This window comes from Lolium perenne, chromosome 6 (genome assembly GCF_019359855.2).
Source record: "Lolium perenne isolate Kyuss_39 chromosome 6, Kyuss_2.0, whole genome shotgun sequence".
Classification (NCBI taxonomy): Eukaryota; Viridiplantae; Streptophyta; class Magnoliopsida; order Poales; family Poaceae; genus Lolium; species Lolium perenne.
In genome coordinates, this window is record NC_067249.2 from 164,148,420 (window position 1) to 164,292,598 (window position 144,179).

Sequence of the window (144,179 nt, forward strand, 5' to 3'; positions counted from 1 at the left end):
TAATAGGTTAGTTCCAGAAAATGCACGAATATGACATAAAGTGTGCATAAAACATGTAGATAACATCAATAATGTGGCATGGAACATAAGAAATTATCGATACGTCAGAGACGTATCACCCATCATCTCCCAAGCAACTCAATCTTTTTCCTTTCTGCTTTCACCACCTTCATGGAGGGATACACCGGTATCACTCCTTCTGTTGATAATTTCTCTTTCTTCTACTATCCTCGGAAGAATTCTATCCAGGATAGGAAACTTCCCGAGCCTAAACCTTTCGTTCGGTGCGGGGGTTGCATCTTGTCTCCCGCCCCGGGAGTAACTTCTACAAACTCTCCGGTCTGGACTCTGCCCGGACCTGGCAGAGGACCTTTTTTCTATGTCCGGAACGGCGGTCCGGAAGATTTCATCAATCTCCTGGCATATGTTCCCGGGCCGCCCTCCATGAAGAACTGGCTCCACTACCCCAAGGACGACAAGGAGTCCCTCCGGATAGCCGGCTTCATCGACACCAACAAGGAGGAGACCAACCTCTGCACGGAGGATCTGGTCCACGCCTTTCTCGCGCATCGGGTTCTGCCCCTTCAGCGGCGCGCCCACAAGATCAGCGAAATGTCGGGACCAATGGACCCGATAAGGATCACAACCCACCAGCTGAGCCCTACTGATTTGGTCCTTAAGGCCAAGCAGATTTGCCAAAACCCACTGAGCTCCAGTGGGAAATACGGGCTGGCCCCCTACAGCCGCCGCAACTCTCCCCCGTGGCGAGTAAGACCTCGGGATTCTTGGGAAGCCTTTACCGGTATAACCATGAGTATTTTTCTCTAACATGTTCTTTTTGTGTTTCAGAACTTCCGCCGGATCCGCCAGGAGCACCCGACATCTTACACGCCCGACCGGATCTTTCGGGACGACTGCGACGCTGACCCCTACGTTAAGGGAGAGCAAAAGATGGGCCCGACGCACACCAAGCTTCCTGTTAAACCTTCAATTCCTCTTCCGGTTGACGACTCCAGTTCCGATGATGAGGTCATTATACTTGAGGTATTTTGTTCTTTCGCTTTCTCATGTATCATCTTTCTGTAGCCGCTTCCTCAGCCAGCGCCAACCCACAGGTCGTGGAGCGCGCCACCCCGCTTCAGGCCGAAGTTGGGGCAGAGTTTCTTGAGAAGCTCGCCTCCCAGGGCCGCAAGAACAAGGCGCCCACGCCCGAGGCCGGTTCCAGCGAGGCTCCTCCGGCCAAACGCTCCCGGATGGAGATCGGCGGGAAGAAGGTCACCACCAAGCGCTACCGGAAAACGGGAGATGCCGGAGGCTTCCGGGTGAGTTTCCGCTTTCACTTTCTTTTTATTTCTTGACTCTTTTTGTTTCCTGATTCTCTTTTTCCAGTTGCCTTTCTGAATTTTCTTTTTCCATCTTTCTAGGCCTGCCCTGAAGATCTCCAAGAGCGCCTCTGGCATGAGGCCGGAGGCCTCAGAGGACGCCGCCAGGGCCTCGACTCCTCCTCAGCCAAGCCCGGTACCATCTGGTGCCGGCAACCCTTCTGCCTCCCCCTGGGGGGCAACACAAGTGCGGGGCGCGCGGCCCCTGAACCTTCGCATCACCGCGCGGAGGAGGACCTTGCCTCCCCTCCAGAGATCCAAGACACCAGCGCCAGCAACACCGGCACCGTCACCGAAGACGCCGGGCAGGCGGAACCTCTTGTTCCTCCTGTCCAGAAAAAGAAAAAGAAGGCTCCTGCTTCCTCCCCCTCCAAGGCCGTGTCGGATTCTTCCGAGCCGGCAAGCTCTACTCCGGCAAAGGATGCTCCTAGAGCTCCTGCGCCAACCAAGACCGTGCCAACTCCTCCTCCTGCAACCTCAGCCAGCAACCGGCGGCCGCCAAGCCAACACCGCCAGAGAGCGGCAAGCTCACCGCCCATCAACTTGCTACGGTGGTGACCGTGGCCACCGCTCCTTCTTCCGGTTCGCAGACGCTAGTTCTGCACGCCGGCCGCGCCGCCGTTGTGGCCGGTGAAACGGCCTCTACACAGGTAGGCCGGATCACGGAGTTCCACCGCCGAGGTGCTGACCTTGGCCACCTGCTTGATTACGCTGAAAAGTGGAATCAGGCGGATCTGACGCCGGCGACACGCGGCCTCGGCAAAGAAAAGCTGCCGGTGGTCGATCCCTCTGGCCCTCGGAGCACCGGTCAACACTTTGGCCGGCTGCGGCGCGCGGCCATGGAGTTCGACAATGCGTGGCACGATGCCAGCACCAACGTGTCGGTAAGCTGCACAACCTCAATTTCTTTTACATCCTTGCCGGTTTTCTTTCCAAGCTTTGAAGATTATGTATATCTCCCCAGTCCCCGAGTTTCGGGTTGACAACGTAGTTCTTAAGCGCGAAACTTTGTTGTAAAGACAAAAAACCGGCATAGGCAGTCCCCGAGTTTCGGGTTGAGAGCGCAGGTCTTAGCGCGAAACTTTGTTAGAAACACAAAAAACCGGCATAGCCAGTCCCCGAGTTTCGGGTTGAGAGCGCAGGTCTTAGCGCGAAACTTTTCTCTCCTTGCCGGCATCTTTTTTTTTACCGAAACTTTTTTTTATCTTGAACAGAGCACGCTGGAATGCTGTGGGAGCACCGGGAGCTGTCTGAGTCCCACAGCAAGTGTCGATGTTAGCTTTCCGCACCCCGGCTTCTTCTTACCGGTTGCTTTTCCTTTCCAGCATTTGTTAACTTTTTTGCATTTCAGCTCTTCCGGAAGCCTCCTTTGAGGATCTCTCCGCCCAGCTTGCCGCGCTCAAAGGTACCATTTCTTACTTATTTTGCATCTTTTACCATACTAGACTTCCCTTTGTTAATATGACTCTTCCGGATTTCAGCTGAGAAGGAGCAGCTCATCACCGCGCACCGCGAAGTGAAGGAGCAGGCCATGCAGGCTGAGCTCTGGCACGTGCGGGAGCTCAAGGAGGCCAAAGCCGCAGTAGAGGCTAAGCTGGATGAATCCCTGAAGGAGTCTGTGAACACCGCCGCGGTGCTGCGGGCTGAGCTGGAGGAGGAGATGGTCACGCGGAAGGCTGCGTAGGACTGGATCGCCCTGCTCACCGCTGATCAAACCGAATATGATCGGCTGGTGATGCAGATCGACGCACTCGCCTGCAGTAAGCGATTCTTCCTTTCTCTCTTGCTTAGAAGCTTCAAGTTGATACCGGTACATTCTTACACCGGTTGCTTTTTCTTTTCTTTTTCTTTGTAGGGATCTTCCCGGATTCCCAGACGCACACAATTGCTAAGGTTGCGGAGCACAGGGCCAAGCAAGCCCTGCCCAATCCGGATGCGCCCTGGGACGGCTACGACTATCTGGTCGCGCTCTCCGCCCGGGTCCAGCGCATGCGCTCCGTGGACCGGCATCTTGCCGACCTTCCGGACGTCGCCATCCAAATCTTTAAAGTGTTGTGGCCTGGGGAGCCGGTGCCTGCCAACATCACGCTCACCGCCGATCGCCTGAAGGACACGGGCCGACGGATTCGGGAGTGGATATGTTCGGTGGCTCGTGCCGGAGCGGATGCAGCGCTGCGCATCGCCTGCTCCTGGTACGATGACCTGGACCTGGAAACCTTCCACGCCCTCCGTGACGACTCGCCTACCGACAAGGATCCAGTTCGCACCGCCAAGCGCCAGGACCGTGTCTACCAGATCGTAGAGTTCGCCCACGTGCGCACCTTCATCCCTCCTCCCCCCGACGTCAAGGATGCAATTTCCGACAACGAAGGAGATGACCTCGAGGACGAGGAGGATGAAGATGCCGAAGAGGATGCGGCTGCTCCGGAAGAAGGCGATGCTCCTCCGGAAGCTCCTGCGGCCGGCGCGCAGCCTCCTGTTGCCTGAATCTATTGTTATGTTTTCGCCATCTGTTGCCTCAAAAACTCAAGTTCGTTAAATTCTACCACGGAATGCCGTGGTTTAAGATGTAAGATAAAACTTATCATGCCTTTTGGTTGTGCTACAGCTGTTATGCCGGTGTCTTTTTACCGGTAACTAATTAAGTTAAGCTTATATGCTATCTTAGCACTGCATATTGTTTGCTTTTTATCCTGCACTGTGAAGATTCCGGAATTGTTTCAGCATCCAATCCGATGCACACTTGGTTCTTTTGCTTTGCCTCTGCCTACCTCTCTGGGTTTTTTGGCGTATGAGTCACAAAGTTCTTTTGCCAAGCAAGCACTTTCTTGAACTTAGAAATAATTCAAATTTTTTTCACAAAAAACCGGTATTACCGGGGTTAGTTAAACTTTTCCGGATTGATTGTTCCCATTCCTCCTCTTCATGTTTCACGTGCTTAGTTCCTACCGGTTTATCTTGCTTTCCATGAAGCCGGTCTTTGGACAAAAGCAAAGTCGAAGACTCCGGTAGGTTTAGCACGTTACTAAACCGGAAAGAAAAAATGTTCACCAAGCAACCGGTAAACTGAAAAAAATAAACACATTTCATGCAATTTTCGGTAGAGGCAGTCCCCGAGATTCATTCAAGGTGCCGGCATCTTTTATTCATAGCATATAAGGTACAAAAAAGAACTCCTTACAGCACAACTTCAGGAATAGAAAGGACGCAGTAGTGCTATGTTCCATGGGCGCTTGGTTTCCTCTCCTGACCTGTCCGCCTTTCCTTTGTTTGATTCCTGTGCATCGATTAAGTAGTAGGAATCATTGTGTAGAGCCTTGCTCACAATGAAAGGTCCTTCCCACGGAGGTGAGAGCTTGTGGCGTCCCTCAGTGCACTGCACTTGGCGTAACACCAGATCTCCTTCCCGGAATACCCTCGGGTTAACCTTCCGGCTATGATAGCGTCTGAGGTTCTGCTGGTATATGGCTGTTCTTGCCAAGCCAACTCTCTTGCTTCTTCTAGCAAGTCCACATCATTTTCTCGGGCCTCTTTTACCTCGTCTTCGGTATAGAGTTGGACCCTTGGTGAATCATGAATGATATCGGTTGGAATTACGACCTCTGCTCCATAAACCATGAAGAATGGAGTGTACCCGGTAGACCGGTTGGGCGTTGTCCGGATGCTCCACAGCACTGATGGCAGCTCATCCAGCCAACATCCCGGTGATCTTTCAAGCGGTTCGATCAGCCTTGGCTTGATACCGGAAAGCACCAGAGCATTTGTTCTTTCAACCTGGCCATTGCCTTGTGGGTGCGCTACGGAGCACAAATCCAACCGGATATTGTTATCCTCACAAAATCTTTTGAACTCACCTTGAGCAAAGTTTGTGCCATTGTCAGTAATGATGCTATGTGGGTATCCATACCACAATATCACATCTTTTAAGAATTTCACCGCCGTGTGCCCATCACACTTTGCGATAGGTTTCACTTCCAGCCACTTGGTGAACTTATCCACCATTACCAAAACATGGGTCATGTTTCCCCTTGCGGTTTTGAATGGACCAACCATGTCAAGGCACCAAACAACAAATGGCCAAGTTAATGGTATAGTTTTGAGACCGGATGCTGGGGTATGATTCTGCTTAGCGTACCGCTGGCACCCATTGCATTTCCGTACCAAATCCTCTGCATTTTCTAGGGCCATGGGCCAATAGAACCCATGCTGGAACACCTTTGCTACCAGTGCCCTTGATGAGGCATGGTGCCCACACTCTCCTTGGTGAATTTCTGGCAACATTTCGTTTCCTTCTTCCGGCACCACACACCTTTGGAGGACACCGGTAACGCTTCTTTTGTACACCTCACCATTGATGATAGTGTAGGCCTTGGACCTTCTTTGGATCCTCCTCGACTCGTTTTCGTCAACCGGCAAGGTGCCGTTGATCGGGAATTCCTTAATAGGTTCAACCCAAGTTGGTGCTTCCCGGACCACAAATACCGGTACGTCTATCTCCATACTATCCACCAGCATAGCTTCTTCCGGCTTAGACCCTGAAGTCCCCGGGTTTACCGGAACAGTCCCCGGGTTTCCTTCGTCAACGTCCATTGGCACAATGTGTGACTCCGGTACAAAAATTGACTCCGACTCCGGACTTGGTTTAATCGACGGTGTCCTTAAGTGAGCCAAAGCCACTCCGGGAGGAATTTCCTGTCGGGAGGAACCTAGCTTAGAGAGAGTATCCGCGGCTTCGTTTTCCGCGTACGGCACATGGTGAAACTCACAGCCTTCAAAGAAGCCGGCAATCTTTTGCACATGAAACCGGTATGAGGCCATGTTGGCATCTTTTGCATCACAATCTCCGGAACACTGCTGCACCACAAGATCTGAATCACCATAGCAAATGATCCGGTGCGCACCGATTTCTTTTGCGACCTTGAGCCCATGGATCAGAGCTTCATACTCAGCAACATTGTTCGTTGCTCTGAAGTGCACTTGTAAAACGTACCGGAGATGATCTCCCTTAGGTGAAGTAAGCACCACACCGGCACCGAAACCCTCCTTGAGTTTGGATCCATCAAAGTGCATCTTCCAGTACTCTATCTTGTGTTCCGGTGGCTTGTATTGCATTTCTTCCCAATCAACCAAGAAATCAGCTAAAGCTTGTGACTTTATGGCGTCTCTTCTTTCGTACACCGGTACGTATGGTGATAACTGAATTGCCCACTTGGCAATCCTGCCGCTAGCATCCTTGTTGCTCATGATATCGGAAATGGGTGCCTCACTCACCACTTTCATTGGGTGCTCTTCAAAGTAGTGCTTGAGCTTTGTGGAGGCCATGAACACGCCATAAGTCATTTTCTGGAAGTGAGGATAGTTTTGTTTTGAGAGGGAGAGCACCTCGCTCAGGTAGTATACCGGTCTCTGCACGGTTTTTCCTTCCTCTTCTCTTTCAACTACAACTACCACACTTACAACCCGGTTTGTTGCTTCTATGTACAACAGCATGGGCTCTCTCTCTAGAGGCGAAGCCAATATTGGCGCGGTGGCTAGCATTGTTTTTAGCTCTTTGAACGATGCATCTGCCTGAGGGGTCCAGATGAAGGTATCGGATTTTTCATCAAAGCATATAGCGGCAGGGCCTTTTCCCCCAACCTGCTTATGAACCGGCTTAGCGATGCCAAGCTTCCGGTAAACTTTTGCACATCTTTGAGTTCTTGCGGTATTGTCATTCTTTCAATGGCCCGGATCTTTACCGGATTAACCTCTATGCCTCGGCTAGACACGAGAAAGCCAAGCAACTTGCCGGCTGGAACACCGAAGGTGCATTTTGCCGGATTGAGCTTCATCCGGAACCTTCTTAGGTTGTCAAACGTTTGCCTTAGATCATCGATCAAGGTTTCCTTGACCTTAGTTTTTATCACAATATCATCTACATAGACTTGCACATTTTTGCCTATTTGATCAAACAAACACTTTTGCATGCAGCGCTGGTACGTTGCACCAGCGTTGCGCAAACCGAAAGGCATAGTAACATAGCAATAAGCCCCGTGCGGGGTGATAAACGCAGTTTTTATTTGATCTTCCTTTTTCAGGGGAATCTGGTGGAAACCGGAATAGGCATCCAGGAACGACAACAGTTCACATCCAGCAGTGGAGTCAATCACTTGATCGATCTGGGGTAAGGGGAAAGGATCTTTCGGGCAAGCCTTGTTCAGGTTGGTGTAGTCGATGCACATGCGCCACACCTTTGGAGCTTTTGCTTCAAGGTTCTCCTCTTTTTTCTTCTCGACCAGCACCAGATTGGCTAGCCACTCAGTATGTAGTACCTCCACAATGAAACCGGCAACCAACAACTTTGTCACTTCTTCTCCTATGATTTTCCTCCTGTCTTCAGCGAACCGGCGCAACGGCTGCCTTACCGGCTTCGCATCCTTCCGGATGTTCAGTGAGTGCTCAGCCAACTCCCTCGGAACACCTACCAAGTCATCAGTAGACTAGGCAAAGATATTCTGATTCTCACGGAGGAAGTTGACGAGCGCGCTTTCCTATGCCTCATTGAGACCGGCACCGATGCGGACGGTGCGCTCAGGGTAAGCCGGATCTAGCACGATGTCTTTTGTTTCCTTGGTTGGCTTGAATGCCGGTGTGCCCAGGTTGCCACTCATTGCCGCTAAGCTCAACTGTGAGGACTGAGCCAGCGCAACCACAGTTTGGATTCTTCTTTTTTCTTCTGCGATCACCAGCGATTCGGCCAGATTTGATCCGGCGGAAGCGGTTTCCAGTGAGATTTTGTAGTTTCCCACCATGGTTAAGGGTCCAGAAGGTGCCGGCATCTTCATCTTGAGATACGCCGTATGTGTTGTGGCCATAAACGATGCCAACGCCGGTCTCCCCAGCAGCGCATGGTAAGGGCTGTCTAAGTCCACTACTTCGAACAGAACATTTTCCACCCGGCAATTGTCGCGTCCTCCGAACGACACATCCACCCGGACTTTTCCCATGAACGAGCAGGATAAACCCGGAACGATTCCGTGGAACGTAGTGTGGGTTGGTTGCAGCATGTTTTTAGTGATTCCCAGCGTACGCATGGTGTGCCGGTACATAATGTTTATGCTGCTTCCATTGTCGATCAGCACCTTGCTGAACCGCACTCGAGTCGTTGGCCCATGCATGATAGGGTCCACGACAAGAGCATAGGCACCTGGATTAGGCATAATTTTCGGATGATCCTTGAATGACCAGGTAACTTCCTGATCTGACCACAGCATATATCTTGGTATTGCCGGCATCACCGCGTTTACTTCCATGGAACGGCGATGCATGCTTTGCTTGTCAGTTGGCTCAGTAACGAACACAACGCATCACATGTCTGGATCCTGATAAACATTCCGGCCTAAAGGTGTCGGTGGTGGCGGTTGGCCATTGCCATCGCCCACCTGATGAACTTGCTGGTACTGCTGCCGGTTCGGCTGAGGCTGTACCGGTAGAGCGTTCGCTCCGGTAAGCGGTGGTGGTGGTGGTAGGGGGTGTTGGTGCAACATATCTTGCGATGATGGTAGTATCGTGGTACAGCCTTGTGCTTGCGCATCTTTTACCGCACCCTTCAACATCAGGTACTTGGTCCAAGAACGATCCTTTGTCAGATGATTTGACAGATTAGCCGGGTTCGGCGTGTGCCACCGGCAAGGTTGGTCCATAGCCGCTTCCATGGTGTATTTTGCATGTTCTTGCCAATTCTTTTTCTGGCCCCATGGTTTCTTTTCAACCCATTGCTTTTTAGGACCCACCCATGGCTGCGATCCGGTTTTCTGCCTCTGGCTACCGCTGGCGCCAAAGTTATCCTGTACCGCGGCCACTTGCTGCGGACCGTACCTCCGATCCGGAAAATCTTCCCTTCTTCTGTTGTGCCGGTTATCCCGGTATTGATCTTGGCGTGGTTGGCTTGTTTGTGCTGGCTCTACCTACACTGCCGGTTGCATTGGGTCTCCCAATGCGTAGCTATCCGCCACACGTATCATTTCTGCCAAAGTTGTTGGCATGTTTCTCTGTAGCTTTTGCCACAGAGGTGAACCTCTTCTGCACCCGTTGCAAAACCAAGCTATGGCCTGCGCCTCGATTACTCCCTCACAAGAGTTCCTTGTGGAGTTCCACCGGGTAAGGTAATCTCGGTCTATTTCATTCGAACGTTGCACGCACAAAGCGAGCTGTTGCGGCCTGTTTGTGAAGGGATTCGTTGCATAGAAAACAAAAAATTTCCTACCGCGAGAACGCAATCCAAGCCAAGATGCAATCTAGAAGACGGGAGCAACGAGGGGATGATCAAGACTAACCCTTGAAGATTTCCAAAGCCTATAAGAGTAGGCTCTTATTGCTGCGGTAGACGATCACTTGCCGCTTGCAAAAGCGCGTATAAGATCTTGATCACGGTGCCACAATCGGGCAGCACCTCCGTACTCGGTCACACATTCGGTGTTGATGAAGACGACGTCCTTCTCCCCGTTCCAGCGGGCAGCGGAAGTAGTAGCTCCTCCTTGAATCTGGCAGCACGACGGCGTGGTGGCGGTGGCGGTGGAGATCTCCGGCGGAGCTTCGCTAAGCATGCGGGAGAAGAGGAGGAGAGAGGGGGCGGCTAGGGTTTGGGAGAGGGGGTGGCCGGCCACCTAGGGGTGCGGCCAAGCTATGGGCTTGTGGTGGTCAGCCCCCTCTCCTATGCCCCTCATTATATAGGTGGAAGCCCCAAGTGTTGGACTACAAGTCTTCGAATAAGACCCGAACCAAAAACCTTCCATGTGTAGGGAAACCTACCCAAGGTGGGAATCCCACTTGGGGTGGGATTACCCCCTTCCATGAGGGGGGTTGGCCGGCCACCCTTGGGGAGTCCACCTTGGACTCCTCCCCTTTAGGGTTGGCTGGCCATGCAAGGTGGAGTCCCTCTGGGACTCTACTTTCCATGGTGATTTCTTCCGGACTTTTCTAGAACCTTCTAGAACCTGCCATAAATGCACCAGATCATTTCCAAACTTGGAATATGACTTCCTATATATGAATCTTATTCTCCGGACCATTCCGGAACTCCTCGTGATGTCCAGTATCCCATCCGGGACTTCGAACAAAACTTCGAACTCCATTCCTTATTCAAGTTCTACCATTTCAACATCAAACCTTAAGTGTGTCACCCTACGGTTCGTGAACTATGCGGACATGGTTGAGTACTCTCTCCAACCAATAACCAATAGCGCGATCTGGAGATCCATAATGGCTCCCACATATTCAACGATGACTTAGTGATCGAATGAACCATTCACATACGATACCAATTCCCTTTGTCATGCGATATTTTACTTGTCCGAGCTTTGTTCATCGGTATCACTCTATACCTTGTTCAACCTCGTCTCCTGACAAGTACTCTTTACCTGTACCGTGGTATGTGGTCTCTTATGAACTTATTCATATGCTTGCAAGACATTAGACGACATTCCACCGAGAGGGCCCAGAGTATATCTATCCGTCATCGGGATGGACAAATCCCACTGTTGATCCATATGCCTCAACTCATACTTTCCGGATACTTAATCCCACCTTTATAACCACCCATTTATGCAGTGGCGTTTGATGTAATCAAAGTACCTTTCCAGTATAAGTGATTTACATGATCTCATGGTCATAAGGACTAGGTAACTATGTATCGAAAGCTTATAGCAAATAACTTAATGACGTGATCTTATGCTACGCTTGATTGGGTGTGTCCATTACATCATTCATACAATGACATAACCTTGTTATTAATAACATCTAATGTTCATGATCACGAAACCATGATCATCTATTAATCAACAAGCTAGTTATACAAGAGGCTTACTAGGGACTCTTTGTTGTTCACACAACACACATGTATCAATGTTTCAGTTAATACAATTATAGCATGGTATGTAAACATTATCATAAACACAAAGATATATTATAATAACCATTTTATTATTGCCTCTTGGGCATATCTCCAACAGTCTCCCACTTGCACTAGAGTCAATAATCTAGTTTACATTTGTAAAGATATAACACCTTGGCCATCCGGTGCTTTATCATGTTTTGCTCACGGGAGAGGTTTTAGTCAACAGATCTGACATGCTCAGAACCGTATGTATTTTGTAATTCATTTGCGTCTCAACGCATCACTCATTTCCAAATGAGTCGGCATTAAATATGTTTGGTCTTCTGGTGGAACCTTAATTCCGCGGTTTGAAATATGTCACTAATATTGTCACACACAATATAGCTTCAAAGTTCTGACTCTGTCGGAACTACACCAAGTTCTCAAAGAACTTCTTGACTTAACATCCTCAGTCATTGTCAAAACAATGACATACTCTGCCTTTCGTTTGTAGAATCCGTCACAATATTTAGAACTCTTCTAAATCTAACATAGACAACTTCTAACTCATTGTGCTACCTTTTAAACAACACTTAGTCAAATTTGAGATTGAAATTATATTGTATATGTGACAAAACCAATATCGGTGTAACACCTTACAGCGATTTGTTTGTCATTTCTCCATACAAAATTATATATATATATATATATATACTTGGTTCTTCTTAAGTACTCAAGAATATTCTTACTGTTTTTCAATGATCATCACATGAATCATTCTGGTACATGCTCATAACACTTTTAGAGCATAGGACATCTGATTGTGCACATATTATTCGTGATCTATAATCACTCATGTGTTTTTACTCATTGAGTGTCAGATACACTCAAGTCTTGTTAAACCTTCACATGACAAGAACATTTTCTTAATATTTCTATATTGAACTACTTCAATATCCATCCTATGTACTTTGACTTAAACTTATTATGTGTTTCAATCTATATTCATAGATCTTGACACTAAATTTGTTTCAGTCCATATCCTTTCATTGAAGTTAATTTCTCAATGAAACCTTTTTAATCAAGTATATAATTATATCATTTATAACAAACTATATGTCATCTACATAAAGTATTATAAATATGTCTCAGCGCTCCCACTTAATTTCTTGCAAATGCAAGCCTCTTCATCGTCTCTGATGAAATCAAAAACTCTTTGACTATTTCATATGGTGAAGATTCCAACTCCGTGATACTCACTTCATCCAATTGAAGTTTGTATACCTATCTAGTATTCCACGAACCAGCAAAATTCTTGGTTGTATCTTGTATACACCTTTAATACATACTTCTGATAAGTAATGTATTTTGCCATCCTACTAGCATATCTCATAACAGAAATATGTAGTGATTACTAGAATAATCCACATAGACTATAAGCATTGCTACGGAAGATCTAATCTTATCGTAGTCAATTCTTTGAACTTTGTCGTAAACAATTTTTTGACAAGTCGAGCTTCTTCAAGGATATTTCATCCAAGTCTATAGATCCATTTACTTTCAAAAAGTATTCATCTATTATGGATCTTATGGCGCATGGCCATTTTAACGGAGTCAGGGCCCATCATAACTTCTTTGTTTGTAGTTGGTTTATCATTGTTCAAAATCAATCCTTTGTCCACAAATCACAAAGTAAACCATACCTACAAGGTTCAATATGTACTTCGATCTCCATGGCTAAAACACTTTGTAGTCATGGGAGCCATGATCATCGTGGCCGCTTCCAAAACCAATTCCGATGCTGCGCTACTCTGATCATTATGCTCAGGTTCATAAACTTTATCAAATTATATTGTCCTCCCACTCAAATACTTCACTAGAAACAATTTCTTGGAAATAAGAAACATTGACAAACACTTTTGTCTTTGTCTCCATAGTGGAAAGAATTCCCAATCAATTCTCTGGGATAACCAACAAAGACATTTATCCGATTTTGGTTGTAAATTTATTTACTTATGCTATGCATACCAAAATTTAAGAAAGGACTATTAGGGTTCATACCCATGCCATAACTCGTATGGTGTCATTTCTACGGATCATGATGATGCTCTATTCAGTGTAAAAGCGGTAGTCACTAAAGCATAATCCACAAAAATATAATAGCGTCATAATATTTTATCTCATCATTAATCCAACAAGGTTTGGATACATCTCTTGGATACTTCATCATCACTATGATACTCCAAGAAACGTGAGTTGTAGAACAATTTCATAACTCTCTTAGATGTTCGCTAAAACTCGTAATTCAAATATTTCCACCATGATCCAATCATAGATATTTGACTTTTCTATTACGATGATTTCCACTTCATGCTGAAATTTATTTGAATCTATTCAAATGTTTCAAACTTCTTCCTTATCGAATATATCCACATATATATATTCAATTCATTGTTTGAAGTTTTCATGAAGTAGAAGAATCTCCCGCATACAACTATGTCCAGTGAACCACATACATCATCATGTATGTTTTTACTAAGTTAGTTGTCCGTTCAACTCTTGGTCTATGAACGGTATTTTAGTTATTACTTTTAGAAAAGATTTTGCAAGCGCCAAACGATTCAAAAATCAAATGACTCCAAAAATCCATTTGCATGGAGTTCCTTCATGCGTTCCTTTCTAACATGACCTAAATGGCGGTTCCACAAATAAGTGGAATTCAAATCATTTGCCTTATGGCATTTTAGCGTCAGTGTTATGTATGTGTGTTTCACCATTAAGATTTATAATAACTTATCCATCATACATGGAGTAATGTCATAATTTGAACAACTCATTGTTTTCATTTGACCAGAGCAAAATAACAATTATTAAGTTCTTTATTATAAATTCTAAGGGCTAGATAGAATGCCAACGACGAACATAATAACACTTTATTTTGTTCCAGACGTGTATTCCTATCATATTCCTTGTCAGTCACTTAGGCCATTGTATTATTGTATTGCGTTGTTTTGTATGACACTTCATACCAACAATATAGTACTAATACCCAAGAATTTCATAGTGTGACTTAACTAGGAATACAACCATAACATGTATATCATTTATATACACCTGAGCTAGACTTTCTAGTCTTTTCTTTTTGCCAAAATATCTTTTGCAGTTTCTCTTTTAGCTTTCCTCATTATTCAGAGAAACACTTTAACATTATTAACTTCTAGGTTTATTGGTCAAATACCAATAACCTTGAGGTTCTTACTTTAAGTTTGATCATCATATGACAAGTGTTTCAGATTTCACTATTAGTAACTTTGTAATATGATGAACAATTTCACTCATAATTTTATCCATCATATCATGACGACTTTTCGAGACCAAGTCTGTACATGCTAGGCTTGTAAAGTTTAACCTCAGTATTCGCATGTGCAAATCTGGCTTGCACCCGTTGTAAGCACACGTAGAATCTATAACACCCGATCATCACATGATGCTTTGAAACGACGAGTCTTAGCAACGGTGCATACTAAGGATGATAACTTCATGGATATGTGAATATTATTAGTGCCCCAATAGTTGGAGGATTGTGACGCCTGGCGTCTTCAACCTTCATACATTCCCATAAAACTTATGAGTTTATGTAGTCTCACCAAATTTATATTCTATCATCTTGCAATAAGGTCTTAGATATCACATATATCTCATACCTTGATTATTTCTGAAAACTAAATTTTTAGCTCCTTACTTTTCAAACAGATTTGAACTTCAAGTTTCATGGAGACAAGATAACTTTAGATACTAATTGAAACCATAGTTCTTTGAATCAACAATGTGAGGTTTGCTAAAAGTTTGCAATAGGACTTAATCAATTCTTGATTCTAATCAATACGGTACCAATCCGTAAAGTTTCTTGTCAGATTTTAACAGTATTTCTATCTCAATTACAAGACTAGCGCATAGTAGTAAACGGATGCCAATACTACAAAATTAATTCAAAATACTACTCAGACTATGTTTATGATAATTAGTTCATGTTTTAATCTAATTACTAATGAACTCCCACTTAATACAACATCCCTCATAGTTGTTAAGTGGTACATGATCCAAATCCACTACACCAAAACCGATCATCACGTGAGATGATGTAACTTCAATGGTGAACATCAACATGTTGATCATATCATCCATATGATTCGTGTTCAACCTTTCGGTTTCTGTTGTCCCGAGGCCATGTCTGTACATGCTAGGCTCGTCAAGCAAACCCAAGTATTCCGCGTGTGCAACATGGCTTACATCCGTTGTATGTTGAGTTTATCACATCCGATCATCACGAGATGCTTCAAAACGACGAACAATACAACGGTGCATACGAGGGGAGAACACTTTATTATCTTGATATTAATGTGAGGGATCATCTTATAATGCTACCGTCGCGTTCTAAGCAAAATAAGATGCATAAAGGATTAACATCACATGCAATTCATATGTGATATGATATGGCCCTTTAGTCTTTGTGCCTTCGATCTTCATCTCCATAGCACGGACATGATCTCCATCATCAACGGGCATGATCTCCATCATCATCGGCGTAGCGTCAAGGTCCATGGCGCCGTCTTCATGGTTGTTCACCTCATGTAGCAACTATTACAACTACTTTTAAATACTACTCAACATGAAATATAAAGACAACCATAAGGCTCCTGCCGGTGGCCACAATACAATAATGATCATCTCATACATATTCATCATCACATTATGGCCATATCACATCACCAAACCCTGCAAAAACAAGTTAGACGTCTCTAATTTGGTTTGCATATTTTACGTGGTTTAGGGTTTTCGAGAGAGATCTAATCTACCTACGAACATGAACCACAACGTTGATACTAATGTTTTCAATAGAAGAGTAAATTGAATCTTCACTATAGTAGGAGAGACAGACACCCGCAAAGCCTCTTATGCAATACAAGTTGCATGTCGAACGAGGAACAAGTCTCATGAACGCGGTCATGTAAAGTTAGTCCGAGCCGCTTCATCCCACTATGCCACAAAGATGCAAAGTACTCAAACTAAAGATAACAAGAGCATCAACGCCCACAAAACCATTGTGTTCTACTCGTGCAACCATCTATGCATAGACACGGCTCTGATACCACTGAAGGGATTCGTTGCATAGAAAACAAAAATTTTCCTACCGCGAGAACGCAATCCAAGCCAAGATGCAATCTAGAAGACGGGAGCAACGAGGGGATGATCAAGACTAACCCTTGAAGATTTCCAAAGCCTATAAGAGTAGGCTCTTATTGCTGCGGTAGACGATCACTTGCCGCTTGCAAAAGCGCGTAGAAGATCTTGATCACGGTGCCACAATCGGGCAGCACCTCCGTACTCGGTCACACGTTCGGTGTTGATGAAGACGACGTCCTTCTCCCCGTTCCAGCGGGAAGAGGAAGTAGTAGCTCCTCCTTGAATCTGGCAGCACGACGGCGTGGTGGCGGTGGCGGTGGAGATCTCCGGTGGAGCTTCGCTAAGCGTGCGGGAGAAGAGGAGGAGAGAGGGGGCGGCTAGGGTTTGGGAGAGGGGGTGGCCGGCCACCTAGGGGTGCGGCCAAGCTATGGGCTTGTGGTGGTCAGCCCCCTCTCCTATGCCCCTCATTATATAGGTGGAAGCCCCAAGTGTTGGACTACAAGTCTTCGAATAAGACCCGAACCAAAAACCTTCCATGTGTAGGGAAACCTACCCAAGGTGGGAATCCCACTTGGGGTGGGATTCCCCCCTTCCATGAGGGGGGTTGGCCGGCCACCCTTGGGGAGTCCACCTTGGACTCCTCCCCTTTAGGGTTGGCTGGCCATGCAAGGTGGAGTCCCTCCGGGACTCTACTTTCCATGGTGATTTCTTCCGGACTTTTCTAGAACCTTCTAGAACCTGCCATAAATGCACCAGATCATTTCCAAACTTGGAATATGACTTCCTATATATGAATCTTATTCTCCGGACCATTCCAGAACTCCTCGTGATGTCCAGTATCCCATCTGGGACTTCGAACAAAACTTCGAACTCCATTCCTTATTCAAGTTCTACCATTTCAACATCAAACCTTAAGTGTGTCACCCTACGGTTCGTGAACTATGCGGACATGGTTGAGTACTCTCTCCAACCAATAACCAATAGCGGGATCTGGAGATCCATAATGGCTCCCACATATTCAACGATGACTTAGTGATCGAATGAACCATTCACATACGATACCAATTCCCTTTGTCACGCGATATTTTACTTGTCCGAGGTTTGTTCATCGGTATCACTCTATACCTTGTTCAACCTCGTCTCCTGACAAGTACTCTTTACTCGTACCATGGTATGTGGTCTCTTATGAACTTATTCATATGCTTGCAAGACATTAGACGACATTCCACCGAGAGGGCCCAGAGTATATCTATCCGTCATCGGGATGGACAAATCCCACTGTTGATCCATATGCCTCAACTCATACTTTCCGGATACTTAATCCCACCTTTATAACCACCCATTTACGCAGTGGTGTTTGATGTAATCAAAGTACCTTTCCAGTATAAGTGATTTACATGATCTCATGGTCATAAGGACTAGGTAACTATGTATCGAAAGCTTATAGCAAATAACTTAATGACGTGATCTTATGCTACGCTTAATTGGGTGTGTCCATTACATCATTCATACAATGACATAAACTTGTTATTAATAACATCCAATGTTCATGATCACGAAACCATGATCATCTATTAATCAACAAGCTAGTTATACAAGAGGCTTACTAGGGACTCTTTGTTGTTCACACAACACACATGTATCAATGTTTCAGTTAATACAATTATAGCATGGTATGTAAACATTATCATAAACACAAAGATATATTATAATAACCATTTTATTATTGCCTCTTGGGCATATCTCCAACAGTTTGGCCTCCGATAAGTACTGCTGAAGTTGCTCACGAAAGCTTCCTCAAAGTCCAACCAGCCGTTTATGCTTCCTGCCGGTAAGTTGTTTAGCTAGATGCGCGCTGGTCCTACCAGGAAAGATGGTACAATTCTCACGGCCCAGCGCCGGTTTCCTCCACCAGTGACAGTTCCTCCGCCACCGCAACGTAAACTGCAGTCACGTAGTCCGCGAGCCAGTCTTCCGGCTTAGTGGTGCCATCGTATGTTTTCGTATAGCGGGGCAACGTGAAGTTGCGAACCGGTGGTTCCTATTTCATGATCCGCGGGCCAAAACATTTGGGACCCGGAGGACCTTCTGCCTCAACCATTTCAGACAAGTACATCCTATCCAGCCTGTGCCTTGCATCCCGGTCTGGTAGGCATCTTTCTCCTAACCTTTCCCCCAAAGGGTTCCGGTAGGCTGCGACTCTTTCGGTTCCTGAATCTGCCTCATCGTACCTTTGCGGAGGCACATCCTCCTCTGCATAAGCAGCTCTTGGTGCACGACAATTTTGCCCGGTTTCACCTCTACCGGCATACTCATCTCTGGCATAGCCATATCTGGCGTAACCACGATCTGCCCCTTGGCTTTTTCTACCGGCCTCGTGTCGCCCGGCTTGTTGCTTTCCGGCTAGCACCGGATCGTACACAATCATCTACTGTGCATTCTCTTTTTCTTTTCTCTTGTCCGGATGGGGGGACGATGCCTGCCCATGGGACCTGCTTCCGGCATTCTTTGTTGAACGCACAGATTTTGAAGCCGCAGCCTTGTTCAACTTCGCAAGATGCTCAACATTTTGCTGCTCAATTGTATCAAGCAACTCTCTGATATGCTCTTGCCGTTTTGCCAAAGCATCTCCGGAAAGCGATTCACACACCTCTACCGCAGCCTTAGCAGCTTTTATGGTTTTATCCGGACTACTATACTTAGTTTTTTCTACCATGCTCAACGATGCAAAAGTGCTTTTTCCGGCAAGAATCTCTTTACGAAGATCCTGATCTAAGTTACGAGCTCTAAGCCGGTTTTCCGGTATCCTTGCAGTCTGAGCGCTAACAGAAGCAAAGCCATGGGCAGCGTTATACTCACGTAGGGTTAGGTTCAGCTCGCGCTGCGCCCGGACGATGTCGGCGCCGTTCGCGAGCAGCTTCTGTCGTTGTGCCTCCAGCTCCGCCTGAGCCGCTGCCGGGTCGATGTTCTGCGCGACGGGCGTAGCCAGCATGCTCATGGACGCTTGGAGAGGAGTCTCCGGTGGCGCTGTGGATGCACCCACAGCTTCCTGGTTGCGCTCGGTCGGCGGCTTGGCCGTGCGCTTGGACTTCGTCTGCCCAGCGCCTTCCGTCGCAGCTCCTTTGCCGGCGTCACCCGCGCCAACCACCAGCACCTCGATGCTGCCGGTGACATGGCCGCTGCGAAGCGCAGACCTCGGCGGATCCGGAGCCACCAGCACTGGCGAGAGGCACTGGCGCTCAGGGACGGTACCGTAGTAGATGTGGAAGCTCCCGAACTCGATGACACAGCCGTTCTTGGGGAACTTACCTCCGTTGGAGAAGCAGCCCGTGTTGTCGTTGATGAAGCGCATGTCGCGGATGCGATTGACGAGCGCGGTGATGACACGCTCGCCGCCGACGGTGAGGAGGCCCGCCCGAATATGAACTCCAGCAAGCGCAGCTGCTGGCCCCACGGTGGGCGCCAACTGTCGTCGTGGTGAACAGACAGATGCCATAGGATGGCTTATCTTTGGGCCGAATGTGCGTTAGAGGATTCGGGGGAGGGTTTTGGTATAGATGGAGAGGTTTTCCGGATGGATTCCTCAAGAACTAGGCCTTGGCCAGAGGTAGAGGATGATGAACTCAAGAACAATGTCACCTCTAGATCTCTCTATTTCTTGGTCACAATAGCTTACAAGTTTCTCCTAGAATCTCTATTAGGACGTTTTTCGTATCTCTTCTTACATGCCCGCGATGGGCTGTGCCCCCTCTCCTTATATAGGGAGAGGGTGGCTTACAGGGGAAGAAACCCTAAGAAACCCTAATGGGATCTTTGACTAGACATACTACTTTACAAAGCTACTTTAGCTACCGGTGATGCCGGTATGTCTTTAATCAGGAGCGGTGACATCCTCCGGCACCTTTTACGTCATCCTTTGCCTTTGGCGGCTTCGATTAAAGCTGAAGTGCTTCGCTCATCTTTGTCTTCTAGCTCCGGAGAGCATCTTTGACCAGTCCTGCCGACGTGCTACAGTGTAGCCTGTACCGGTACTCCGGTACCTCCTTAGCCGGTTTCGGTATCCCCCTCCTGGGATACCGGTACGATTCACTGAACCAACCTTCGTTATCCGGAATAACCTTTAAACCGGTACTTTGATGGCTCAACCATCCGGTTTGGCATGCCTTTGACATACCGGGGGTCATCCCCCCAACAGTTGGCCTATGATCAAAAAGGATTTTTTATGATCTCTGTAATCAGTTCCATCAGGGTACCTTTGTTTGCAAAGCATTAATAATTGCTTCATCACCTTAGTACCAAAAAAACAAGATGTTGTCACCACCAATGATTATAGGCCAATCTCTCTCCTTCATTGTACACTCAAGTTGTTGACAAGCTTCTGGCAAATAGACTTCAGAGAATCGTCATGCAGCTTATTCATGAGAATCAATATGGCTTCATTAAATCTAGAACAATTCAGGACTGCCTCTCTTGGGCTTATGAGTATTTGCATCAATGCCACAAGTCAAAAATATTCTTAAATTGGATTTTGAGAAAGCCTTTCACAAGGTTGAGAATAGTTTCATTCTGAAGGTTCTTGATGACCCACAAGTATACGGGATCACAACAGTGTTCGAGGGAAGTAAAACCCAAATTTATTGATTCGACACAAGGGGAGCCAAAGAATATTTATAAGCATCAATATATGAGTTGTCAGTTCAGCTGCACCTGGAAATAGACTTGCTCGCAACCGTTAATCAGTATTAACAGTTTTATAGCAGTAGTGAAGTAACAGTACTAACGAAATAAAAATAGCAGCAATAGTAATTGAAGTAGACAACAAGATTAAAATACTATATGCATAGAGATGGATGAACAGGCGCTGCATGGATAAGATAATTCATATAATAAGAAAGATGTGGGAATTTACATGTAACAATGACAAAAGCATCCAAGTACTAAGTAATCATAGACGTGTGTTCCTATTTTAGTCATACGTGCTCGCAAGGAGAAACTTGCACAACATCTTTTGTCCTACCAGCCCGTTTGCAGTAGGGCCTCAAGGGAATCTACCGGTAATTAAGATACTCCTTTTAATAGAGCACCGGAGCAAAGCATTAACAATCTGTGAACACACGTGATCCTCACATCACAGCCATCCCCTCCGGTTTTCCCAATTGCTGTCAATTTGGGGCCTCGGGTTCCGGACAATGATATGTGTACACAACTTTCAGGTAAGATCCAAAACAATAATTATCCTCGTGAATGAATAATATGTTCAGATCGAGATCATGGCACTCGGGTCCAAAGACAAGCATTAAGCACAACAAGTTGCAACAATGTTAAAAGTACTAGTAATGGATACTAGGCACCATGCTCCTAACAATCTTATAGCTATTACATGAATGAACTCATCTAATCCCGACCACCCCCTACAACCTACAGTAGGGAATTATTCACACATGGATGGGGAATCATGGATGGTTGATGGAGAGGCATCGGTGATGATGATGGCGATAATCTCCTCTAATTCCCTGTCCCGGCAGGGTGCCAGAACGGAGTTTCTGGATCCCGGATTGGGGTTTCTGGTGGCGGTAGAGCAGCGGAACTCTTTCTGGAAAAACATCGAACCCCCTCTGTTTTTAGGTCAGAGGCTTAATATAGCAAAGAGGAGGGGTTGAGGTCTTGAGGAGGTGCCCGAGGTGGCCACACCACCACTAGGCGCAACCAGGGGGTGGCCCGCGCCTAGGCATGATGTGGGCCCTCCGTGGCTCTTCTCCGTCTCGTCTTCTGGCTCCGTGAGTCTTCGGGTAAAATTTGAACTTTGCGATAATTTCGGAAAATTTTCCTGAAAGTTGGATTTCTACACAAAAAATGAGACACCATAGCAATTCTGCTGAAAACAACGTTAGTCTATGTTAGTTGTATTCAAAAACACACAAATTAGAAGGAAAACAACAACAAAAGTGTTCAGGAAAGTAGATACGTTTAGGACATATCAACTCCCCCAAGCTTAGCTTATTGCTTGTCCTCAAGCAATTCAGTGACAATTGAGTGCGATAGAAGAAACTTTCATGAACCCATTTGCTTCATATGATGTATATATCCTCACTATATGATCAAGTACTTAGGCAATTCATAATAAGAAGTATGCTACTAAGGCTACTCAATAGTCATGCAAGCTATGAAAATATACCAACACAATAATAAGCAACATGAAACATAAGTATCTGCAGGATTGCAATGCTCATAATATGATATGATGAAGTGGTATCTTGCTTGCCCTTATTTATGGAGCAAAACATAAATGCCAAGGCAACTCTGAAGTTTAAGAGAACACTAGAAGTAGAAATATCGAAAGATACAAGCATCACAGTTATACCATAATTAATCTTATTCTGGGACAAGCATATTACACTAAGAATGACAACTATGCTTTCTAGAAGGTGCTCAAAGAAAGGATGGTGACTCAACATAAAAAGTAAAAGATTGGCTGCAGAGGAAAGCAAAGATTACTCATGTGCTAGAGCTTTTTATTTTGAATAAAATAGAGGTGTTGAAAATATATTTTGAGAGGTATGTATGTCTATGTCAACGAATGGTATCAAATTATTTATCATCCTTTCATGTTTAATGGCTTCAAGAGCGGCTCCCATAGAGAGAACAATAAATTTCCTCTTTTCCCATGCTTGAACAAGCTAAGTTCATGATTTCTCAAGCCCATAGTGTTAGGAGATTTATTTGATTATTTGTTTATTTTATATTTAGTGGGTTGGGCACCCGCTTGCCTGCTCTTTCAGCAATATTAGGGACTAGCAAATTATGCATGCTATTCAAGGCGTGAAGCCAAAATAAACATGAAAGAGACAATAAAGCATCCAACACTTCCTCATGAGCTAAAACAGGAACACAAAATAGGTAATAATTTTTGAAGGTTTTAAAGGTAGCACATAAGCAATTTACTTTGGAGTGGCGGTGAAATACCACATATAGGTATGTATGGTGGACACAATGGGCAAACTTTGGTTTTTGGAAGTTGGATGCACGAGTAGAGCTCATACTCAGTACAATTGAAGGCTAGCAATAGACTGGGAAGCGACAATCAAGAAAGCAGCAACTGTCATAATCATGCTTACGATAGAACAAAATTAACAGAAGCATAAAAGTAATACAAGGACTCTGAGGAAAAATAAATCATCAAGGCTTAATTGATTTTTGTTTAGTCTTATGCATGTGTGAGAATGTGCCAAGTCGATACAAATGAAACATTCAGAAGAGGATACCACAATGTCATACCGTTTTATGAATAGAGCAATGCAAGCAAACATCTATATGACATATTACCTACTACTAGTAAATTGGAACTAATCATAAGATAGCAAAAAATACTAAGCATCATTAAATAACATGCACCTTACACGAACAAACTAAGAATGTCCACATAAATGAGTATATGTACAAAAACAAAAACAAATAGAGTTCTTACCAGCCTCTCACCACATCTCGAATTGTCATAGATTATCATTATTGCCTTTCACTTGTGTGGCTTGAATAATACGAAATGATAACCAAGATCCAATGGAGTCACGGTTGACTGTCGAACTCTGCAGCAAGCATTACAAAACCGAAGAAGAATAACAAATATTTTTGGGTTTTTGACTTTGAAACAGAAAACAAAGCAAAATATTTTTGGATTTTTGAATAGCTAACCATAACTAGAAAATTAAACCAACTAAAACTTAGAAACTAAATAAGAAAATGAAGAGAAACAACAGAAATAATTTTGGTAGTTTTCGACTATGAACGAGTCAATCAGCTAGATCTACTTGCGGCAAACGGCACCTTCCTTTCAAGTACCCGCTGTTGATGCATCGTCGGAGTAGGAAAGGGAAAGCCCTCGAGCTCTAGCCAAGTATGCCTGCAGTCCAGACATCTAGCTTGCTAAAATCCCTGGTTACTACTTGGAATATAGATAGGGCTATCATTTTGATCGTAATAATTCATTCGATATATTCTCATTGCCTCAAGATCAAGTCTAGTGGTTCCGCAAGGGTAGCAAGTATGAAGGAAAGTAGAAATAAAACAAGAACAACAAAAGAAAGAAAGCGAACATGGATATACAAATGCAAATAGTGGCAAAAAACAGAACAACTGGTAAAGATCTATTATTTAGAAAATCCTATGTTGCTCAAATCGAAAAGTGCAAAACTAATGAAAGTTAGATAATAACCCGGGGAATACGCTCAAAAAAATTTCAGATCAATCTGACGTTCGGGCTGAGAATAATAAGTTTTTTGGTGGCAGCACATAATCTATTTCGGGACATCAACTTCCCCAAATCTTACCCCCTTCCTATTAGAGGCTATCCTTGGCACAAAAACGAAATAAAAAGGATAAGGAGAGGTTATTACAAAGGTAACAACTTCCAAGACTCAATAAATAAAAATTACAGAAATAAACCGAACAAGAACAACAACAAAAGAAAGGGAAACATGGATATACAAAGTTCCGACAGAATATGATGTATCGATGAGTGAGATGTCGGTGTACCTCCCCACAAGCTTAGGATTTTGGCCTAAGTGGAGATCAATCCCAGGAGGGCCAAGAAGTGGTGCCTCCAAAATACGACGACGAAGCACCTTCGTCCTGATATGAACTAGAGGACGCCCCAGTGTAATGCATGATGTAGTCATCAGAGGGCGCCTCCTCCTCCTCCTGGGGCTGGGGGTCGTGCTGCCCATGGAACCCAAGCGGACCCAGCTACTAGTACAACTCCTCCTGAGCGCGACCACGACTTCCTGCAAATACTGAACAAACTAGGCTGCGGCAGGGGGACTTCTCTTTCATCTCCATCAGTAAATAACATTCTATAGACTAGACTTCCTGCACAAGAGTCAGCAGTAAAAAATTGATGGACTTTCATAGCAGCAAGATCAAGTCTTTGTGGTGCTAACAATACATCATTGAGATCAACAGGAAGATCCAAGGCAGCCATAATACGGGAATCAATAATTTCTCCATAGATGAGTCCTCTAGCAGCTAAGCGACGAGCAATGAGAGAACCAAGGTTGTACTTAGTAATCTTATTGAGCGCAGTAGCTAGAAAAGCCAAATGATAATGAGAAATATTACTGGTCTTTTCCCTACCAAGAATACTAGTGGCAAGATAATAAGCAAAGTATCAAATGGCTGGGAGTTGAATGTTCCTTATCTTTCCATGCTAGGTTATGTGGTCATCATCATTTGTCACCTCTCGGTAAAGCTCCAGCGGATCAGTGGGTCGATCTTTAATCTTCTTCGTTGTCCCAAACATAGCAATACCTATGATACCACAAAATCTTGACAAGGTCATAGTAATAGGCCTATCATAGATTCTAAATGCAATAGATGGCTTGAAGGCAGAGTTATAAAAGGTAAAACTCTCAACAAAAGTCTTAGTGAGCATAGAATATTGGTCACTCTCATCATTCATGTATGTAGTAAAACCAACCCTGCTAACAAGAAGCAAGAAGTCCATATAGATCCCTGCATCTCTCATAAAGTTAGTACACGGGAAAGTGGATGGATGTGTGATACGTCTCCAACGTATCTATAATTTCTGATGTTCCATGCTTGTTTTATGACAATACCGACATGTTTTGTTCACACTTTATATCGTTTTTATGCGTTTTCCGGAACTAACCTATTGACGAGATGCCGAAAGGCCAGTTGCTGTTTTCTGCTGTTTTTGGTTTCAGAAATCCTAGTAAGGAAATATTTTCAGAATCGGACGAAATCAACACCGAAAGTCTTAGAAATACGCGAAGCTTCCAGAGCACCGGAGAAAGGCCAGAGGGGTGCCAGGGGGGCCCCACACCACAGGGCGGCGCGGCCCAAGGGGGGGGGGGGCGCCCCCTATCATCTGGGCACCCTGTGGCCCCTCCGACTCCGACTCTCCGCCTATATATTCGTCCCTGACCTAAAAACATCGACCAGTTTGACGAAAACAGAGAAAACCATCCAGAGCCGCCGCCATCGCGAAAGTCCAATTCGGGGGACAGAACTCTCTGTTTCGGCACCCTGCCGGGACGGGGAATTGCCCCCGGAGCCATCTCCACCGCCGTCTCCACCGCCATCTTCACCGCCATAGCTGCCTCCATGATGAGGAGGGAGTAATTCACCCCCGGGGCTGAGGGCTCCGCTGTAGCTATGTGGTTCATCTCTCTCTTTGTGATCAAGTTGAATATTATCTATGTGCTACTCTAGTGATGTTATTAAAGTACTCTATTCCTCCTGCACGGTGTAATGGTGACAGTGTGTGCATCCGTGTTAGTACTTGGCGTAGGCTATGATTGTAATCTCTTGTGGATTATGAAGTTAACTATTGCTATGATAGTATTGATGTGATCTATGCCTCCTTCATAGTGTGATAGTGACAGTGTGCATGCTATGTTAGTTCTCGGTGTGATTGTGTTGATCTATCTTATACTCTAAGGTTATTTAAATATGAACATTGAATATTGTGGAGCTTGTTAACTCCGGCTTTGAGGGTTCGTGTAATCCTACACAGTTAGTGGTGTTCATCATCCAACAAGAGGGTGTAGAGTAGTCCTGTTATGTGATCATTGTTGAGAGTGTCCACTAGTGAAAGCAGGATCCCTGGGCCTTGCTTCCAAGCATCGAATCTCCGTTTGTTTACTGTTTTGTTGAATGTTTACTCGCTGCCATATTTCATTCAGATTGCTATTATCACTCATACTCACTCATATTACTTGTACCTCACAATCTCTTCGCCGAACTAGTGCACCTATTGTATTAGGTGTCTTGGGGACACAAGAGACTTCTTGCTTTGTGGTTGCAGGGTTGCTTGAGAGGGATATCTTTGACCTCTTCCTCCCTGAGATCGATAAACCTTGGGTGATCCACTTAAGGGAAACTTGCTGCTGTTCTACAAACCTCTGGTCTTGGAGGCCCAACACTGTTGATACGTCTCCGACGTATCGATAATTTCTTATGTTCCATGCCACATTATTGATGATATCTACATGTTTTATGCACACTTTATGTCACATTTGTGCATTTTCTGGAACTAACCTATTAACAAGATGCCGAAGTGCCAGTTCCTGTTTTCTGCTGTTTTTGGTTTCAGAAATCCTAGTAAGGAAATATTCTCGGAATCGGACGAAATCAACGCCCAGCATCTTAGAATCCCCAGGAGCTTCCAGAACACCCGAGAGCCGCCAGAGGGGGGCCACAGGGGCCCCAGATGATAGGCTGGCGCGGCCCAGGCCCTTGCCGCGCCGCTGATGACCCACAAGTATAGGGGGTGTATCGTAGTATCTTCGATAAGTAAGAATGTCGATCCCAACGAGGAGCAGAAGGTGTTGACAAGCAGTTTCGATGAAGGATTCACTGTAAATGCTCACAGACAAGTATTCAGGGGGTTTTGATGTAACAGTTGAATAAAGTACGAGTAAGTAAAGTGCGAGAGTAACAATTGCAGCGAGTGGCCCAATCCTTTTTAACACAAAGTACAAGCTGGTTTGTTTACTTATAATGACCAAACGTTCTCGAGGACACACGGGATTTTAGTCTAGTGCTTTCGCTACATACAGCTAAATAATCTTCATTGTTATGATAAGTGTTGTGTGGGTGAACCTATGCTAATGTGCCGCCCTTCCTAGGACTAATACATACTTGTGATTATACCCCTTGCAAGCATCCGCAACTACAAGAAAGTAATTAAGAATAAATCTAACCACAGCCTTAAACTCTGAGATCCTGCTATCCCTCCTGCATCGATATACCAATGGGGGTTTAGGTTTCTGTCACTCCGGCAACCCCGCAATTAGCAAACGAATACAAGATGCATTCCCCTAGGCCCATAAATGGTGAAGTGTCATGTAGTCGACGTTCACATGACACCACTAGAAGAATAACACCACAACTTAAATATCACACCATTGAATATTACTCAACCATAGTTCACTACTAACATTTAGACTTCACCCATGTCCTCAAGAACTAAACGAACTACTCACGAGACATCATATAGAACATGATCAGAGGTGATATGATGATGAATAACAATCTGAACATAAACTTGGTTCAATGGTTTCACTCAATAGCATCAACAACAAGTAGAGATCGATACCGGGAAAGTTTCCCCTATCAAACAATCAAGATCAAACCCAAATTGCTACGGCGGTGACGGTGTCCAGCGGTGATGATGGCGGTGATGATGGTGGAGATGATGATGATGGTGATGGCGATGATGTCCAGCTCGATGACGGTGACGATGGAGTCGATTTCCCCCTCCCGGAGGGAATTTCCCCGGCGGATTCCTGCCCGCCGGAGAGCTCTTTTCTCTCTGGTGTTCTCCGCCCCGCAGAGGCGGTCAGCAACTCTTCGCGAGGTACCCTCTGTGGCTTAGGTTTTCGGGACGAAGGATTTCGCGAAGAAAAGGAGGCGAAAGGGGTCGTGGGCCCCCCAGACCACATGGCGGCGCGGCCAGGGCTTGGGCCGCGCCGCCCTAGGGTGTGGGCCCACCCTGGGTCCTCCTGGCCCCTCCTTCTGGCTTCCTTCGTCATCTTGAAAAATAGGATTTTTGGTATAATTTTCTCCCATAGTTGATCTTCCGAAATATTGCGTTCTGACGGTGCTTTTTCCAGCCAGAATCCACGGCTCGTGCTTGATCCTCCAATAATGATGAAACATGCAAAATAGATGAAATAACATAAGTATTGTGTCCCAATATGAAATATATCAATGAATAACAGCAAATTATGATATAAAATAGTGATGCAAATTGGACGTATCAACTCCCCCCAAGCTTAGACTTCGCTTGTCCCCAAGCGAAACTGAGCTCGATAGACAGGACCACATGTTTATGGAGTGAAGAGTCGATAAATAAAATACGGACAAGAAGCATCATATTCATTCACACAGGACATTATAGTAAACAACCTCTTATAACTCATCTTGAAACAAGTATAAGGTAATCACAAGTAAAGGTGCATAAGAAATCATAATTAGTGATGGCAAACTTCGTTCTTGGTCAGAGAACAATTAACAGATTATATTTATCTCATTGAGCAGCGCTCTCATGTTAAAGTTTATAAGGCACAACTTGCATACTCAATCATAATGGTCTTCTCATGATCATTGATAACTTGCAAAGCTATATTCATTCAGATAAAACTTGTACTAAACAAGGAAGAATAAAAGACATGATGTAGCAAATCACAATATAATGGTTTGATCACAACTACTCAAATGCTTGCTTGAGATGGAGGGAAATAGGTTTACTGACTCAACATAAAGTAAAAGACAGGCCCTTCGCAGAGGGAAGCAGGGATTAAATCATATGCTAGAGCTTTTTCAGTTTTGAAATCATATAGAGATAATAAAAGTAACATTTTGAGAGGTGTTTGTTGTTGTCAACGACTGGTAGCGGGTACTCTAACCCCCTTGCCAGACAACCTCCTAAGAGTGGCTCCCATATTATTTTCATTTTGTGTGGCACTCCTTCCAACCTTTCTTTCACAAACCATGGCTAACCGAATCCTCGGGTGCCTGCCAACAATCTCATACCATGAAGGAGTGCCTTTTTATTTTAGTTTTATTATGATGATGACACTCCCCAACCTTTGCTTACACAAGCCATGGCTAACCGAATCCTTCGGGTGCCGTCCATCAATCACATACCATGGAGGAGTGTCTATTTAGTTTAATTAATTTGGGACTGGGAATCCCATTGCCAGCTCTTTTTGCAAAATTGTTGGATAAGCGGATGAAGCCACTAGTCCATTGGTGGAAGTTGCCCAACAAGATTGAAAGATAAAACACCACCTACTTCCTCATGAGCTATGAAACATTAACACAAATAAGAGATACTAAGTTTTGAATTGTTTAAAGGTAGCACATGAAGTATTTACTTGGAATGGCAGAAAATACCATGTAGTAGGTAGGTATGGTGGACACAAATGGCATAGGTTTGGGTTAAGGTTTGGATGCACGAGAAGTATTCCCTCTCAGTACAGGTCTTTGGCTAGCAAGGTTAATTAGCAAGCATAAGAGTCGAGGGAAACAAACAAATATACATATGATAGAAACAATCATGCATCTTCCTTGTAAGCACAAACAATTTTAACTTCAGAATAATAAGCTATGAGCTAACAAGAAAGACAATGAAACAACTACATGTATTTCTCTTTTCTATTTAAACCTCAAAGTGTTGTTGCTATTGACCAATGCTAAGTTTGCCAAAACCAAATAGATTTATTCAATGCTCCCAAAGTGATACCAATACTAACAACAAGGTGAATCATATAATAGAGATTGCAAACTAGAATAAGATGTGCAATATGTAAATGATAAGACTTCTCATTAATATTCCATAACGATAACTCACACCAAGGGATACATAGATAACCAACTAAAGGAGAGATACTTCCAAACGCAACCCATCTTATATGATAACTTCCCTACTCATGATATGACACTACTTGACAATAAAAGTAAAAGGTAGTGATGATGTGATACCGCGGCACTCCCCCAAGCTTGGAACAAACCAAGGGGATGCCAATACCGATGACGAATTACTCCTGCGGAGATGGTGGTGATGAACTCCCGTCATCAAACTTCCAAGGAAGAGGCTCTCCATCAAGAAACGACATCTTGGTCTCGGGAATCCTGAAACTAGCAGCACGGCTTATGTATTTAAACCTGTTTTCATACTCACAGTTATGATTCTGAATGTCATATAGTTGTGCTTGGAGCTTGTTGGTGGTGTCGTGAAGTGAGAGGATGTCGCTCCAAAGCTTTCCAGTTTCCTTCTCATGTTCAGCAATGAGTTCGGACACAATCCTGTGGAAGATATCCACCTCACGCTCAGCCATCTTCTTGTATTTGAAAACCTCCTGTTCTAGCTTCTCCATCCTGTCTTCCAAACTTCCTTCTCCTTTAGGACCCTGGACATCCTTGACCTGCAGTTCTCCTTCAACGAGCAGCAACTCCTTGGGGTGCATCCTCAGCTCCTCCATGTACAAGTTGCCAACACCCTTGCTGGAGCTGTCCTTCGGAGTTTCCGACGAAGACATGATGGCCCTAGATCCGAAACAAATCCTGGCAGAAACAGCTCGAAACAAAACACGTCGAAAACACGATATACGGACTTCCAGGGGTCTGGGGGATTATATAGCAAAAAAATTCTCGACAAAAGGAAAGCACCAGATCGAACCAGAGTCGGAAAGGGGCGACGGGGCGGCCAAACCATAGGTCGGCACGGGCCCAGGCTTGGCCGCGCCGGCCTATGGTGGCGCCCCCTCGTGCGTCCTTTCCACTCCGTTTCGAACTCGTAATTTTTCATATTTTCCAAAAACAGCAAAAATATTGTTCGGAAAGTAAATTGTGTACTTTTCATTACCAGTACTGTTACCTATTCAAAGTCGAGTTCTGGCGGACTGTCAATTTGCCCTTTGATGAAAGCTTCCGGTGTTTCCACTTGAATAATATCAACATCAACATTATAGGAATCACCTGAGATATAATGCTTGAGTCTTTGTCCATTCACCACTTGCGTAGCATTGCCTTGGAGAGAGCTAATTTTGATTGCTCCTGAACGATACACCTCCTCGACAACATATGGTCCTTCCCATTTCGAGAGTAATTTCCCTGCAAAGAATCTGAGACGAGACCGATACAATAGGACTTTATCCCCAATATTAAATTCTCTTTTGATAATCCTTCTATCATGCCATTTTTTAACTTTCTCTTTAAAGAGTTTAGCATTTTCATAAGCTTCACTTCTCCATTCATCTAGAGAACTCAATTGCAACAACCTCTTATCACCGGCAAGTTTAGGATCTTTATTTAATTCTCTAACAGCCCAATAAGCTTTGTGCTCTAGTTCTAAAGGTAAATGACAAGCTTTCCCATAAACCATTTTATAAGGTGACATTCCCATGGGATTTTTATAAGCAGTTCTATAAGCCCAAAGTGCATCCTTCAATTTACTAGCCCAATTCTTTCTAGTTTTATTAACGGTCTTTCCCAAAATAGATTTAATCTCTCTATTTGATAATTCTACTTGACCACTAGTTTGAGGATGATAAGCGGAAGCAATTCTATGATTAATACCATACTTAGCAAGAGTTTTTCTAAAACCTCCATGAATAAAATGAGAACCTCCATCAGTCATAATATATCTAGGCACTCCAAATCTAGGAAAAATAATATCTAAAAGCATTCTTAAAGAGGTCTCACCATCAGCACTTTTTGTAGGTATAGCTTCCACCCATTTAGTAACATAATCAACAGCAACAAGTATATGAGTGTTACCTTCTGAAGACGGAAAAGGTCCCATGAAGTCAAATCCCCAACAATCAAACGGTTCAATAACAAGAGTATAATTCATTGGCATTTCATTACGTCTGGAGATATTACCAACCCTTTGGCATTCATCACAAGATAAAATAAACTTTCTCGCATCCTTGAAGAGAGTTGGCCAACAAAAACCTGATTGTAGAACCTTTTGCGCGGTTCTTTCTCCGGCGTGATGTCCTCCATAAGCACTACCATGACATTTACTCAATATCTCCTGTTGTTCATATTCGGGAACACATCTTCGCATAATACCATCCACTCCTTCTTTATATAAGTGTGGGTCATCCCAGAAATAATGCCTCAAATCATAAAAGAATTTCCTCCTTTGCTGAGCTGAAAAGGTTGGAGGCAAGTACTTGGAAACAATAAAGTTAGCATAATCAGCATACCAAGGACTGTCTCGCGAGCTCACCTTTATTACAGCCAATTGTTCATTTGGAAAACTATCATTAACTTGAGAACAGGATCATAAGCAATATTTTCCAATCTAGACAAATTATCAGCAACAGGATTATCAGCACCTTTCCTATCTACAATATGTAAATCAAATTCTTGCAAAAGAAGTACCCATCTAATAAGCCTCGGCTTAGCATCTTTCTTTGTCATTAGGTATCTAATTGCAGCATGATCAGTATGAATAGTAACCTTTGAATCAACAATATAAGATCTAAATTTATCACAAGCAAAGACTACAGCTAATAATTCTTTTTCAGTTGTAGCATAATTTCTTTGAGCAGCATCAAGAGTTTTACTAGCATAATGAATAACATTCAGTTTTTTATCTACTCGCTGTCCAAGAACAACGCCTACAGCAAAATCACTAGCATCACACATAATTTCAAATGGTAAGTTCCAATCAGGAGGTTCAACTATAGGAGCAGTTGTTAAGGCTTTCTTAAGAGTTTCAAAAGCTTCCTTACAATCATCATCAAAAATAAATGGTACATCTTTTTGAAGAAGATTAGTAAGAGGCTTTGAAATCTTGGAGAAATCTTTAATAAATCTCCTATAAAACCCAGCATGACCAAGAACACTACGAATACCTTTAACGTCCCTCGGATAGGGCATCTTCTCAATTGCTTCAACTTTAGCTCTATCAACTTCAATACCTCTCTCAGAAATTTTATGCCCCAATACAATTCCTTCATTAACCATAAAGTGGCATTTCTCCCAATTAAGAACAAGGTTATTTTCTTCACATCTCTGCAAAACTTTATCAAGGTTTCGCAAGCAACTATCAAAAGAATTCCCATAGACGGAAAAATCATCCATGAATACCTCTACAATACTTTCACAAAAACCAAGAAAAATAGCAGACATGCATCTTTGAAAAGTAGCAGGAGCATTACATAAACCAAAAGGCATGCATCTATAAGCATAAGTTCCATAGGGACAAGTAAAAGTGGTTTTCTCTTGATCTTTAGCTTTAACCGCAATTTGTGAAAACCCAGAATAACCATCAAGAAAGCAAAAATGAGTATTTTTAGACAATCTTTCTAACATTTGATCAATAAATGGTAAAGGGTAGTGATCTTTCTTAGTAACTTTATTAACTTTTCGAAAATCAATGCACATTCTATACCCTACAACTACTCTTTGAGGGATGAGCTCATCATTATCATTAGGCACAACAGTCATACCTCCTTTCTTGGGAACGCAGTGCACAGGACTAACCCATCTACTATCAGCAATAGGATATATAATACCAGCTTCAAGAAGTCGTAATACCTCATTCCTTACCACTTCCTTCATCTTTGGAATTAGACGACGCTGATGTTCAACAACAGGCTTTGCATCATCTTCCATATTAATAGCATGTTGGCAAATAGAAGGAGAAATCCCTTTCAAATCATCAAGAGTGTAGCCAATAGCGCCTCGGTGCTTCTTCAATATTTCCAATAAGCTTAGAACTAATAATAACAGGATATATTTTCTTATCATCTATATGAGCATATTTAAGATTATCAGGCAAAGGCTTTAAATCAAAAACAGGATCTTCCTTTGGTGGCGGTGTTGTACCCAAATCTTCCACCGGTAAATCATGCTTGAGAATAGGTTGGCGAAGAAAAATTTCCTCAAGCTCATCTCTTTCTTTCCTAAAAATTTCACTCTCGCTATCCTCCAAATGTTGCTGCAAAGGATTATTAGGAACAAGAACAATAGATGCACATTGCTCCATTTTAAAATCATTACTAGGCAAATCAGCTTTATAAGGAGTTTTGGTAAATTTAGAGAAGTTAAACTCATAAGATTCACCAGCAAATTTAGTCAAAATTTTCTCTTTCTTGCAATCTATAATAGCTCCACAAGTATTTAGAAAAGGTCTACCAAAAATAATAGGACAATAATCACTAGCAGCAGAACCAAGTACCAAAAAGTCAGCAGGATATTTAATCTTACCACATAATACTTCCACATCTCGAACAATACCAATTGGAGAAATAGTTTCTCTATTAGCCAGCTGAATAACCACATCAATATCTTCAAGTTCACAAGAATCAATTTCGTGCATAATCTCCGTGTAAAGCTCATAAGGAATAGCACTAACACTTGCACCAATATCACATAATCCATAATAGCAATGATCACCAATTCTAACAGATAGCATAGGAACACTAGCTTGTTTGGGTTTATTAGGATGTGAAACAATATTAGAGGCATCTTCACAGAAAATAATATGACCATCCTCCACATTTTTAGTCACAAGATCTTTAACTATTGCAACAGCAGGTTCAACTTTTATTTGTTCTTCAGGTTCTACAGGTTTCTTTTCACTTTTATGAACTGCACTATTTATAACAGAGTACTCCTTCATTTTAGCAGGGAAAGGAGTTTTTTCAATATAAGCTTCAGGAATAATATGATCAGCAGTTTCAACTACAACGCATTCATTAATAGATGAATCAATTTTATCTTTATACGGCTCATGATACTTATCAAAATTCTTCTTTGGCAATTCATAATGAGAGGCAAAAGCTTTATAAAGATTTGCAGCAACTTGAGAATCAAGACCATATGTAGCACTCATATTACGAAATTTATCAGTATCCATAAAAGCTTCAATGCATTTATAATCATAAATTATACCTGATTCTCTATCCTTGTCGTTCTCCCAACCTTCAGTATTTTCTTGGATTCGATCAAGAAGGTCCCTTTTAAACTCTTCTTTGTTGCGTGTAAATGATCCAGAACAAGAAGTATCCAGCAAGGTCTTGTCTTGAAAAGAAAGTCTTGCATAGAAATTATCAATAATAACATTACCAGGAAGCTCATGAATGGGGCATTTGAGCATTAAAGACTTCAATCTCCCCCAAGCTTGGGCAATACTCTCACCATCATGAGGCCAAAAATTATATATGCGATTCCGATCCTTATGAATTTCACTTGGAGGATAGAACTTAGAATAAAACCGGGGCACAATATCATTCCATTCAAGAGAATCCCCATTATCCAGTAATTTATACCAATGCGCCGCCTTACCAGACAGCGATAAAGAGAATAGTTTCTTCCTCACTTCATCCATAGCAATACCAATAGCGCTTCACTCTCCGGCAACGGCGCCAGAAAATAGTCTTGATGACCCACAAGTATAGGGGGTGTATCGTAGTATCTTCGATAAGTAAGAATGTCGATCCCAACGAGGAGCAGAAGGTGTTGACAAGCGCTTTGATGAAGGATTCACCGTAAATGCTCACGAGACAAGTATTCGGGGGTTTTGATGTAACAGTTGAATAAAGTACGAGTAAGTAAAGTGCGAGAGTAACAATTGCAGCGAGTGGCCCAATCCTTTTTAACACAAAGGACAAGCCGGTTTGTTTACTTATAATGACCAAACGTTCTCGAGGACACACGGGATTTTAGTCTAGTGCTTTCGCTACATACAGCTAAATAATCTTCATTGTTATGATAAGTGTTGTGTGGGTGAACCTATGCTAATGTGCCGCCCTTCCTAGGACTAATACATACTTGTGATTATACCCCTTGCAAGCATCCGCAACTACAAGAAAGTAATTAAGAATAAATCTAACCACAGCCTTAAACTCTGAGATCCTGCTATCCCTCCTGCATCGATATACCAACGGGGGTTTAGGTTTCTGTCACTTCGGCAACCCCGCAATTAGCAAACGAATACAAGATGCATTCCCCTAGGCCCATAAATGGTGAAGTGTCATGTAGTCGACGTTCACATGACACCACTAGAAGAATAACACCACAACTTAAATATCACACCATTGAATATTACTCAACCATAGTTCACTACTAACATTTAGACTTCACCCATGTCCTCAAGAACTAAACGAACTACTCACGAGACATCATATAGAACATGATCAGAGGTGATATGATGATGAATAACAATCTGAACATAAACTTGGTTCAATGGTTTCACTCAATAGCATCAACAACAAGTAGAGATCGATACCGGGAAAGTTTCCCCTATCAAACAATCAAGATCAAACCCAAATTGCTACGGCGGTGACGGTGTCCAGCGGTGATGACGGCGGTGATGATGGTGGAGATGATGATGATGGTGATGGCGATGATGTCCAGCTCGATGACGGTGACGATGGCGTCGATTTCCCCCTCCCGGAGGGAATTTCCCCGGCGGATTCCTGCCCGCCGGAGAGCTCTTTTCTCTCTGGTGTTCTCCGCCCCACAGAGGTGGCTGTAACTCTTCGCGAGGTACCCTCTGTGGCTTAGGTTTTCGGGACGAAGGATTTCGCGAAGAAAAGGAGGTGAAAGGGGTCGTGGGCCCCCCAGACCACATGGCGGCGCGGCCAGGGCATGGGCCGCGCCGCCCTAGGGTGTGGGCCCACCCTGGGTCCTCCTGGCCCCTCCTTCTGGCTTCCTTCGTCATCTTGAAAAATAGGATTTTTGGTATAATTTTCTCCCACAGTTGATCTTCCGAAATATTGCGTTCTGACGGTGCTTTTTCCAGCAGAATCCTGGCTCCGGTGCTTGATCCTCCAATAATGATGAAACATGCAAAATAGATGAAATAACATAAGTATTGTGTCCCAATATGAAATATATCAATGAATAACAGCAAATTATGATATAAAATAGTGATGCAAATTGGACGTATCAGCCGCCTTATGGTGTCGTCGCCTCGTTGACCTCCTGACGCCGCCTCTTCGCCTATTTAAGCCCCCTCGACCTAAAACCTCGATACGAAAAAAGCCACGGTACGAGAAACCTTCCAGAGCCGCCGCCATCGCGAAGCCAAGATCTGGGGGACAGGAGTCTCTGTTCCGGCACGCCGCCGGGACGGGGAAGTGCCCCCGGAAGGCTTCTCCATCGACACCGCTGCCATCTCCACCGCCATCTTCATCACCGCTGCTGCTCCCATGAGGAGGGAGTAGTTCTCCATCGAGGCTCGGGGCTGTACCGGTAGCTATGTGGTTCATCTCTCTCCTATGTACTTCAATACAATAATCTCATGAGCTGCCTTACATGATTGAGATTCATATGATGATGCTTGTAATCTAGATGTCGTTATGCTAGTCAAGTGAATTTTACTTATGTGATCTCCGGAGACTCCTTGTCCCACGTGTGTAAAGGTGACAGTGTGTGCACCGTGTGGGTCTCTTAGGCTAAATTTCACAGAATACTTATTCACTGTTATGAATGGCATAGTGAAGTGCTTATTTATATCTCTTTATGATTGCAATGTGTTTTGTATCACAATTTATCTATGTGCTACTCTAGTGATGTTATTAAAGTAGTTTTATTCCTCCTGCACGGTGTAATGGTGACAGTGTGTGCATCCGTGTTAGTACTTGGTTTATGCTATGATTGTGATATCTTGTAGATTACAAAGTTAACTATTGCTATGATGGTATTGATGTGATCTATTCCTCCTACATAGTGTGAAGGTGACAGTGTGCATGCTATGTTAGTACTTGGTTTAGTCGTGTTGATCTTTCATGCACTCTAAGGTTATTTAAATATGAACATTGAATTGTGGAGCTTGTTAACTCCGGCATTGAGGGTTCGTGTAATCCTACGCAATGTGTTCATCATCCAACAAGAGAGTGTAGAGTATGCATTTATCTATTCTGTTATGTGATCAATGTTGAGAGTGTCCACTAGTGAAAGTATGATCCCTAGGCCTTGTTCCTAAATACCGCTATCGCTGCTTGTTTACTGTTTTACTGTGTTACTACTGCTGCATTACTACTGCTTGTTTACTGTCCTGGGAAAGCACTTTTCTGGTGCCGTTGCTACTGCTTATTCATACCACCTGTATTTCACTATCTCTTCGCCGAACTAGTGCACCTATTAGGTGTGTTGGGGACACAAGAGACTTCTTGCTTTGTGGTTGCAGGGTTGCATGAGAGGGATATCTTTGACCTCTTCCTCCCTGAGTTCGATAAACCTTGGGTGATCCACTTAAGGGAAAACTTGCTGCTGTTCTACAAACCTCTGCTCTTGGAGGCCCAACACTGTCTACAGGAAAAGGAGGGGGCGTAGACATCAACTGTCTACAAGAATAGAAGCTCCCGTAGACATCAAGCACTTTTCTGGCGCCGTTGCCGGGGAGGAAAGGTAAAAGGCACTCATACTTCGGTTCCAGGTAACAGTACTTTTCTGGCGCCATTGTGTGTGTGCTCGAAGCTATTTCCTTTAGATCCTGCAATTGCATCTTTTTGTTTCTTGTTTTACACTAGTTAGGCATAATGGACAACAATGAGCTTCTTATTTTATTTCCTGAGTTAAGACATGAATTGTGTGATGCGAAAATTAAAGAACCTATGGAGCCTCAATTGCATGCTAGTAGCAATGTTATTAGTATGAACGCAATCACTGCAAATGCTATGAATAAGTCTAAGCTTGGGGAAGCTAGTTTCTGTGATCTTTTTAGCTTCCCATCTTTAGGGGAGAAAATTTGTTCTCATAATGCTTTATCTCCCATATGCGATAACTCTAATAATGCTTGTGATACTTTAAATCCACCAACTGTAAGTACTTCTTTCAAGATACCCATGAAAATTATTGAACGTGTTATGGATAACCGCTATGAAGGGGATGGAACTGTCCATCCTGAAGATCACTTACTGTTTTTGCATGAATTATGCGGGTTATTCAAGTGTGCAGGTATCTCTATCGATGAAGTGAGGAAGAAGCTATTCTCTGTTTCGCTGTCTGGTAAAGCGGCGCATTGGTATAAATTGTTGGAGAATAGTCATTCTCTTGGTTGGGAGGAAATTGCATCTCTCTTTTATTCTAAATTTTATCCTCCTCATGAAGTGCATATTGATAGGAATTATATTTATAACTTTTATCCTCGTGATGGAGAGAGTATTTCTCAAGCGTGGGGGAGATTGAAATCACTAATGCTCAAATGCCCCATTCATGAGCTCCCCCGTAATGTTATTGTTAACAATTTTTATGCGAGGCTTTCAGGACAACACAAGGACTATCTGGATGCCTGTTCGGAGGGATCTTTCACAAGCAAGGAGGTTGAAGCTAGGTGGGATCTTCTTGATCGGATTGAGGACAACGCTGAAGGATGGGAGAACGACAAAGGTAAAGAGTCAGGTATAAATTATGATTATGAATGCATTGAAGCTTTTATGGATACCGATAAATTTCGAAATATGAGTGCTACTTATGGTCTTGACTCTCAAGTTGCTGCAAATCTTTATAAAGCCTTTGCTTCTCATTTTGAATTGCCTAAAAAGAATTTTGATAAGTATCATGAACCTTTTAAAGAGGCTTGCATGAAGAATGAAATTGTTGTTAATTATTGCAATAAGCATGCTCAAACTCCTAAGAATGCTATTTCCTATAAGCATGTTAATTTTTGTGGAATACATAGACCTTGTGGAATTGATCAAATCAAAGATGAATATTGTATCCATCATGCTAATGAAAAAACTAGAAAGTGGTTTAGGGCTCTAGATGATCTTGGTAAAAAAGTTTGTGCCCTCTATCCTTTTATTTGTGAAGTTTGCCATGAAGTGGGTCATTTTAATTTTCAATGCTCCTCCAATGATAATTTGAACCCAATGAGTGCTGCAAATTTGTATTGTGATGATGAAATTACTCCTAATCAGCATGATGAACTTACTTTATTTTTGGGGTGTGAAGAACTGTCGCGAAAAATCTCTTTGTTACATATGAGTGATCTTGATATTGATGATGTCCTGCATGGGTGTTTTTCTTATTGCATTGATAATAGCCATACAAATACTTACATACAAAATATTTTAGAAGATGACACCTTGCCAAAATATGATAGGACCGCTGTGTGTTTTCAACTAATTAATGAAAAGGAGGGATCCTCCCAAGTTTCTTCTATTGTTTCTGAAAGTAAATCAGGTTATGCGGACAAGCCACCCTTCAAGCCTCTTCCTCCTAAAGAAGGGAACGAGGAGAAGGAAGAGAAGAAGAAGAAGAAGGGAACGAAGAAGAAGAAGAAGAAGAAGAAGAAGAAGGAGAATAAAAAGAAAGAGGTAACGGCGTATCCTCGCGTGAATGAGATAACGCTAGGTAACCGTAAGTATGTTGCTCCTAATAATTATTGTGATAATGAATCTGAATACGATGATCTTCCTATGCCCTTTACATACATTAGCGATCATGATTTGAATGGGCACCTTACTTTTGATATTGCAAATCTCTGGGAAACTAATTCTGAAAATGATGATGATAATAATTGCCATAGTGTCAGTGCTATCCATGCTTCCTCCCATAATGATATAGAAAGCTCTAAGCTTGGGGAAGAGGTGTTTGAAAATCCTTTTGCTACTGGTCATTATGTTCTTGATACATCTCCTTCTAATAACAATGATGGTATGGTCATAGATAAACCGACTGTGAAAGATAACTATTCTATTTCTTATGATGACACCGTGCCTCCGATCTTTGATGATTATTATAAAGAATGCTATGATATAGGTTATAACTATTGTAACACCCCACTTTTTGCAACCTTGATTATTTGTCCTTATTGCCAAAAATTAGGGGGAACAAAAACTTTTTCTATAGGTTTAGTAGATGAATTGCCTTGATTTGTTTGTTATGATGAATTGCCTTGATCTGTTGGTAGATGAATTGTCTTGATTTGCTTGTTGAGTTTTGTCTTGAGCTACCTCATAGAACAACACCCCTAGTGGTTAAACAAGCAACTCACCAAATAAAACACATGTGTGGCTTAGGAAGAACTGTTTTCCTTCTTACTACATCAAACCTCTCTCCTGATGACAACATGAGTGTGCCATCTTGATTTTTCTCTTTGTGGTACAAGATAGCTCGATCATCCTTAATTCACAACTTGGTGATCTCAATGCATGGATCTCATCTGTGCATCCCCCTCTACAATTTCCACATCCTGCATGTCTCATTCTACCCTTGCATCGCATATATTCAACTTGATCTTATACCCTATCCAATGATTCAACTCTAGATCACTTCCTTCACTTTTACCTCTTGTTTTTATTCAAGTTTAATCTTCACAAAACCAAGAGTGGGAATGATGGGTACATTTTGTAGCCACCATCTACCCTTGAGAACACTCCTCCCTAAATTAGTTTCCCTCCTCAAAAATCCTACTGTTTTCCTTCTCTAGTTTTGATCACAAAACTACTTCTAGTTTTATTAAAACTTTCCAAGATTTCTCTTCAAAGAAAACAAGGAACTGAAATGGGTTTTGTTCCCATTTCTACCAAGTATTGATTTATAAAACATTATTTCTATTTTGCTTTGTTTTAACAAAAAGCTTGTTTATGGTACCTATACCATTTCTTGTTTTCCTCTTGCTTATTTTTACCTTTGAGAAAAACTCTACCTTACTTGAGAAAGTAAGTAGAATATTTTGAACCCCTATGTTCCAACTAGTTTTATCTCAACACTTTCAAACTTCATTCCACTTGAGTTCATCCCCAATTGTCCCTAGACAATTGAGGTGTTTCAAATACTTTTCAAACAAGATCTTTTTCAAATGACAACTCTTGCACATCTTATGCACATCTCTGATCCACCACATTGTATCCCCTCCATCCTCCAATTCTGGATCAAATGGATGATCATTTGATACTTTCAACTCACTCCCTATTGACCTCTCATTTGTAGAGCAATTTATATTCTTTTCCATCATTACCTTGACCTCATGAATTCATGATTTAAGTCCCCATATTCTTCATTGTGAGTATATGGTTACTTCACTCACCATCTCTCTTAATCTTGCTCTACCATTGTCTCAACCACCATCACCACCATCATCTCTTGGCCAATTTGATAATTTGATCAAAGTACTTTATTCTCCAACATTGCCACCAATGTTTATTATCACCTCTCTCCCAAATTTTAATACATCATCAAACCATTTTTAGCTAACCCCTCAAATACTCAACCTTGGTCGACATTCATGAAGTGGCATTGCACTTTGTTTGTTCACTTGTGGTTGTCAAGAAGGAGCCGGCCATGGCAAGAAAATTTCGGCCAGCCACTTTCCTCCTCACTTTCTTCTCTTGCAAGACTTGCCTCTCAACTACCCCAACAATTAAATGGGCAGCCACCCATCCTAGCCAATCAAAAAGGAGGCAGCCAACCCCGTCTCCCTCTATAAATGGCCCTTGGCCGGCCACCTCCACTCCTCTTGCTCTCACTTTTCTTCTCTCCACTCACTCCTCCACCTTATCTACTCCCTCACACTCTTATCCTACTCTCCCCCACGAAAATGCAGCTCCACCTAGCTCCCATGGCTGGCTATGGCCATGGAAAGAACTCCAAGATGAAGCTCCCTCCTCCCTCAAGCTCCTCCTCACCATGAGAGCCTCCCTCTCCTTCTTCTCCCCAACCCTAGATGGTTTTCTCTCCTCTTCCTCTTACTCCATTGCTAAGATTGGATCTTGATGCAGGTGCATGTTGGTCCAAGCATGGAGAAGCTTGAGCAATCCTCAGATCTGAAGTTCTTGAGCAAAGTTCGTCCAAATCCCTGCAGTAATTTCTGCTATCTTGCTGTTTCAGATTCTGGTACGAACTTGTAAAATCCACCAAATCTCGTGTGCAGATCCAAATCGAGTGATTCAAAGTTCCGCGGATAGGTATTCAAAAGATCTACAACTTGGCGTTGGTCTCATCCTCAAATTCGCTACAGATTCTCCCTGGTAAATAAAGTTCTGGAAACATGCAGATTAACTGTTTGTTAGATTTGTTCCGTTTTACAAAACCTTTTTGAGCAAACTCAACTGCGGGCGAAAGCCCTCTTCAATACCTTCATTTTGGTGGTGGTTTCACTTCGATTGACCTCTTGAAACTGAAATGGTTCACAGATCAAGATCTGGACAGATCTGGTTTGTCGAATTAAACCAGGAGCTTGGGAACGAATTTTTGAATGAAACAAATTGGGTAAGAACCAGCTTTTCAATACCTTTCCGATGCAGCTGACCTCATATTTTTATGAGCCGTGTACAATTTGTGGTGAATTAAACTTGTTCTGTGTGTTCTGCAGACATGGTTGTTAGCTTTTAAATCACCAAAAATCCATTTTTGAACCTAATTTCGTGATTCCAGTTCTGTAGGACTACGGAATGTTTTCTTAATCATCTCAAGCAAGTTTCAAACCTTTATCTGTTCTGTAACTCTAGAGGTAAAGCAAATGGTATAGACATGCAGTAATCTTGTCAATCCATTTGTGAGAGTTTCAGAAATAATTTTAACCCAAATCCAATTGTGTATGCCTCTCTGTTTAAATACCTTTCAAATGCCAGTGGTCCCATATTTTTAGGTTTTTTCTACGATTTATGGCTTACAGATCTTGTTTTCTGTACAGTCAGATTCAAACAAATTCCTAAATTTGTAGGTTTAATATTTTTGAGTGAATCCAATTGGGTTAGTCTTGTATTAGTACTGGCCATCTAGGAAAAATAGTGTTAGTCTCTGTTCATGCATTTTCTTTACTGTTAGTAAGGTATATGTGTGACATGCATTGTTGGACCAAAACTTGTTGGGTTTATTTAAAATCCTTGACCAACTCTTTTATTTAGAACTGGGCAACCTTTGTTTTATGCTTGCAAAACAAAACCTCTGCAACTCAACTTTAGCCCTATTGTTTTGCTTAAGTTTTCAAATGATGTGGAATGTGGTTTGCTTCCTATTTTGGATGTTGTGTTATGTGAGCAAACTAAGTTAGGAAAACTGTTTTCTACTTTTCCAAAAATGTTTGAAAATGTTTTGTGAATGTATTTGATGTCAAACTAATGCTCTTGTCCTCTTTATGATGTTATCTACCAGGGGATACTTAGTTGTGCCATGGTGATACCTAGAGAGGCAATTGCTAAGTCGTGGCACTCTCATACCTTTACTAGGTAAATAAATGGGGTTTTCTTTTAGTTGCTTTGTATTATCTATAAGTCTTTTGTATGTTAGCCCTTAGTAAAGTGGTTAGCTATTGATTGTTGAATGTTGCATGCTTGTTATGTTTGGAGCAATGTGATTGATTGTGTTCCTTTTATATTTTCCAACGATAGATGCGAACAATTTCGGAGGAGAAGAAGAAGAAGTGGAATCGGACAAGGATTTTATTTGTACTGTGGGAATTCTTATTTGATGGAGTTGAAGAAGTCCAGGGACAAATAAGCCAAGGCAAGCCATCTCTTGATCTTTGAATGTTGAATCACATATTGTGGTTACTTTGTTATAATTATTGTCTCTCGATCAATCTTGTGTGATTTCTACTTTTGTTGTTGGAGCATGCTTACCGTGAGCATGCTTACTCTCTTTGGCACCTCGCGGACAAACCCCCTTTTTTTTGAATGGTGGTTGTCAACATCATGATCTTGGTGTACCCTCTAAATGTGATGGGTATGCCCACTTATCTTGTGTGTGTCGACCTCTTGACACCCTTCTTGAACCCCTTGTTGATGTTATGCATACTTACTCTCGAGTATGTTGAACCCCTTGTTGATGTTCTGCATACTTACTCTCGAGTATGTTGAACCCCTTGTTGATCTTATACATGCATACCCTGAGCATGTATGCCCCCTTGACCATCTATTTTATCATCTTCTTAGTGGTATGATGATCAACATCATGACCCTTGTCGAATCATCCTACTTATGTTGTTCCCATGCATGCTTATCCTAAGCATGTATGATCCCCTTGACAATTCAATTATCATCTCCTTAGTGGTATGATGGCTAGCATCATTGCCATTGTTATATCTTAGCTCCTACATAAAACTGTAGGTTGGGAACCCCTCAAGGTTTACCTTGTTGTAAAAGTTTTGAGAAAACCTTGGGTGAGTCGACCTTACCCGAGTGTATGGTTTATGAAGGCAAAAAGGATCTTGTCAAAGATGATTGAGAAAAGGAAATGTGGGTGTGACTTGGGTTTTGAGAAAAACGACACATGGTTCTTTGTATTCGCCTGGAACAATTAACCCGCGCAACCACACTACTCCAACATGGGCACGGGGCTTAGCTTGACGTTTGTTCTTCTTAGCATGAGGCACCGCACAACTATACAAGGGTACGGTTACCCCCGAGTCCGGGTTGTCATGGTTGGGACAATAGTATAACGGGAGGCCTTCGGGGCTGACCCATCCGGAAGACACTATGGGTCTCCTGGCTTGGCGGTGGAGCCACGCTCAAAGGGAGGTGAGCTGCCACGGTGCCGGGGAGGTACATACTCCATAGGGTAGGACCTCTTGCTAAGTTGAATGGGCGAAAGGCTTCGACTGATTATCCGAGACCCGCATACTTTCGTATGACGATCCGGGGATGATCCCGGCAGATTTATCAGATCTTGTGGGGAAAGTGCGCACACTCTGCAGAGTCAAATCTATTCGAATAGCCGCGTCTGCGGTCATGGACGGTTGGGATGGCCGTTACAGAGCTGTGTCGAGTTTTGGTTTAGAAAATGATTTCCAAAGGAAATGTGTGTGTTGGATGTACCGGAAGGGTACGAAAAGGCTGGTGCCGACCATATGGAGATGGTCGAGGAAAATGAAACAAAATTGGGTGACCCTTCCTAGTGTTTCATGTAGAGGGACTCTTCTTCAATAAAGATATAGAGATGTCGTAGTTTATCTTTTGAAGTATCTTCTTCAACAAAGATATAGAGATGTCATAGGACTTCCCTAGTATCCCCATCAATTGAGATGGCGGTATGCTACCTCTTCTTTAACAAAGGTATAGAGATGTCATAGGACTCCCTTAGTGTCCCCATCACTCGAGATGCCGGGATGCTATATCCACAAGAGAAACTATTTCTCTTCCACATGCTACATCCACGAGAGAAACTATTTTTCCTCTCTTGTCTTCTCTAGTTAGAATTTTTATCACCTTCTTGATGGTTTGCGAGTACAATTCCAAATGTACTCACGGCTTTGTCCCTGGCTATTTACTTGGCCAGACTTGAAGGAGTTCGACAGATGAAGAAGGAGTTGACGACGTCTATGCGAGCTAGGAACGTCTTCCCAGTCAGTTGCCTGTAGGGTTATGGCAGAGGACTTGGGCACTACGCTGCTGAAGTGATGATGCTACTCTGATGTTTAGTTAGGCCCTTCGAGGCTATTATGTAAGTATTGGTCATGTGACCATGTTGTAATTTTCTTATTCCGCTTTGTAATTGGATGGTGTAATTTGATATCAGTTCGGTTATGTGTTCACGGCGCACTGATCATGGGATCGTGAACTGTATACATAATAGGGAATTTCGGACCGTTAGTCCGGGGTCCCCACAACTATCCTTATGAAACTTGTCATAGCCATGATTGGATTACCAAAAACAATTCCCTTAATATGCAACTTGTTTACCATGTTCAAATTCTTGATAATAATCTTGCTCCAATTACTATTAATGAGAAGAACTCTTCTTATGCCAAAATTAATGATACTTCTATGCATATGAACCATGATAAGAATGTTTTAAGTGATGGGTATATTGTGGATTTCATCAATGATGCTACTGACAGTTATTATGAGAGAGGGAAATATGGTTATATGCATCGTAATAATATTAAGTTTCCCCTCTTTATGTTGAGAATCTTGAAGTTACTCGTGTTTTATCCTTTTATGCTTGTCACTTTGTTCTTCATGAATTCATTTGTGTACAAGATTCCTCTTCATAGGAAGCATGTTAGACTTAAATGTGTTTTGAATTTGCCTCTTGATGCTCTCTTTTGCTCCAAATACTATTTCTTGCGAGTGGATCATTAAAACTGCTGAGCCCATCTTAATGGCTATAAAGAAAGAACTTCTTTGGAGATAACCCATGTGTTATTTTGCTACAGTACTTTGTTTTATATTTGTGTCTTGGAAGTTGTTTACTACTGTAGCAACCTCTCCTTATCTTAGTTTTGTGTTTTGTTGTACCAAGTAAAGTCGTTGATAGTAAGGTTCATACTAGATTTGGATTACTGCGCAGAAACAGATTTCTTTGCTGTCAGGAATCTGGGAAAAATTCTCTGTAGGTAACTCAGAAAATTATGCCAATTTACGTGAGTGATCCTCAGATATGTACGCAACTTTCATTCAATTTGAGCATTTTCATTTGAGCAAGTCTGGTACCTCAATAAAATTCATCTTTACGGACTGTTCTGTTTTGACAGATTCTGCCTTTTATTTCGCATTGCTTCTTTTGCTATGTGGGATGGATTTCTTTGTTCCATTAACTTCCAGTAGCTTTGAGCAATATCCAGAAGTGTTAAGAATGATTGTGTCACCTCTGAACATGTGAATTTTTATTATGCACTAACCCTCTAATGAGTTTGTTTCGAGTTTGGTGTGGAGGAAGTTTTCAAGGGTCAAGAGAGGAGGATGATACAATATGATCAAGAAGAGTGAAAGCTCTAAGCTTGGGGATTCCCCGGTGGTTCATCCCTGCATATATCAAGAAGACTCAAGCGTCTAAGCTTGGGGATGCCCAAGGCATCCCCTTCTTCATCGACAACATTATCAGGTTCCTCCCCTGAAACTATATTTTTATTCCATCACATCTTATGTGCTTTGCTTGGAGCATCGGTTTGTTCTTGTTTTTGTTTTTGTTTGAATAAATACTTGTGTGGGAGAGATACACGCTCCGCTGGTTCGTATGAACACATGTGTTCTTAGCTTTTAATATTCATGGCAAAGGTTGAAACTGCTTCGTTAATTGTTATATGGTTGGAAACGGAAAATGCTACATGTAGTAATTGGTGTGATGTCTTGAATAACTTGATACTTGGCAATTGTTGTGCTCTTGTTTAAGCTCTTGCATCATATACTTTGCACCTATTAGTGAATAAATACATAGAGCTTGTTAAAATTTGGATTGCATGAGTGGTTTCTCTAGAGTCTAGATATTTTCTAGTGAGGTGTTTGAACAACAAGGAAGACGATGTATAGTCTTATAATGCTTGTAATATGTCTTTTATGTAAGTTTTGATGTACTAGTTCATGCTTGTGTTTGCTTCAAACAACCTTGCTAGCCTAAGCCTTGTATCGAGAGGGAATACTTCTCATGCATCCAAAATACTTGAGCCAACCACTATGCCATTTATGTCCACTATACCTACCTACTACATGGTATTTCTCCGCCATTCCAAAGTAAATTGCTTGAGTGCTACCTTTAAACAATTCAAAATTTATCACCTCTGATTTGTGTCAATGTTTTATAGCTCATGAGGAAGTATGTGGTGTTTATCTTTCAATCTTGTTGGGCAACTTTCACCAATGGACTAGTGGCTTCATCCGCTTATCCAATAATTTTGCAAAAAGAGCTGGCAATGGGATTCCCAGTCCCAAATTAATTAACAAAATTAGACACTCCTTCATGGTATGAGATTGTTGGCAGGCACCCGAGGATTCGGTTGGCCATGGTTTGTGAAAGAAAGGTTGGAAGGAGTGCCACACAAAAATAAAATAAAATGGGAGCCGCTCTTTGAAGGTTTGTCTGGCAAGGGGGTTAGAGTGCCCACTACCATTCGTTGACAACAACAAACACCTCTCAAAACTTTATTTTTATGCTCTCTTTATGTTTTTAAAATAAAAAGCTCTAGCACAAATATAGCAATCAATGCTTCCCTCTGCGAAGGGCCATTCTTTTATCTTTTATGTTGAGTCAGTTCACCCATTTCTCTCCATCTCAAGAAGAAAACACTTGTGTTAACTGTGCATTGATTCTTACATACTTGCTTATTGCACTTATTATATTGCTTTGCATTGACAACTATCCATGAGATATACATGTTACAAGTTGAAAGCAACCGCTGAAACTTAATCTTCCATTGTGTTGCTTCAATACCTTTACTAAGAATTTATTGCTTTATGAGTAACTCTTATGCAAGACTTATTGATGCTTGTCTTGAAAGTATTATTCATGAAAAGTCTTTGCTATATGATTCAACTGTTTACTCATTGCATTTACATTGTTTCGAATCGCTGCATTCATCTCATATGTTTTACAATAGTATGATTAAGATTATGTTGGTAGCATGTCACCTCAGAAATTATCTTTTATCGTTTACCTACTCGAGGACGAGTAGGAACTAAGCTTGGGGATGCTGATACGTCTCCAACGTATCTATAATTTCTGATGTTCCATGCTTGTTTTATGACAATACCGACATGTTTTGTTCACACTTTATATCGTTTTTATGCGTTTTCCGGAACTAACCTATTGACGAGATGCCGAAAGGCCGATTCTTTGTTCTGCTGTTTTTGGTTTCAGAAATCCTAGTAAGGAAATATTTTCGGAATCGGACGAAATCAACACCGAAAGTCTTAGAAATACGCGAAGCTTCCAGAGCACCGGAGAAAGGCCAGAGGGGTGCCAGGGGGGCCCCACACCACAGGGCGGCGCGGCCCAAGGGGGGCGCCCCCTATCATCTGGGCACCCTGTGGCCCCTCCGACTTCGACTCTCCGCCTATATATTCGTCCCTGACCTAAAAACATCGACCAGTTCGACGAAAACAGAGAAAACCATCCAGAGCCACCGCCATCGCGAAAGTCCAATTCGGGGGACAAAACTCTCTGTTCCGGCACCCTGCCGGGACGGGGAATTGCCCCCGGAGCCATCTCCACCGCCGTCTCCACCGCCATCTTCACCGCCATCGCTGCCTCCATGATGAGGAGGGAGTAATTCACCCCCGGGGCTGAGGGCTCCGCTGTAGCTATGTGGTTCATCTCTCTCTTTGTGATCAAGTTGAATATTATCTATGTGCTACTCTAGTGATGTTATTAAAGTACTCTATTCCTCCTGCACGGTGTAATGGTGACAGTGTGTGCATCCGTGTTAGTACTTGGCGTAGGCTATGATTGTAATCTCTTGTGGATTATGAAGTTAACTATTGCTATGATAGTATTGATGTGATCTATGCCTCCTTCATAGTGTGATAGTGACAGTGTGCATGCTATGTTAGTTCTCGGTGTGATTGTGTTGATCTATCTTACACTCTAAGGTTATTTAAATATGAACATTGAATATTGTGGAGCTTGTTAACTCCGGCTTTGAGGGTTCGTGTAATCCTACACAGTTAGTGGTGTTCATCATCCAACAAGAGGGTGTAGAGTAGTCCTGTTATGTGATCATTGTTGAGAGTGTCCACTAGTGAAAGCAGGATCCCTGGGCCTTGCTTCCAAGCATCGAATCTCCGTTTGTTTACTGTTTTGTTGAATGTTTACTCGCTGCCATATTTCATTCAGATTGCTATTATCACTCATACTCACCCATATTACTTGTACCTCACTATCTCTTCGCCGAACTAGTGCACCTATTGTATTAGGTGTGTTGGGGACACAAGAGACTTCTTGCTTTGTGGTTGCAGGGTTGCTTGAGAGGGATATCTTTGACCTCTTCCTCCCTGAGATCGATAAACCTTGGGTGATCCACTTAAGGGAAACTTGCTGCTGTTCTACAAACCTCTGCTCTTGGAGGCCCAACACTGTCTACAAGAATAGAAGCTCCCGTAGACATCAATGTGCATCTCCATCATCCTCTCACCAATGCCTGGTGTAATAAGATCTTCATTCCATGATGGCCTAAATTGAGCAGTTAATCTTGAAGTTCTTAGACTTTGGTGCTTCTTTCTCAAAGATTTCTCCACACGTATGATTATCCATCCTTCTTTTCTGATTTTTTTTAGAAAATCTCATAAAAAATGATTTTGAGACAAACAAATGAAGGAGAACACAATAGAGACTTGTAAGAGGACTAAACTTGCATCAAAACAACTTATCTAAGCATAAAACAAGCATGCAAGCTCACTTAACATGTCACCTACATTACCAAAATACTCATGAAATACTCCACTAAACAAAATTCTACCTGGATAATCGGAGGAGTCACATACCAGAGAGCAAACGCTCCAAATCTTAGCAGGAAAGATGGTCTGAGCAAGGAGATCGAAAATCGAGAGCAAGAACAGCAAGAACACGAGTTTGAGAAATGATGGTGTATTTTTTCAGGAGAGAGAGTGGAATGGCAGGTGGAGGAGTAAGTGGAGGGCCAGGGGGCCCACACTAGGCCTGGGCGTGGCCAGGGTGTGCCCCGCGCCTCCACATGGTGTGGTGGCCCCGTGGGTCCCCCTGGGTTGCCCTAGGTGCCTCTCTGCACCTTTTTATGCGTAAATTTTTTGTAAAAGTTTTTTGAATTTTTTCAAGAAACTTTATTTTCAGGAAATTTCCAGAATTTGGATGAATGATTCTAACACATGAAAACAATTATGGAATGATAGAAAATAAACTCAAAACCAAATCTACAGAAGTTCTAATACACTCTAATATGCAACTAATCAGTAGAACATAGGTGAAAACATAGTTTCATTCATTCAAAATCACTTTGTTAACAAGGTTGATCAAGTCTTGTTACCAAAACAATTTAATATGAAATAAAACTTTGCATTTCACTAAATGATTATGTTATCTCAATCTTGATAGGCATAGTCCCAATCATGAATATATCACACTCTTTCTTTGGCATTGGCATATGAAAATGGAATTTCCCAATCTAGATGGTCTCAATGTTAATAATTGAATTTAGACCATATTTCCTATCAATCTTCTTGGGAAAATAAACGGTGTGCTCCTTGTCATTAACATTAAAAGTTACTTTCCCTTGGTCTCAATAACATCCCCTGCAGTGTTAAGAAAAGGTCTCCCAAGAATAATAGACATATTATCATCTTCAGGCATTTCCAGCAAAACAAAGTCAGTTAATATCATACAATTATGAGCCACATAAACATGAACATCCTCACATATACCAATAAGAATAGTAGTAGACTTATCAGCCATTTGCAAGGATATATCAATTGGTATTAAAATTTCCAAATCAAGTCTCTTACTGAGACAAAAAAGGCATAACACTAACTCCTGCTCCCAAGTCACACAAAGTAGTTCTAACATAATTATTTTTCATGGAGCATGGAATAGTGGGTATACCTGGATCTCCAAGCTTCTTTGGAACCTTGCCATTAAAATAATAATTAGCGAGCACAATGGAGATTTCCTCATTAGGAATCTTCCTTTTATTAGATACAATATCGATCTTTCATATATTGTGAATAAGGATGCAATTTAATAGCATCAGTCAAAGGAATTTGCAGAAACGAAGGTTTCATCCATTCACAGAACTTGTTATAGTGTTCTTCTCCCTTTGATTTCTGTTTCTTATCAGGAAAAGGCATTGGTTTTTGCACCCAAGGTTTTCTCTCACTACCATGTTTATTAGCAATGAAATCTTCCTTAGTGTACTTTGTATTCTTAGTATGCTTTTCAGGATCCTCTTCAATTTCTTCTTTATCAGAAGCATCATTTGATCATTACCACTTTCAGTTTCAGCATCAGAGATAGATATACTATTGGGATCTTTAGCGGGTTATGAAGATTCTGCAACTGTTTTATGTTTCTTTTTCTTAGACTGAGTACTAATATCATTAGCTCGATGAGAATCTTGTTCAATTCTTTTTGGATGTCCCTTAGGATATAAAGTATCCTGAGTATAAACACCACTTCTAGTGCTTATTTCATAAGCATGTTTTTCCCTAGAAGCATTAACTAGCAAATCTTTTTGCACTTTAGTGAGCTGATCAATTTGAGTTTGAACCATATGGAGATGTTTAATAAGCATTCTAACATCATTTGAGGTTCTTTCCACAATATCATGCAAATTATTAATAGCTCTAGAATTTTCTATTAGATGATTTTGCACTCTCTTATTAAAGTTATCTTGCTTAACAATATAATTATCAAATTCATCTAAGCATTGATCAGGAGGTTTGGAGTAGGGAATATCTCTATTATCAAAACATTGGAGAGAGTCTACCTCAATAGTGGATGGAGGAGGAATTGGCTTACATAATTTTTCTATAGGTAGGAGATTGTTCACATCTTCAGATTTAATACCCTTCTCCTTAAGAGATTTCTTGGCTTCCCTCATCACTTCATCATTTAATTCAATCATTCCTCTTTTCTTTGGTGTTGGTGTTGGCTCAGATATAGTCCAATCATCATAATTTTGGCTTATATTGGCCAATAATTCCCCAGCTTCAGCAGGAGTTCTTTTCCTGAAAACACAACCAGTACAACTATCCAGGTATGTCCTAGATTCAACAGTTAGTCCATTATAGAATATATCAAGGAGTTCATTTTTAGCTAATGGATGTCTAGGTAGTGCTCTAATTAAAGAACAAAACCTTGCCCAAGATTCAGGCAATTTCTCTCCTTCTACCTGCACAAAGTCAAAGATTTTCTGCAAAGCAGCATGTTGAGCACTAGCATGGAAATATTTCTGAAGGAAAGCATTAACCAAACCAATAGGAATATCAATAGATCCAGGAGACAGATTGTCATACCAAGTTTTAGCTACACCTTTCAAAGAGAAAGGGAAAATTTTAGTGACAAAGTAAATGCGTTTCTTAATATCATCAGAGAATAAGTTGCTCAAAGCAGAGAGCTCATTCATATGTTCCATATAACTTTCATTTTCAGTACCACAACAAGGTTCCTTCTCAATAATAGATATATAAGATAAATCCAAAGAGAAATCATAATCCTCATCTCTAATGTTTATGGGATGTGGCAAAATTAGCATCAAGAGACAGTTTATATCTAACAACTCGTCTTGCAAGAAGACTTTTAATAGCAATTGCACCTCTAGTAGCATGGCATTCTTCAATGAATTCATCATCAAGTTCAATATAAGTTTCATCAAGATCATCACCAGGACATTCTCTAGACTCAGGTGAACTAACATGTGTAACAACATTTTCATTAGCAATTTCAGTGTTTTCAATTTGTTTAGCTCTAGCAATTGTAGTATCTAGGAAAGGACCTAATGAACCACTCTTATCAAGCACAGTAGAAGCATCATCAAAATCATCAGAAGCATTTTCAGATTCGGCAGAAGTAGAAGTATGTGTAGCATGTGCATGTGGTGGAGTAAGAAGCTTACTCATCATAGATGGCGAGTCAAGAGCAACAGAGGCGTTCAGATTTGTACCTCTTCTTGTAGTGGATGCATGGCAATATAGGGAATTTCCCTTCACGAGCTTTCCCCATAATAAATAAATTGCAGCGAACAGTATCACTTTCAAGTGGGCTTATAACTAAATCTATGCTCCCCGGCAACGTCGCCAGAAAATAGTCTTGATGACCCACAAGTATAAGGGATTGCAACAGTCTTCGAGGGAAGTAAAACCCAAATTTATTGATTCGGCATAAGGGGAGCCAAAGAATATTTATAAGTCTTGACAGATGAGTTGTCAGTTCAGCTGCACTTGGAAATAGACTTGCTCGCAAAAGTTTATCAGTAGTAACAGTTTTATACCAGTAGCAATAGTGAAGTAACAACAGTAATAAAATAAAAACAGCAGCAACAGTGATTGCAGTAGACAACAAGGTTAAAATACTGTAGGCATAGGAATGGATGAACGGGCGCTGCATGGATAAGATAATTCATATAATAAGAAAGCCATGGGAATTTGCAGGTAACAATAATAAAAGCATCCAAGTACTAAGTAATCATAGGCGTGTGTTTCCATTTAGTCGTACGTGCTCGCAAGGAGAAACTTGCACGGCATCTTTTGTCCCACCAGCCCGTTTGCAGCGGGGCCTCAAGGGAATCTACTGGTAATTAAGGAACTCCTTTTAATAGAGCACTGGAGCAAAGAATTAACACTCTGTGAACACACGTGATCCTCACATCACAGCCATCCCCTCCGGTTATCCCTTGCTGTCACTTTGGGTCCTCGGATTCTGGACAACGATATGTGTACACAACTTGCAAATAAGATCAAAAACAATAATTATCCTCATGAATCAATAACATGTTCAGATCTGATATCATGGCACTCGGGCCCAAGTGACAAGCATTAAGCACAACAAGTTGCAACAATGTTAAAAGTACTAATAACGGATACTAGGCACCATGCCCCTAACAATCTGATAGCTATTACATGAATGATCTCATCCAATCCCTACCATCCCCTACATCCTACAGGGGGGGATTACTCACACATGGATGTGGGAATAATGGATGGTTGATGGAGAGGCATCGGTGATGATGATGGCGATGATCTCCTCCAATTCCCCGTCCCGGGAGGGTGCCAGAACGGAGTTTCTGGTTCCCGGATTGGGGTTTCTGGTGGTGGCGGAGCAGCGGAACTGTTTCTGGAAAAATGTTGAACCCCCCTCTGTTTTTAGGTCAGAGGCTTAATATAGCAAAGATGAGGGGTCGAGGAGGTGCCCGAGGCGGTCACACCACCCCTAGGCGCAGCCAGGGGTGGACCGCACCTAGGCATGATGTGGGCCCTCCGTGGCTCTTCTCCGTCTCGTCTTCTGGCTCCGCGAGTCTTCGGGTAAAAATGGACTTTGCGATAATTTCGGAAAATTTTCCTGAAAGTTGGATTTCTGCATAAAAAAGAGACACCGGAGCAATTCTACTGAAAACAGGGTTAGTCTGTGTTAGTTGTATTAAAAACACACAAATTAGAGGGAAACAACATCAAAAGTGTTCGGGAAAGTAGATACGTTTTGGATGTATCAGTGCTTCAGCACAAGTGTTTTGGAGAAAAGCGGTGTCATTGGATACAGTTGATTCTCTCTTCTGCCACCTCTGCAGTATTGCTCAATGGTTTTTCATTGTAAGAGAGGGGTTAGGCAGGGGTATCCTCTTTCCCCTCTTATTTTTGTGTTGGTAGCAGATTTCCTCCAATCCATTATTCACAAAGCAATGAGGAATGGTTTCTTAAGCAGGCCTCTGCCACTAACCTCATCTCTGGATAGTCCTGTGATTCAGTATGCTGATGACACCCTACTTATTTTGCCTGCTAATGAAGGTCAGCTGTTGCTCCTGAAGAATCTGCTGATCGACGTTGGTAATGCAACTGGGCTGAAGGTGAATTATGATAAGTCTAATTTAATTCCTATCAATATCCCTAACGGTAGGCTGTAGGTCCTGCTGCAAACTCTTCAGTGTCAGAAAGGATCTCTACCTTTCACGTATCTTGGACTCCCTTTGAGTACAACTAAGCCTAAAATGGAGTTTTTCATGCCACTTCTCCAGAGTGCTCAAAGAAGACTTTCTGCTTGCTCAATGTATCTCAGTTATGGTGACAAACGCAGGCTGGTCAATTCTGTTTGTCTTCATTGCCAACTTTTTATATGAGTACCCTTAGGCTTTATCAATGGGTGATCAAGGAATTTGACAAATACGGAAGGCATTGCCTTTGGAGAAAGAAATATATGGAAGAAAATAGTCAGCCTCTTGTTGCATGTGAGCTTGTTTGCAAGCCTAAGGATCAGGGAGGACTGGGGGTGGTGAACCCCACTCAGAACAATTTTTTCTTATGAAGCACCTGCATAAATTCTATAATAAAACCAATTTGCCTTGGGTGAAGCTGTTATGGGAAGTTTACTACTCCAATTCTCTGCCACCTTCTAGGTCAAGAGATATTTCCTTTTGGTGGAGAGATTTTCTAAAGGGCTTAACAACTTTCAAAAATTTGGCTCAGTGCTCCATTGGTTCAGGTTCTTCTGTGTTACTATGGACAGATGTTTGGTCCATTATTCCTCTGAATTTGCAGCTTCCACATTTATTCTCCTTTGTAGTTGATGAAAATGCATCTGTTCTTCAAGTAGAACCCTAGAGCAGCTTTCAAGCCACTTCCATCTTCCCCTGTCAAATGAAGCTTTTGCTCAGTTCCAGACACTACAAGATCTTATGGTAAATCTTCCTGTGGGCAATGATTCTGATTCTTGGGAGGTTTTTGGAAGTGCCACTAATTTCAAGGTTTCTCCAGCCTATAAACATATTGTTGGTCAACATGTTGTCTACTCTGCAATTAATAAGCTCCGGAAAACTTGATGTCATTCTAAGCACAGAGTATTCTTCTGGCTCTTATTACAAGATCGGCTAAACACCAGACAACTTTTGCAAAGGAAGAATTTTTTCTTGCCAGATTACTCTTGTACTATGTGTGGTTCTTTGCAGATGGAATCTAGGAATCACCTATTTTTCACATGCCCTTTTGCTATCATGTGCTGGCAATATATTTCCCCTAGATGGACTTCCCCTACTGGCTTAGGGAAATCATCTTTACTTATGGAGTCCCTAGATTCACTCACTACAGCTATTGGAAAGCCTTGCTCCTTGGATATTATCATTCTGGACTGCTGGTCTATCTAGAGATCTCGGAACGATTTATTGTTCAAAGGCATCGACCCCAATTTATTTAGATGCAAGAGGTTCTTCAAGGAGGAGTTGGCTCTCCTGGTTTTCAAGGCTAGTAAGAGATCTTATACGGGTCTTAAAGATTGGGTGCAACATTTTGTTTAGAGAGGGGCTGGTCCTGATGTTGTAAGATAGCTTAGTTTGCTTTGTTTTGAGGTGCTTTTCTCTGGCACTTCTGGTGTTGTACATTTGGACATTTTGGACTATTTTTGCCTTTATATATAAAATAAAAATATGAAGTGGGGAAACCCAATGTTCAACCTCAACAAAATATATTCAAAGTTCGCCATTGGGGTAGCGTGGACCAGTGCCGCCAGGTAAGGTGGTGGTGATGGAGTTAGGCTTGTGCCAATACATCACCCCACTCTCACCCGCCACGTCAGCTTTTTCCCTCACTCTCACCCCACTCTCACCCCACGGTGCCAGTGCACAGGCTATAGTGCCAGCTCTCACTTCTCTCTCCTGCACATCACCATTTCTTTTTCAGATTAAGTTATTTCACTCGATTTTTTTAGACATTCAAAATAATGCAAGAAAATTATTTTATTCAACTAAAAATGTTACCGATTACATAATAATTAATAAAATTGCATAATAAATTTTAAAAGTTACATAATAAATAAAAAATATACTCCTCTTCCTCTTCTTCCTGCTCCTCCTCCTCGTCGTGGAGGGTATGAACCGTACGAAGGTGGTGGGTAAGGAGGTACAGCGCCACTCCCGCTACCTGTAGGTGGAGCATGTGGAGGTGGTTGGGGGTATGGATACGGAGGCGGAGGGTATGAACCATATGGCGCCGGAGGTGGAGGGTATCGCCCATATGGCCCCGGAGCTGGTGTGCCGGAGGAGTATAAAACTCGAGGAAGCGGCGAAGAACCGACATTGGTGCGACGATGTGTCGGAGAGACATCATCTAGCTGTATTGGTGACCCGTCGGCACCCAAGAGATCCGTGAACGTGGTCATATCTGGTGGAGTCCAACCGGACATGGTGGAGAAGATTTGAGAGAGTGAAGGCGATGAATGAGATGAAATGGGTGTGGAGTGAGTGAAACCATATGGGGGGTATTTATAGAGGGTGGGGATGAAATTTTAGGGTTTTTTTGGCTTTTTCCGTATTTTTTGAACCAGCAACGGCTACCCCAACGGCTAGCTGACGTGGAAGAATCAGATCGCGCCACGTCAGCTAGCCGTTACACCCTCTCGCCCGCCTCTCGCCCGCCAGTCGCCTCTCTCTCGCCCGCCTCTCGCCTCCCTCTCGCCCCCAGCGCTACCGCCCCGACGCGCCAACGCTGCCGCCTCCCTCTCGCCCCGCTATCGCCCCCAGCGCGGGCGGTAGCGGGCGATACCGCCGGGCGCCGGTGGCACCACCCCGCACTCTCGTCTCACCCCTCTCTCGCCCCGACGCCGGCGCTACCGCCCCTGCTACAGCCCGCGTTGGCACCAGCCTTAGGACATGGTTATCAGGCAACATATGGTTTGAGGCGGAGTAGGGGATCACGCTAGAGTTGACATCCATGTCCAAGTTCGTATCTGCATTAACTGTAGGACGTACCTTTTTAAGAATCCACAGTTTGCCCTTTTTGAATTGAGACACTCGTTTTGGATATGGCCATAATTAAAACATTTACGGCATCTGACTTCATTAGTACAAGATTTTCTCTTATGGCCAATTGCAAGGCATTTACCACATTCCAAAACCCTATAAATCATATCATCGATAATCTTTTCAAAAGAATCTGACGAGTAATCTTTGCCATAGTCTGAGTGATCTTCATCAGGTGAAACAGACACGGTATCCGCAACAAGGTTGGTACACGGACTTCCTCCTCGAAATAGGCTTTCGCCCCGCTATATTAATATAGCAACAACCCGATACAACTTACAACTTGCTGGGGCATCAGCACAAGCACGCCCAAAAGAAAACATAAAAGAAAGAAAAGAGAAAGAATGTCGACATGGTCGGATCAACAAAAAAAGGAGATGTCTCGCAGCCGTTGCGCCCTCCGGAAATTTCTAACACGCTCCTAGCACTCCGGAACGCCATACCAAGCAACACCTCCAAGAAGGAATGCGACGATGACGACACTGCTGCCCGGACGGATCCTAGGGTTTCCCCCGGTACACGCAGGGCAGCGGAGGAGGGCTTCACCCAACGCCCTTCAGGAAGGTAGGGTGGCGCCCTCGGGCGTCACCACGTCGGTGTCAGCCAAGCCGACAGGGATTTCTCCCGACCCTCGCAACACCGCCCCGGACGCGCCGTCGTGCTCCACCATACTTGCCGCCCACCAGCACGCGCCACCACGGCCTTGCAGACATCACCGCCGTCTCACCGTGGCAAACAAAACGGGACCAACAGGATCAAGGAGAACCAGCCGAGAACGAGAGACAGCAGGTCGGCAGACACGCTGGAGGGCCCCGCCTCCACCGCCGCCTGCGAGCACCGGCCGGACGCATCGACAGGAGCAAACCAGGCCCACCTGGCCCGGCCGAACCAGAGGGGGTTCGTGAAGCTCCCGTCCGCGCTCTGCAGTACACGTGCCACCAGCACCGCTGCACCCAGCCCAAGACGTTTCCTCTCACCGCCGGAAGCAGCAGGGGCAGAACCCGGCCCGCCTGGACCCAGATGGGCCCCGAAGGGCCCAGATCTGGGCCAGGCAGGCGCCAGCCCTAGCCATCCCGCCGCCCCGCAACCAAGCGGTTGCGCTGCCGTCGCCCTGCCACCCGACGTCGCGCCGCCCCGGGATGCGCCGCCGCGCCACCCAGAAGACCCTCACCGCCGGAGCCGAAGCCGACTGAGCGCACCGCCACCGGCCGAGGAGACCCCGTGTCTCCCCTCCACGCGCGGGGAAAGGCTGCTCCGCCGCCGCCGGCACCGCACGGGGCTTTGCCCGACGGCTGCGCCGACGGCGGCGAGCCAGGAGGCCGGAGGAGGAGGGCGAGGGGGCGCTAGGTGCTGGGGGCCCTCCTGCCGCCCGCGGGGAGCGGCAGCAAGGGCCGGGGGAGAGGAGGGGGTGGGGGTGGGGGTCGGGCCGGAGGCGAGGACGGCCTGGCGGCGGAGGCGCGACGGGGCGGAGCGGAACCCTAGGCTATGGCATCGAGGCTTGCTCACTCGGTGGACCAACCCCCAAATGACTCCGCCTTCATTGTGTTTTCCTCGTACACGGACTTCCAAGAGATGAAGCATTAATATTAAAGTCGCCAACCTCAATAGAATCTATAAGCACCGCCTTGTTGGGAGATTCCAGAGGCATTATAATGCGCTTAGGAGCAGTATAATCAGAGCAGGCCACATGTGCTCCATTTTCAGCAAATTTCAGACTTCTTCTAGTCTGTTTTCCTTTGGTATTCAAAAATGGAGCGTGCAAGAGTCTTAGCAAGAGCTCGTAAAGGCCAAATCAGTTCGTCGCTTATTTGGACTAACAATATTGAAAAGTGTCTTTAGCACATGAGCACCAGTGCTCCTAGTGCTATAAAATTATATTATTTAAATTTCAAAAAAATTGAAATTAAATACCTACATACATATAAACATTCCGAAGCTACGGTAGAAATTTTGGAGGAAAATATGTTATATTTTGAGCTATACAAAAAAAACAAATTTCTGACAAATATACATACCTATACGTAGCCACAAATTTGTTTTTTTTCCTGTAGCTTAAAATACAATGCAACTTCTACCGAAACTTCTCACGAGTATTCGGAACATATATATGTATTCATGAAATAAATGTGATAATTTTTTGAAACACAGATACATAATTTTTTTAATATTTAAAAAACTGAGAGCACTGGTGCTCATGTGCACCAAATGCTCACTCTAACAATATTCCATTCTTCATTGCATTCCTTTCGCCAGAGATTTATCTCCCGTTGCCAATTTGGACCACCATTCCCCATAAATGGAAATAACTTAAACTGATCTCAAGAGAAATGGCGTAAAGAGTGAATCATGAAGGCCACTCCTCTTAATGCAACAGAAAACCGAAACAGGTAATCGGCAAGTTGAATGATCATGAGATCGTCACGAAGGCCACCAATGCATGATTCAAGACTTCAAGAGCAAGACTGACAGAATCTTGAGTAAGGTTAAACCGATCAGCGTCTAGGATGTAGAAACTGTTGCGCCGATGCTGCTCCAACCGATCACAAAGGGGTACCACGATAACGTGGAGGACGATGAACAGATCCAGCCACAGTAAAACACAATGCGCGATGGCGTGCAGGTGCAGTGCGATCTACCCAGACTGGCCCCTGGCGATTAACGAGTCCCAGGAGCCCGCATCACGTTATCGTCTTCCCTATCGACGTGGGTGTGAGTCAGGTTCTGCCAATCAGCGATGAAGAAGTCGGCAGAAAATCAATCCAGCTCGTTGCATGCCTCGTGGATCTGGCCGGCGAGCTCGTCCGAGCTTCATGGCCGCTCCGGCGCTCCCTAGCCACCAGTTTGGAATCCAGCCGTAGCCCGTAGGCCCCTTTGCCTGACCGTCGCGCGTGCCTATCCTGACCCGCCATGACACGCTAAATTCCAAGCTCTTCTGCCAGTAAAATGTAGCCCGTGAAATGACCACACCGGATAGGATCGAGTACTGGGCGTCGAGTTATTGGACCTGGGTGCACACATGGATGGGCCACCGCCCTCTGCACCGGTACTGTAGATTTAAGCTGCCCATAAGAGCATCTCCACCGACAGCTCCCAAATAGGCGTCGGCAGAGGCGCTGACACTGCCATATGGGGGTGTCGGCACAACATGCTCTCTTTGAGGACGCTGCTCCCATACCAGCGCCCCCAAACCGGCGGCTCCAATAGATTTAGAAAATCAAATTCAAATTTTGAAAACGATATTCATACGAAGTTCGAAGGAAATTTATACAAATTTAACGCTATTTCAAACTAAAAAACTAAAAAAAAAAATCATCTAGCGGTGTTGGGAGTCGAAGACGCTGAAGTCCAGGTCGTCGCTGCTGGATGACCCGAAGGACCAGCTGTCGACGTCGTCGGCCTCCTCCTCGTCGGCCTTCTCCTCCTTTGGCACCGGCAGCTCGGATGGTTCGGCGAGGTCGACGTAGTTGGCGCCGTGGTCCCTGGCGGACCACACCGCCACCTGCCGCGGGTCGATCACGATGTGCCGGTAGTCTTTGTCGACGGAGCGGCCGACAATGTACTGTAGGGCGGGGAACTCCTCCTCGTCGCCATCGCCACGGATGGCCGCCTATGCCTCGGCCTCCTTCTCCCACCATTGCTTCTTCGCCGGCGGAAGTGGTGGCGAGGCGTTCTCGTCCTTGACGCGGGAGCGGCGGCCCGACCCCGTCGTCCGACGAGCCGGAGCAAAGGACGCGCGCCGGTGGGGTTTTAAGGGAGGCGGTAGACGCGCCTTCGTGCGGGAGGCCATTAACGCCGATGACCAACCTCCCCGCGTTGTTTCCGATGCGAACCGCCGCGTCCTCTCGCTGACAAAGCGCCCTTATCCGCGAAAACCATCATTCCGCGAGGCACTGGCGCGCCCGATTCGCGCCCTTGCCCAAGGGACCGGCACGGGGTTACCGACGATTCTATGGGGCTCGAAAATTGGCCGGCACCGTTTGGGCGGGCCAGTGCGAGCCCATTTTCGCTCCCAGCACCCAAAACGTTACCGGGGCCGCTATCGAGGCCGCCGGCGGAGATAGCTCTAACTTTGAACAACCACTAACCTCGCCTCCGATCTGGCTATGACCTATATAAACCCTACCCAAGCCCATTCTTCGCTCCAGTGTCCTTCTCTTTGAGAGCCAGTAGTAGCAGCAAGCAGCTAGGTCGATTAGCGGGATCCAGACATCCAGTCCCGGGTGAAGGAGATGGCACTCTCTCGTCGCATGGCCGCCTCCGCCCTCCTCCTCCTGGTTCTCCTCGTCGCCACAGGTGATTCTCCAGGGCGTGTAGATCTGCTTTGCAAAGCATGATTTGTTTCTTTGATGTTTGTGGCGCAATGCAGTATTCAGCCACGGGCGCACTGTAAATGGGTGATGAACTGATGGTGTTTTTTTTTTTTTTTGCGGGTAAACCAGGAACTTTATTAGACAGGATGAACTGATGGTGTTTTTCTTGTTGTGCGCGCGTGCAGAGATGGGGACGACGAAGGTGGCGGAGGCGAGGCACTGCCTGTCGCAGAGCCACAGGTTCAAGGGCACCTGCATCAGGAACGGCAACTGCGCCAACGTGTGCATGACGGAGAACTTCCCCGACGGCGAGTGCCAGACTCGGGGCCTCGAGCGCAAGTGCTTCTGCAAGAGGGTCTGCTAGCCGGCCGGCCGGCCGCCGCATTGCTGCCTCTCTGCCGGCGATTAGTTCCTCCGTTGGATCGATTAGTTGTTCCTTTGTTGCTAATCTTGTGCGCGCCCGTCTCTGCTGTTCTAGTTATTAGTTGTTTCCTCCGCGCGTTTAGAATAAAGTAGACCCTGAAATTAAGTGCTGCTCGGGACCGCGAGAGATTTTGCGCGTGCAAAATCAAAACCTCGCACCGTTGCGGCTCTGCGTCCGGAGGTCTGTCTACGTAATTCAGTGTCTCCTCGTGCTTGTCAAGATGCTGCTGCTGCCATGTAAGCTCGTTCCATGGACAAATGCAATGTATCTGTGTGTTGTGTGTCATCGTTTCGTGGTGAATCAGGTATATCTTCAAGGAGAAATGCTCCTGCCAGACTGCTCACTCCTCCTTTTGGCCAGACATTTATAGCTTTCAAGTTTCAACCTAGACACATACCAGAACATTCACTTTGGTAATGGAAATTCAGGTGGGGAGTAATCCCCCGGTGAAAAATCAGCAAAAACAAAATTCACTTTGTTTGTTTTGAAATATATTTTAAAAAACCTGAAAAATATACTACCACACCACCACCAATTGTGTGGTTGAGGAAGAATCAATAAGAGCATCTCCAGCCACGTGCCCCCAAAGGGATTTGGGGAACGCCAGACACTTAACCTCTCCTAGTCGCGCGCTCCAAAGGCCGCTTCGGTCCAGACGTGCCCCATAAATTGTCCGACATTCTTTTAGTCCATCTCCTGTGTATAGAGGCTCTATTAGGGACGCCGGCCACGACTTTTACACTTGCTTTTTTATTTGGAGGTCGCGTTTGGGGGACGTGGCTAGGAAAGGGACCTCCTCCAAACGCAAATTTGGTCCGAACGTCTCCCAAACGACCAATCCGACGCTTTTGCCGACGTCGTTTGGGGGATACGACTAGAGATGCTCTAATAGGTGCATCTTAGGTTAAATCAATTCAAACAGTCGTATCCACTCGTACAAAGAACTCAATGATTTGAACCTTTATTACACAACTACAATTTATATATAACTGCTACACTCAATGTGCTACGAACAAACGTACGAATTGCTTTACTCGCGGTTGGAATGAAAAGGGGTTGGGAGTTCTTAGGAGATTTTGATGATATAGTTTTTCGCAAAAAGAAAAACTGTGAGATAAAATGTATTACCTTTGTCCATAGAAGGATGTAATTTTTTTATCTAAATTTAAATGTATCTAGACATTCTTGAATATATAGGTAAATTTAAATTTGAACAAACCTCCAATAGCCTTTTATACACAGCGGGAGTACTAAATGTTACCGCTACCTTATTGTGCATACTACTCTGCCATGAAAAGTACTCATGTAATCATCTTGATTTATTTTCCTCATACAAGCACAAAAATTGGGCCCATACTGTACCTCCGAGGATGGATTGCCGTGGCCCCCCAAAAATGGGGCTGCTGTTGCAGGCCAACAAATAAGTTTTTTCGATAAAGGGAATATATTAATATCAAGAAGATACCAATTACACCCAGCCTCTGCAACAACGCACCACCCTAATAGCACTATGGATGCACACAGCCAAAAAAAGGAAAACAAAACTAAGAAACAAAAGTCCCGCTACAGTATCTCGGGCCTAACAACATCAATACATCCACCGCCATGACAACACCTGAATTACAGACTCTCCAAAAAACGACGCCTCCAAAAAGGGAACAGTGCTCAAACACCGTCGTCGCCCGATCAAAGATCTTAGGTTTTCACCCTGAAGATAGTCCCCGCTCTCAAAACAATGCCTCCACCAAGGTCACTGCCTGTCACAACCAGTTAAGGCCAGACCTTGGGTTTTCACCCTGAAAGGTAGGACTCTGCGCTTCACCTGTGTTGTCGCCCCCACTTCCATACCGCTGCTGTGAAGTCGGGACACCAAGCAAGCCCCTCAACAGCGCGGAGACTTGAACCTCCCTTAGCTAGTCCTCCCCTCCGGCCTTCATGAAATTCTCTTTTTCCGACTTTCATCATGGATCCATAGTCACTTGATGTCAACACAGAAAAAGAGCTTCGCGCCGCTCCCTCCAGAACCAAACGGTCGGAATAAACGCATGGGTGCGCACGACCGAATACCTCCGATCCAGCAAACTCCAGGCAAAGCACTGTTACATTCGCCGGTGGAGCCTTCCGGAACTCAACCTTCCGGCCAGATCACGAGTCCAGGCCTCCGGTAGGTCCTCCTCTTCACGCAAGAGAGGCCCTAGGACCGCCGCCTTTATCAGGTCGGACCCCCACGTCGGCGACCATCCCGGGCTGGCCAACCCAACCCTCCACCGGCGACACCATCGCCGGTCTCCAAGCTCCTCCATCGCACCGTTGGATGGAGGTGATAGATCAAAGATCCACCACCCCCAACCACAGGCCGACCCTCTCCGGCGAAGAAGAGGCCACCTCCTCCGTCGAACCCAAGACTGCTGCCCCAGGCGCCCTCGTGTCGCGGAAGAAGCCCGAGATCGCCTCCACGCACCGACGAGAGGCGGGGGTGGATGGCATGGCGCAGACCGAGGGCCTGGCCACCGCCCACCACCTGCCCCTACCAGAGTGCTGCGGGAAGCCGACGGGAGGAGGGAGACCGCAGCGCCGCCCATCCCAACTGCGCCGGCCGGTCCGCCAGGGGACAGCCGTGCGGGAGGAGGGCCGCCGCCGCCGTCGCCCATCCCACGCGCGCCTGCTCCGCCATGCCTCAAGGAGGTGGGATCCGGCCGCCGTTCTCCAAGCAGCGACGAGGAAGGGCCCCCGCCACCGCCACGCCCCGAGGGACTTTGCCCCGGCGGCGCTGCCGGCGGCGGCGGCGGCGGCGGAGGGTGGGTGCGGGAGGGTTAGGTTAGGGGCAGGGTCGGGGATGATAGGGATAGCTAGGGCCAACAAATAAGTATTTGTACTTAATTATTTTAAAATAATAAAATAAAATAAAATGTGTATAATATAATATAATAATTCAGTGCGGTAAATTGCCTTTTTCTTCTGAAATCGGAATTAAAATTATGTTAAGAAATCCTTGCAGCGTGTACTTTTTTCTTTTCGTACTTCATGGATAATTCTATCAGCTTGTCCGTGTAATTACAAACAAGCATCTAGATTCTTAGTGGAATTCATTATCAATGGGAAAAGAAGAGGCCAACAGAAATCGTAAGCAAAAGCAGCAACATGTTTAGTTTCTCTATTTTATACTCCATGTATTTTTACAGGAAGCCTCAGTCAGTAGGTACTGTCCTAGAACTGATTCCACCCCTGATTGTAGGATTCAAATTGGTGTATTTGAAGAACCACACTCAAGTCATGAAATCAGATTTTTGGTTATATGATGGAGTCTCTAGGTTCTTGGATACTATTGAACATTAGATGAATGCCATGAAATAATTGAAGCCACAAGAAAAGAGGTTTGGAACTTGTTCATTTATTTGTTGCTTCTATCATTTTGTGTTTTTTGAGGGAGACTGATACAAAATCAATTCGTATTTCATCACTATTAGGGAAACCCCTACCGCCGAAGCACGATTTTGGATTATCCCTAGCGCACCAGCGCCCGTCGGTGGGAACAAGTCGGTGGTAATGCCTTACTGCCGGCGCACCAGCCAGTTGCGCCGGTTGTACCAACAATTTATTACAGGCGTACCAGGCTGGTGCGCCGGCGGTGATGTTTTTCGAAATAAAAAAACAATGATCTATATCTAGATCGGGCTCGTCCTCAAAATCTGTGGCTGCGGCCCGTCGTGTTATTGTTGCCGCGGCAGTGTAGGAGGGGAGGAGGAGGCCCGGAGGTGGGGTGTAGGTGGAGGAGGAGGCCAAAGGTGGAGGAGGAGGAGGCCACAAGTGGAGGAGGAGGAGTACAAGGTCGTCCATGCCGGCCTAGGCGGAGGCCGTCGGTGAGGAGAAAATGAGGAGGAAGAGGAGGGAAAGAGGAGAAGGAGGGGGGAAGTGAGGAAGGAGAAGAGGAAGAGGGCCGATTTTCCATATATACCATAGGTTAACGCCGGCGCACCACTATGTCCGTGCGCCGGCGGTATTTGTTTGATTTTTTTTCAAAATCCAAAGCTGAAAAAACTCTTGTTTCTGTTTTGAATTTGATGAATCCAAAAGTTATCTAAACGACAATAGGTGGTTGAAACCGGATGTAAAATTGCATTTTCATATTAAATAGTTTTTCATCAGAGGTCGTATGCAACCAGAAAAGCCGTTTTACCAAAACATGACGCCATTTTGCAAAAAAGTAGAAATTCATGTTTGTTAATTTTCGTTAAAACTAGATAATATACCATATTGGGCATCTCGAAGGATTTTATTTTTGAAATTTCTATCATTTTCCTTTATATTTTCGAAGTGGTGCGCCGGCGGTAAGGGGGGGCTCCGATTTTTGCCCTGGCCTAGACCTGGTTCACCCTTATTCCTAGTGCGCTAGCTAGGACATACGCCGGCGGTATTCTGCTGTCACCGGCGACTCTAGAAACACGTGTGCCAGCGGTATTTAGCACCGGCACGTGTCTAGTTTGGAATGATGGCGGTAACCCGTGCGGCTATAGGGGTTTTGCTAGTAGTGCATTGATGACAGTCACCCATGGAGATCTAAGGGCCTTTCGGATATACATGCAGTTCATCTTGTAGTTCGCTCTCTGGTAAGTACCTTGCAGGCTTCCACCGTACATATTTATATCTTTGTGTTCAAAATAGTTTGTTTCCTTATAGTAGGACTTCTAAATAGTAGGAACAAACCGAATATCTCCTTTGTTCGCAGGAAATAAAAGCTCGGACGCCTTGCATATACTATAAACTCCAGACAGACGCTCCCGCGGCGCACCTCCAGGGCGTCACCGGGGGATCAGATCTCGTCGCCCAAACACTCCCTCCCCCTGATCCCCTCCTCTCCGTCGATGCCGCCGGCGTCGACCGCGGTGTCGGAAGCCCCTGGTACCGAACGGTTCTAGAGGAGGTGGACGTGGCGGCCATCTCCTCGATGCGGCTGGGGCTGGGTCGTCGGAGACGGACGCGGTGATGGGATTCGTAGCATAGAATACAAAAAATTTCCTACCGCAAGAACGAATAACAAGCCAAGATCCAATCTAGAAGATGGTAGAAACAAGAAGATCATGAGATTAACCCTCGAAGATTTCCAAAGCCTACGAGATTAGATTTCGTTGTTGTTGTAGTCGATCACTTGCCGCTTTCAAAAACGCGTAGAAGATCTTGAAGGTGCCACAGTCGGGCAGCACCTCCGTAATAGGTCACACGTTCGGTGTTGATGACGACATCCTTCTCCCCGTTCCAGCGAGCAGCGGATGTAGTAGATCCTCCTCGGAATCCCGACAGCATGACGGCGTGGTGTCGGTGGTGGTGGAGATCTCCGGCAGGGCTTCGCTGTCAACACCCGGATTTTTAAGTCCAGATGCCTATTATGCCATTCCTCGCAATCCCAGGAATATTGTTTTTGCGAGACATAATAGATTGATATCACAACACATCATTCATTACAACACATAATCATCTTACAAATAAAGGATCACATGATCCAGTCTCATTACAATAATAGAAGTTCTATTTATTCATTACATAACACATAGCGGAAGCGAAATAGCGTAGTAGTAGTCCATCTATTCCACAGGCAACTGTTGACGTCAGGAGTGATCCTAGTTGTCGTAGACGTCCTGCTGTCCTTCTTCCGGGTTCTGGTACTCGTCTTCATAGTCTGGCCATTTGAATAGCCAGGGACACAGCCATGAGTACTTTAAAGTACTCGCAAACTAAATACTAAGGTAAATACTATCAACTATAGTAAGGGGGTTCTAAGCTCTAGTTTCATTTGCATAAAGCCAGTTTTATTTCGTAAACACTTTAATAATCAAAAACCTTCATTGCTCAACTAACTCAAATGGGAACATTAGTGTCATTCCCACAACTCAGTTGTGATTCAAAGTCAAAATCACCTTTCAATTCAAAATCACAAGTCACCATTCATATTTTTAGAAAAGTTCTGATGACGGAACAGTATGGCCTTTCCAACTGTCCATAACCGCGGACGCGGCTATTCGAATAGGTTTAACTCTGCAGAGATTGTACACTTGTGCCACAACAATTGCAATAGTTCGTCAGGGGTAACTGGCCCTGATTTATCGTACGCAGTACGCGAACTACCAATCCTAACCTTTCATTTACATACTCTAGTATAGGCACCTCTCCCCATGAGCTTGGCCTCCCAGTGAAGACACGCGGTCAGCCTGGGAACTGCACAGGGCTTGGGCCGGACATTCACCTCATTTCACGTCATTTCACATCACTCCTTTTGTAGAGGCAGCCTCCAGCATAACCCCGATGACGCTTGTTCAGAGGGAACCCATACTAAAATACATAAGTTTCCAGCTAAGCCTTACCCAGATTCAGGTATTGTGGGGGTACTTGTAAAATTGGAATGGTATCGCATCCGAACCCAACCATCAGCGTTTTTGTAAAATTTCACCAAGTCATTCACCAGTCATATTCACCTTCAAAATCTTTCAATAGAATGACTCATCATTCCAAGGTTTTCAAAGTCATTTCAATTCACAAGTCCCCAACTAGAATAGTCACTTTTCATATTGAGCACTAGCAACTAGTTATGAGGGGTGCTAAGTATCTTGGAGCTTGCTAGGCTAAGTGTGATGCTCTTGTACTACTCTATAATTCAACCAAGTGAATCATAAACCAAAAAGTAACTTTGATAAATAAAATCAAGTAAAGCTTGTAAAGTAAAAACTTGGGATAGGTTCATAAAGTAGAATGTAATAGTGCATTGCTCTTGTAGAGCTTTGCACTTTGCAAGAATATAAACTTGCAACCAAAATAGTTTGCATTAGTCTAGCTTGCATTGGTAATAGTTTGCCTTGGTTGGTGATGTGATCAAAGTTTTCTTGCTCTTCCTCTTGGTAGAAGACCTCTTCCTCTTGATAGTCTCCGGTACTAGCGTCTATAAACGAATACGAGGATACAATCACCAAACAACACTTAAGTAGTCTTAATTATCCTTAATGGCTCACACAATGGATCTTAGCATCATTACTTAACATTTATCAACAATTATTCTAGGGTTTCATTATTTAACAATTAGGAAAATAATTTCCTCTCATTGAAAATTGGAATTAGGGTTTCTCTTTGGTTTGGAGAAATAATTTCCTCTCATTGAATCTTCTTAATATTTAATCTTCTCAAATAACCAGGGGTGATCCCATGTTGACCAAGGTCAACACTTCACACTTATTATTTGAGAAAAGGGATTTAAATGAGATTCATCATCTCATGTGATTTAAATAACCATGGCAATTTTAAATACTAATTTGATTTAAATTCTACAAGTGAGCAAGTATGAGCCTAATCAATTAAAGGTCAACACATTACTTCATATCACTTGTGAGAATGATTTAAATGAGGTGCTACACCTCATAGATTTAAATTCTAAAATTTGGATATAGTTTAAATGGGCTAGTATTGACTACATAGCCAATATTTGCTTCTAGCCCATGATCATGTACAGAACCCATATCATATTTTTACATAGTAAATTAGGGTTTGTGAAATGTGAATTATTGCAATTGGATTCACTTCAAAATTCAAATTGGTTGATTTTTAAGATTTATTTGAATACTGAAAAGTCTCTGTTTTTTTATTTTTGCTACTCAAAATCTACACAACATATGGGGTTGAATCTAGCGAGGTTAGCTAGATAATTTCATAAGCTTTCTATAGCAATTTGAATCACCAGATTTGGATATGTAGATTTAAAGCTATTCAATTTCTAGCACTGCATCAGTATGCAAAAATAAAGGAAAAAGATAAAACGAAATTTAAATTCAAACTGAGGGCGGGAAGAAGTTGGGCCGGCCCAGCTGCTGCCCGGGCCGTGCGTGCATGGCGCATGCACGTCGCCCGCGCGCGGGGCGCGCAGATCGTCGGATGACGATCCGACGGTGCTGGGCCTTCGTCTTCCTCCCGACACTGCAGGCTTGCGGGGGCGATTTCTCTCACCTCGGAGCTCGGATTGAGGCGTGGTTGGTTGCGTTGGAAAGGTCTTTCCAAGGGCTACAACTTTGCTGTAGGGCTCGGGGGCTATGGTGATGAAAAACTGGGCGGTTTTTGAGGGATGCCGCCGGTGAGCTTTTGCTCCGGTGTGCTGCGAGGAGGGCGAGAGGGAGGCACTAGGAGGAAGAGAGGGAGGTTGCAAGGTTGTGTGGTGCTGTTCCAAGTGAGGAGGGGGGTTTATATAGTGTCCAGGTGAGGGAACGCGATGTGGAGGTCATGGCGGGCGACGTCGTGAGGCACGGCGCGTGCAAGCCTCTTCATCATGGCTACTGCGCCAGGAAGGGAGGTAAGGAGTAGGGGAGGATGCGTGTGCAGTGGCTAGCTTGCAGACGTAGCGTGCAGGGCACACAAGGTCGAGGCCGACATAGGCGTCCTTGCGGGCGCCGCGTCGTGTCGCCGTCCTGGTGCGCGTGCGGGCCTATGGCCATGTCTAGAGTGTGTGCGGGGATGAGGAGGTACTGGTGGCGCAGGGGGAAGTGCTGAGTTGCAGTGTGCACGCGTGGGGCTGGTGGTGTCCTCGGGTTGGTGATCATGTGCCATGGCATGCGTGTTTTGGGTCAAGTCTTGCTTTCCTCCACCAAGGGTTATGTCTAGCACGATCAGGAGGTAAAAGTGAGGCAATGTGACATGGTCATAGGGGGAGGAGAGGTCCAGGGGCAGTGGTGACATGATGGTGCTCACATGGCCGACGTGGGATGGCATTGGAGTGTGTAGGGCTCTCCTTGGGTCAAACCTGGCATGGTGATGATTTGTGATGGGAGGGGAGCTTATTTGACAAGGTTAGAAGGATAGGAGAGGAAGCATGACATGGGTTGGCATGGTGATGTCTATTTCAATGGCACGGGCTTGGCATGGTCCTCTTTGCATCATTTTCTTGGTCTATGAGTGCTTCAAGAGTGGTTGAGGTGTGATGAGTCTATGTGACATAGTGCACCAGGTTGGAGAGGGCTAGGGGTGTGCCATTTGATTAAAGTTAAAAGGTATGTGTGACACATGCATAGAAGTGGCATGCATGAGCAAGGTGATGATCATGGCTAAAGTGGAGTCACTCATTGAGGTGCTTTCAGAGTACCATGGTGTACTATCAAGGATGGAAAGAGAGGGAGAGAGAAAAAGTGAGAAAGTGATGATTAAAGTGAATTGTACCCCCTTTTCACTTTATGTGTACTTCTCATCTCCAAAGCAATGACCTCCCTTGTGTGTAATTTTGGACAAATGGCTGCATGGTTGTGTTCTAAATGATGTTGGGCAACAATGTGTGGCATTGGTTTGAAATTTGGAGAGGTTTTGTGAAAATTCAAATAGTGGAGGGAATCTAGAATTTGTTTCAAGGTGGCATCTTGGCTTGAATAATTAGAGCAATGGTCAAAGCTTTGGTCAAAGTGGTCAACACGAAAAATGTTCATTTTGATGAGGTCTTGGATGAGGTGCAAAGAGTTGGCAGGGTTTGGTGTGAAAATTTCTTAATAGAAGAGCTCAAAGTGGGTAAGATAATATAAAATGGCCAAATGACCATTATCATATATAAGTTGCATTTGAATTCTTCTTTGCTTTGATTTGGGTGTCTTTGATGCAATTGTGTTTGTTTATCATATATAAACATTCTACAAGCAAGAGATCAAGCAATGGTGGTCTTTGGTGAAGATTTGCAAAATTGGTCTTATGTGTATGTGAGTGAAAATGGAATTATCTCACCATTTGATTTCTCTCCAATTGAATTGATATTTCTTGACTCTAATGTGATTCTTATTAGTTTAGAAACATTTTAAGACCATTGAAACCAATTCAAATGGTCTTGCTCAAAGATTTGCAAAAATGGCCATAACACATAAGAGGTGATGTGTCAATTTTTCTTATTCTTGTAATTTGTTTCCCTTGCTTTACTTGGGCAAGGTTGAGGGTCAATTTAGGGTTAGATTAGGTTTAGAGATGGTTTCACACCATTTGGTCAAGGTATAAAGGCATAGGACAAGAATTGGGTATTATGGCTATGTGCCACATATGCCTCTATGCATATGTTGCATTTGAGTTTTAAGTTGACTTGGCTTGACCCAATTGGTGTTGTTGAGTGTTGAAATGGTATATAGGAGTGATCCAACCATTCACAACATGTATTAGGGTCAATATTCTTAAATTCACATATTTGCTATTTTGCTCTCATATGCCTCTATGGCATTTTTAGTTTCTTTTTAATTTCTTTTGTTTCACTTTGGATTTGGTTTGATAAGTGCTAGATAGGGTGTATGAAGGTTTTCCAAACCTCTAAACAAAGTAGAAAGGTCTAGGGTAAAGATTTGTAAAATAGCCATAGGCACATATACCTTTTTCTTATTTAATTTCCTTTTATTTTATTTTAACTTGGGTGATGAAAAGAGGGGTGAGGTTTAGGGTTTAAGATCACTTCAAATACTAATAACAAGCAATCATAGCAATAGCACAAGAATTAAGCAAGATCACTATGTATCACACTTAATTTAATAAAAGTTTTTGTTAGTTCCAAAATTTGGAACTAGGTTAAAACTCAAAAAAATTTGGAACTAGGGAAATTCATTTATTTTGTTTTGAATTTTCGGGATGTTACAAACCCTTCCCCCTTAAACAAATCTCGTCCCGAGATTTTAAGAAAAGTTAGGTTCCTAAGAGAGATTGAGCATTTTATTAACAGGAAGACATACTTGGCATGGTCTGGGGTGCTTCCTGAGCTTCAGTGGCATTCATGTGGTAGAAACGGCCGTTGTTGTTGTTCTGATTCCTTCTTCCGGCAAAGCGGCGCTGTTGCTGAGCAGGTGCTGCGGTATTGGCGGCAATCCTGGCAAGCTTTTTGGGGCACTCATTGGAGAAGTGACCCACAACTCCACATTCATAGCAGTTGACGGTGGACTTGTCTTTGGGAATGATGGGGGTAGCATTGCTTCCAGTCCTTGGGGCAGTATTGGTGTTGTTGTTGTTTCCATTGTTGTTGCTGTTTTTGGGGTGGTTGTTGTTGTTGTGGTTGTTGTTGTTGTTGTTGTTGCCTCCGGGCTTCGGGGGTCCTCCGTTCTTGTTGTGGTGGTTGGGGCGATAACTCTGAGCAGGGGGTTTGTTGTATCTTTGGGTGAATCCTCCAGAAGAGTTATTGCGGTACTTCTGGGTGTGGTGGGGTCCATTCTGGTTCATCATTCTGCGCTTGTGGTTCTTGTTGGCCTGATGCCGCTTTCCTTCCATCTGTATGGCTGAGTCTACCAGAGCTTCTAAGTCAGCGAATGGGATGTTCACTAACACAGTCTGCATCTCGTCGTGTAGTCCGTTCAGAAATCTCTCCTTCCTTTTCTCGTTGGTGTCGGTCTCATCCGGGGCGTACCTTGACAGAGTGAGAAACCTGTCGCGGTATTCCACCACGGACATTCTTCCTTGCTTGAGTTCACGGAACTCGTCTCTCATCTTCTTGATCAGTCCTTGGGGCACGTGGTATTTGCTGAATTTCAGCTTGAAGTCTTCCCATGTCATCATTTGTCCCGCATTCATTGCACGGGCACTTGTCCACCAGGCTCTGGCAGGTCCTGACAAGTAGTGGGTGGCAAACAACACTTTTTCTGCGGCTTCAACTCCCGCAACTTCGAGGTTGTTCTCCATGGTTTGGAGCCAGTCATCAGCATCGAGGGGCTCTTCAGTCTTGTTGAATACCGGAGGGTTGGTGTGTTGAAAGTTCTTTAGCTTCGATCCAGGGTGATCGTGGTTTCCGTGGCCTTGATTGTTCTGAGCTATCTGTTGCAGTGCGGTAATGTTGGCTTGGCGTTCAGCTCTCTCGACTTCTCGGTCTGCCATCATCGTCTGCAGCAGTTGCATCATGGCATCTTGGGTTGCGTTGTGGGTTGGTGGGGCCATCTGAACATTGAGGTAGATGATAAGATAAGAGGGAACTTTCTAGGGTTTGTTTGGTTAAGGTTTGTTAAAAAAGTTCATAATATTGAAAACTTGAGTAGTGTTGCGGGGGTAAAAACCAACAACACTTTTTTCATTCATACCAAGCATCACACATTACAAAGCTAACACACCGTTGGTTTGAAGAACGATTCATCGCTCTACGATACAAGGGGATCCTGATACAACTTACACATACAAAAGTGCTTTAAATGAAACTACTCTTCAGGGGGGAATACTTCGTCTTCACGGGTAATGTGCTTGGCGAAAAGCGAGGGCATTGTCCAACTCCTTGCGGGTCTTGTACAGCATGAAGTCGAGGTGTGCTACATAGTGGTTCATCTCCGTGTGCGGGGGCATGGTCATCGGTCTTCTGGTGGGGTCATGTCTTGGGTAGTAGATGAAGCGAGTGTTCTTAATCTTGTTCTCATTTTGTCCACACAGATGAGAAATTGCTTCTTGCATAGCTCTGACTAGTCCTTCCTTCCAAGTGTTTCCCGTTACAGAAAACCATATGGTTTCCCATATTGGGGTTCCAGGCTTCCTTCGTAGATCGGCAGAAACTTCCCACTGAGGTGGTCCTCTGGCGTGATTGTTGAGGGGTGTTCCGAAAAACTCGGGGTACGGGCGTCCTAGATAGTCCACTAGTTGCTTCAAGTCTTTCTCGAACATCAGGTTGCCTCCGTGACCAAGCTGATAAAACTCCCATTTGTACTCCATCTGTGAAGAATTATGATGAGTAAGTTAGAGAAGTGTGTCAAAATTTTAGGTAATAGTATAAGAAGAATAGAGCATAACTTTCTTATTTTGAAAAAGATCTCAATGATAAGGGGGAGAATAAGTTTTTCATAAATAGTCACTTCATTTGTTTTGAAACTAAGTTTTTCAGACGTCCATTCTAACTAGGGTCTCCTAAGGTCAACAATGGCTCTGATACCAACTTGTCAACACCCGGATTTTTAAGTCCAGATGTCTATTATGCCATTCCTCGCAATCCCAGGAATATTGTTTTTGCGAGACATAATAGATTGATATCACAACACATCATTCATTACAACACATAATCGTCTTACAAATAAAGGATCACATGATCCAGTCTCATTACAATAATAGAAGTTCTATTTATTCATTACATAACACATAGCGGAAGCGAAATAGCGTAGTAGTAGTCCATCTATTCCACAGGCAACTGTTGACATCAGGAGTGATCCTAGTTGTCGTAGACGTCCTGCTGTCCTTCTTCCGGGTTCTGGTACTCGTCTTCATAGTCTGGCCATTTGAATAGCCAGGGACATAGCCATGAGTACTTTAAAGTACTCGCAAACTAAATACTAAGGTAAATACTATCAACTATAGTAAGGGGGTTCTAAGCTCTAGTTTCATTTGCATAAAGCCAGTTTTATTTCGTAAACACTTTAATAATCAAAAACCTTCATTGCTCAACTAACTCAAATGGGAACATTAGTGTCATTCCCACAACTCAGTTGTGATTCAAAGTCAAAGTCACCTTTCAATTCAAAATCACAAGTCACCATTCATATTTTTAGAAAAGTTCTGATGACAGAACAGTATGGCCTTTCCAACTGTCCATAACCGCGGACGCGGCTATTCGAATAGGTTTAACTCTGCAGAGATTGTACACTTGTGCCACAACAATTGCAATAGTTCGTCAGGGGTAACTGGCCCTGATTTATCGTACGCAGTACGCGAACTACCAATCCTAACCTTTCATTTACATACTCTAGTATAGGCACCTCTCCCCATGAGCTTGGCCTCCCAGTGAAGACACGCGGTCAGCCTGGGAACTGCACAGGGCTTGGGCCGGACATTCACCTCATTTCACGTCATTTCACATCACTCCTTTTGTAGAGGCAGCCTCCAGCATAACCCCGATGATGCTTGTTCAGAGGGAACCCATACTAAAATACATAAGTTTCCAGCTAAGCCTTACCCAGATTCAGGTATTGTGGGGGTACTTGTAAAATTGGAATGGTATCGCATCCGAACCCAACCATCAGTGTTTTTGTAAAATTTCACCAAGTCATTCACCAGTCATATTCACCTTCAAAATCTTTCAATAGAATGACTCATCATTCCAAGGTTTTCAAAGTCATTTCAATTCACAAGTCCCCAACTAGAATAGTCACTTTTCATATTGAGCACTAGCAACTAGTTATGAGGGGTGCTAAGTATCTTGGAGCTTGCTAGGATAAGTGTGATGCTCTTGTACTACTCTATAATTCAACCAAGTGAATCATAAACCAAAAAGTAACTTTGATAAATAAAATCAAGTAAAGCTTGTAAAGTAAAAACTTGGGATAGGTTCATAAAGTAGAATGTAATAGTGCCTTGCTCTTGTAGAGCTTTGCACTTTGCAAGAATATAAACTTGCAACCAAAATAGTTTGCATTAGTCTAGCTTGCATTGGTAATAGCTTGCCTTGGTTGGTGATGTGATCAAAGTTTTCTTGCTCTTCCTCTTGGTAGAAGACCTCTTCCTCTTGATAGTCTCCGGTACTAGCATCTATAAACGAATATGAGGATACAATCACCAAACAACACTTAAGTAGTCTTAGTTAGCCTTAATGGCTCACACAATGGATCTTAGCATCATTACTTAGAGCATGTCTAGTAGAACCCTTAAAACTGTAAAAGTTTTCTAGGATTTACAGGCCGAGATTTGCAAGTTTTGGACACATTTACAGGTTGAAAAACAGGGGCAAAGAATAGAACCCCTAAACCCAACCCGTGTAACAGAATATTCCGTTTTAGGGGTTTGAGGGTTTAGGGGTTCTATTCTTTGCCTCAACCCCAACCTCTAAACCTGTCACATATTCATCACAATATGACACAAAAACACAATGAATCATCAAACATACTACAAAAGTAATAATCATGGATGCATGGTTTAGTAGTTTTTACATCACATAATCATCATCTTGCCCATCTCATTGGCACCATCACCAAAAAATTACACGTCGGTGCCATATGCTAGGCCACTCCACCACCATCAAACCCCACCATCATGCGAGTTGTCGACACCGCCATCGCTCATGGTAGTGTCAACTACAAAGGTAGAGGAGGACCCTCGGAACATCCTCTTCCTCTCGGCGATGTCCTCCTTGTACTCCTTCCACCATTGCAATTGCTCTTCATCCATGTCTTTCTTGCACATCATCATGTGCTCCTTCTCTTCCACCATGAGTTCTTTCCATACCTTTGCTTCTTTCACCTTGAGCATCCTCTCCTCCAAGTCGGCCTTGCGGGCTGCCTCCTCACGCTTTGCTTCAATGTGTGCACGCTTGACCACCTTCTTTTGCTCGGTGATGAGAAGCTTTGTCTCCAACGTCTTGGTTGCCAAAGCCTCTCTTGCCTTCATCATATGATCCATCTTCTCCCTTAGGCTAGCCGCCTCTCCTTCCATCTTCACCCTAAGCTTGGCCTTCTTGGTTCCCTCGGGCTTGTTCAAGTTCCTCTCCTCAACTTCCGGATCATCCATGTCAAGCATTGCGGACTTCTTCGGTGCGGTTTCATCATCTCTCAACTTCCACTTGTCATATGTTTGAAGAATTGACCAAACATGCTTGAATGGGAATTCTTTGCCCTTGGAGCCGGCCATCTCCTTGTACCTCAAGCCGGCAATCTTCTCCTACAAACCAAGCAACACACACAACACACATGAGAGAAACCATACAACACACATGAGAGAAACCATACGATGTGAGGTTTGCAAACTTACATAGTCACTCTCCACGGTGCCACTCGGCGGCGCATCCATCACTTGGTCCATGGCGGCACTCCAACGCGCACATGCCGGCTTCATCAAGTCCCACCGGCCTTGAAGCGACCGGAATGAGCGAGAGGCGAACCCACTCCTCTTCGGCTTCATCTTAAGGTAGGCGTCCTCGATGCGCTGCCAATACCGTTTACCGGTTTGGTCGGTACCGGTGCCCGCATCCAACCCCACCGACGCCCAAGCTCGAACCAAGAGTATATCTTCCGCGTCGGTGTAGTTCGACGAGCGGACGCGGGTGAACGCCTCCTCTTGTATCTCTGTGATGTCTTCATCATCATCATCCTCCTCCTCCTCATCTCCTCCCTCCAAATCATCATCCCTATAGGGATCAAGCGGTGGAGCGTTGATGTCCACCTCCACCTCATTGAGCATGTCCATGAAGGACACGGCGGCCGGGGCGGGCGGCACGGCGGCCGGGGCGGGCGGCACGACGGCGGCCGGGGCGGGCGGCACCTCCGGGGCGGGCGGCCCGCCGGGGCCCTCCTCTTGGCCACGGCCTTCCTCGGCGCCGGGGAGGAGGCCGCCTTGGCCTTGGCAGCACGAGGACCACCGGAGGACACCTTCGTCCGTTTCCGGGGAGGTGCGGGTGGTGCGGCAGTGCGGGGCGGGGGCGGGAGCGACGGCCGGTGCGGGGCCGACGGCCGGCACGAGGTGATGCCCCGCACGCCGCCGCCGCGCCGACCACGGCGGCGACGTGCGGGTGGGCGGCCGGTGCGGGGGTGGGGCGGGAGCGACGGCGCCGGGCGGGCGGCGGGCCGAGGCGGCGGCGCGGCCACGGCGGCGGGCGGCGGCGCGGCCACGGGCGGCGGGGCGGGCGGCGCGGCCACGGGCGGCACGGGCGGGGCGGGAGGAGGCCGGGGCGGGAGGAGGCCGGGCGGAGGCGGGGCCGGGCGGAGGAGGCGGGCCGGGGCGGCGGAGGCGGGCGCGGCGGAGGAGGCGGGGCGCGGCGGAGGCGGGGCGGAGGCGGAGGCGGGGCGGAGGAGGCGGGAGGAGGCCGGGCGGAGGCGGGCCGCGGCGGAGGCGAGGCCGGGGCGGGAGGAGGTGAGGCCGAGGCGGAGGAGGCGAAGCGGCGGAGGCGAGGCCGGGCGGAGGAGGCGGGGCGCGGCGGAGGAGGCGGGGCGGAGGCGGGCGGCGGAGGAGGCCGGGCGCGGCGGAGGCGGGCCGCGGCGGGGCTGGAGGGCGGCGGCGGCGGCGGGATTGGGGGAGGGAGGAAGAGGGAGGAAGAGGGAGCTGAAATGTCCCTCCCGCGCGTGTACGAGGCGTTCCCAGGTCGGGGACGGGTTGGATTGCCCAACCCTCGTTTCTACAGGCCAAGAAGGGATTCCCAGGTCCGACCTGGGAATTTTTTTACAGTTTTACAGTTTTAGGGGCTCTAATCTTTGCGATTTTTCCGTCAAAAACTGTAAAAAAAGCGGTTATTTTTACAGATTTAGGGGTTTAGGGGCTCTACTAGACATGCTCTTAACATTTATCAACAATTATTCTAGGGTTTCCTTATTGTTGGCGTCCGAAACCCACCGGCGAGCAACGGCTGGCAACACGAAGAGCCGGGAACAACCTAGGGCTGCAGCTAGCCCTGGTCCCTCCGAGCGACGGCCCGCAAAGCTCCTGGTACACACGTCCCGATGCTGGTGCAAGGGCGTGCCACCTGACCTATAACTGGTCAGGAAGGTGATGGATTTGCTTCGCTTAATTTCCTGCATGGCATACATGTAAACATTAAATACGAGCCTCGATTGGCTCTCAGGTTGTCCCGTGAATCGGCTCAGGGAGCCGATCCACCCATGACTCGTATGGGGTTTACGGTTGCATGGTGGTCCTGCTTGATCAAAACAAAGCTAAAACGACCTACGACGATCTAGGGTTTTCACCGCATAATCGGAACATCCTACTCGTGATTGAGCCTGGCAGCCACGCACGGTGATCATAAACCGACCCTAGACAAGGCCTAAAAACCAACATTAAGTTGATCCCCGGAACATCCTGTTTAGGGTTAGCAAACTACACCCTACGTGCTACTGGATCATTCAACCCGTTTGTAAGGCCTAACTATGCAGATATTGAACTAATCCTTGAGGAATCAAGGAGCGATCATAACGGATCGGATCTACTAAATAATGATCAATCAAGGTGCCGCCCTTACACCTAAGAAAGGTGTAAGGACGGCTAGACGTCTAAGGGTTGCATGAACGAAAGCATGTAGCAAGGTAAAGCAATGCTAACCCTAACACATCTATGATAACTACGTTGCTCGCTATCAACAAGGCTTCAGCACGAGCAACGCATGGATAACGAATAAACGTATACTGCCTAGATCGCAAGATGCGATCTAGGCAGCATGATGCTTACCCGGAAGAAACCCTCGAAACAAGGGGTCGGCGATGCGCCAAGATTGGTTTGTGATGAACGTGATTGTTGTTTATCTCGATAACCCTAGATACATATTTATAGTCTGTAGACTTTCTAACGTGGGAGTAATCACAACCGTGCACGAGTCAAGTTTTATCTAACCGACACGTATCCTACTATATTTACAGATACAAGGGCAAACTGCCCAATCTTCGTGTATAAGGCCGGTTCACGTATTTCTTCTATGTATATTCTTCAAGCCCAATCTTGATCGCGGCCCACCTCTGACTCGGTCAAATTCTGGTGATAACACTTATTTAACAATTAGGAAAATAATTTCCTCTCATTGAAAATTGGAATTAGGGTTTCTCTTTGGTTTGGAGAAATAATTTCCTCTCATTGAATCTTTTTAATATTTAATCTTCTCAAATAACCAGGGGTGATCCCATGTTGACCAAGGTCAACACTTCACACTTATTATTCGAGAAAAGGGATTTAAATGAGATTCATCATCTCATGTGATTTAAATAACCATGGCAATTTTAAATACTAATTTGATTTAAATTCTACAAGTGAGCAAGTATGAGCCTAAGAAATTAAAGGTCAACACATTACTTCATATCACTTGTGAGAATGATTTAAATGAGGTGCTACACCTCATAGATTTAAATTCTAAAATTTGGATATACTTTAAATGGGCTAGTATTGACTACATAGCCAATATTTGCTTCTAGCCCATGATCATGTACAGAACCCATATCATATTTTTACATAGTAAATTAGGGTTTGTGAAATGTGAATTATTGCAATTGGGTTCACTTCAAAATTCAAATTGGTTGATATTTAAGATTTATTTGAATACTGAAAAGTCTCTGTTTTGTTATTTTTGCTATTCAAAATCTACACAACATATGGGGTTGAATCCAGTGAGGTTAGCTAGATAATTTCATAAGCTTTCTATAGCAATTTGAATCACCAGATTTGGATTTGTAGATTTAAAGCTATTCAATTTCTAGCACTGCATCAGTATGCAAAAATAAAGGAAAAAGATAAAACGGAATTTAAATTCAAACTGAGGGCGGGAAGAAGTTGGGCCGGCCCAGCTGCTGCCCGGGCCGTGCGTGCATGGCGCATGCACGTCGCCCGCGCGCGGGGCGCGCAGATCGTCGGATGACGATCCGACGGTGCTGGGCCTTCGTCTTCCTCCCGACACTGCAGGCTTGCGGGGGCGATTTCTCTCACCTCGGAGCTCGGATTGAGGCGTGGTTGGTTGCGTTGGAAAGGTCTTTCCAAGGGCTACAACTTTGCTGTAGGGCTCGGGGGCTATGGTGATGAAAAACTGGGCGGTTTTTGAGGGATGCCGCCGGTGAGCTTTTGCTCCGGTGTGCTGCGAGGAGGGCGAGAGGGAGACGCTAGGAGGAAGAGAGGGAGGTTGCAAGGTTGTGTGGTGCTGTTCCAAGCGAGGAGGGGGGTTTATATAGTGTCCAGGTGAGGGAACGCGACGTGGAGGTCATGGCGGGCGACGTCGTGAGGCGCGGCGCGTGCAAGCCTCTTCATCATGGCTACTGCGCCAGGAAGGGAGGTAAGGAGTAGGGGAGCATGCGTGTGCAGTGGCTAGCTTGCAGACGTAGCGTGCAGGGCACACGAGGTCGAGGCCGACGTAGGCGTCCTTGCGGGCGTCGCGTCGTGTCGCCGTCCTGGTGCGCGTGCGGGCCTATGGCCATGTCTAGAGTGTGTGCGGGGATGAGGAGGTACTGGTGGCGCAGGGGGAAGTGCTGAGTTGCAGTGTGCACGCGTGGGGCTGGTGGTGTCCTCGGGTTGGTGATCATGTGCCATGGCATGCGTGTTTTGGGTCAAGTCTTGCTTTCCTCCACCAAGGGTTATGTCTAGCACGATCAGGAGGTAAAAGTGAGGCAATGTGACATGGTCATAGGGGGAGGAGAGGTCCAGGGGCAGTGGTGACATGATGGTGCTCACATGGCCGACGTGGGATGGCATTGGAGTGTGTAGGGCTCTCCTTGGGTCAAACCTGGCATGGTGATGATTTGTGATGGGAGGGGAGCTTATTTGACAAGGTTAGAAGGACAGGAGCGGAAGGATGACATGGGTTGGCATGGTGATGTCTATTTCAATGGCACGGGCTTGGCATGGTACTCTTTGCATCATTTTCTTGGTCTATGAGTGCTGCAAGAGTGGTTGAGGTGTGATGAATCTATGTGACATAGTGCACCAGGTTGGAGAGGGCTAGGGGTGTGCCATTTGATTAAAGTTAAAAGGTATGTGTGACACATGCATAGAAGTGGCATGCATGAGCAAGGTGATGATCATGGCTAAGGTGGAGTCACTCATTGAGGTGCTTTCAGAGTACCATGGTGTACTATCAAGGATGGAAAGAGAGGGAGAGAGAAAAAGTGAGAAAGTGATGATTAAAGTGAATTGTACCCCCTTTTCACTTTATGTGTACTTCTCATCTCCAAAGCAATGACCTCCCTTGTGTGTAATTTTGGACAAATGGCTGCATGGTTGTGTTCTAAATGATGTTGGGCAACAATGTGTGGCATTGGTTTGAAATTTGGAGAGGTTTTGTGAAAATTCAAATAGTGGAGGGAATCTAGAATTTGTTTCAAGGTGGCATCTTGGCTTGAATAATTAGAGCAATGGTCAAAGCTTTGGTCAAAGTGGTCAACACGAAAAAGGTTCATTTTGATGAGGTCTTGGATGAGGTGCAAAGAGTTGGCAGGGTTTGGTTTGAAAATTTCTTAATAGAAGAGCTCAAAGTGGGTAAGATAATATAAAATGGCCAAATGACCATTATCATATATAAGTTGCATTTGAATTCTTCTTTGCTTTGATTTGGGTTTCTTTGATGCAATTGTGTTTGTTTATCATATATAAACATTCTACAAGCAAGAGATCAAGCAATGGTGGTCTTTGGTGAAGATTTACAAAATTGGTCTTATGTGTATGTGAGTGAAAATGGAATTATCTCACCATTTGATTTCTCTCCAATTGAATTGATATTTCTTGACTCTAATGTGATTCTTATTAGTTTAGAAACATTTTAAGACCATTGAAACCAATTCAAATGGTCTTGCTCAAAGATTTGCAAAAATGGCCATAACACATAAGAGGTGATGTGTCAATTTTTCTTATTCTTGTAATTTGTTTCCCTTGCTTTACTTGGGCAAGGTTGAGGGTCAATTTAGGGTTAGATTAGGTTTAGAGATGGTTTCACACCATTTGGTCAAGGTATAAAGGCATAGGACAAGAATTGGGTATTATGGCTATGTGCCACATATGCCTCTATGCATATGTTGCATTTGAGTTTTAAGTTGACTTGGGTTGACCCAATTGGTGTTGTTGAGTGTTGAAATGGTATATAGGAGTGATCCAACCATTCACAACATGTATTAGGGTCAATATTCTTAAATTCACATATTTGCTATTTTGCTCTCATATGCCTCTATGGCATTTTTAGTTTCTTTTTAATTTCTTTTGTTTCACTTTGGATTTGGTTTGATAAGTGCTAGATAGGGTGTATGAAGGTTTTCCAAACCTCTAAACAAAGTAGAAAGGTCTAGGGTAAAGATTTGTAAAATAGCCATAGGCACATATACCTTTTTCTTATTTAATTTCCTTTTATTTTATTTTAACTTGGGTGATGAAAAGAGGGGTGAGGTTTAGGGTTTAAGATCACTTCAAATACTAATAACAAGCAATCATAGCAATAGCACAAGAATTAAGCAAGATCACTATGTATCACACTTAATTTAATAATTTTTTTTGTTAGTTCCAAAATTTGGAACTAGGGAAATTCATTTATTTTGTTTTGGATTTTTGGGATGTTACATTCGCCTAAGCACCATGGGAGAAGATGGAGGAGGAGAGAGGCTAGGGTTTGGGAGAGGGGGGCTGCTTGGGCGCCGGCCTAGGAGCCCTGGGGGGTGCGGCCAACTTGGTGTAACCAGCCCCTCCCTCTCCTCCTCATTATATAGGTGGATTCCCTAAGGCTTTGCCCAGAAGTTCGAATAAGACCCCAATTCAAAACTTCCATATGGACGAAACCTAGAGGGACAGGGACTCCTCCCTTTCCCCCTTTGTTGGTCGGCCAAGGAGGTGGAGTCCATGGACTCCACCCTCCCACTTGGTTGGCTGGTTAGGGTTGGTCGAGTCCAACCGGATTTGTTTATGATTACCCCATACAAAACTAATATCCTTGGTTCTTCTAAAGCACTCAGGGATATTCTTACTGTTGTCCAATGATCATCACATGAATCATTCTGGTATATGCTCCTACCTCTTTAGAGCACAGGACATCTGATTGTGTACATATTATTCGTGATCTAAAATCACTCATGTGTTTTTACTCATTGAGTGTCAGATACACTCAAGTCTTGTTAAACCTTCACATGAAAAGAACACCTTCTTAATATTTTTATATTGAACTACTTCAATATTCATTCTATGTACTTTGACTTAAACTTATTATGCGTTTCAATATATCTTCATAGATCTTGACGCTAAATATATTTCAGTCCATATCCTTTCATTGAAGTTGATTTTCAACAAAACCTTCTAATCATATCAAGTACATGATTACATTATTAATATTCAACGATATGTCATCTACATAAAGTATTATAAATATATCTCAGCGCTCCCACTTAATTTCTTGCAAATGCAAGCTTCTTCATCGTTTCTGATGAAATCATAACTCTTTGATCATTTCATCCGTTGAAGATTCCAACTCCGTGATACCCACTTCATCCAGTGAAGTTTGCACACCTTTTTAGTATTCTACGGACTAGCAAAACTCTCAGTTGTATCTTTTATACACCTTTAATACACACTTCTGTTAAATAATATATTTTGCCATCCTACTAGCATATCTCATAAATTAAATATGTAGCAATTACTAGAATAATCCACATAGACTATAAGCATCGCTACGGAAGATCTAATCTTATCGTAGTCAACTCTTTGAACTTTGTCGTAAACAACTTTTTGACAAGTCGAGCTTCTTCAGGGATATTCCATCCAAGTCCATCAATTTTATAGATCCATTTACTTTCAAAAAGTATTCACCTATCTTGGATTTCATGGCGCATAGCCATTTTAACGGAGTCAGGGTCCATCATAGCTTCTTTGTATATAGTTGGTTTATCATTGTTCAAAATCAATCCTTTCTTCACAAATCATTTATTTGATCACAAACTAAACCATACCTACAAGATTCAATAGGTACTTTGATCTCCATGACTATAACACTTTGTAGACATGGGAGCCATGATCATCGTGGCCGCTTCCAGAACCATTTCCGATGCTGCGCTACTCTGATCATCATGCTCAGGTTCATCAACCTTATCAAGTTCTATTGTCCTCCCACTCAAATACTTCGCTAGAAACAATTTCTTGGAAATAAGAAACATCGACAAACACTTTTGTCTTTGATTTCATAGTGGAAAGAATTCCCAATTTGTTCTCTGGGATAACCAGCAAAGACATTCATCCGATTTTGGTTGTAAACTCATTCACTTATGCTATGCATACCAAAATTTAAGAAAGGACTATTAGGGTTTATACCCATGCCATAACTCATATGGTGTCATTTCAACGGATTTATGATGACGCTCTATTTATTTAGTGTAAAAGCGGTAGTCTCTAAAGCACAATCCACAAAAATATAATAGCGTCATTTTATTTTATCTCATCATTAATCCAACAAGGTTTTGATCCGTCTCTTGGATACTCCATCATCACTATGATATTCCAAGAAACATGAGTTGTAGAACAATTTCATAACTCTCTTAGATGTTCGCTAAAACTCGTAATTCAAATATTTCCACCATGATCCAATCATAGATATTTGACTTTTCTATTACGATGATTTCCACTTCATGCTGAAATTTATTTGAATCCATTCAAATATTTCAAACTTATTATTTATCGAATAAATATATCCACATATATATACTCAATTCATTATTGGAAGTTTTCATAAAGTATAAGAATCTCCCGCACACAACTATGCCCAATGAACCACATACATCATCATGTATGTTTCCACTAAGTTAGTTGCCCGTTCAACTCTTGGCCTATGAACGGTATTTTAGTCATTTTCTTTTAGAAAAGATTTGCAAGTGCCAAACGATTCAAAAATCAAATGACTCAAAAAATCCATTTGCATGGAGTTCCTTCATGCGTTCCTTTCTAACATGACCTAAATGGCGGTTCCACTAATAAGTGGAATTCATATCATTTGCATTATGGCGTGTTAGCGTCAGTGTTATGCATGTGTGTTTCACCATTAAGATTTATAATAACTTATCCATCGTACATGGAGTAAGGTCATAATTTGAACAACTCATTGTTTTCATTTGACCACAACAAAATAACAATTATGAAGTTCTTTATTATAAATCTGAAGGGCTAGGTAGAATGCCAATGACAAACATAATAACACTTTATTTTGTCCAGACGTGCATTATTACCACATTCCTTATCAGTCACTTAGGCCATTGTATTCTTGTATTGCGTTGTGTTGTATGACATCTCATACCAACCAATATGGTACTTATACCCAAGAATTTCACTGTGTGACCAAACAAGGAATACATTCATAACATGTATATCATCTATATACACCTGAGCTAGACTTTCTAGTCTTTTCTTTCTTTCTGCCAAAATCTTTTGTAGTTTCTCTTTTAGCTTTCCTCATTCTCAGAAAACACTTCACCTTCAATAACTTCTAGGTCCATTGGTCAAATACTAATAACCTTGAGGTTCTTACTTTGAAGTTGATCGTCACATGACAAGTGTTTCAGATTTCACTATTAGTAACCTTTTAATGTGATGAACAATTTCACTCATAATTTTTATCCATCAAATCATGGTGACTTTCCGAGACCATGTCTGTACATGCTATGCTCGTAAAGTTAACCTTAGTACTCGTATGTGCAAATATGGCTTGCACCCGTTGTATGCACACGTAGAATCTATAACACCCGGTCATCACGAGATGCTTTAACGACGAGTCTTAGCAACGGTGCATACTAAGGGCGATCACTTCATGGAAATGTGAATATCTTTAGTGCCCAGCTAGTTGGAGGATTGGGACGCCTAGCGTCTTCAACCTTCGTACATTCCATAAAACTTATGAGTTTATGTAGTATCACCAGATTATATTCTATCACCTTGCAATAAGGTCTTAGATATCACATATATCTCATACCTTGCTTATTTCTGAAAACAAAATTTTCAGCTCCTTACTTTTCAAATGGATTTGAACTTCAAGTTTCACGGAGACAAGATGATTTTAGGTACTAATTGAAACCATTGCTCTTTGAATCAATAATGTGAGGTTTACCAAAAGTTTGCAATAGGACTTAATCATATCTTGATTCTTCAACAATACGGTACCAGTCCGTAAAGTTTCTTATCAGACATAACTGTGTTTCTATCTCAATTACAAGACTAGCGCTTGGTAGATAACGGATGCCAATTCTACAAATTTAATTCAAAATACTATTCATACTATGTTCATGATAATTAGTTCATGTTTTAATCTAATTACTAATGAACTCCCACTTAATACAACATCCCTCATAGTTGTTTAGTGGTACACGATCCATATCCACTACACCAAAACCGATCATCACGTGAGATGATGTAGCTTCAATGGTGAACATCAACATGTTGATCATATCATCCATATGACTCGTGTTCAACCTTTCGGTTTCCTGTGTTCCGAGGCCATGTCTGTACATGCTAGGCTCTTCAAGGAAACCCAAGTATTTCCGCGTGTGCAACATGGCTTACACCCGTTGTATGTGAACGTAGAATCTATCACATCCGATCATCACGACATGCTTCAAAATGACGAACTGTAGCAACGGTGCATACGAGGGGAGAACACTTTATTATCTTGATATTAATGTGAGGGATCATCTTATAATGCTACCGTCGCGATCTAAGCAAGATAAGATGCATAAAGGATTAACATCACATGCAATTCATAATGTGATATGATATGGCCCTTTAGTCTTTGCGCCTTTGATCTTCATCTCCAAAGCACGGACATGATCTCCATCATCAACGGGCATGATCTCCATCATCGTCGGTGTAGCGTCAAGGTCCATGGCGCCGTCATCATGGTTGTTCACCACATGTAGCAACTATTACAACTACTTTGAAATAATACTACAACATGAAATATAAAGACAACTATAAGGCTCCTGCCGGTTGTCACAATACAATAATGATCATCTCATACATATTCATTATCACATCATGGCCATATCACATCACCAAACCCTCCAAAAACAAGTTAGACGCCTCTAATTTGGTTTGCATATTTTACGTGGTTTAGGGTTTTCGAGTAAGATCCAATCTACTTACGAACATGAACCACAACGGTGATACTAGCGTTGTCAATAGAAAGAGTATATTGAATCTTCACTATGGTGAGAGAGACAGACACCCGCAAAGCACTTATGCAATACAAGTTGCATGTCGAGCGTGGAGCAAGTCTCATGAACGCGGTCATGTAAAGTTAGCCCGGGCCGCTTCATCCCACCATCCCACAAGATGCAAATTACACATAACAAGAGACAAGAAAAGCATCAACGCCCACAAAACCATTGTGTTCTACTAGTGCAACCAATCTATGCATAGACACGGCTCTGATACCACTGATGGGATTCGTAGCATAGAAAACAAAAAATTTCCTACCGCAAGAACGAATAACAAGCCAAGATCCAATCTAGAAGATGGTAGAAACGAGAAGATCATGAGACTAACCCTCGAAGATTTCCAAAGCCTACGAGATTAGATCTCGTTGTTGCTGTAGTCGATCACTTTCCGCTTTCAAAAGCGCGTACAAGATCTTGACGGTGCCATAGTCGGGCAGCACCTCCGTACTCGGTCACACGTTCGGTGTTGATGACGACGTCCTTCTCCCCGTTCCAGCAGGCAGCGGATGTAGTAGATCCTCCTCGGGATCCCGACAGCATGAAGGCGTGGTGTCGGTGGTGGTGGAGATCTCCGGCAGGGCTTCGCCTAAGCACCATGGGAGAAGATGGAGGAGGAGAGAGGCTAGGGTTTGGGAGAGGGGGCTGCTTGGACGCCGGCCTAGGAGCCCTGGGGGGTGCGGCCAACTTGGTGTAACCAGCCCCTCCCTCTCCTCCTCATTATATAGGTGGATTCCCTAAGGCTTTGCCCAAAAGTTCGAATAAGACCCCAATTTAAAACTTCCATATGGACGAAACCTAGAGGGACAGGGACTCCTCCCTTTCCCCCTTTGTTGGCCGGCCAAGGAGGTGGATTCCACCATGGACTCCACCCTCCCACTTGGTTGGCTGGTTAGGGTTGGTGGAGTCCAACCGGGACTCCACCTTCCATGGTGATTTCTTCCGGAAAGTTCTAGAACATTCTAGCACCTTCCATAAATGCACCGGATCATTTCCAAAATTGGAAAGTGACTTCCTATATATGAATCTTATTCTCCGGACCATTCCAGACCTCCTCGTGATGTCCTAGATCCCATCCGAGACTCCGAACAAAATTCAAACTCCATTCCAAATTCCATATCACTTAAAACGACATCAAACCTAGAGTGTGTCACCCTACGGTTCGTGAACTATGTAGACATGGTCGAGACTCCTCTTCGACCAATAACCAATAGCGGGATCTGGAGATCCATAATGGCTTCCACATATTCAACGATAACTTAGTGATCGATTGAACCATTTACATACGATACCGATTCCCTTTGTCACGCGATATTTTACTTGTCCGAGGTTTGATCATCGGTATCTCCATACCTTGTTCAACCTCATCTCCGACAAGTACTCTTTACTCGTACCGTGGCATATCATCTCTTGTGAATGATACGTCTCCGACGAATCGATAATTTCTTATGTTCCATGCCACATTATTGATGATATCTACATGTTTTATGCATACTTTATGTCATATTTGTGCATTTTCTGGAACTAACCTATTAACAAGATGCCGAAGTGCCAGTTGCTGTTTTCTGCTGTTTTTGGTTTCAGAAATCCTAGTAAGGAAATATTCTCGGAATTGGACGAAATCAACGCCCAGGGTCCTATTTTGCCACGAAGCTTCCAGAAGACCGAAGAGTCAACGAAGTGGGGCCACGAGGTGGCCAGGAGGGTGGCCGGCGCGGCCCTACCCTTGGCCGCGCCGACCTGTCTCCTGGGCCCCTCGCGACGCCCCCTGACCTACCCTTCCGCCTACAAATAGCCTTCGTCGCGAAACCCCCAGTACCGAGAGCCACGATACGGAAAACCTTCCAGAGACGCCGCCGCCGCCAATCCCATCTCGGGGGATTCAGGAGATCGCCTCCGGCACCCTGCCGGAGAGGGGAATCATCTCCCGGAGGACTCTACGCCGCCATGGTCGCCTCCGGAGTGATGTGTGAGTAGTCTACCCCTGGACTATGGGTCCATAGCAGTAGCTAGATGGTTGTCTTCTCCTCATTGTGCTTAATTGTCGGGTCTTGTGAGCTGCCGAACATGATCAAGATCATCTATCTGTAATGCTATATGTTGTGTTTGTTGGGATCCGATGAATAGAGAATACCATGTTATGTTGATTATCAATCTATTGTCTATGTGTTGTTTATGATCTTGCATGCTCTCCGTTATTAGTAGAGGCTCTGGCCAAGTTTTTACTCTTAACTCCAAGAGGGGGTATTTATGCTCGATAGTGGGTTCATGTCTCCGTGAATGCAGGGGAGTGAGGAAACCTCTAAGGTTATGGATGTCTTGTTGCCACTAGGGATAAAACATTGATGCTATGTCCGAGGATGTAGTTATTGATTACATTACACACCATACTTAATGCAATTGTCTGTTTTTAGATACTTATTTTTGGAAGGGGTTCGGATGATAACCTGAAGGTGGACTTTTTAGGCATAGATGCATGCTGGATAGCGGTCTATGTACTTTGTCGTAATGCCCAATTAAATCTCACTATACTCATCATAATATGTATGTGCATGGTCATGCCCTCTTTATTTGTCAATTGCCCAACTGTAATTTGTTCACCCAACATGCTATTTATCTTATGGGAGAGACACCTCTAGTGAACTGTGGACCCCGGTCCAATTCTCTTTACTGAAATACAATCTACTGCAATACTTGTTCTACTGTTTTCTGCAAACAATCATCATCCACACTATACATCTAATCCTTTGTTACAGCAAGCCGGTGAGATTGACAACCTCACTGTTTCGTTGGGGCAAAGTACTTGGTTTGTGTTGTGCAGGTTCCACGTTGGCGCCGGAATCCCTGGTGTTGCGCCGCACTACATCTCGCCGCCATCAACCTTCAACGTGCTTCTTGACTCCTACTGGTTCGATAAATCTTGGTTTCTAACTGAGGGAAACTTACTGCTGTACGCATCACACCTTCCACTTGGGGTTCCCAACGGTCGCGTGCTGTACGCGTGTCAAGCTAAATTTCTGGCGCCGTTGCCGGGGATCTGAAGAAAAGTTATACCACAAAGATCTCTAACTCCCACGTCAACTACACGCCAGCAAGTAAATTTCTGGCGCCGTTGCCGGGGAGATCAAGACACGCTGCAAGGGGAGTCTCCACATCCCAATCTCTTTACTTTGTTTTTGTCTTGCTTAGTTTTATTTACTACTTTGTTTGCTGCACTAAATCAAAATACAAAAAAATTAGTTGCTAGTTTTACTTTATTTGCTATCTTGTTTGCTATATCAAAAACACAAAAAAATTAGTTACTTGCATTTACTTTATCTAGTCTATTTTATTTACTATTGCTAAAATGGGTACTCCTGAAAATACTAAGTTGTGTGACTTCACAACCACAAATAATAATGATTTCTTATGCACACCTATTGCTCCACCTGCTACTACAGCAGAATTCTTTGAAATTAAACCTGCTTTACTGAATCTAGTTATGCGAGAGCAATTTTCTGGTGTTAGTTCTGATGATGCTGCTGCCCATCTCAATAATTTTGTTGAACTTTGTGAAATGCAAAAGTATAAAGATGTAGATGGTGACATTATAAAATTAAAATTGTTCCCTTTCTCATTAAGAGGAAGAGCTAAAGATTGGTTGCTATCTCTGCCTAAGAATAGTATTGATTCATGGACTAAATGCAAGGATGCTTTTATTGGTAGATATTATCCCCCTGCTAAAATTATATCTTTGATGAGTAGCATAATGAATTTTAAACAATTGGATACTGAGCATGTTGCACAAGCATGGGAAAGAATGAAATCTTTGGTTAAAAATTGCCCAACCCATGGACTGACTACTTGGATGATCATCCAAACCTTTTATGCAGGACTGAATTTTTCTTCACGGAACCTATTGGATTCAGCTGCTGGAGGTACCTTTATGTCCATCACTCTTGGTAAAGCAACAAAGCTTCTTTATAATATGATGATCAATTACTCTGAATGGCACACGGAAAGAGCTCCACAAGGTAAGAAGGTAAATTCTGTCGAAGAAACCTCTTCCTTGAGTGATAAGATTGATGCTATTATGTCTATGCTTGTGAATGATAGGACTAATGTTGATCCTAATAATGTTCCGTTAGCTTCATTGGTTACTCAAGAAGAACATGTTGATGTAAACTTTATTAAAAATAATAATTTCAACAACAATGCTTATCGGAACAATTCTAGTAACAACTATAGGCCATATCCTTATAATAATGGCAACGGCTATGGTAATTCTTATGGGAATTCTTACAACAATAATAGGAACACACCCCCTGGACTTGAAGCCATGCTTAAAGAATTTATTAGTACACAAACTGCTTTTAACAAATCTGTTGAAGAAAAGCTTGGGAAAATTGATATACTTGCTTCTAAAGTCGATAGTCTTGTTGCTGATGTTGATCTTTTGAAATCGAAAGTTATGCCTAATGAAAATCATCATAATAAAATTGTTACTACAGCAAATTCCATCCAAGTTAGAATTAATGAGAATATAAGATTGATGGCCGAATTGCGTGCTAGGTGGGAAAGAGAAGAAAATGAAAAAGAAGATAATATAGCTAAAGTTTGGACTATTACCACCACTAGCAATGCTAATGCTACACATGTTGCTGCACCTCCTACTAATAATGGTAAAAGAATTGGTGTTAGCAATGTTTCCACTTCTAATGTAAAGCGCAAAAAACTGCCTGAAACTGCTAAAACTGCTGAAACTGCCTGTGATAAAGCTGCTGAAATTTTTTCCAACATTGGGGATGATGATCCCATTGCTTTAGATTATAATGGTTTGAATTTTGATGATTGCCACATCTCTGAAGTTATAAAGTTCTTACAAAAACTTGCTAAAAGTCCTAATGCTAGTGCTATAAATTTGGCTTTCACGAAACATATTACAAATGCTCGCATAAAAGCTAGAGAAGAGAAATTAGAACGCGAAGCTTCTATTCCTAGGAAGCTAGAGGATGGTTGGGAGCCCATAATTAAGATGAAGGTCAATGATTTTGATTGTAATGCTTTATGTGATCTTGGTGCAAGTATTTCTGTTATGCCTAAGAAAATTTATAATATGCTTAACTTGCCACCATTGAAAAATTGTTATTTGGATGTTAATCTTGCTGATCATTCTACAAAGAAACCTTTGGGGAAAGTTGATAATGTTCGCATTACCGTTAACAATAACCTTGTCCCCGTTGATTTTGTTGTCTTGGATATTGAATGCAATGCATCTTGTCCCATTATATTGGGAAGACCTTTTCTTCGAACTGTTGGTGCTATCATTGATATGAAGGAAGGTAATATTAAATACCAATTTCCTCTCAAAAAAGGTATGGAACACTTCCCTAGAAAGAGAATGAAGTTACCTTTTGATTCTATTATTAGAACAAATTATGATGTTGACACTTCGTCTCTTGATAATACTTGATACACACTTTCTGCGCCTAGTTGAAAGGCGTTAAAGAAAAGCGCTTATGGGAGACAACCCATGTTTTTACTACAGTAACTTTGTTTTTATTTTGTGTCTTGGAAGTTGTTTACTACTGTAGCAACCTCTCCTTATCTTAGTTTAGTGTTTTATTGTGCCAAGTAAAGTCGTTGATAGTAAGGTTCATACTAGATTTGGATTACTGTGCAGAAACAGATTTCTTTGCTGTCACGAATCTGGGCAAAATTCTCTGTAGGTAACTCAGAAAATTATGCCAATTTACGTGAGTGATCCTCAGATATGTACGCAACTTTCATTCAATTTGAGAATTTTTATTTGAGCAAGTCTGGTGCCTCAATAAAATTCATCATTACGAACTGTTCTGTTTTTGACAGATTCTGCCTTTTATTTCGCATTGCCTGTTTTGTTATGTTCGATGGATATTTCGATTCCATTGACTTTCAGTAGCTTTGTGCAATGTCCAGAAGTGTTAAGAATGATTATGTCACCTCTGAACATGTATATTTTGATTGTGCACTAACCCTCTAATGAGTTGTTTTGAGTTTGGTGTGGAGGAAATTTTCAAGGATCAAGAGAGGGAGATGATACAACATGATCAAGGAGAGTGAAAGCTCTAAGCTTGGGGATGCCCCGGTGGTTCACCCCTGCATATATCAAGAAGACTCAAGCGTCTAAGCTTGGGGATGCCCAAGGCATCCCCTTCTTCATCGACAACATTATCGGGTTCCTCCCCTGAAACTATATTTTTATTCCGTCACATCTTATGTACTTTGCTTGGAGCGTAGGTTTGTTTTTGTTTTTGTTTTGTTTGAATAAAATGGATCCTAGCATTCTTTGTGTGGGAGAGAGACACGCTCCGCTGTAGCATATAGACAAATATGTCCTTAGGCTCTACTCATAATATTCATGGCGAAGTTTCTTCTTCGTTAAATTGTTATATGGTTGGAATTGGAAAATGATACATGTAGTAATGTGCTAAAATGTCTTGGATAATGTGATACTTGGCAATTGTTGTGCTCATGTTTAAGCTCTTGCATCATATACTTTGCACCTATTAATGAAGAAATACATAGAGCATGCTAAAATTTGGTTTGCATAATTGGTCTCTCTAAAGTCTAGATAATTTCTAGTATTGAGTTTGAACAACAAGGAAGACGGTGTAGAGTCTTATAATGTTTACAATGTGTCATTTATGTGAGTTTTGCTGCACCGCTTCATCCTTGTATTTGTTTCAAATAGCCTTGCTAGCCTAAACCTTGTATCGAGAGAGAATACTTCTCATGCATCCAAAATACTTGAGCCAACCACTATGCCATTTGTGTCCACCATACCTACCTACTACATGGTATTTCTCCGCCATTCCAAAGTAAATTGCTTGAGTGCTACCTTTAAATTTCTATCCTCTACCTTTACAATATATAGCTCATGGGACAAATAGCCTAAAAACTATTGTGGTATTGAATATGTACTTATGCACTTTATCTCTTATTAAGTTGCTTGTTGTGCGATAACCATGTTCCTGGGGACGCCATCAACTACTCTTTGTTGAATATCATGTGAGTTGCTATGCATGTTCGTCTTGTCTGAAGTAAGGGAGATTTACCACCTAATGGTTAGAGCATGCATATTGTTAGAGAAGAACATTGGGCCGCTAACTAAAGCCATGATCCATGGTGGAAGTTTCAGTTTTGGACAAATATCCTCAATCTCATATGAGAAAATTAATTGTTGCTACATGCTTATGCATAAAAGAGGAGTCCATTATCTGTTGTCTATGTTGTCCCGGTATGGATGTCCAAGTTGAGAATAATCAATAGCGAGAAATCCAATGCGAGCTTTCTCCTTAGACCTTTGTACAGGCGGCATAGAGGTACCCCTTTGTGACACTTGGTTAAAACATGTGCATTGCGATAATCCCGGTAATCCAAGCTAATTAGGACAAGGTGCGGGCACTATTAGTATACTATGCATGAGGCTTGCAACTTGTAAGATATAATTTACATGATACATATGCTTTATTACTACCGTTGGCAAAATTGTTTCTTGTTTTCAAAACCAAAGCTCTAGCACAAATATAGCAATCGATGCTTTCCTCTTTGAAGGACCATTCTTTTACTTTTATGTTGAGTCAGTTCACCTATCTCTCTCCACCTCAAGAAGCAAACACTTGTGTGAACTGTGCATTGATTCCTACATACTTGCATATTGCACTTGTTATATTACTCTATGTTGACAATATCCACGAGATACACATGTTACAAGTTGAAAGATACCGCTAAAACTTCATCTTCCTTTGTGTTGCTTCAATACCTTTACTTTGAATTATTGCTTTATGAGTTAACTCTTATGCAAGACTTATTGATGCTTGTCTTGAAGTACTATTCATGAAAAGTCTTTGCTATATGATTCAGTTCTTTACTCATGTCATTTACATTGTTTTGATCACTGCATTCATTACATATGCTTACAATAGTATGATCAAGGTTATGATGGCATGTCACTCCAGAAATTATCTTTGTTTATCGTTTACCTGCTCGGGACGAGCAGAAACTAAGCTTGGGGATGCTGATACGTCTCCGACGTATCGATAATTTCTTTTGTTCCATGCCACATTATTGATGATATCTACATGTTTTATGCACACTTTATGTCATATTTGTGCATTTTCTGGAACTAACCTATTAACAAGATGCCGAAGTGCCAGTTGCTGTTTTCTGCTGTTTTTGGTTTCAGAAATCCTAGTAAGGAAATATTCTCGGAATTGGACGAAATCAACGCCCAGGGTCCTATTTTGCCACGAAGCTTCCAGAAGACCGAAGAGGAGACGAAGTGGGGCCACGAGGTGGCCAAACCACAGGGCGGCGCGGCCCAAGCCTTGGCCGCTCCGACCTATAGTGTGGGCCCCTCGTGACGCCCCTTGACCTGCCCTTCCGCCTACAAATAGCCTTCGTCGTGAAACCCCCAGTACCGAGAGCCACGATACGGAAAACCTTCTAGAGACGCCGCCGCCGCCAATCCCATCTCGGGGGATTTAGGAGATCGCCTCTGGCACCCTGCCGGAGAGGGGAATCATCTCCCGGAGGACTCTACGCCGCCATGGTCGCCTCCGGAGTGATGTGTGAGTAGTCTACCCCTGGACTATGGGTCCATAGCAGTAGCTAGATGGTTGTCTTCTCCTCATTGTGCTTAATTGTCGGGTCTTGTGAGCTGCCGAACATGATCAAGATCATCTATCTGTAATGCTATATGTTGTGTTTGTTGGGATCCGATGAATAGAGAATACCATGTTATGTTGATTATCAATCTATTGTCTATGTGTTGTTTATGATCTTGCATGCTCTCCGTTATTAGTAGAGGCTCTGGCCAAGTTTTTACTCTTAACTCCAAGAGGGGGTATTTATGCTCGATAGTGGGTTCATGTCTCCGTGAATCTGGGGGAGTGACAGAAACCTCTAAGGTTATGGATGTACTGTTGCCACTAGGGATAAAACATTGATGCTATGTCCGAGGATGTAGTTATTGATTACATTACGCACCATACTTAATGCAATTATCTGTTGTTAGCAACTTAATACTGGAAGGGGTTCGGATGATAACCTGAAGGTGGACTTTTTAGGCATAGATGCATGCTGGATAGCGGTCTATGTACTTTGTCGTAATGCCCAATTAAATCTCACTATACTCATCATAATATGTATGTGCATGGTCATGCCCTCTTTATTTGTCAATTGCCCAACTGTAATTTGTTCACCCAACATGCTATTTATCTTATGGGAGAGACACCTCTAGTGAACTGTGGACCCCGGTCCAATTCTCTTTACTGAAATACAATCTACTGCAATACTTGTTCTACTGTTTTCTGCAAACAATCATCATCCACACTATACATCTAATCCTTTGTTACAGCAAGCCGGTGAGATTGACAACCTCACTGTTTCGTTGGGGCAAAGTACTTGGTTTGTGTTGTGCAAGTTCCACGTTGGCGCCAGAATCCCTGGTGTTGCGCCGCACTACATCTCGCCGCCATCAACCTTCAACGTGCTTCTTGACTCCTACTGGTTCGATAAACCTTGGTTTCTAACTGAGGGAAACTTACTGCTGTACGCATCACACCTTCCACTTGGGGTTCCCAACGGTCGCGTGCTGTACGCGTGTCAAGCTAAATTTCTGGCGCCGTTGCCGGGGATCTGAAGAAAAGTTACACCACAAAGATCTCTAACTCCCACGTCAACTACACGCCAGCAGTGAACTAGTCACATGCTTGCAAGCTAATTAGACGACATTCCACCGAGAGGTCCCAGAGTATATCTATCTGTCATCGGACAAATCCCACTCTTGATCCGTATGCCTCAAATCACACTTTTCGAATACTTAATCCCATCTTTATAACCACCTATTTACGCAGTGGCGTTTGATGTAATCAAAGTACCCTTCCGGTATAAGTGATGTACATGATCTCATGGTCGAAGGACTAGGTAACTATGTATCGGAAGCTTATAACAAATAGAACTTAATGACGTGATCTTATGCTACGCTTATTTGGGTGTGTCTATTATATCATTCATCTAATGACATAACCTTGTTATTAATAACATCCAATGTTCATGATCACGAAACCATGATCATCTATTAATCAACAAGCTAGTTATACAAGAGGCTTACTAGGGACACCTTGTTGTTTACATAACACACATGTATCAATATTTCGGTGAATACAATTATAGCATGGTATGCAAACATTTATCATAAACACAAAGATATATAATAACCACTTTATTATTGCCTCCTGGGCATATCTCCAACACGCGGGCGGTGGTTTGGGCGGCGTTCTGCGGCCAGGCGGCGGCGGCGCTCTTCACCGGGCCTTCGTGGCTGCAAGTGGAGGAGGTCTGTCATGGGTCTAGGCTGCCCGCCTAGACCGGTCGTCTTCCCGGCGCCGCGAGCGGACGTATGGCGGTGGATCGGTCGGTGGAGGGTTGCGGAGAAGGCGCTACGGCAGCGGCAGTCCTCGGTGGTTGCTTCCGGTGGCGGCCTCAGTGCAGTCGGTGGCGGCGCGACCAGGGCCTGATCGCGTCTATGTATACTGCTGGTTCCAGCACCTAGGGTCGTTCGTCTTGCCGGTTCTTCGGTGTGACAGGCGGCGAGGATGGCCGTTTGCGTGGGGGCTCGGCCTGTGTAAAGGCGGTGGTCCTAGGGTTCCTCACGCGCCAAGACGAAGACCTTCTGGATGTTGATCTTCTTCATCGAGCCGGAGTGATGAGTTCCGGAAGGCTCCGCCGGCGAATGGAACAGTGCATCTTATGTCTGGAGTTCGCTGGATCGGGTGGTATTCGGTCGCGCGCACCTATGCTTTTATTCCGACCATTTGGTTCTGGAGGGAGCGGCGCGGAGCTGTTTTTCTGTGTTGACATCAACTGACTATGGATCCATGATGAAAGTTGGAAGAAGAGAATTTCATGAACACCAGATGGGAGGACTAGCTAAGAGAGATTCAAGTCTACGCGCTGTTGAGGGACTTGCTTGGTGTTCCGGGCTTCACAACAGCGGTATGAAAGTGGGGGCGACAACACAGGTGAAGTTCAGAGTCCTACCTTTCAGGGTGAAAACTCAAGGTCTGGCCTTAACTGGTTGTGCCTGGCAATGACCTTGTTGGAGGCATTGTTTTGAGAGCGGGAACTATCTTCCGGGTGAAAACCTAAGATCTTTGATCGGACGACGACGGTGTTAGAGTATTGTTCCCTTCTTGAAGGCGTCGTTTTTGGAGAGTCTGGATTTCAGGTGTTGTCTTGGTGGTGGATGTATTGTTGTTATTAGGCTCGAGATACTGTAGCGGGACTTTTGTTTCTTAGTTTTATTTTCTATTTTTTGGCTGTGTGCATCCGTAGTGCCATTAGGGTGGTGCATTGTTGCAGAGGCTGGGTGTAATTGGTATCTTTTGATATTAATATATTCCCTTTATTGTTAACTCCATAATTTGTTTTGCTACAAAAAACGTTGTGTTCCTAATTTCTTTGACTGAAATGTCTTAGGATCACATGACATGAGGAATATGGGTTATGGGAAATCACTAAAAAGTTGAATCGGAGTCCAAAAGCTGATCCTCTTAAGGTAAGTCCACACAATATATCTCTTACCTGATTCCCTATAATGTGCTCATTTTAGTGAGCACTGTCGGATGTGTCTATGGCATGTTAGTTTGAACATCATATTCTGTCCTAATCCTAATTTCCTAAGAAAAATCATTACTAGGGTAACTTTCAGCAACCTTGATTTTCGATTTTTTTTTAAACAGCAGGAGCACTGGTGCGTAGGAGCCAAAGACACTTTTCGAACCTTCTTCCATTATTGATATAGTCTGAATCTTCGCTGGACTGGCCTTTTGTCTTCCTTACTACAGGCTGCTTATTTGTCGTCAGGTTTGGAACCGGAGTCACTTGTAGCTCAATCATCTAGACTGGGTAGCCAAGGTCAGTTTTAGTTCTAATGTTTGCTGCAACACATTTGACCCAGCTTACTGTGTCCAATACGTTTTGTCTCTGTAGGTTCCGCATTCGTCTACAGCCATATCAGCATCAGGACTTGGCATACAGCCATATCGATACCTCAAAGGGTAAGATAAGAGTACCTCTTTGATGTTGTTTGTTGGGGCTTGTCAGTGCGATACAGCAAAGATCAGAAGCATCAAGCATGTCACCACTAGAATAGCAGGTTTATGGCCTATTAAAAAACAGAATAACTTGAGGATAAATCGAACTTGGTGGCTGTGTTATATGCTGTTGAACTGTGACCCACCATGTACATGAGGATATGATATGCTGAATCTGTAACACAAGTATCATGTTGATCTGTTTGCACAACAATCAGGCTGTTGAGATTTTTCACTTTGGAACGCACAAAAGCCTTGTGCCTTGATGCATTGATTTAATAAAGAGTTGTGCGCAAGTCTACAAATGTCAAGGAGGCGGTCTCCTGTTGACTTCGTGATCGACCTCATTCGTTGCCTGGGCTGGAGAGGCCTCTATACGTTCCAGAGTTTTACTATGTAGAAACATGGTGGAGCGCTTTGCTCCTTTTGGAAAAAAGAAATGGAGTATTTTTGTCCTGGAAATACTATGCACCTTGGAATCTTGAATGCTCCACCGGCCCCCAGATCGAGCAGCATGTGAAATGAGCAGACCCCATTCGGGCGTTGGGTTAAAATTGGGCCGTGGAATGGCCAGATGGTAGTGACACCATTTGCAATTTTGGGCGATCAAATTATTGCGGCCAGAACTTAGTGACGGCGTGACGCCATTTGCAGTTGCGGCCACATGCGCGATGGGCCTGACTGTTCGAGCAGGTCGCCAACCGAGATAAAAACGGTTCGCGTTTTCGTCCTCTATCACCATTCACCAGGCGGCGCGTAACTCCTCTAGATCTCCATCTCCTCCGGCCAGAACGCTTGTGTTGATCCCCTCTGCTTGCCGCTCCGGCGGTAGCAAGAGGAAGGGGAGGACCTTGTTCCTCCGTTCTGGCCTAGTAGTTAGGGTTAGATTTTATCTGCTGTGGAGCGTTGTTGAGATGGTGGGAGGGGCGTCCGAGCGAATAAATCTACATCAACTCTACTCTCACACCGGCGACAATCTTGTAGGCAGCGTCTCGAAGTTGATGACAACATGTGAGCTTGGTCTTCTCAATGTTCTTCGGATCCGACGAGATCGATTTCTCGGTGTGTCGATATCGTTCGTTGTTACCCGCGACGAATGTGGCGATCGGAGCAAGGTGGACCTGCTGGAGCGAAGATGTTGATCCGGAGATGGTGGATATGTCGTTCTTCTCCGACTTCATTGATGGGAGGCGACTAATCTTGGTCCAAGATAGCATGGGAACGTCCCCCGGTCGACAGGCCACAACGACATGTGTCTCGCTGCTTGCAACAGGCATGTTCATCGACTCGTAAAGGTTCGTTGGCGATGGTGCTTTTTTTGGTTTTGCAATGGTGGAGGCACGACGTCTCTTCCGGTGTCCGTCTCGGTGGCGTTAGAGTTGGGAGGTGGCTGCTGGCTATGGTGGTTACAGGAAACTCTAAAGATTGTTTTGTATTTCTTGTTTATTTAGTATTTTTTCTATAAATTTAGGATAATCATTTTATCCTAGTTTATCTTTTAGTTTTCATATATATTATTTCATGTAATTTGTTTTTCGATTAATGAAATATGTGGTTGCTCTAAAAAAAACTACCGTCGAGTCAGAGTAGCAATTGATGCAGTTATCCCTCAAATTTTTTTTTTTGATACAGTTACACGTCCACAAGCAAACCACCCCAGCTCCGTCTATATAAACCACCACCCGCTCTCATCGATTCTACATCCAGCAACGTACTCCAGCGCAGCTAAGAACATAACACATAGCAAGTGAGAAAGCAGTGAGCTCCTCCTGCAGATGGCACTTTCTCGTCCTCGTATCCTGGCCGCGGCCGCACTCCTCCTGCTGCTGCTCGCCGCCACTGGTAGCGGTAGGGCTTCTTCCTGTTCAGCTAGCCAACTGTTCTTTCCCTGTGGTTTTGTTCCGTTGAGGATGCTTGGTGCACTGACACAAATGTAACTGTGATCTGAACGGTGTTTGTTCCTTGCCGTGCAGAGATGAAGGTGGCGGAGGCGAGGACGTGCGTGTCGCAGAGCCAGAACTTCAGGGGTGAGTGCCTGAGCAGCACCAACTGCGCCAGCGTGTGCAAGACGGAGAACTTCCCCGACGGCGACTGCAAGACGCGGGGCCTCGAGCGCAAGTGCTTCTGCATCAAGGAGGACTGCTAGCCAGCCTTGGCTAGCTCTCTGCCGCCGGCCGCCTCGACCTCCGCTTCAGCTCCTGCCGATCGATCCATCAGCTGTTCGTCCGGTGTTAGTGTTGTGCGCGCGTCTGTTCTGCTAGCTGTGATGTCCTCCGCGCGCTCAGAATAAAGTAGACTCCCTAGTTCAGTACGTGCGTCCGGAGGTGTACGCAATTTAGTGTCTCGTCGTGTTTGTGCAATAAGCTGCTGCTGCTGCTGCCATGTAAGGTTGCTCCATGCATGGATAAATGTATGCGTGTGCTGTGTGTGATCGTTTGTTGGGTGGTGAATCAGTAATCATCTTCAGGGATACCTGCTCCTACCGGACTACACACTCTGTCTTCTTTTCCTAGACACACGTATAACTTTTACGTTTAACCAACAAGGCACATCCTTCGCAAAAAAAAAAAAAACAAGGCACATATACACAAAACACAATCACTTGGTTGTGGTGGTGAATACCACAACTCCATCAAATATGTGGTGGAGTACGAAGCAATGTGGGGGATGAGCAAATAGGAACACATTGTGTAAACAAAATAGCATACTCTGCAAGTATTTTCACAAATATAGCTGCCCAAAGTAGCGAGTATAGAGAAATTGCAGGGGCCAGAACTGATGTGAGCTACACTATCGTAGATGACCCACCGTGGAGACTGGAGAGGGGAGAATTTAACCTCTTACTGATGTTGTAGGCTTGTTGCCTAACACTTGCCAAAATTGGCAAGATCTTGTTGCCACACCACACATGTACAACCAATCATTCTCTTCCTTTATAGCTTACTTTAGAAAATACAGTATAAAATATATAATACCCTCCGGCGATCTCCATCTATGTCATACGTGCATTAATTGTGAAAGTATATCAAAGATCCGTAAAAGGGTACGTTTAGGATTATTCATGACAAGGAAATTAAGGACCAATCAATTTGTACAAGTTTTACATATTTTAGAACTCAAAGATGATAAGTTAAGCATGCTAACATTTTAGTGATCATGGAAAGTACAAAAGTGGATCATGCTTGGTGACCCTTCAGAAAGTTAGGTAAATTATGTACTCTCCTATGCAATGTAAGTTTTGTTTCTTGTGCCATATTGTAGAACGATAGAGAGGGAGAGAGATTGGCGGAATATGTTGGATGTATTATTGAGCCTCATGTGCGAGTATATATAAGTGTACAGGGATCATCTTGGAGTGCAAGGCAAGACACAAGTCATATCTCTATCCTAGACTATCCGTGCGTACACGGAATATATCTCTAACACTCCCTAGCAGTTGTAGCGGGAGCGTCGTGAACAACATGAACGACGTGGACGGTCAGACTGGAGATAAACCGAAGTGGATCCCAGAAGGCTGACACTCCCCCACAGTCGTAGCAGGAGCGTCGTGGACGATGTCGCGTCGCGGATGCTTGGACTGTAGAAGAAGTCGATGTGCTCATGCGAGGTGATAGCCCTTTGTGCCGATGTCGAGGTAGCCGAGAGCGTGGGTGTTGCAGCCTTGGTCGGGGTAGCCGCGCGAGGTGATGTCGTGGTCGGGTGCCGGTGTCGAGGTAGCCGCACATGAATCCGCAAGCGCGTAGTGCGCGAGGAGAGTGACGGAGATGCGTCGAGGCAGTCGTGGAGGTTGTCGATGCCGAAGTCGATGCAGTCCGAGCCATCGAGGACGAGGTGCTGCCCTAGTATTGCCAGAACTAGGCGCACATCGGGGACGAAGGCATACTCCGGTTTTGCCAGAACCGAGTACGCAAGACGAAATCGGTGACGCAGTCAAGGCAGTCGTAGAAGAATCGATGCCGATGAAGACGTTTGTCGAAACCGATGAGGACGAGGTGCCGATCCGAGCTTGCCAGGCCCGGGGACGCGTCGGGGACGAAGACACGTACCGGTGTTGCCAATACCGGGCGTGCGAGGGCAGGGACCATCATGGACGGAGACGTAGAAGGCGGCGGTCGCAGCAGCGTCCTGGAGTGGTCATGCTTGACGCCTAGATGGGTGTGGAGGTGGTCGGCGGGACCCGCAACGGCCAGCAGTGGCCATGCAGGTTACCTGTGGAGACGCGGCGGCGGTACTTGAAGTAGGCGAGGGAGAACCCGTCGGCGTGACGAAGACCATGCGCGGACGGAGGCGACCTACACCAAAGGGGAGGCGCGGTAGTAGCCTGGAACGTCGGTGCGCGGGGAACAACGAAGAAGACTGCGTCGCGGTGACGTCACGGCCCAAGGGGGCCGGCGTAGCTGCAGGGCGCAAGTCGGTGCAGCGGCAGGAGACCACCAGCAATGTACACGCCTCGGAAGGCGCGTCGGAAGCCGGTAGCGTGGACCAAAGGCGGCGGCGTTGTGGCCCGAAGGAGCGACGCAACGGTAACCCGATGCTCGATCGGTGGTAGGCGCGTACTCGGGGACGTGCTTGGCGTAGACGTGCGCGGGGTCGGTTGATCAGACCGACGACAGTGCTACACGTGCCATGGCGTGGACTACGCACCGCAGATCGGAGTCGTTGGCGATGTTGTCGGTGATGTCCTGGGCGTTGACGACGAAGACGAACCGGCGATGGAGACCGTGCAGGCGAGGGCGGCCGGCTGCGACGCAAACGGCGTCCCATGTGCATCGCGCGCAGCCGTGCCCCACGGTACATGGCGGCGGGCCGGCCAAGGCGAAAACGACGCGGGCGAGCCGGCTGCGGCAGCCTACCAAGGCAGGCGCTCCAGCCAGCCAACGAGTCGACCGCGGTGGCCGGCGTAGGGTGGATGATGGAGGAGAGCCGGTGCAAAGTCGACGCCGAGGTTGGAGTAGAGGCGCGTGATGACGACGGCGGTGGGCGTCTCAATCCGATCGATGATCGGCAAAACCAAAAAAAGAAAACGTTGGTCGAGCGATCGGTGGAGCAAAAAGAAAATCAATCTACGGATTGGAAAAAAAAAGACTCGAGGGCAGCGGATCAACGGATCGGCGGACGAACCCTCATACGGATTGCGCGGCGACCGGAGTAGATCATGGAGATCGACCTCCCCGGGGGCGGCGCCGCGCGGAAGCTTGGACGGCGCCTAGGTTAGGATCGACGCCGCTCTGATACCATGTAGAACGATAGAGAGGGAGAGAGATTGGCGGAATATGTTGGATGTATTATTGAGCCTCGTGGCCAAGTATATATAATCGTACAGGGATCATCTTGGAGTGCAAGGCAAGACACGAGAGTCCTATCTCTATCCTAGACTATCCGTGCGTACACGGAATATATCTCTAACACATATGTATGTTTTTTTTTTGGTATGTTTGGGGTTGCTTATCAAGCATATCACTCGATTGTGCCATATGTATGTTGTATTATGAAGAGTGGTACTTGGCAAAGCATAAGGAAAAAAGAATCCCCAAAAAAATCAACAAAGATTTTTCTTCAAAATACACTAAAAATCAACAAACTCATCTATGGCAGATTCGTAGAGGCTTGCATTTTTACCGGTCTCTATTTATGTCAATAGTACCGAGTGTAGTGTAGTTGGAACCACCAAGCCTTCATGCAATTATCCCGCTTGTTCTGAACGATGTCGAGACCGACCGGCCGATGTCGAGACTGACCGGCTGATCAAGTTTGCAACCACCTAGCAGTTGATGCAAAGTATTAATTTCAAGCGCAATAAAACTAATTGGCATCTGAATACATAGTTTTAATGGAGACTAGTTTTCTGCAGTAGGTACATGATGGTGCCATGCTAGTGGATAAGAGTAAACGGAGTTCTCCTAAAAAAAGTAAACGGAGTTGCACATTTGAAGATATATACATCATAGTTTTAATGGAGACTAATTATCTGCAGTACCTTTTTTTTTGACGTGGAAATGGACTCCCATTAACCATGGTGAACAGATAAATCGCTGGCAACCAACACAGAGACAAAGTCTGGAGCGTACCCCTCCCAGCCAGTACAATGATCATCGGCGCGCAGGCCATACTGTGTACCTTGTTAAACTTGTGGTATTCAATTGTTATAGAATCATCGTCAGCTTTCTTACCATTAACAACACCGCCTTTAGTTTTATTAGCGTCCAAGTACACATCCTCGTCATCAACTCCTACAAGCTCATTTTCTCAAGGCACATAATTATGCAAAGAAGGATGAGTGTTGTTGTTGGGTTGAGTGAGAGCTGATTGATCGATGGGGACTGGAAGGGAAGGAGTGCATGCACTTCTACTAATGTGTTTGGTGGAACAGGATGCAATTGACGGTTTTCATCCACACCATGAATATGCTTGAAAATATCAATATGTTCGGCACCTGATTTTTTTCCAACATTTGTACCATGTCTTGGTCACTACTAGCTTGATGGTATGTGCAATCATCGATATAGTACATTTTCAGCAACTCATTATGTGATCGTTGATATTGTTTGTCAAAGCCATCTACGAAGTCGTGGTGGTTAACTGTGTCCGAGTCAACAACCTTGTCAACACAAAACCTAACCACATCCTTTCGCATTGTTGTAGCAGTGATTATTTTTTTTACTTTCAATGCATAAGATAATTTTGCGTCCATCCTGAGGATGCACACAACATAATTCCAAGTTAATCATCCACCTTTGGTTTACAACTACTCGCACAAAGCATATAGCACATAATGGATGAGTATGGAAGATGATTTACATGAAGTTTTAGGATGATTTATGCGGCAATCATTAAATGTCATTTTAAGAGTTTTCTAGTGACTAGGGGGCTCCTCGGCAATGCCCACCATGAGGGGTTTAGGGTTGACGGAATCCTGCAGGTTAGCACAATACATCGGATATCAAACAGATAGAAGGCGAGATTTACCAAGGTTCGGGGCCCTTGATGAGGTAAAACCCTTACGCATGCTTGTCTGATCTTGATCTATTGATGAAAAATGTTACAATGGGCAGCCGATAGACTGCGTCGAGGTGATCTCGCCGGAAGGCAAGGTTTCTAGGGTTTGGTGTATGCGAGATTGTGTAGGTTGAATTGGTCATCCTCCGGCAGACCCTATCTTGGCCCTTATATTGAAAACCAGGTCTCGAGAGTCCTGCACAGATTCAACTATGTTACAGGTAAGATCTAATCTATCTTTTCCTTAATCGATGTCTCCTTGCCTTGTCCATCAAGAATCCATCTCCTTCTAACTTCCCTCCGTTGCAACTGACGTATTGGTCCATCTTAGGTTGCAGTTATTCTCACAGGCCCCTTGCTGGGCCAAAGGAGGTAGGCCAATGTCGGGTACCCGAAGGGTAATGCGAACATCAGTAGCCCTCGAGTGACTGGTCGAAGCAATGCTTCGGGCAGGGACTAAATTTGTCATCGTTCGAACGTCTTGATCAGTCGAAGAATGTTGAATCTTGTGTTGGATGTAAAATCGAAATCATCTGTTATCGGGTGCGCGGACAGCGCTCCCCATGGGAGTAGCCCCCGAGTTTATGGGCGGATGCTTGCAACCGTGCGTAGACTCAAGTTGTACTACTTGAAGGTCTTGTTGTTGATGTCGATTTTTTGAATCTTCTCCTTCATCCGATATCTTTTGAATGTATCGGGTCCTTAAGGAATGCGGACTTCGAGAGAAGCCGAATAATTGAACGTACGTAAGAGATGAAAGTAAAGAGCCCAGATTTACTCGGCGAACCGAGACTGGTTAACTGCCTAAGTGAAACAACGATACCTTACACAGGTTCAAGTCCTTGGGCTCAAACCTGGATTGCTACAACCTTCAGGTCCGTTTCTTTTATTGACGAGGCTCCCTCCTTTTTATCGGGTGCGCGACAAGCACTTTCTATGGGAGTAGCCCTCTGATGAGTGCAGAGAGCACACCATTGGGGAACCCCAAGAGGAAAGTATGATGAGCACAGTAGCAAGTTTTCCCTCAATAAGAAACCAAGGTTTAATCGACCAGTATAAGAACGGAGTGACTTCTGAAGGTGTTGCTAGCTGACTTTTGGTAGGGTGCACTACCGGTGGCAGCAACAACGTGGAAGCTGCACACAACACAGCCAAAATATTTTGCCCCAACTTACAGTGAGGTTGTCAATCTCACTGGTTTTGCTGAACACAAAGGATTAAACGTATAGTGTGGAAAGAGATGTCTGTTTGCAGTGGAATTAAGAGAACATTGTTTGCAGTAAGTAAATAGGACAGGTGTTTGCATTAGATGATTTTATCAATGTAAAAGAAAGGACCGGGGTCCACGATTTACTAGAGGTGTCTCTTCATAAAGATAAATAACATGCTAGGTGAACAACTTACAGTTAGACAATTGACAAAATAAAGACATACATGAAAAGATGATTACTATGAAATTCATTTGGGCATTACAACATAATACATAGATCGTAATCCAACTGCGTCTATGACTAATAATCCACCTTCCGGTTATCATTTGAACCCCTTTCGGTATTAAGTTGCAAGCAAAAGATTATCGCATTAAGCAATGTGTGTGAAGTAAACAATAGAATTATCCTTAGACAAATCATTGTTGTTTTCTCCCAAGTAGCAACAACAAATCTACAATCTTAGAAGTTATTGTCACTCTTCCAGATTACTAGAGGCATTAACCCACTATCGAGCATAAATACCCCTCTTGGAGTTACAAGCATATACTTTGCCAAAGCATCTACTAGCAACGGAGAGCATGCAAGATCACAAATAACATATGGCAAGTAAATAATCGATCTCAACATAGTATTCAATATTCATCGGATCCCAGCAAACACAACATGTAGCATTACATAAAGATGATCTTATTCATGATAGTCAGCTGATACGTCTCCAACGTATCTATAATTTCTGATGTTTCATGCTTGTTTTATGTATCATTATCACATGTTCTATATGCATTATATATCATTATTATACATTTTTTGGGACTAACCTATTAACAAGATGCCACAGTGCCAGTTCCTGTTTTCTGCTGTTTTTGGTTCCAGAAAAGCTGTTCGGCAATATTCTCGGAATTCGACGAAACAAAAGCCAAACCTCCTATTTTTCCGAGGGACACACGGAGCCAGAAGGGCAAGCCCGGGGGAGGCCCGCGGCCTCCTCCCCATAGGGCCGCGCGGCCAGGCCCCCAGGCGCGCCGGGGTGTGGGGAGCCCACCTCGGGACTCCACCGACATCGCCCCTTTGCCTATTTATTCCCCCACGGCGCGAAAACCCGAGATATATCTATCATACTCCAGAAAGACTCCCGGAGCGTCGCCGCCTTCGCGAAACCTAGTTTCGGGGGTCAGAAGTTCCTGTTTCGGCACCCTGCCGGGACGGGAATCGACCCCCGGAGCCTTCTCCATCGACGACACCGCCTACATCATGCTCTGTGAGTAGTTCCCCCATGGACTACAGGTTCTAGCAGTAGCTAGTTGGTACTCTCTGTCCCATGTACTTCAATACAATGATCTCATGAGCTGCCTTACATGATTGAGATCCATCTGATGTAATCGGTGTTGTGTTTGTTGGGATCCGATGAATTGTTACATTATGATCAGTCTATCTATAAAGTTTGTGAAGTTATTGTTGCTGCAATCTTGTTGTGTTTAATGCTTGTCACTGGTGCACGAGTGGCATGATTTTAGATTTAAGCTCTATAATTATTGCTTAGATTGTATCTACAAGTTGTTTGCACATGTCTATGTCCGTAACCCGAGGCCCCAGAGTGACAGCAACTGGGATAACTGGAGGGGATGGCTTAGATATGAGGATCACATGTTTCACCAAGTGTTAATGCTTTGCTCCGGTGCTCTATTAAAAGGAGTGCCTTAATTACCAGTAGTTTCCCTAGAGGCCCATCTGCCACCGGCTGGTAGGACAAAAGATGTTATGCAAGTTTCTCATTGCGAGCACGTATGACTATATATGGAAAACATGCCTACATGATTAATAAACTTGATGTTCTATCTTAATACTATAATAATTATGTCAATTGCCCAACTGTAATTTGTTCACCAACACTTGTTATTGGAGAGTTACCACCAGTGTAGATAGCTGGGAACCCCGGTCCATCTTTCATGATCAAATACTCACTCGGTCCTATATGCCATTAGAAGTAGTATCAACTATTTTCTGGTGACATTGCCTCTGTGTTACTATTACTGCTACTGTGTTACTGTTACTATTTCTCTCATATTACTGCTGCTTTCACATCACCCCTGTTACTAGTGCTTTTCCAGGTGCAGCTGAATTGACAACTCAGCTGTTAAGGATTATAAGTATTTTTTATCTCCCCTTGTGTCGAATCAATAAATTTGGGTTTTACTTCCCTCGAAGACTGTTGCGATCCCCTATACTTGTGGGTTATCAAGACTATTTTCTGGCGCCGTTGCCGGGGAGCATAGCTCTACTCATAAGTTCACCTGGGGAGTACACTCTACCACTACAAGAAAAGTTGCCATGGCCGACGAAGTTGAAGTCGCGCCGTGGTTGCTGGTGTACCATGGCCGACGATTTTGGGTCTGTCCGTTGTGCATGTCAAAACGTTTTTTTCTCGTTTTTGAGGCCACCTAGCCCGACGAAACCGGCCAAAACGTTGCGTATGGTGGCCCGGGACGTGGTGCATCTCGAATTCTCGGGTTTGCCGGCCGAGTCAACGCAAATCTGCACCGCCGAGGGATGTAGGGCCCAGATGGCAGCCTCTCTGGCATTGTTTTTTTTCTCGATCGCGCCATCTCGTTCAACGCTCTCCGATCGAGCCGTTTACAATGCAGGATCATGGGTCCCGCATGTCATCCTCTATGAACCAAAATTCTTTCTATTCTTGGATTTTTTTTGACACCCTGATTTCTGGCTACTTCCTTTTTCTTTTGATCCCTTGCCTCCTTGGAAAGGTTGATACCGCTGCTGCTAAATGGGACCCGCATGTCATCCTCTATGTACTATAAAACTTTATTTTCTTGGATTTTTTGGCACCTCATATTTGGTCACTTACCTTTTTCTTTCGATTCCCTGCCGCCTCTCAAACGGTGATACCGCTGCTGCTAAATGGGACCCGCATGTCATCCTCTATGTACTATAAAACTTTCTTTTCTTGGATTTTTTTTGGCACCTCATATTTGGTCACTTGCCTTTTTCTTTCGATCCCCTGCCGCCTCTCAAACGGTGATACCGCTGCTGCTAAATGGGACCCGCATGTCATCCTCTATGTACTATAAAACTTTCTTTTCTTGGATTTTTTTGGAACCTCATATTTGGTCACTTGCCTTTTTCTTTCGATCCCGTGCAGCCTCTCAAACGGTGATACCGCTGCTGCTAAATGGGGCCCGCATGTCATCCTCTATGTACAATCAAGTTTCTTTTCTTGAATTTTTTTTGGCTCCTGATATTTGGTCACTTGCATTTTTCTTTTGATCTCATGCCACGTTGAGGACCCTGCAGGCTCATGGGACCCGCATGTCATCCTCTATGTACTATAAAACTTTCTTTTCTTGGATGTTTTTGGCACCTCATATTTGGTCACTTGCCTTTTTCTTTCGATCACATGCCGCGTCTGAAACGGTGATACCGCTGCTGCTAAATGGGACCCGCATGTCATCCTCTATGTACACTCAAGTTTCTTTTCTTGAATTATTTTTGGCTCCTGATATTTGGTCACTTGCATTTTTCTTTCGATCTCATGCCACGTTTGAAACGTTGAGGAACCTGCTGGCTCATGGGACCCGCATGTCATCCTCTATGTGCTATAAAAGTTTATTTTCTTGGGTTTTTTTTCACCCTCTGATTTTTGGCTATTTCCTTTTCCTTTTGATCCCCTGCCGCCTTGGAAACGTTGAGTAAGCTGCTGACTCATGGGACCCACATGTCATCCTCTATGTACAATCAACTTTCTTTTTCTTTTGATCTCAAGCCGCATTTGAAACGTTGAGACCGCTGCTGCTAATTGGGACCCGCATGTCATCCTCTATGTACAATAAAGTTTCTTTTCTTGGATTATCTTTGGCTCCTGATATTTTGTCACTTGCCTTTTTCTTTCGATCTCATGCCGCCTTTGAAATGTTGAGTAAGCTGCTGGCTCATGGGTCCCGCATGTCATCCTCTACGAACAATAAAAGTTTCCTTTCTTGGAGTTATTTTTGACCCCTAATTTCTGGCTATTTGCCTTTTTCTTTTGATCTCCTGCCCCCTTTGAAACGATGACGACGCAGCTGGCAGGTCGGTCCCACATGTCATCCTCTGTGAACAATAAAAGTTTCCTTTGATTGATTTATTTTGAACCCCTAATTAATTTCGGGATATTTCCTTTTTTCCTTTGATCCCCTGCCGCCTTGGAATCGTTGAGGATGCTGCTGCCTCATGGGTCCCGCATGTCATCCTCTCAGAACGGTAAATATTTCTTTTATTGGATTTTGTTGACCAAACGATTTTTGGCTTATTTTTTCTTTCGATCTCCTGCAGCCTTTAAAACGTTCAGGGCGCTGCTGGCTCACGGGTCCCACATGTCAACCTCTATGAACAATAAACGCTGAGGATGCTGCTGCCTCATGGGTCCCGCATGTCATCCTCTCAGAACGAAAATGTTTCTTTTCTTGTATTTTTTACCAACAGATTTTTGGTTTATTTTTTCTTTCCATCCCTTGCCGCCTTTAAAACGTTGACGACGCTGCTGGCTCATGGGTCCCCGATGTCAGCCTCCCCGTACAAGAAACATGTGATATCTTGATTATTTTGCAGACAATAAACATTGTATTTCGCTCTGAGCTATTGCAAACGGATAAATTAAATCTTTATTTTTACATAAACAAACTTATATGTTGAATCTCCTTGTTTTGTGTTTTTGCGAAGCATAGGTCTTTCCTGTTTTTTTAGAAAATTCCGAACTTTCCTGTTTTGGAGTGGGCTGAAATTGTACGAGTCAAAAGGCCAAGCGGGATAGTTCGAAGGCCCGGATGTCCGATGCAGCCCAATTGAGATCTTTCTTCTTCGATTTTTTCACCCCCTGATTTACGGCTACTTCATTTTTCCTTTGATCCCCTGCCGCCTTGGAATCGTTGAGTATGCTGCTGCATAATGGGTCCCGCATGTCATCCTCTATGTACAATAAAATTTCTTTTCTTGGATTATTTTTGGCTCCTGATATTTGGTCACTTGCCTTTTTCTTTCGATCCCGTGCAGCCTCTCAAACGGTGATACCGCTGCTGCAAAATGGGACCCGCATGTCATCCTCTATGTACAATCAAGTTTCTTTTCTTGAATATTTTTGGCTCCTGATATTTGGTCACTTGCCTTTTTCTTGCGATCTCATGCCACGTTTGAAACGTTGAGGAACCTGCAGGCTCATGGGACCCGCATGTCATCCTCTATGTACTATAAAAATTTATTTTCTTGGATTATTTTTGGCTCCTGATATTTGGTCACTTGCCTTTTTCTTTCGATCCCCTGCCGCCTCTCAAACGGTGATACCGCTGCTGCAAAATGGGACCCGCATGTCATCCTCTATGTACAATCAAGTTTCTTTTCTTGAATTATTTTTGGATCCTGATATTTGGTCACTTGCCTTTTTCTTTCGATCTCATGCCACGTTTGAAACGTTGAGGAACCTGCTGGCTCATGGGACCCGCGTGTCATCCTCTATGTACTATAAAAGTTCATTTTCTTGGGTTTTTTTCACCCTCCGATTTTTGGCTATTTCCTTTTTCTTTTGATCCCCTGCCGCCTTTGAAACGTTGACGGCTCTTCTGGCTCATAGGTCCCACATGTCAGCCTGTATGAACGATAAAGCTTTCCTTTCTTGGAGTTTTTTTACCCCTAATTTCTAGCTACTTTCTTTTTCTTTTGACAGCTGCTGTAACATGGGACCCACAAGTCATCCTCTATGTACAATAAATCTTGGATTGTTTTTGGCACCTCATATTTGGTCACTTGCCTTTTTCTTTCGATCTCATGCCGCCATTGAAACGTTGAGTAAGCTGCTGGCTCATGGGTCCCGCATGTCATCCTCTACGAACAATAAAAGTTTCCTTTCATGGAGTTATTTTTTACCCCTAATTTCTGGCTACTTCCTTTTTCTTTTGATCCCCTGCCGCCTTTGAAACATTGAGGATTTTGCTGGCTCATGGGTCCCACATGTCAGCCTATATGAACAATAAACCTTTCCTTTCTTGGAGTTATTTTGACCTCTAATTTCTGGCTATTTTGCCTTTTTTAAATCCTATGTCACCTTGGAAACGTTGAGGATGCTGCTGCCTCATGGGTCCCGCATGTCATCCTCTCAGAACGAAAAATGTTTATTTTTTTGGAATTTTTACCAACAGATTTTTGGTTTATTTTTTCTTTCGATCCTCTGCCGTCTTTAAAATGTTAACGACCCTGCTGGCTCATGGGTCCCCGATGCCAGCCTCCCCGTACAAGAAACATGTGATATCTTGATTATTTTGCACACAGTGAACAGTGTATTTCACTCTGAGCTGTTGCAAACGGAAAAAATAAATCTTTATTATTAAATAAGCAAACTTATATGTTGAATCTCCTTGTTTTTATTTTTGCGAAGCATAGGACTTTCCTGTTTTGGAGTGGGCTGAAACTGTACGAGTCCAAAGGCGTCCAGCAAGATAGTTCGAAGGCCCAGACGGCCAGATGCAGCCCAATTGAAATCTTTCTTTTCTTGAATTTTATTGACAAGGTATCAACTTGTCAATGCCTATGGATTGTAGGCTAGGGTTTAGTTAGAAGTAGAGGGTAAGTAGATCTCGAAGGTTTCAGCCGAAAAGTACTCGACGATTATGAAAACTAGGGTTTGCAGACAATGATTCGATTTATTCTTCGTCCCTCGACTCCCCCTTTATATAGGAGGTGGAGCCGAGGGATTCGTGCTATACAAGTTTACAGAGTCCGGGACGGTTTCTAACTCATCCCGCCAGATTACAAACAACACTTCCTATTACAACTCTATCTTTCCTTAGTAAATCTTGGGCTCCCGAATCTTCTTATTCTTCGGGTAGTGGGCCTCCAGTAAACCCCGGGTACTATCTTCGGCAGGCCCATTTGGCATGCCTATGTCAGTAGCCCCCGAGATTTTGCTTGAATCGTAGAATCAGGGAAAATCTCCACTGTTTATTTTTATTCGAAAGCTTTAACTTTTATATTTCTTCACATAAAATTCTATATTGTACAGGGATAATGGTAGTTGGGGCTAGTTCATCTGACGGATCAGGTACTAGTTAACTGCTCTAGTGGCAATCCGCAAAAACCTACTTCAAAATCACGTCCCTGGACATGATCTCGGGATACTGGTGTAAACTTCGATAGGTGCCGCTTAAGGTCTTACCATTCTGTCGAGTCCCAGTCAAATTTATCGGGTACCTAACGCGTCCGTTAGGATTTTTCTTCGTATCTTTTGATACGGATAAAAGTAGCAGAGCGCAGTCTTCGGCGATGCCACGCCCAGCAGAACGGATCTGGGGTCTTACCTTCGCAAATTTGCGGCATTCAGAAATTGATCGCAACTTCGGCGTTCTGAGAATATATTGTCGAGTGCTTTTCCGGCTGTTGGAATGGCACATTTTATCGAGTCAAATATGACTTATATTGCTCTCCCGATGGGAGTATATGTAGAGTTAATTATAACTCGAAATATACTCTCTTGCTTTTCTATCTCTCCTTTGTTAATTTCATCGGGCACGCGAACAGCGTTCCCGATGGGAGTAGCCCCCGAGGCTACAACCAAGAACTTGTGCTTGGTTGTAGGCTCAACATTTTAGTCCACCTTGTCGCTATATTTTCATTACTTCCCAATATAATCTCTTTCTTCTTCTCTCTCTCTCTCTTCTTTTTTTTATATCTCTCGGGTGCGCGAACAGCGCTCCCGATGGGAGTAGCCCCCGAGGCTACAGCCAAGGACTTGTGCTTGTTTGTAGGCTCCCGCAATTTCTATATTTGTCATACTCGAAATTTTACTTTTTTCCGAAGTAGCCCCCGAGCATTTGGGCAAAAACTTGTATTTGATCAAAGGCTCCCGAAGTATTGAATAACTCTTTCTGTCGCCACTCTTCTTGTATTTTTCTTGTCGACATACTTCCCTTAATCTAATTTACTTCATCCTTCTCGAGTAGTCGTGATTTTTCTGCCCTGTGGGTCCATTGCTTCTACCACGTTGACACGTCGTGCAAGTGGGGGACACACGTCCTCCGCTTTTCCTGGCGCACGTACGGTAACGCCTATCTCAGTAAAAATACTGTTTTGCCCTTGTATCTAGAAGATCCATTCTCACCACACAATTTCTTCATCCAACGGCACACTGCCTCACCCGATTCTTATATAAACCTTTCTTCAACCTCCGTTCATCCCCTTGCTTGCGCCGCTCACCTGTTCCTCTTCGCAAAACTTCCCCTGCGCCCAACTCTCTCCGATCTTCCGCACGCACATACATTGCTCTGCCCATTGCCGTTGATGCCACCGCGCGCGCGTCTGACTCGCCACAGCACTCCGGAATCCAAGATGGCCGCCGAGGATCTTGAGTGGGAGAGATCCAAAATCTCCAACCAAGACTCCAACACGCTGAAGAGGCTTGGCCTCATGAAGAAGGAGGGCGCCATCCGCTTTCCTAGCGAAGAAAGCTACCCCAATCCTCCAATGGAGTACCGGGTTAGTTTTGTTGATCATCTAATCCGCGGCCTTTCGACCCCAATCCACGATTTCCTCCGCGGCCTTCTTTTTGTTTATGGGATTCAACTGCACCAGTTGACCCCCAACTCAATCCTTCATATTTCTATTTTCATCACGCTTTGCGAATGTTTCCTCGGAATCCCTCCCAATTGGGCTCTGTGGAAACGCATTTTCTGCCTCCGCCGCAATGGCTCCCACAACGCCACTTATAACATAGGTGGCGTTGTTATCTGTGTTCGTACTGATGTCGACTATTTCGACGTCAAGTTTCCCGATTCTGTCCAAGGATGGCGCAAAAAGTGGCTCTACATTCACGAAGAAAGTGCCAACTCCGTTGAGCACAACATAATTCCTTTCGACGGAAGTGCCAAAATCCAGCGCCGCTGCTCCTGGGATGCCGAAGCTTCTGAGGAAGAGAAAAAGGCGACAGAGGCACTCATGTCTCGTATTCATCAGCTTCAAAACACTCGAGGCAAGGAGCTGTCTGGTGTTCAAATCACTGCCTACTTCCTTAAGATTAGAGTGCAGCCTCTTCAGGCTCGCAAAAATCCCCTTTGGACGTACTCTGGTAAAAATGACGCCAACAGAATCTCTGGTGATCTTTCCACCAAGGACTTCGAGAAGTTGCTTCGAAGACTTTCTCGTCTGGGCAAAGACCCAATTCCTTCCTCAAGTCGCGTGGAACCGTACAGCTCCACCAATCCACTCCCCGAGGTATTTTGTCTTCCCGAGTTTTTATCCTGTTCCGCACTTTCTCTGCATCTCATTGTATTGTCATCTCTTTAATTTCCCTTGTCACTATTTTTTACAGAACCATCCTACTATGACTTCCCTTCCTCCTCTTCCTGAGGGTGGAGAAGTCGAAGAAATGGCCATCGTTGCCGAAGATACTCAAGGCTCTTCTGTTCCTGAAAGTGAAGTCGCGGGTTCTCACAAATCGGCGGCTTCTCATGAAAAAGAAGTTGAGTCTGAAGCCAGTGAGTCGACGCAGTCCCTTCCTCCTGCTGTTTCTCCAAGGAACAAGAGGAAAAGAACTGATGCCGAGGATTCTGGCACCTCTAAGGCTGAAGAAGTTGTTCCTTCTCATCCGAAGGCAGCTTACGATCCTTATGTTGAATCCCTCGTCAGCTCGTAAGTCGTCTTTATCTCTCCCTATTCTTGTACCCGAAATATTTATCTTGTCTTGCTTTTTATACTGCCGATTTATTGATCAACAGTGATGAGGAAGAAGGAGTACCAGTTACTGACGTGGCTGCTCGGACAAGCACGTCACGTACTGTACTTGCCTCAGACACGCTAGTTGAAGGAGAAGAAACGTCGCCTCCTCAACAAAACGTCGTCACCACTACTCCGCCATCAAGCCCCCTTGCTCCTTCACCAAAAAGGACAAGGGTTGAAAAGATTGTTGAACCTGCCCCTCAGTTGGGCAGTTCGTCGACTCTGCTCCTAGATGATGTAAGCTTGTCAACATCTATATTTTCCTTATTTTGTTGTTTCACACCCTTTTCTCTTTTTCATGCCGATGTTTTTCTTTCTGTGTTCACGTTGAACAGCCTATGATCAAGGATCTTCTCCGCATCGGTTCCCAATTTATTGGGTACCGTGAATATGCTAATAGAGCCGAAGGTAACGACTTTTGTACTTGCTGTTTTTCCTTGATTTTTTACTCCTGTTGCTTGTCGCGATTCTTGATCTTTCCTCTCTCTTTTTTCCATATCTCGACAGAGAAACTTGCAGAGGCTAACGAACGCGCCGACGCACTTGCTCTAAAACTTGAGCAAAGTGAGGCGGCTCGCAAGAAAGCCGAACTCGCTGCTAGCAACGCCAAGGCCGAAGCTGACGAAGCCAAGGCGAAAGCTGCTGATGTCGAGGAACTGCAGAAAAAACTTGAGGATGCTACAGCTGCCTTAGATGGGCACAAAGCTGCGCAAGCTTCTCGTGAAGAAGGAATCCTCAAACGCCTGAAAACGCAGAGTCGCCGCACTTTCAGTAATTTTGCTGATCTCTTCTATTTTATGAGAATCGTTGTTTCTTGTTTTTTCACTAATGCTTTGTTTCCTTAACAGCCCAAACAAACCAGGATTTTGATCTGACAAATCCTGTCAATGACCCTGTCCTTGACGCACTTTCCTATCTGGAACTTCATGGGTCTGAGATTCGTGAAGGTGTGTCGAATGCTAACGCGGTATTGTCGGCATTGTTCCCCTACTTCTTCCCGAAGAAAGAGGAGCCTGCGACTTTCCTCAACCTTGCCAAGATGTTCAATACACCGGAAGACCTTGGACTGAAGATGCGCCAAGAAAATATGAAGGTCGCCGTTGAGAACACTGTCGCTTTGGTTGCTGACAGTCGACAGACTATTGACTGGATGAAAGTTGGCGACACCGAGCAAATAGAGCAGTCAAGGTGGAAGTCGCTGATTAAGGCGGCCAAGCCCAACACCAAGAAGATCTTGGCATATCTCGGGATTAAGCCATCGTCGACTCCTAGCTCGTCAAGGCCGGAGGTCTAGTTGCATGCCTCTGTTTTTCTTTCTGTTTCTTTTGCTTCTGTCGCCAAAGTAGTCATTTGGCGACACGTACTTCCTTAGCTCCACTGTAATGCCCTTGTAATTATTCCCAGAGATTAATGAAAACTTCTATCTTTGCTTGTTGTTTGATGTTGTCTTGTTTATTTTTCAGTTGATATTTGATAACTATACTCCATCTTCTGCTCCTTCCAATGTTTCGCCTTCTTCTTCCCGCGCGAGAAGAGCTTTTGCTGATACCGCTCCTGTCGACGATACCTTGTCGCAAGAACTGGATGAACTTCGGCAGCAACTTCAGTATGCGAAGAAGCAAACACTTGTGATGATGGAGCAATCTCGTAAGTCATCTGAAGCCGAAAAAATTGCTCTTCAGCAAGCTCACGAAGCCGTGGCTGCTAAGGAAATTGCCGCTTCCGAGGCTGAAAAGGCAACTACTCGAGAAAATTTCATGCTCGAATTAATGAATGAAGCCAGTGCAGATATGTCGGGTATGCCTGTTTCATCCGCTGATATCCTTTATCTTCATGCTATTGTTTCTTAAAGGTTTCCGCTTCTTTGTTTTGATAGGTGCCTTTACTGATGCTGCTGCCGAGGAAGAGAGGGTAAATGCTAGGACAAACCTCCTTGTTAATCTTTCCCTGGACCATGGTTCTTTGTTTTGGGCTACCCCAGAGAGGACCCGCCAAATTGTCAGATTTCAAGATCGCGCCTCTCAAACTCGCGATTTCCTTGACTTCTGTACCAATACCTTGTCCATGGTTTACAACTCCATGTTTCCTCGGAACGTCCAACCAAAAACTCTTCCTGAATTGATGGAAAGGTTCAAGGATGCTCGCAGTATCCATGATTTTGTCAAAGCTCAATTAGTAGCTGGCGCCAGATTTGCTCTTATCATGCTCCAGATCTGCCACTCGAAGCTTGACCTTACCCAGGTTGTCGAGAAGGTTCACCAAAAGGTAAAACGTCGGAGAGTTGGTGTTGACAGGATTAACACGAAGGTTACGCCTATAGCCGAAGAAATGATTGAGGACCTGCTTCGGATGGATGCCGACTTTTTTGCCGATGGCCATTATGCCGATTTCCTTGGTGCTGCTCCTGAGGAAAACAGAGTTACTCTTGATGACATATTGAATCAAGACTAGTTATTTTCTTCTTGTAGATATTTCTTCTTTGTGATCCATGACTATATTGTAAAGCAATCATTATATTTCTCTGTTTGTCTAGCCCCCGAGTGTTTCGGTGACTCTTTACTATATTTGTATATTTGCGAGGTTTTGAACCAAGGCATGTATATATTTAAGGCGAATATGAGCCTCTGAGCTTTTTATTGAGTACTATTTTTATTGACTCACGAGGTATCTGAATACCAAGGCAAGGTTTTTCTTTTGTCGATGAACTATATTGAAATTCATCGGAGCAAAGACTTTGGTCATGTCGATAAAGAAGAAAAGTTATATTGTCACTATCTTTATTATATTGCAGCACCGCGAGCCCGCCTCATTAAAAACCTTCTCCGGCCCCACTCGGTGCCCCGAAAAAGGAAAAGAGTGCGTCTGAAAACTCGCGGGCGTTTCAGTACATTGAAGTTTTACAAGGACTATATTTCGACTCTAGGCGTAGAACCGCCTAAGTTGCGCCACGTTCCAGGGGTTTGGCTCCTCCACCCCTGTCTTCTTGTCCTTTATCCTGTATGCTCCTCCTCCGATTACTTCCGTGACGATGTAAGGGCCAAGCCACGGTGACTCGAGTTTTTCATGACTTTTTTGCGTGAGCCGAAGGACTAGGTCTCCCACCTGAAAAGATCTTGGCCGCAATCGTCGACTATGGTAATTTTTCAAGTCCTGCTGATATTTGGTTACCCGAGATAATACTTCATCTCGAGCTTCATCAAGTGCGTCGACGTCATCTTCTAGCGCTCTTCTCGACGTTTCTTCATCATATTCGGCGACACGTGGAGAGTTGTGCTCTATCTCGATTGGTAGTACTGCCTCTGCTCCATGAACCAGGAAAAATGGAGTTTCCTGCGTTGCTGTGTTTGGTGTTGTTCGGATGCTCCACAACACGCTTGGTAGTTCTTCTGGCCAGGTATGTCGAGCTTTTTCCAGTGGTCCTAACAAGCGCTTCTTGATGCCATTGCAGATGATACCATTGGCTTTCTCGACTTGCCCATTGGTTTGAGGATGTGCAACTGACGCAAAGTTCAGCTTGATACCCACCTCTTCGCAATAATCTTTGAATTTATGGGATGTGAAGTTACTGCCATTGTCTGTGACGATGCTGTGGGGCACTCCAAATCTGAAGACGAGGCCTTTTACGAATTTTACTGCGGATGCTCCATCTGGTGAATTTATCGGCTTCGCTTCTATCCACTTTGTAAACTTATCGACAGCTACTAGCATGTACTCCTTTCCTCCTGGCCAGGATTTGTGTAACTTACCCACCATATCAAGTCCCCATTGAGCAAAGGGCCATGACAATGGTATTGGTGCTAGCTCTGCTGCTGGAGAGTGAGGTTTTGCGGCAAACCTTTGACATGCGTCGCAAGTTCTTACTATGTCCTTGGCGTCCTCGATTGCTGTCAACCAGTAGAATCCTGCCCGAAAAACCTTGGCTGCGATAGCTCGACTACTTGCGTGGTGGCCACATATTCCTTCGTGTACATCCTTCAGAATTATTCTTCCTTCTTCGGGTGTAACGCACCTTTGCAAGACGCCTGAAATACTTCGCTTATACAATTCTCCCTTGACCACCGTGAAAGCTTTGGAGCGTCGAATTACTCGCCTTGCCTCAACTGGATCGTCGGGTATTTCTTTCCTGAGGATGTATGATATGTATGGTTGCATCCACGGTATCTGTATCACCATGACCAGGTCCTGATCTTCTTCTTCGTCCTCTTGCTTTTCCTTGGTAGCCCCCGAGGGTTTCTTCTCCTTCTTTTTTGATTTTGTCGACTTGGTGGATCTCTCTGTTATCTCTTCCCAGAATACACACAGCGGTATCGCCGAACACTGCGACCCGATGTTTGCAAGAACGTCGGCTTCGTCGTTGCTCAATCTGCTAATATGATTTACTTCGCATCCATCGAACAACTTCTCGAGCTCGTTGTACACCTCCTTGTATGCCATCATGCTATCATTGACTGCGTCACATTGGTTCATAACTTGCTGTGCCACCAACTGTGAATCGCCAAAGATTTTTAGTCGAGTTGCACCGCAGGCTTTCGCCATCTTCATCCCGTGTATGAGAGCCTCATATTCTGCTTCGTTGTTAGATGCGTTAGGGAACGTCATCCGAAGGATGTACTTCAACTTGTCGCCTTCAGGTGATATGAGTACTACTCCTGCGCCAGCTCCTTCTAATCTTTTGGACCCGTCAAAGTTCATGGTCCAGGTTCTCGACAAATCTGGAGGTCCTGTATTTTGCAACTCCATCCACTCTGCGATGAAGTCCGGCAGAACTTGCGACTTGATTTCTTTTCTTTTTTCATACGTGATGTCCCGAGGGGAAAGTTCTATTCCCCAAAGGGAGACACGACCCGTAGCTTCTGGGTTGTTCAATATATTTGACAAAGGAGCCTCATTGACCACTATGATCGGGTGTGCCGAAAAATAGTGGCGCAATTTTCGTGCTGTCGTGAACACTCCATATGCTATCTTTTGATACTGAGGATACCTTTGTTTTGAGGGCGATAAAACTTCGCTAACGAAGTATACTGGCCTCTGCACGCCGTGGAGTTTTCCTTCTTCTTCCCTTTCGACAACTAGCACCGTGCTCACCACTTGGGGCGTGGCTGCGATATACAGCAGGAGAGGTTCCCTTTCTTTTGGCGCTACCAAAATTGGTGGTGTCGAAATTGTGCGCTTCAAATCCTCGAAAGCTCTGTCGGCTTCTTCGTTCCACTGAAATTTATCTCCTTGTTTTATCAAAGCGTAGAACGGCAGCGCTTTTTCTCCCAACCTCGCGACGAATCTGCTCAAAGCTGCGACTCGCCCAGTTAGCTGTTGTATTTCTTTCAACTTTGTTGGCTTCCTCATTGTTATGATAGTTGTATTTTATCGGGATTTGCTTCAATCCCTCTTGCTGAGACTAGGAACCCTAGAAGTTCTCCTGCTGGGACGCCGAAAGAACACTTCGTCGGGTTCAGCTTGAGGCAAAACTTATCAAGGTTGTCGAAGGTTTCCTTGAGATCCTCGATCAGCGTTGCCCCCTTTTTTGATGTTATGACGACATCATCAATGTATACTTGTACGTTCTTCCCAATCTGTGTCGCCAAACACTTCTGCATCATCCGCTGATATGTTGCTCCCGCATTTTTTAGACCAAAGGGCATTGTTCTGTAGCAAAACACGCCGTAAGGTGTAATAAACGCAGTTTTTACTTCATCTTCTTCTTTCAATCTGATCTGGTTATAACCAGAGTATGCATCCAGGAAGGAAAGACGTTCACATCCGGCCGTGGAGTCGATAATTTGATCGATCCTCGGGAGGGGAAAGTGATCCTTTGGACAATGTTTGTTGAGACACGTAAAGTCGACGCACATGCGAAGGACCTTAGTGTTTTTCTTCGGCACCAGCACAGGATTTGCTACCCATGTGGCTTCTGTGAATATCTCTTTGATAAAACCAGCTTCTTGTAGTCGATTGATTTCTGACAGCATGGCTTTGCGGTTTGGTTCCAAAAAACGCCGCAAAGGTTGTTTGATTGGTCTCGCTAGTGGATCCAAGTTTAAGTGGTGCTCGGCAAGTTCCCTGGGTACTCCTGGCATGTCAGCTGGACACCATGCGAAGATTTTCCAGTGCTCACGGAGGAACTCGACGAGCGCGCTTTCCTATGCGATATCCATGTCGTTTGCGATAGATGTCGTCTTTTTTGGATCTGTCGGATGAATCTGCACCTCTTTTGAATTTTTCTCTGTACTGAAAGTTGATTCTTTGTTTGGCCTTCCAACGTCTGGCAGTACGTCGTAATCAGTCATGCTTTTTGACGCCAAGTATTCAGCTTGCATCCCGAAAGTTTCTGACAATCGGTGAAAATCCTTGTCGCACTTATCGGCTAAGGCAAAGCTTCCTTTGACTGTGATTGGTCCCTTTGGTCCAGGCAGCCTCCACAACAAGTATGTATAGTGTGGCACTGCCATAAATCTAGCATATGCTGGTCGTCCCAACAGAGCGTGATATTGCGACGGAAAATCCACGACTTCAAACTCGAGCCTCTCGATTCTATAATTTTCTCGGGTCCCAAACTGAACGTCAAGGTTGATTTTTCCCAATGGATAGCTTGGTTTCTCCGGTGTGATGCCGTGGAACCTTGTGTCTGTTGGTTTCAAGTTTGCTAAGGATATGTTCATTTTCCTCAATGTATCTGCATACATAAGGTTCAAGCTGCTGCCGCCGTCTATGAACACTCGAGAGACATCAAATCCCGCGATAACTGCTGGCAAAATAAGTGCTTGGCCGCCACTGTCGAGGAACTTGCTGCGGATGATCTGCTATTGTGAAGCCGATATCTTGTCCTGACCAATTAAGGTACTCAACTGTTGGTGGAGGCATTTTCTCTGCCATAAACACCTGTCGTGAGATTACTTTCTGAGCTCTATTGGACGGCCTTCCCTTCTGAATCATCGACACTGCTCCATTGGAGTTAGGATCAACATAAGGTGGTGGTGCAGGTGCTGCCGCTAGTCTGAGCTGATGTCGATTGTCGTCTGTAATCGCGGGAGGAGGCGGCAAGTGAATCTCGCTTCTGGGTTCTCGAGGATTTCTCTGTGCTGCTCGTGCATTAGCGTTCTCTGCATACCGCAACATTGCTTGAAAATTTCGGCAGTCCTTCTGCAAGTGCCCTGACTGTCTTTTGCCGTTGCTGTCGAGGAAAAAATGCATCTGGCACGGTCCGTTCATCATCTCTTCAGGGGACACGAAGGGTCTTGGGAACCTAGGCCCGCTATTTTGCCTGTTGCGTGAATCATCTCTGTTATCACCTCGCTGTTCACTGCTTCTCTGGTAATCATCTCTGTTGCTTCCTCCTGTATTTGTCCGAAAACCTGCCGAAATTTGTCCTGGAGCGTCGTAGTTACTGCATCGCCGAGGAAATCTTCGCCTCGGTTGATAGTTTCGACCGCGGTCCTCCTCTGGCGACCTGTGTCGTTTGTTGTGGACAGCATCTTCTCCATCTGCCCATTTATTTGCTATCTCCATTAACGCGGATACTGTCTTTGGATTGGTCCTTCCCAAGTCCTCGACAAAATCTCCACGCCTGACTCCTGTGACAAACGCATCTATTGCTCTCTCGTCAGATATATTTTCTGCCGAGTTTTTGATGATATTCCACCTCTGGATGTACTTTCTCATTGGCTCATCTGGCTTTTGTCGACACGCTCTCAACTCCTCTAACGACGCGGGTTTTTTGCACGTGGATCTGAAGTTCTTGACGAACACGTCCTCGAAACTTTCCCAGCTGTCGATGGATCCTGGAGCGAGTTTCTTTATCCATGATCGTGCGGCTCCACTCAAGTGCACCTGGATGCTTTGCATGGCTGTTGCCCTAGTTCCTCCTGTCAGCTTCACCGTCTCTAGATAGTCGACTAGCCAATCCTCTGGATCTTGAAGGCCGTCGAACTTCTTGAAATTATCGGGTAACTTGAATCCACGAGGGGACTCGAGTTTTCGGACTCTCCTCGTGAAGCATGGTAAGCCGCACATATCTTCGTCGTTAAGTTCGGGGATTGCCGATGATCCCTTCTGCTCTGCCGCGCTCTGTCGACTCTTGCTTGTGCTGCTTTGTGTCTCTTGCTCCACTTGGCCCTTCAAAGTCTTTGCCGGCTGTTCTTCTTGCGGGTCGTGGACTATTTTGCCTTGCCGCTCCTTCAGGAGGCGTTGATACAAACGCTGTCCCCATAGCTCCAACTCCTGCTACCGCCATATTGTACAGTGTTTCCCTTGGATCACCTGGAGGTGGTTTAGATGCAAGGATAAAAGCATGTGTTGCCATATACCCAGCCTCTGGTGTCTTAGGGATGATGTTTCCTCTTGTATCTATCGACATAAAGGACATGTCGAGGTTTTGGACCAAGTGTTCTCTTTCTGCTTCGGGTATGTGTTGCAGCCTTGATCTTGCTCTGTTCCGCGCCTCCCGATGGCTATCACCCGTAGTTCTAGATTGTCGACTTAGATCTGCCCTTCTCCTGCTGGATGCAGAAGCTGCCTCCTTTCTCCTGTTCAACTCAGCTGTCTGTTTTTCCAATTCCCTGGCAGCTCGTGCGAGCCTATATTGATATGCTTGCAATTCTTCTGGTGTGGCTGTGGTAGCCATTGGTTCTGTGCCGTTCATAGCTCTCGCAGCTCTGTCCCACGCTGCTTGTGAAAGTTGAACTCTATCTCGCGGCTCTGGCCCGACGATTTGTTGCCCAGGCCTTGTCGCAGATTGGAGGGATCGACGTATGGATTTCCCAGACTGTCGAAAGCCTCAGATGTCTCCTCTTGATCTTCAATGGCGTAAATCTGATGATACTTTGTACTCAGATCTACGTTGGGTTTGGTGACATCATCGTTGAGATTGATGAAGACCTTGCCCACTGTCAGAGATTTGTCGATGAAGTCGTAACTGTCGACATCGCTTGAGCCATCGCTTATATATGAGTCCGCAGATGACTCAAACGACATGTCGTTGAAGATCTTGGCGAGTTTCTCTCTTGCTCTGGTGCTGACGTAGCGTGTCGCCGAAGTTTCTTCTTCTCCTGACTCGATTGACGATGCATAGTTTGAAAAATCAGAATCGACGACCGACGATCCCGACGAAATCGGAATCTCGACACGATACGATCCTTCCTTCTCGACGCGAAAGTGAAACCTTCCGAACGTCATCTCCATGGGCTCCGCCAGATATGCATATGCATCCAAACGGGAGGGTGGGTGAGGAACAAAATCGACAAGACCAGCAGCGATCTGTTTACCTCGATCCATTGTGTTGCTTGCGGTTGACGATGTCGAAGATCTTGAGCGTGCCATCGAGATCAGCTCCTTACGCCTCTAATTCCCACAGACGGCGGCAATTGACAAGGTATCAACTTGTCAATGCCTATGGATTGTAGGCTAGGGTTTAGTTAGAAGTAGAGGGTAAGTAGATCTCGAAGGTTTCAGCCGAAAAGTACTCGACGATTATGAAAACTAGGGTTTGCAGACAATGATTCGATTTATTCTTCGTCCCTCGACTCCCCCTTTATATAGGAGGTGGAGCCGAGGGATTCGTGCTATACAAGTTTACAGAGTCCGGGACGGTTTCTAACTCATCCCGCCAGATTACAAACAACACTTCCTATTACAACTCTATCTTTCCTTAGTAAATCTTGGGCTCCCGAATCTTCTTATTCTTCGGGTAGTGGGCCTCCAGTAAACCCCGGGTACTATCTTCGGCAGGCCCATTTGGCACGCCTATGTCATTTATTGACCCCCTGATTTCTGGCTACTTCCTCTTTTTTTGTTGGTCCTGTGCTGCCATGGAAACGTTGAGTATGCTGCTACCTCATGGGTCCCGCATGTCATCCTCTATGTACAATCAAGTCTCTTTTGTTGGATTTTTTTTACCCCCTTATTTTTGGTCACTTGCCTTTTTCTTTCGATCTCATGCAGCCTCTGAAATATTGAGGAAGCTGCTGGCTCATGGGACCCACATGTCATCCTCGGTATTATAAAAGTTTCTTTTCTTGGATTTTTTTCACCCTCTTATTTTTGTCTATTTCCTTTTTTCTTTTGATCCCCTGCCGCCTTGGAAACGTTGAGTAAGCTGCTGACTCATGGGACCCGCATGTCATCCTCTATGTACAATCAAGTTTCTTTTCTTGAATTATTTTTGGATCCTGATATTTGGTCACTTGCCTTTTTCTTTCGATCTCATGCCACGTTTGAAACGTTGAGTAAGTTGCGGACTCATGGGACCCGCATGCCATCCTAATTTCTGGATTTTTTTACCCCCTAATTTCTGGCTACTCTTTTTCTTTTGATCTCAAGCCGCATTTGAAACGTTGACACCGCTGCTGCAAAATGGGACCCGCATGTCATCTTTTATGTACAATAAAGTTTCTTTTCTTGGATTATTTTTGGCTCCTGATATTTGGTCTCTTGTCTTTTTCTTTCGATCTCATGCCGCCTTTGAAACGCTGAGGAAGCTGCTAGCGCATGGGTCCCGCATGTCATCCTCTATGAACAATAAAAGTTTCCTTTCATGGAGTTATTTTTGACCGCTAATTTTTGGCTACTTCCTTTTTCTTTTGATCCCCTGCCGCCTTGGAAACGTTGATTAAGCTGCTGACACAAGGGGCCCGCATGTCATCCTCTATGTACAATCAACTTGCAAGATCTTGGAGCGAAAGAGCTTGTATAAGTGGGACCCATATGCCATCCTCTATGTACAATAAAAGTTTCTTTTCTTGGATTATTTTTTGCTCCTGATATTTGGTCACTTTCCTTTTTCTTTCGATCTCATGCCGCCTCTGAAAAGTTCAGTAAGGTGCTGGCACATGGGACACGCATGTCATCCTCTATGTACAATAAAGTTTCTTTTCTTAGATTTTTTTTACCCCCTGATTTTTGGTCACTTGCCTTTTTCTTTCGATCATATGCCGCCTTTGAAATTGAGGTCGCAGGTGGCTCAAGGGTCCCACATGTCAGCATCTATGAACAATAAACCATTCCTTTGTTGGATTTATTTTTTACCCCTAATTTCTGGCTATTTGCCTTTTTCTTTTGATCCCTACCCCCTTTGAATCGCTGCTGCCAGGTCGGTCCCTCATGTCATCCTCTATGAAGAATAAAAGTTTCCTTTTTTGGATTTATTTTTGACCCCTAATTTCTGGCTATTAGCCTTTTTCTTCTGATCCCTGCCGACTTCGAAATGATGAGGATGCTGCTGGCAGATCGGTCCCACATGTTAGCCTCTATGAACTATAAATGTTTTCTTTCTAGGATTTATTTTTTACCCCTATTTTCGGGCTACTTGCCTTTTTCTTTGAAACGTTGAGGACGCTACTGTCTCATGGGTCCCACATGGCATCCTCTCTGAACGATAAACCTTCATTTCTTGTTAACTACAGGTTTATCAGTATTATTTTTGCAGACTAATACAAGCTCTTTCGCTCCAAGATCTTGCAAGTTGATAGATTAAATCATGGTATTATCAGGATATGTTTTAAATTTCAAATCCACTTTATGAATTTTTAAAAATACCGTTATCCATGTGGTTATGGAGCGATCAAGGATTTTCATATTGTGCATGAGCAGTTTCAAAAATTGGAACCCAATAATTCAAAATAAATAAAAACAACTTTTATGTAGAATCTCCGTGTTTTTTTGCCAATCATAGGATCTGTTTTTCATTAGAAAAGGGCCAAAATTGCATGAGCAGAAAGACCCATTTGTGGTTATTGGGCTTCGACAGCCGGAACAAGTAGACCGATAACAATTACCATGTAGATGTTCGTTGGCAACCCAAAAGTGAAATATTGGGCCCAACAGGGGAAGGTTGAATAGTACTTTTTCTATTGGGAAGGTGGTACATGGGGTTATCCTGACAATAAAAAATGGAACATGGGTTACTGAAGGTTGCCCATTTGTGCCCAATATGTTTGTCAGCAGGAGCTTTACCTTACGCCGCCGCCGCCATGGTCGAGCTAGCGGTACGGCGGCGTCTCGAGCTCGGGGTAGCGCAGCGTCCGCGCGCGCCCCAAATTAAGGTACCTATTAAGCGGAGATACGTACCAGCGACGAGCACATCGGCCTCGCGACGGCACCTATGATAGGCTCGGCTGGCCTTGGGGCATTTACCCCTAGCCTCTTCCATGCTCAAGTTTTAGAAATGTTTCTGGCTCTGTTCAACACTGGATCAAATTTGTCAACATGACCATTTTTATGGAGTAGCAACGAGTTGAATCTCTCAAAACTCTTTAAATTCTGCAATATAACGACTAATTGGGACTACCTTATACAAAATGATTACATATCCTTATTTTGGAAGCAAGCCATCACACACTTATAGTTTGCTAGTCAGCTGCACGTAACGTTAAAAATCGGCAATTATAATGAATAAACCTGTAATCTTCACTTAAAATGCATTAAGGAGCATCAAATTTGACAAATCAAACCATGTCTTACTGAAAATTGACATGTCTTTCTCATGCAGAAATTAAAATTATCCATGCATGTGCGTTTATACAGGTTAAGTTTTGCACGTATTATTTTTTGTACTAACTTTTCTGACTACCTTCAAAGCTCCAATCCTTTTTCATCATCTTTGTTGTACCGCACTGATGCAAGTGAATGCGAGCTGCTCGCCAGACGCGACTTCATGTCCGATATGTGTACATGTACTATGCCTTCTCCATCTAGTGCTAGTTACGCCTCTGTGCTAATTAATTCTATCCCAGTGCTGCTACATCCAGCACAAACCTCTGTCATTGCAGCTGTGACTCACCTCGACCATTGGAGCCCAATCACAAGAGCGAGCTCGATCAGTCGTCTCAACCTGAGAGGCATGTGTCTCATGGTTAGCTATCTACAACTTGCTGTCTTACTAAAATCGTGCCTATCATAGAGATCACCTCGCTAGTGTAGCAATGGCTGCAAGTAGCTGCTATGGGGATAAGGAAGAAAAGATTTAAATAATGGGGTGGGGCCAACAAGCAGCTCGGAAATTATAGTATTGCAAGTTCATATCAACAATTATATTTGCCCGGAAATTATTGTATTGCAATTTCGACGATTCGCACTTGATCATACTTTTCATCGGCTGCCCAGTTTGGCTGACCGGTTTGTTTATTCGCTAGTGTCCTCCTTCCTAGACACCCAAGTCCATCATCATGGGCACTGACAAGGTGTAATATAAGATATATGCCACAAAAATAATACGTAGGATGTTGATAATGAAAATAAGTTTCCAATGGTCCGTGTCCAACAAGGGACGAGTAGTTTCTCTCCACTTCATCCTGACGTGTGTGGTGAGCAAGCCCTCCCATCAGTATCAGAGGAATTTAATTTGACAAGGGCTACAGGAAGACATCACCAAGAAAGGGTGATGCATGTCTCCTTCAACAAACATAGCAGTACATGTCTGAAGCAAGTACATGAACACAAGTACACCACCATAATAATACTACATGAACACAAGTGATGCCGTCGGTTGGGGAGGCCTAAATAAAACTTAAACTTAATCCTAATCTAATGGACGTCGGTTGGGGCGCGCGACGGGTCTGCCTCGTCCTCGTTCTTCGCCTGTGCCGCCTACGTCCGTGCCCGCTTCTCGTCCCATGCTTCGCGACAGGGGCGGCGCCAGGGGTATTCTTGCGTATGCAGCTGAATACCCAAGATTTTGATAAAACCATAGAATTTCCCCATAAATCAGGGAAAAATTTGGCAAATACATGAGGATTTGGCAAAATGAATACACAGGTTGAAAATGAATACCCAGCACATCATCACTGGCGCAGCCACGGTTCGCGCTTCAGGCGTTGGAGCATGGCGGACGCCGTCAAAAGACCTTGCCGGCGGCGCTGTCCCAGCGGTTTAGTCCTTAGCTGAGAAATCTCCTTCTGGTAGAAGAGTATCGCTTGCTGGCGGGCGAACGCCTCATAATGGCGATGAGCCCTGTCCTCGCAGAACTTCCGTTGGGAAGCCTCCAAGATCCGGAGGTCGTGCTCGATGTACTCCTCCTTCAACCGTGGGTCGTCGTCGTTACCGGAGCTGTACTCCGCGTCGGACTGCGGCTCCGGCTCCGGCTCCGGCTCCGGCTCCGGCTGCGCGCGGACTTTGTTGCCAAGCCTACAGAACCTCGTCTTCCGATGGCGCGGCATTTTTGAGGTGGAGAGGAGAGAATGGAGCGTAAGCGGTGGTGGAAATGAGAGGATAGCACCGCGGGGGCGGACGTCGTAGTAGGTACTTAATGCTGGTGGTAGGCAACTACCGTCATTTACGGCGGCGTAGGCGACTGGACGCCGCGTGTCCGGCCGCTGCCCTCGTGGCCTCCTAGGTTTAGGTGCGGGAGACAATTAAACGCCGGGGACTACCAACCTTCCCGCGTCGCCTTTGATGCCAACAGTCGCGTCCTCCCGCTGACAAGGCGGCCCCACACGCGAAAACCGTCGTGCCGCGAGGCGCCGACGCGCCCGATTCGCGCCCTTCGCCGGTGTGAGCCCAAAAAATGCAACTACTACTACTGTACTAGCGTATAGGGTGAGCAGGCCCTCCCATCAGTATCAGAGGAATTTGACAAGGGCTACAGGATGACTAGTTACATCACCAAAAAAGGTGATGCATGTCTCCTTCACATGGTCTTCTTATGTCATATAGTAAGGCACTAGCAATGATCGGCGCGGCGTGTCTAACTAATATACTCCCTCTATCTCAGAGCTTAAGGTGTAAAAATAAATTCGATTTTTGATCAAAGCATAAGGCGTAGGGTGAACTCTATCCTATTTCTACCGAAGATGCCCCTCTCAGCCGTTTCTCGTTTGCTAAAAACAACGAGATGATTGACCCAGCTATGGCATGCACACGGTATTCACGCAGAATTAACTGCTCCTCCAGTCAATCTCCTCTAAAACCGGTGCCTCATTGGTTGTATACGGTGCATGCATGAGATGGTAGTTAACGAGGAGTCTGATGCGGCTACTTTAGGGAAGAGAGAGAAATACGGAGTAAAAGGAGTGAGTTATTAGAGATTTATGAGGGGCAAGTATGGAAGCTATTTTGCACGCCAACCCTCCTTAATCCTAGCGCCAATTTATTTACACCTTAAGCTGTGAGATGGAGTAAATGTTTAGCAGTTGTAAATATTTATGGGCTTTTCATCAGCAATGATGATGGCACAACATGAAGTGAAGTTTAGCAGTTGTAGCATGATTTTCTTTTTGAATAAATGATGCTCAAACTCACCGATTCTCAAACTGCCCTTACAACATTAAGGGAGCTGATATTAGGCACATACCCACTTTCCCTAAGCCCTGAGACAACGCAATCAAACATCATGCTATCCTAAGTCTGAAACAATCTCAACTGTGAAGAGATCAACATTTAATTTAACAAAACTGTCTAATCCTGATGTGTAGAGAACGAATCCGTTGCACATATTGCTGCAACTAATAAATAGATCACAACACAACTTCAGGATTATTTTTTACAGAACATAATTTTGTGATGCCATTTGTTATCACTCCTTGGTGTGTATCTTGTGTAGTATCGGTTAAATTGCTAGGCCATCTACTAATACTGATGGTTACTGATGGTTCATGTCTCCAGTTGTGAAAGTAAGAGTTCATATACTTAGCCAAATGCTCAGCTAGCTACCCCATGTAGGAAACTGACCGTGTGAAGGTAATTGCATCCTTCTAAGAATTTGATCTATTAAAAGACATCTGAAAACAAAAGACGGCTACCCTGAAGTAATTGAGTGTAAGATGAAATACTAAAATTGCTACACCAGCAAAAGTGGACAATTGCCTCATCTAAGCTGGTCTAGTGTACATCCATGTTTAACATGTGAATATGTGAGCGTATGAATTAGTAGCCAAAAACAACAGACTATTTTCAGGGAAAGCACGACAAAGTAAATGCAGATAATTCTACTTTAGCAATCGTCTCACCTTGACACATGTAATATGAACTATAGTTTCATGAACAGTAATTAGTAAGAACGAGAGAAAAGTAACAATTTGCCTTAGTTGATATAATCTAAAAATAGTAGCTGCCCATTTCAGCTAATGATTTGTCCGGATGAAAAGCCCAACAGAAACTAAGCATCGAAACGTCCTAATAATATATAGAAACTAACTCTACATCGGGATAAGAATGAATTCAGTAGCTAACTCTATTTGAGTCCTTCGTTACTTTGACTGATGTTTACATACTAAAGTGGTACTGCAATCATGTTTCGTGATCGACATCGAGCATTCTTGCAGTTTTAGCATTTGTGTCATCTAGGTTACTATTGATGCGTAGCTAATAGTGTAGTGAATGGAAATTGGACCGACCTTTTTTTTCTCTGCAAATGATGGATATACCTTCTTTTTCTCGAATACACACCAAAGAGTGTCATCTGTATTAGAAGAAAGCACTAAAGTAGCGCAAATGCAACTCTCAAAGCAATATCAAAAAGAAAAGAAGAAAAATGAAGCAAAAAACTTCTAAGCTAGGCTATGTAGAATCTAAAACGTGTCCAGTTGGGTCATTAGACTAGCACGTTGTACATCCCTGCACCCATCACAAGAAACAGTGTGAAGACCAGAGCCTGAAGCAGTGTCTACACCCAAACAATTCAGATATGAACAACAATTGACAATACAGAACATATTAAATCATGCCAACGTTACCTCAACCGTCCGTGGCTGACATTGCTAGATTTCAGGCTCAATAGTATTGCTTCATGTTGCCGTATGATGATCAAAGATTGTCCGCCAACCTCGGGTCATCTTGCCCTGGAGTTTAGTAGAGACAAAAATAACTGTAGTGTCCCCCTAAGTGTAGTAGTACACTGGACCAGCTTAGATGAGGCGATATAAAAACTGTAAAAAGAGAGCTCTAATTCATATTTTTGTATTAACTAACGATTTTTCTTGTCAAGCAAATAATTGTAGCATTGTTACCATTTTAGTAAATTTATAAATCTTCCACGCAATTAAATGTAACAAAACTACAATCACCGACAAAAGTATAACTATTTTGAGCAGATCTCCTTTGTAGGACAGAGGAAGACACACAAAAAAGAATCCTAATAAAAATTCAAATGCTTCCCGATGTGTTTTGTTTCAAGCATTAATGGCTCAGACCTATGATTATGTACTACCAATGCAAAAAAAAAAGACTTCTGCCAATTTTCTCATTCAACTCCATGCCTTCATGTAATTTACAGAACAAAGTACTACAATGCAATAATGCTAGAAAATAGAAATCCGTGGTACTTATGACAAAACATTACCTAGTTTGTTAAATCCAAGATGGCATTAGCGCAAGAAATTTAGTAATTAAACATCAATTAGACGTACAAACCTGTCATGTTTGTCAGCATGAAAAGGCTCGAGGGCAACTCTCGTATGCAGCTATTCGCAAGAAAACTGTAAGAGGCAAGTAGTAATTAAGTAAACTTTAGTTTATCCTATACTTTCACAGAATAATAAATTGCATCAACTGGGGTATGAAATAGAACTGGAACCTCGAAAGAAGATACAGAACATGAAATTTTGATTACATTGGCTCAGACACAATGGTGATATAAAAGATGGTACACCTTGAAAAGTAAATTAAGGGCCTACATGCTAACTCTGTTTCTTCATATGACCAATAATTCAAGACTTATGTTCAGTCCATGACTAATATTTTGGTGCGTACCCTTATTTCATCAAACAATATAAAACAACAATAGATATAAATAACCTAATTTTCTCGTATTTGCAAGTATCTAAACCTGGGGAAGGAATACAACCCTAGACGATAGGGCCACACAGATGTTTTAATCTCACCGCAAATCCAATTCGCTTTAATTCATAAATTCAAATATAGTTAATCATCGGTATAGTAAAATATACTCACACAGGAGGAATCTATTTTTACTGAAACAATGTATGCAAACATTCGAATTTCTTTAGTGACAAAATTTAAAATACGACAAAATTTATGTGGTATACTTTGTAAGAACCGAGAGAAATATCATGATAAAATGTTAGGTTTATGTAAAATAGCAAGAGTTGTAGAAAATTTAAAGTTGCAGGAGCCTAAAGATGATGATATACTGAACTTCAAGTTACTTGTGAATAATAAACCAAGGCGTGAGTTATAAGGCAGAAGAATTTTCTTTCACTCCAGTAGGACACACCTCTATAAGAATGCTTCATTTTGTTTCCTGCATGTAAGCATTTTGTGTCCTACTGGAGTGAAATACCCATGATTCTAACTGAAGACCTGCCAGGACATGGAAATAAAGAGGTAACCTGCTTCTATTTTTACAGCATGAAACTAAATGTGCTCCTCATGTATATGCAACATGAAGCTAGCTCTGCATATGTTCCGTTATGCAGGAAAATGTATATCAAGAAAGAATCCTATCTAAATATCATAATAATAAAACCTGCCTCCACCACTTCATCCTAATATATACTAATGTCTACGGGAGCTTCTATTCTTGTAGACAGTGTTGGGCCTCCAAGAGCAGAGGTTTGTAGAACAGCAGCAAATTTCCCTTAAGTGGATCACCCAAGGTTTATCGATCTCAGGGAGGAAGAGGTCAAAGATATCCCTCTCAAGCAACCCTGCAACCACAAAGCAAGAAGTCTCTTGTGTTCCCAACACACCTAATAGGTGCACTAGTTCGGCGAAGAGATAGTGAAATACAGGTGGTATGAATATATATGAGCAGTAGCAACGGTGCCAGAAAAGTGCTTGCTGGCGCGTAGTGATGGATGGTGATATAGCAGCGGTAGAAACGCAAGAAACGATAAACAAGCAGCGATAGCGATATTTAGGAACAAGGCCTAGGGATCATACTTTCACTAGTGGACACTCTCAACATTGATCACATAACAGAATAGATAAATGCATACTCTACACTCTTGTTGGATGATGAACACCATTGCGTAGGATTACACGAACCCTCAATGCCGGAGTTAACAAGCTCCACAATTCAATGTTCATATTTAATTAACCTTAGAGTGCAAGATAGATCAACACAACCAAACCAAGTACTAACATAGCATGCACACCGTAACCTTCACACTATGAAAGGAGGAATATATCGCATCAATACCAATATAGTAATAGTTAACTTCATAATCTACAAGAGATCACAATCATAGCATAAACCAAGTACTTCATGATGCACACACTGCCAACATTACATCATGGAGGAGGAATAGACTACTTTAATAACATCACTAGAGTAGCACATAGATGAATGGTGATACAAAACTCATATGAATCTCAATCATGTAAAGCAGCTCATGAGATTATTGTATTGAGGTACATGGGAGAGAGATTAACCACATAGCTACAGCGGAGCCCTCAGCCTCGGGGGTGAATTACTCCCTCCTCATCATGGAGACAGCGATGGCGGTGAAGATGGCGGTGGAGACGGCGGTGGAGATGACTCCGGGGGCAATTCCCCGTCCCGGCAGGGTGCCGGAATAGAGTGTTTTGTCCCCCGAATTGGACTTTCGCGATGGCGGCGGCTCTGGATGGTTTTCTCTGTTTTCGTCGAACTCCCCGATGTTTTTAGGTCCAGGGGCTTTATATAGGCGAAGAGGCAGCGTCAGGAGGTCGAAGGGGCGACCACACTATAGGGGGGCGCGGGCCCCCCTTTGGCCGCGCCGGCCTAGGGTTTGGTGGGCCTGTGCCCCCTCTCTGGCGGTTCTCGGGTCTTCTGGATGCTTCCGGGCAAAATAGGAACCTGGGCGTTGATTTCGTCGATTTCGAGAATATTTCTTTACTAGGATTTCTGAAACCAAAAACAGCAGAAAACAGCAATTGGCACTTCGGCATCTTGTTAATAGGTTAGTTCCAGAAAATGCACGAATATGACATAAAGTGTGCATAAAACATGTAGATATCATCAATAATGTGGCATGGAACATAAGAAATTATCGATACGTCGGAGACGTATCAGCATCCCCAAGCTTAGTTCCTGCTCGTCCCGAGCAGGTAAACGATAACAAAGATAATTTCTGAAGTGACATGCCATCATAAACTTGATCATACTATTGTAAGCATATGTAATGAATGCAGCGATCAAAACAATGTATATGACATGAGTAAACAAGTGAATCATATAGCAAAGACTTTTCATGAATAGTACTTCAAGACAAGCATCAATAAGTCTTGCATAAGAGTTAACTCATAAAGCAATAATTCAAAGTAAAGGTATTGAAGCAACACAAAGGAAGATTAAGTTTCAGCGGTTGCTTTCAACTTGTAACATGTATATCTCATGGATATTGTCAACATAGAATAGTATAATAAGTGCAATATGCAAGTATGTAGGAATCAATGCACAGTTCACACAAGTGTTTGCTTCTTGAGGTAGAGAGAAATAGGTGAACTGACTCAACAATAAAAGTAAAAGAATGGTCCTTCAAAGAGGAAAGCATCGATTGCTATATTTGTGCTAGAGCTTTGATTTTGAAAACAAGAAACAATTTTGTCAACGGTAGTAATAAAGCATATGTATCATGTAAATTATATCTTACAAGTTGCAAGCCTCATGCATAGTATACTAATAGTGCCCGCACCTTGTCCTAATTAGCTTTGGACTACCGGGATCATCGCAATGCACATGTTTTAACCAAGTGTCACAAAGGGGTACCTCTATGCCGCCTGTACAAAGGTCTAAGGAGAAAGCTCGCATCGGATTTCTCGCTATTGATTATTCTCAACTTAGACATCCATACCGGGACAACATAGACAACAGATAATGGACTCCTCTTTTATGCATAAGCATGTAACAACAATTAATTTTCTCATATGAGATTGAGGATATTGTCCAAAACTGAAACTTCCACCATGGATCATGGCTTTAGTTAGCGGCCCAATGTTCTTCTCTAACAATATGCACGCTCTAACCATAAGGTGGTAGATCGCTCTTACTTCAGACAAGACGAACATGCATAGCAACTCACATGAAATTCAACAAAGAGTAGTTGATGGCGTCCCCAGTGAACATGGTTATCGCACAACGAGCAACTTAATAAGAGATAAAGTGCATAAGTACATATTCAATACCACAATAGTTTTTAAGCTATTTGTCCCATGAGCTATATATTGTAAAGGTGGAGAATGGAAATTTAAAGGTAGCACTCAAGCAATTTACTTTGGAATGGCGGAGAAATACCATGTAGTAGGTAGGTATGGTGGACACAAATGGCATAGTGGTTGGCTCAAGTATTTTGGATGCATGAGAAGTATTCCCTCTCGATACAAGGTTTAGGCTAGCAAGGCTTATTTGAAACAAACACAAGGATGAACCGGTGCAGCAAAACTCACATAAAAGACATATTGAAAACATTATAAGACTCTACACCGTCTCCCTTGTTGTTCAAACTCAATACTAGAAATTATCTAGACTTTAGAGAGACCAAATATGCAAACCAAATTTTAGCATGCTCTATGTATTTCTTCATTAATAGGTGCAAAGTATATGATGCAAGAGCTTAAACATGAGCACAACAATTGCCAAGTATCACATTATCCAAGACATTTTAGCAATTACTACATGTATCATTTTCCAATTCCAACCATATAACAATTAACGAAGCAGTTTCAACCTTCGCCATGAACATTAAAAGCTAAGAACACATGTGTTCGTACGAACCAGCGGAGCGTGTCTCTCTCCCACACAAGCATTTATTCAAACAAAAACAAAAACAAAAGCACACAGACGCTCCAAGTAAAGTACATAAGATGTGACCGAATAAAAATATAGTTTCAAGAGAAGGAACCTGATAATTTGTCGATGAAGAAGGGGATGCCTTGGGCATCCCCAAGCTTAGATGCTTGAGTCTTCTTGATATATGCAGGGGTGAACCACCGGGGCATCCCCAAGCTTAGACTTTTCACTCTTCTTGATCGTAGTATATCATCCTCCTCTCTTGACCCTTGAAAACTTCCTCCACACCAAACTCAAAACAAACTCATTAAAGGGTTAGTGCATAATCAAAAACTCGCATGTTCAGAGGTGACACAATCATTCTTAACACTTCTGGACATTGCTCAAAGCTACTGGAAGTCAATGGAACAAAGAAATCCATCCCACATAGCAAAAGAGGCAATGCGAAATAAAAGGCAGAATCTGTCAAAACAGAACAGTCCGTAAAGACGAATTTTATTGAGGCACCAGACTTGCTCAAATGAAAATTCTCAAATTGAATGAAAGTTGCATACATATCTGAGGATCACTCACGTAAATTGGCATAATTTTCTGAGTTACCTACAGAGAATTTTTCCCAGATTCGTGACAGCAAAGAAATCTGTTTCTGCGCAGTAATCCAAATCTAGTATCAACCTTGCTATCAACGACTTTACTTGGCACAACAAAACACAAAACTAAGATAAGGAGAGGTTGCTACAGTAGTAAACAACTTCCAAGACACAAATATAAAACAAAGTACTGTAGTAAAATAACACATGGGTTATCTCCCAAGAAGTTCTTTCTTTATAGCCATTAAGATGGGCTCAGCAGTTTTAATGATCCACTCGCAAGAAATAGTATTTGAAGCAAAAGAGAGCTTCAAGAGGCAAATTCAAAACACATTTAAGCCTAACATGCTTCCTATGCAGAGGAATCTTGTACACAAATGAATTCATGCAGAACAAAGTGACAAGCATAAGAGGATAAAACACGAGTAACTTCAAGATTCTCAACATAAAGAGGGGAAACTTAATATTATTAAGATGCATATAACCATATTTCCCTCTCTCATAATAACTTTCAGTAGCATCATTGATGAAATCCACAATATACCCA

General features: G+C 44.0%; 3 protein-coding genes and 1 long non-coding RNA gene across 5 annotated transcripts; 3 read left to right on the forward strand and 1 right to left on the reverse strand.

The window, feature by feature from the left end:
* The first annotated feature begins 43,383 nt into the window (after positions 1-43,383).
* Positions 43,384-47,458, forward strand: LOC127325736 (uncharacterized). 2 transcript variants are annotated; one of them, XR_007867361.2, is made up of 6 exons: positions 43,384-43,691; positions 43,781-43,877; positions 44,043-44,118; positions 45,004-45,077; positions 45,240-45,354; positions 47,125-47,458. It is a non-coding gene; the product is annotated as an uncharacterized lncRNA (long non-coding RNA). The 2 variants fall into 2 exon arrangements; XR_007867362.2 differs by lacking the exon at positions 44,043-44,118 and having other exon boundaries at positions 43,387-43,691; positions 47,125-47,456.
* A 16,699-nt stretch (positions 47,459-64,157) lies between these two features.
* LOC127325722 (defensin-like protein CAL1) lies at positions 64,158-64,867 on the forward strand. Its single transcript, XM_051352535.2, has 2 exons — positions 64,158-64,321; positions 64,524-64,867. Exons 1-2 carry the CDS (start codon positions 64,258-64,260, stop codon positions 64,700-64,702), a joined length of 243 nt encoding a protein of 80 aa, XP_051208495.1. The 5' UTR covers positions 64,158-64,257; the 3' UTR covers positions 64,703-64,867.
* Positions 64,868-79,521: 14,654 nt separating this feature from the next.
* On the reverse strand, positions 79,522-80,875 carry LOC127325730 (uncharacterized). Its single transcript, XM_051352551.2, has 2 exons — positions 80,438-80,875; positions 79,522-80,347 (listed from the first exon to the last, which is right to left on the reverse strand). Exons 1-2 carry the CDS (start codon positions 80,870-80,872, stop codon positions 79,709-79,711), a joined length of 1,074 nt encoding a protein of 357 aa, XP_051208511.1. The 5' UTR covers positions 80,873-80,875; the 3' UTR covers positions 79,522-79,708.
* A 24,265-nt stretch (positions 80,876-105,140) lies between these two features.
* On the forward strand, positions 105,141-105,902 carry LOC127325734 (defensin Tm-AMP-D1.2). Its single transcript, XM_051352555.1, has 2 exons — positions 105,141-105,278; positions 105,404-105,902. The coding sequence occupies exons 1-2, from the start codon at positions 105,206-105,208 to the stop codon at positions 105,574-105,576; spliced, it is 246 nt and encodes an 81-aa protein (XP_051208515.1). The 5' UTR covers positions 105,141-105,205; the 3' UTR covers positions 105,577-105,902.
* The last annotated feature ends 38,277 nt before the right edge of the window (positions 105,903-144,179 follow it).

Coding starts and splice junctions, on each gene's coding strand:
- LOC127325734 (XM_051352555.1), top strand. CDS start 105,206: ATGGCACTTTCTCGTCCTCGTATCCTGGCCGCGGCCGCACTCCTCCTG. Junction 105,279..105,403: donor GCTCGCCGCCACTGGTAGCG/GTAGGGCTTCTT, acceptor CTTGCCGTGCAG/AGATGAAGGTGGCGGAGGCG.
- LOC127325730 (XM_051352551.2), bottom strand. CDS start 80,872: ATGGACATGCTCAATGAGGTGGAGGTGGACATCAACGCTCCACCGCTT. Junction 80,348..80,437: donor GCACCGTGGAGAGTGACTAT/GTAAGTTTGCAA, acceptor CTTGGTTTGTAG/GAGAAGATTGCCGGCTTGAG.
- LOC127325722 (XM_051352535.2), top strand. CDS start 64,258: ATGGCACTCTCTCGTCGCATGGCCGCCTCCGCCCTCCTCCTCCTGGTT. Junction 64,322..64,523: donor GGTTCTCCTCGTCGCCACAG/GTGATTCTCCAG, acceptor GCGCGCGTGCAG/AGATGGGGACGACGAAGGTG.